At 34.7% G+C, this 127,071-nt stretch overlaps 3 protein-coding genes, 3 long non-coding RNA genes and 2 pseudogenes across 22 annotated transcripts; 4 read left to right on the plus strand and 4 right to left on the minus strand.

Annotated features, from left to right (window-relative positions):
• The first annotated feature begins 5,903 nt into the window (after positions 1-5,903).
• On the plus strand, positions 5,904-9,609 carry LOC132605649 (disease resistance protein RPP13-like). The gene is made up of 2 exons (XM_060318817.1): positions 5,904-8,832; positions 9,352-9,609. The coding sequence occupies exon 1, from the start codon at positions 6,188-6,190 to the stop codon at positions 8,282-8,284; it is 2,097 nt and encodes a 698-aa protein (XP_060174800.1). The 5' UTR covers positions 5,904-6,187; the 3' UTR covers positions 8,285-8,832; positions 9,352-9,609.
• Positions 9,610-62,179: 52,570 nt separating this feature from the next.
• Positions 62,180-65,299, minus strand: LOC132605650 (uncharacterized). 2 transcript variants are annotated; one of them, XR_009569283.1, is made up of 4 exons: positions 65,203-65,299; positions 62,850-63,213; positions 62,543-62,605; positions 62,180-62,452 (listed from the first exon to the last, which is right to left on the minus strand). It is a non-coding gene; the product is annotated as an uncharacterized LOC132605650 (long non-coding RNA). The 2 variants fall into 2 exon arrangements; XR_009569282.1 differs by lacking the exon at positions 65,203-65,299 and having other exon boundaries at positions 62,850-65,196.
• Positions 65,300-65,824: 525 nt separating this feature from the next.
• Positions 65,825-69,079, minus strand: LOC132606049 (11S globulin seed storage protein Jug r 4-like). The gene is made up of 5 exons (XM_060319360.1): positions 69,060-69,079; positions 67,766-67,983; positions 66,910-67,144; positions 66,512-66,667; positions 65,825-66,107 (listed from the first exon to the last, which is right to left on the minus strand). Exons 1-5 carry the CDS (start codon positions 69,077-69,079, stop codon positions 65,825-65,827), a joined length of 912 nt encoding a protein of 303 aa, XP_060175343.1.
• A 2,323-nt stretch (positions 69,080-71,402) lies between these two features.
• On the plus strand, positions 71,403-75,222 carry LOC132606050 (uncharacterized; annotated as a pseudogene).
• Positions 75,223-80,664: 5,442 nt separating this feature from the next.
• LOC132604927 (CDT1-like protein a, chloroplastic) lies at positions 80,665-84,034 on the minus strand (annotated as a pseudogene).
• Positions 84,035-93,677: 9,643 nt separating this feature from the next.
• On the plus strand, positions 93,678-103,623 carry LOC132605651 (uncharacterized). 4 transcript variants are annotated; one of them, XR_009569285.1, is made up of 6 exons: positions 93,678-94,323; positions 95,391-95,535; positions 99,247-99,473; positions 99,664-99,786; positions 102,916-103,197; positions 103,294-103,623. It is a non-coding gene; the product is annotated as an uncharacterized LOC132605651 (long non-coding RNA). The 4 variants fall into 4 exon arrangements; XR_009569284.1 differs by having other exon boundaries at positions 93,683-95,535; XR_009569287.1 differs by lacking the exons at positions 93,678-94,323; positions 95,391-95,535 and adding an exon at positions 98,430-98,483.
• A 2,496-nt stretch (positions 103,624-106,119) lies between these two features.
• LOC132605653 (uncharacterized) lies at positions 106,120-114,736 on the minus strand. Of its 13 annotated transcripts, XR_009569294.1 has the most exons (7): positions 113,054-113,192; positions 112,699-112,984; positions 112,453-112,521; positions 111,250-111,281; positions 110,616-110,779; positions 107,523-110,049; positions 106,120-106,515 (listed from the first exon to the last, which is right to left on the minus strand). It is a non-coding gene; the product is annotated as an uncharacterized LOC132605653 (long non-coding RNA). The 13 variants fall into 13 exon arrangements; XR_009569295.1 differs by lacking the exons at positions 111,250-111,281; positions 113,054-113,192 and adding an exon at positions 114,595-114,731; XR_009569290.1 differs by lacking the exon at positions 111,250-111,281.
• On the plus strand, positions 112,178-115,660 carry LOC132605652 (disease resistance protein RPP13-like). Its single transcript, XM_060318819.1, has 2 exons — positions 112,178-114,827; positions 115,358-115,660. Exon 1 carries the CDS (start codon positions 112,178-112,180, stop codon positions 114,782-114,784), a length of 2,607 nt encoding a protein of 868 aa, XP_060174802.1. The 3' UTR covers positions 114,785-114,827; positions 115,358-115,660.
• Positions 115,661-127,071: the final 11,411 nt, after the last annotated feature.

Genomic DNA, 127,071 nt, shown 5'->3' on the forward strand with positions numbered 1-127,071 from the left:
TTTATTTTCATGTTTGACTATGACCAAAAATTACAGTCGGTACAATTTGCTAATGCTGGACGATTCGATTTCCTAGTCCAAAAATACAGGATATTATAGCTTGGACTGTATTTCATTTAAATAAATTTCGAACCTCGACGAAACTTATTTTCTTAGCTTTGTTTAACTTCTAATATTTATAACACATTTGTCCCATCAATACCGCCTATAAGGTTGAGGGATATCCTCGCTTCCGTTACTAATGTCATTTAACTCGCACGCTTTCCAACGCACGAAAATACGGGATGTAACATTTTTCCCCCCCTTTAGAACATTCGTCCTCAAATGTTAAACTAAACCTGTATAAGTATACTGGATATGGTGATCTTATGAAGAATCAGTTACTCTTCTATCATGTTGTGTCTCTCCTTGCTTAACTTAATACCATTCTCCACTATATTTCTTATTTAGCCAATTACACAATTAATTTTTTTTTAAGGGGACTTTGCCTAACTTAATTTTAGAAAAAGGAAAATACATATTTTTCCATACTAGCTCATCGTTTGCTGGTCATAGGAAGATTTACACATACATTCTTAAGAGGTAAGTATATTCATCAATGGTATGGCAATAGTTATAGAATATTAGTGGACCGTGGGGTCTCCCCCTCTTTTTCCATTACTCTAAAGAAATAATGTCTGGTCCTACATGTGTCACCATTAGCTATACTTAATAGTAAATAGTCTCTTGGTCCTATTTTACCAGTGGCACGTGGATTACATATTCCTTAATAAAACTTATCTATTAATCGATATAGTTACTTCCACTAGACGCCCCCTTAATCAATTATGCATAAAATTTATTCTTTGATCAAATCCTATCACTACTGTTGACATGACTTTTAAAGATTTATTGCTATTATTATTATTCTTTTTTTAAGAAAATTTTGATAGAGTTTCCTCGGTATTTCTTACTATCCCAAAACCTGCACGCAGAAAATACCAACAATGCCTCACAGGGCCAACATATATATAGCATATCATAGCCACACAGGGCTCCCGATATCAACAACTGTATGGAAATGATGAACTTACCTTGTATGTCCAATTCAAACTGTACCTGTTATACTCTTCTGTTCACTTTCCCTTTTTAATCTCTAACGACATTTCAATCATACCTGCAACATTCGCACTATATCTAACATATACCCTGCTTACTTATCTTTTTACTAATTTCTTCAGCTTCTTCTGTTCACACTTTGTAACTGAACTTATCATCAATATATATACATTCAATCCATTTTCTTACTATATTCACAATTACTAACCGTGATGATGACCAGTCGCCATTCCGTATATACAATTTCTGATAACGTAACCTCAATGAAATATTAATCTATGTAATTTCCAGTAGAATTATTTGTCTTCTCTTGTCGACACCACTCTCTTGCTGAAATCAAAGATCAGTATATAAGGGATACCATTTCCTATCTTTTGGCTCTATCGCACGATCTCTTAAGATGAAAGATGGTCATTTTCCCTAAATGCCCGGTAGCCTCCTGTTTATTGGCGTGGCGCGCTACACACCATAAACAAGACTCTACTAGACACGGCTCGTAGACACTTCCTAGGACGAACTGCTCTGATACCACTTTTGTCACGACCAAGCGAGGGACCGTGAGAGGTACCCGGGGCTAGCCACCGAGCACCACTCGCTCTAATACTCATCTTACTCATTTAATGCTCTTTTACCAATTTTATACACGAATTGTAGGAATATCATATTTTATATAGAAACCTAAATACTTATATACATTTGCCTCTCGGCCATCAAAATAATATATACATAATAATAACATCTTGTGAGACCATCTGACCCACACTGCGTATCTATGAGCCTCTACTGACATACTAAACATATAGACGGAACAAGACTCCGTCGTGCCCAAAATATGCATATATACCAAAAGACGAATCATAAGCACCTCCGGACAATGGAGTGCTCTCAATCAGCTGACAACTACTAAGGGTCTGCACCAAGCTCACCTCCTTGTCTACCTGTGGGCATGAACACAGCGTCCAAAGAAAACGGACGTCAGTACGAACATTGTACTGAGTATGAGAGGCATAAACAATGAAGAAAGACAGTGATAATATAATGTGAACATCAATATGAAACATCTGGATCTGAATGACAATCATAAAAGAAGTAATGCATGATGTCTTACTCATACTCATCATAATCTCATATATGCATAATATGCAAGCTGCCCGTCCATATCGGAACGGTGTGATAATCAATAACATTAGCCCGCGTCCAGGCCTCCCGCGTCCGGAGTACCATCTCATGTCGCCCACTAGTGGTGTCTGCCCATGCCAAAAGGTCATGGTGTATCCGTATAGCTGCCCGCCTTGGCGGTGACTGCCCGGCCAACTAGGCGCGGTGTAATATGATCATGACATGCTCATCAAAAATAATTGTAATAATATGCTTATCATAATATGCTTATCATAGTACATGCATAAGACTCCAGATCAACTATACTCTATCGGGGTGGCGTAAGGTCGTGATCCCCCGATTTCATTATGGAGCAATTATTGACATTCTGCCTCACCTTGAAGGAATTAGTACATAAGGTGAGTGTAAGCAATAAATAGCATCATTATCAATATGGCATCATCATATCATATCTCTTATCTTATATAGACATTTATGGACTTAGGATTCTAGCTTTCCGGAAAATAGGAACTCATGAAGAGGAAAAGAACTCATGCTATAGGATTCATGCCATTAGAAAGAAGGACTAGCCTCACATACCTTTGTCGTTTAGCTATCTTATCGTTCACTTGCCCTCCCCCAATGTCACGTCGTTACCTTCACGGGAGAATTTGTATTAACATTAGTAAATCGATTATAAGAACGCGTCGTAAATTCTAGAGAAAATTGGGCAGCATTTCCCCTTTAAACTTAACAATCCTCGAAATTCCAACTTAGCCAAACATCAATAAAAATACCAACAACAACAATACCAACAACAACAATACCAACAATTTCATATCAAACTAGAATTAAATCCATTCTTAAATTACTCACAAAATAGCCCAATATACATTCGGATGTCAATGCTTGTATATACTTCTTTATTTCCGTATATCCATAATATAATAACGACAACAACTACAGCCAATCCCACGATATTCCCGTACACCAAACAATTCAACCACAAAATAGTCCACATGATAACAATAACAATTTATCCAATTTCCCGCAATCAATTTAGTAATTCCCGTCTCACAATTTAACTATGAATGGGTTGAATTTAAATATACTGAGGAGAGGAGGATTCTTACCTTGTATGCCAAGAAATACTATTCTTCCATTTTGGCTTTACTTCAAACAAATCTCTGATTTGCTATTGCCCGGAGGAAACAAACGTGGTATAACCTTTACGTTATTCTTGAGGAAAATTATACTTTTCTTTCTCCAAAAACAGAAACACACATCGCTGCCATAATATGAGATTTTCGTTGCTACTTATTGTGAAAAAAAAATCAAGCTGCATACCACTTCTCTACGTGACTATGTAATATAAAATGAAAGTTGCTATATTAGAAGTGAGAAAAAAGAAATCAGATCTCAAGTGTGTATATCCTTTCCTTTATTCTCTTGGAACATAAGGGCCCATCACTTAACATTTGCCTCCTTATGATACGACCCCCTACATAAAGATATTCATGACTTTATCTGAAAGCATTAGTCACTAATTTCCTCTGTAAATTATGGGAACCACCCCTTATCCCACACTTCCAAAAACGTGCCACTTCACATTTGCATGCACTTAAATAATATATGTAGGATGATAGTCATATATTGTTTTCTTACATGCAGCCACGTAGAAGATCATCAACCTAAGCACTTATCTACCTAACCACTTTAATTAATTACTTTGTTAAAATACCCTTTAGTCGTATAAAATTAGAACAAGTCATGTTAGCAACATTGCACAAATATTGTACACGTTTTTCTTTTGATCTGAATGAAATGAAAGCTCAACTCTTTTCATCATTTCTTCACCGTGGGGCCCAACTACCTTTTCCATGTGTTTTTACCTTGGAAACTCATCAGAATGCTTCCACTTATATGTCAATGAGTCATATTTTCTTTTTCTTGGCATGGCCCCACGTGGCCACACTAGGATAGTGTTTATACCTTTTTTTTTGGTCTGGTAGATTTATTTAATTGGTACCCACTCACAATCCAACACTTGGTAATTTACCTGCATAATTAATCTCTTGATCTCAATCCATTTAAATAGTGCTTATATATTTATTATACCTGTGTGCATAGCACTTGTTCATAACCTCACTTGCCACACATAAAATATTATTTCCAGTCATCGTCGTCACACTTTTCTTCTTAAATCATCTCGGGACTCCATTTCTCGTATACACCGAATTCTTTTATTTTCATGTTTGACTATGACCAAAACTTATAGTCGGTACAATTTGCTCATGCTGGACGATTCGATTTCCTAGTCCAAAAATACAGGATATTATAGCTTGGACTGTATTTCATTTAAATAAATTTCGAACCTCGACGAAACTTATTTTCTTAGCTTTGTTTAACTTCTAATATTTATAACACATTTGTCCCATCAATACCGCCTATAAGGTTGAGGGATATCCTCGCTTCCGTTACTAATGTCATTTAACTCGCACGCTTTCCAACGCACGAAAATACGGGATGTAACAGATAACTCACCATTTGTTGTTGTATCTGCCTCAAATTTGTCTGCCCTAAACCTACCACCATCACAAATAGGGAGGAAACTGTTAATCTGCAACAGTTACATTCTTGTGACTTCTCACCCTTTCTGAAGAACTATATAAAAGAAATGGAAACTTTGGATAGAATCTTGTATCAATATATGATTATGATAAAGCCGGTTAGCATATTAATTTGGTTAGATGCAGAATGTGATTTCAAAGTTTTGAAAAAACATATGAAAAGTGAAAAGTTCAGAAGAATCAACGTTCAAAAAAAAAAAAAGCAAAGAGTGGGGAATGTGTGAGAAGTGTATCAGTTTCAAACCTGAAAACTGCAACCGGTTAGGATTTGAATCCGAATTAGAACTTATATTAAAAAAGACTTATTGTTAGGATAAAGAGACAGAGTTAAATATGGACCATGGCAGAAGCTTTTGCAGAAATTCAAAGTAGAAATCACGAAAGAAAATGTTTGAACTTCAAAGACAGCCTTACACTTACTTCATTGGCAGTCCTTAATTTACATAAATAATCTGCAGTTGAAGCAAGAAATTAGAATTTTCATGAATGTCCTGATTGTGATAAAAGCAAAAAAGTCACAGTGCATCCCAAATCTGCTAATCAAATCTCCTAGCTTTCAATGGTAATGCTTGAGATTGCTTAATTGATCTCAACTACAGCTTTGGATTAACTCACGAATAAGTATATTACACGAAAACCAAATTGAAATCCCTGTAACTGAAGCACGAAATTCGAAAAAAGAAAAAAAAACCCCATAAAGACAAAACCCAAAGGCACAATTCCATCTTTCCAAAACAACAAATCAAATCACCAGCTTTAATTTTTTGTTGTCTTTTATATTTTATTTTATTTTATTTTATTTATTAAATATGAATTTTCCAGTCATCACATCATGTGTTTGCCTCTCCTATTAAATATTATCAACAGACTAGAGCAATGCTAACTGATCGATGATTCCTGATAGCTTTGCCATTACATCAACTCTTATCATCAATACCATCTTTATCGTATATTTCTTTTTTCTGAATGTATCAAATGGTACACATTTCACTTTCATTGCTCTAATTTTTCTTTATCATTTTTCCCATCATTGTCCAAACGGAATTATTAGGTGGTGGACCACTGTATAACACATATAATTGTTACTTTTAACTTTTCCCCACATATATTTTTCCACAAGCCCCATGTTTATCTGTCGGATTTTTTATGCTTTAATCACATTATAAATGGACCATCTTAAACACTCAATTCATTAACACAAAAAAAGTATTCATTTCTTATCAAACTCACAATCAATAGCTTCAGTTTCTTCAACTTGATCTTAATTTTATCTCTATTTCTTCTGTCACTGTTTCTCTTTCTCCAGCTTCCTTCTAATCTTTTTTTTCAGCAGAGCATACCAAATATCAAGACTCTTGAAAATGGTTGATGCCTTTGTGTCATATGCAGTTCAAAAACTGGGGGATTTCCTCATACAGGAAGTTTCCCTGCGCAGAAGTCTGAGACAGGATGTGACGTGGCTGAGAAAGGAGCTGCTCTTCATGCAGTCTTTCCTCAAAGATGCAGAGCAAAAGCAAGTTGAAGATCATACAGTTCGACAATGGGTGTTTGAAATTAACGAGATTGCTGATGACTCTGTCGCTATACTGGAGACTTACAGCTTAGAGGCAGGTGAAGGTGATGGCGATGGACTTACTAATCGTCTGAAGGCTACTGAAGGTGATGGCGATGGACTTGCTAGTCGTCTGAAGGCTTGTGCTTGCATCTGCAGGAAGGAGACCAAATTCTACAACGTTAGCAAGGAGATCCAATCCCTCAAGCAGCGAATCAAGGATATCTCTTGCAAACGAGAGACTTATGGTATTAGAGATATCAATAATGTAGGAGAAGGACCAAATAATTATAGGCCAAACAGTCAGAGATCTGGCTTGAGGAGAACTACCTCCTATATGGATAAGCAGGATCAGATTTTTGTTGGCTTTGAGGATGTCATAGACAGATTGCTTGCTGAACTTGTCAAAGAAGAGCCACGCCGAACTGTCATCTCCATTTATGGCATGGGCGGGTTAGGCAAGACTACTCTTGCAAAACATCTCTACCACTCCCCTAGCCTAACCGGTATCTTCGATGCACGTGCTTGGGTTTGTGTTTCTCAACAGTATAACACCATGGATCTCCTCAAGGATATCATCAAATCCATCCAAGAATGTAACAGGGAAACTCTAGATTTGCTCGAAAGGATGACGATCAGAGATCTAGAAAAGCACCTTCGGAATCTACTGAAAGAGAAAAAATACCTTGTGGTGGTCGATGATGTATGGCAGAGAGAAGCATGGCAAAGTCTGGAAAGAGCACTTCCAAATAGCAATAATAGAAGCAGAGTTATTATTACCACCCGCAATGAGGATGTGGCCAAAAGAGCAGATGACAACGGTCTTCCCCATAACCTTCGTTTCCTAACAAAAGAAGAAAGTTGGGACCTCTTTTGCAGGAAATTACTCAGCGCTGAGGCAATGATCCCAACAATGGAAACGCTAGCTTGGGAAATGGTGCTCAAGTGTAGAGGCTTACCTCTTGCAATTGCTACACTAAGCGGGCTTCTTTCACATAAAAGGAGGCTAGAAGAATGGGAAAGGGTGAAGGAACACCTTTGGAGACGTGTGAAAGAGGACTTCATTGAAATCTCGGACATACTATCACTGAGCTACAATGATTTGCCAACTGTGCTCAAACACTGTTTTCTTTACTTGGGTATTTTTCCTGAAGATCGTCAGATTAATGCTGAAAACCTAATGTGGTTGTGGATGGCCGATGGATTGATACCAAGAGGAGAAGAAAGAATGGAGGATGTAGCTCAAGACTTCCTTAATGAGCTGATACGGCGAAGCTTGGTTCAAGTAGTAGACACGGTTTGGGAAGAAGTTATTGAATGTAGGATTCATGATCTACTTCGAGATCTTGCCGTACAAAAGGCATTGGAGGTAAACTTCTTTGACACTTTTGGTCCGAGAAAGCAGTCCATATCGTCCTCATGTCGCAGACATACCATCCATGGTCAAGGAGAAAGGTACCTCACTCTTGATTTTTCCAAATTGAAGTTAAGGTCAGTTACATTCTTTGATCAAGAAGGTCTTAAGCTGGATAGGATAAAGTTCCACAATATGTTCCAACATTTATATGTGCTATACTTGGAGAATGGTTATGACAGATTTACACTACCAGATGCCATAGGAAGTTTGTACAGCCTCAGATACTTAGGCTTTACAGGTAGTTGTGATATCCCCTCCTCCATAGGCAACCTCAAGAATTTACTGACACTCCGGGGAGACTCTGTTCGTGGTAGAGGCTTCTGCCGACTACCTCCTGAGACAGCTAACCTAGTAAATCTAAGACATTTAGACGTTCGATATTCAGAACCTCTGCAACATATAAATAAACTCACAAGTCTTCAAGTTCTTAGAGGCATTTGGTGTGATCAGTGGCGAGATGTTAACCCTGTTGATTTAGTCAATCTTTGAGAATTAAGAATGGATGAAATTATGGAATCTTACTCCCTAAACAACATTAGCAGCTTGAAAAACCTTAGCACTCTCCAATTGTGGTGTGCTGAATCATTCCCAGCCCTAGAATTTCTTAGTTCTTGTCAAAAGCTCCAGAAATTGTGGTTATATGGGAGAATAGAAAAATTGCCCCCGTCAAACCCATTTCCAAATTCAATCACAATGATGATCCTTGATAGGTCATTCCTCAAGGAAGATCCGATGCCTATTCTAGGAATGTTGCCAAACCTAAGGGATCTCCAATTAATATACGGAGCTTATTCAGGAAAAGAAATTACCTGCAGTGATAACAGCTTCAGTCAACTGGAGTTCCTTCATCTTGTTGGTCTTCTCCACCTAGAAAGATGGGATTTAGCCACAAGTGCAATGCCTTTGATTAAAGGTCTTGGTATCTTTGAATGTCCAAATCTAGAGATTCCAGAGAGAATGAAACACGTGGAGAAGTTGGAGAGATTTTGATGAAGCTTTTCAAGCATAATATGATATCCTCTTTCATAATAGCAGAGGTAACAAGATCCCAATCCCTAATGACCTATTTCTTTAATTGATTTTACTCATTCTGCCGCACATCTCTTAGTATTAGGTTTAATTTTTTTTTTACATCACCAACACTAATAAAAGTCAATTACATATAATTGGCTATAAGTAAATTAATTATGACTGATATTTTATCTTGTATGACAAAAGCAATTATTTTGATTTTCATGGGTATACTTTCCTAAAAAATGTTTGTTGGTGTTTAGTAGGTGAATGAAAATAACTGCGAAAACATATATCTTACAATTACAAATTAATAATAATAGCAAATTGGAGAGTTTCTTGATGAAAATTTAATACTAAAAATTATTAAAACTGTTTCAGTATTGGTTGGAGCAACTAATATGAAGTTAAATATAATTCTATAGAAAATAACTCTCACCATCAAGTGAACATTATAATTATTCTTTAATTTAGGTAATTGATAAATATGTTGTCTTTTATTGAATACTAATTATTATTTATGTCTTACAATTTGGGTGAAATAGGAGAAGCAACTAGCTGTTAGTGGAAAATAAAATGGCAGATGCGAGTATTGTTGTGAACCACTTGAAGACATTTCACATTGTAGAAGCATTAATCAGATTTCAGGATTATCAATGAGAGCTTATCTCAAACTTGAATATTTTGCTTTGGTTTTTGAGTGTTTAATTTCCTTTTATTTTTGGTTTTATTGAGTGTGTGGAATTGGTTTGAATAGAATTGTTTCTGGGATTCTATGCAAGAATGATTTTATGATGTTTTAATTAATTGTTCTGCAAATTGTGATGTTTTAATTAATTATTCTGCAAAATGGTAGAGATTCTTAGATGTTTCCATTACGGGTTATGTATTTGTTGAGGATTATGCTCTCAGCATGGGAAGATGATTCAGATATTGTTATCTATGAATAATATGTTGAGATTTATTAAACTTCCCCTGTTATTTAGTTATCGATTGTCTAATGAAGTTAATTATGATGTATTCTATGGGTTCGCTCTATTTCGGGGTAGTTGGATGATGGTCACTGCCATTGTCTGCCTCCGTTTCAATTTATTATGGGAGTCCACGAGGTGGTTTTTGGACCACGTTTTTCTTATATTTTTTCTAAATTATTTGGATTATAAATTATCATGACATAGTACTTTTTATGTACTTTATAAATATATAAATTTTATTTTTACCAACTTGAAAAATATATGTTAAAATTTACAATCAAAGTTATAAAGTTTGATCCTCGTAATCCGAAAAGGTTCACATACATTGAAATGGAGGGAGTAATAGTTGTTATGGGTTCAAATGAACCCGTAACTTTTAGCGTAGACCTAAATTTTCTATGTAAAATAGATTTCATTTTTGTAAATATTGAACTATGAACCCATAACTCAAATAAGATGATGGGTTTAGTAATTAAAACTTGAGTACTGAACCCATAAAATTAAAATCTTGAATCTGCTTTTAATCACTGCCCCTTACAATTTTAAGTCATAACCACTATAGTTATCTATATAAATATATAAAGGGAAAACAACTTCAAATGCCCACAGAAATTAAAATAATTATCCGTATACAGTAGCTACCCATTCGGCAATCATTATTACCCGAGTACCCAACTGACAAAAGAAGCTAAAGCATGTGTTCCCTTCATTCTACTGACATCTGGTAGTGCACTTGCACTTATTTCATTATTAATTGTTCAAAAAATGTACGTAGTTAGTTTGACTAGCGTTATGCATTTATGTTAACTTACGAATTTGTCTTCATTTGAAATGGGAGAAATTTTCCAAATAGTATTTATATGTTTTTTTTCCATTTACTTTTTGTCTCTTTCTATTTTATCTTTTTCCTTTTTTTTGTCTTTTGTTTTATATTTTCAAGGTTTTTAAAAAAAATACAATAACAAAAGTATTAGCTAATTATTTATACAACAGCAAAAATAACAACATACAGTGCACATCTAATTATTTATAGATTAATAAGAATATAAAAAAATTAATAATTCGATCACAACAAGAAGTAATTAAAAAATAATTAGACTAAAGTAACAAGCTTATTTATTAAAACCAAAGCTAATTGGAACATGTTTTTATGATTTCTTTATTTTAAAAATGCAAATAAAATGTATATCTAAAATAAGACTCTACTTTTTTGCTTTTTCCACAAGTAAAAGTTACTAAAAATAATATAAAAGTTAAAATATCAAAATGAACTTATCCTCGATGAGGATGATACTCTGTTAGTATATGACATATACCAGGTTGGTATTTAAAGGACCAAGTTTTTTCTTGAAGAAATGAACCAACCCTCTATGATACCCTATGAGTATATAATATATCCCATATTAGTATCACAGAGGACTGGACTATTTTCTGGAATGAATGAACAATTCCTCTATAATACTCTGTCAGTATATAATTTATATCATGTGGGTATCATAGGGATTGAGTAGTATTATTTTTTAAGGAATGAATATGTCATATATGTTACCGGTCAGTATATGATATACACCAGGTGACTATCATAGAGGATTAAGTGTTTTTCTTGAAGGAATTACTGTCAGTCCTCTATGATACCCTGTCAGTATGTGGTATACCAGGTTGGTATCATAGAGGATTGAGTGTTTTTCTTAAAGGGATGAATCAATCTTTTATGATACCCTGAGAGTATCTGGTATATACCATGTGTGTATCATCGAGGACTCTTAAGTTTTGAATGAATGAACCAGTCTTTTATGATACTCTGTCAGTATATGAACCAGTCCACAAACACTTAAATACATTCGTTATAATCAGAGGAAATATGCCGATTATAACGAATCTTAAAGAATTAGTTGTGGAAGGTATTAAGAAATCTTACTCTCTAAGTATCATCAAACTGCTAGCCCGCAGGTATTCAGCACTCAAGATCCAACTCCTACTCTAAAAATGTTGCCAATTCTAAGGAGTCAATTTAATAAGTACTTGAGATGGAAAGAAAAATTTACCAATGAGAGTCTTGGTCCGCTGTATAATCTGATCGAGATTTTTTAAGTGAAAATAGTTACTCCTAAATAAGTTATTATATTTCTGTTTAGTATCAATACATTACAATGAGAGTTTAGAATTTATTAGATAATTCATACATTTGTTAAATTATGTATTAAAAATGGTATACGTACTCTATAAAAAAAATATAAAAAGGGTATATGATACTGCTGTCTACATTTTAATGTTTTTTGCTCATACTTGCATAGCAGAAGAGTTCATTTATGTGAATAGCTTTAGTATATTTCCTGCAATGCGATTCACAAATTTCCAAATCCCTTGTGGATTTATTGTAGACCCTTATTTTTTGAGTTTCTTGATTCTGTACACACAAGCTCAAATATCCGTTGCCTCGTTGTTTCTTGTTTTAGACAGACTCTACAAACTATAAAGGACACCATTTTTACTGCAAAAGCAGAGATGCAATGCATGCCAAAATAATCAATCATTAGAAGTCTAATTTACTGACTCAAATTTAATTACATGCCTTCTTTGCCTGACATGATCTAACCTTAAAAGGACCGAACTTTGAGTGACATCAAATAATGGAGTGTTTGATATGACAGAAGCCATTTTGCATGGCAAACATCGTGGACAACTCCCACTTCCGATGAACACACTAAAGAGCATAACTGTCTACATGTTTTTGATATAGGTCTTGCTTTAAGCTTATCAGATGACACCCTCTTTGATCCCTCTTCCGTCTACTTAAATGTTGATTCACATTCATTTCATGCTAGTAATTAAGCTCAAAATTGTGTCAATGACAGAAACAACACTAAATACCACTACAGAGAAAATAAAAACGAGAGACGATGGCACACATCAGTTTTTCACAAAAGGCAGTTGACAAATTACATGTTGCTGCTAATAGACATTCAGGATATATACATATATAGATATCCATGGACTCTTCATTTTGTATTCCGAATCTGTCTCCTCACGAGACTTGACGGGTGCGGGATATGTTTCGTGTTTGGTCAACCAACTTTGGATACTTTGACCGGTGTCCATCGACAAATTTGGAGGAAAATTGAGATTTTGATTTCTCAAAATAAAAAATAGATTTAAGATATGGTAAATGGCATACCTTCAATATTATAGTACTTTTGTCTCATATTCGTTGTTTCATGTTTCAGGTCAAACAGAGATAAACCAAGAATTCAAGGGGTTGTGCTCTATTTAGGTAATTTTCAATTTTCTTAGCTGAATCCCAACACCTGTATCCATACCTGGATCCGCACCCCGAATCCTAATATTTAGATTTTGCCGAATCCGACCCTCGAATCCGTACCTGTATCGAAAACCCGCACCTTAGTCCGAGCAACTTAGTAGATATCCTAAGAAAGTAGAGGGGAAGTTCCATGTGTTACCTAAAATTTGAAAAATTGGTGAAAATTTAAATACAGTAGATATTAGAACATAGATGCTTAGTTAAACAATAAAACTTCCAACACAAGTTTCTTATGAAGAAAAGAAAAAGGGAAATTTTCAAAAATATACATCCCAACACAAATTATAACGCGAGACAACCCAATATATAATATTATACAACAGTATACAAAAAAATAAATCACAGTTCAGGTCCAAATGCCAACTAACTCAATTCCCGTGCAAGTTACTCAAATTCGTCAAACGAATCCATAAAGCAACACATAGTTTAGAGTTACCCCTACAACTTCATAATTAATTTAATCAATTCAAGTAACAGAAAAGTAATCACAATGCAGATTACCTCAACTATGTTGTTCATAGTGACTAGATTAATGTCATCATGATCAATTAGACACCAAAACACAATTAAATATCGCTGAAAACAGACAATTTACAAGTTGTCAGATCAGAATTCAATCTCTTAACTCAATAGTACTTCATACATAATGATACACATAAGATTATAAGCTAAATTAATAGCTTAGGATTTAATTCTTACCTCAAATAGAGTAATGGAGGTTTCAAAGAAGAAGTCCCATAATCCAATTGTTCTTCAATTCAAAGTTATCAACCCCTTAGATCCCAAAGTATTTTGAATGAATGTGAATTGGTTGGGTTGAAGAAAAACTTAAAATATTACCCCTCCGTTCACAATTTACCACACTTGTCTTAATTTCTTTTTGTCTATTTTAAAAAAGTTATCTCTATATTTAGAGCTCATAAGGACATGATTTGAAATCAGGTTGATTTGAAGTTGAAATTTTATTTGGACATGCAATTTGGATGTCTTAAGTTAATTTTTTTTTCTCACAAGCATCAAAACCCAACAATTTGTGAAAACTATTAAAATTTTCTCAGCTTTTATACAATCTAACCAAATTAGCAAACCATAATTCATAAATAAGGTATTGAATATCGTAATCATTAATAAATCACATATCTTCATGTTACTTTTGTAAAATAAATAAATCCTGGCAATTACATACTATTACAAACATCAAAATATACATAATTTTACAAAGATTAACCGGTTCAAAAAATCACCATTAGCAGTAACCAGCTATTACATCGAGCATGAGTCTCTTTTTTGCAAATTTAAAATTATGGGTTTTTGTTAACAAATTATAAATTTATGGGTCAAGTTTAACATTTAAAAATTTTTGAAATCATAATTTGAAATCCTCCTTTTTGGAAAATTTTGAATTTCAATCATGATATGAAATTGAAGTTAAAATTTTGTGCAGATTTCATAAACAAATCCTCTTGTTAAAAAGAAATCATTGAAGTTTAGAAGAAACAAGGAATCTACTGGGGTTGTTTCACAAGAGCAACTCGGAACATTCTAGTATGGTTAAGATTTTAAGATCTTTAAGGACCCGTTTGGACATGAGAAATTTTCACTTTTTTCCGGAATTTTTTGACACTTTATTTGAAAATCAGCATTTGGCCATGAAAACTCCAAATACAACTTGAAGTTTTTACTTTTTTCACTTTCAATAAATTCAAGCGATCAAATATTCTTCGCAAAAATTATAACCAAACACAACTCCAACTTCAAAATTCCAAATAAAATGAAAATAATTGGTTTTCATGGCCAAACACCTACTTATTTAGTTTTTTTTCCCACTATATCAAAAGAAAAGTTCAAGAAAAGGGCATATCCATCCACTCTTTTTGAAGGCCTAGTCAAGGACCACTGGAGATTTGGATGTTTTAAAAAAATCTACCTTTCGCTTAGCTTGCATCTTTGTCCCCTTTGAAAATGTGACCTTTCATTTACTTTTTTTCCACAAACCACATGTTCATGTTTCAATTTTCTAAACTTTAATCACATAACAGGAAATTTCTTTGTCCATTTTGAAAATGTGACCTTTCATTTTATTTTTTTTCACAAACCACATGTTCATGTTTTGATTTTCTAAACTTCAATCGCATAACTGGACCCTTTCAACACGCTGTTTGTTCTCAATTTTATGTATACTGCTTCTGAGTTATACATCTTTCTCCCATTTTCAAGCATATATGGTGTTCTATTTCACAATCGCAAAGGTTACAAATCTCAATCTCCTAATGATTCTTTAATTTCTTTTACTTACTCTGCAGCAAGTTTGTAGTATTAGGTTTAATTTTTAGGTTATTGTTTTTCCTTTTTGTAAGTTTAAAGGCTGTCCAATTATTTACAGAACAATGACTTTCGAAATTCTATGACTTAAGCGTATGATGAGTTGTTTATATTAATTACTTCAATAGTGTAAGTGCATAGCTAAAAATCAACAATTGGCGATAGATTCTACTTTTGTTGACAATATCTTGTGTTCAGTTAAATTTTTTCATCAAAAAACTAGATAAAGATGGTGCCAATGAGTGAAGTAGACCACATGATAGTCAACTTTTATGTGCTCCTCTTTTTCTTTATTTAAACAAAAATTGTGTCCTCGTGAGCTTCACATGTGTACCATGGTAAATCCAAGGATATTTAGCTAGTATAAAAGTTAAATTATAATAATATTTCTAATAATATTGAATTCTCTAATCATTGAATGAATATATAAGAATCACAGTCTAAACCCAAAAATTTTGAAATTGAGAAAAAAATGATATTTTCCTTGAACATTTTTTTTAATCTTAGTTGATTTAATCAATCCTTAAATAGGGAATATTATCCATTAATATGATGTATGATAGTTGATTACACTACAATAAATGGAATAACATTGATATGATACACAAGTGCAACACACGTATGCTAAACTAATAAATGACAAAAAGACAGATGTGTCCATCTCTGCCTAAAACCTACGCTTCAATATACTTATTATTATAATATAAAGTAGCCTGCCTAGTACCACAATGGCCACATTTCTTCACCATTTCCCTAGCTAGACCTTCCATTGCTAGAGACGATCCCTCAATTCCATCAAATTTGTTTTCATCAGGCCAGACTTTTGGATAATTAAGTGAAAATCATTTTTTGAAAAAATACATATCAAAATTAATAATATTATCAAATCAAAGTGTGTTTCTTGACGAAAAAAATTTAAGTGCTAATGATTAATGAATTTTGTATTTTGAGAGTTTTGTTTCATTTTAAAAAAAACATACTCTCTCCGTCCCAGCATATGTGAGGGTGTTTGGTTTTTGAGAGTCAAACACAACCTTCTTTCGCCACCATTCATTTTCCTAATTATTGTGACTTATAGTACTTTCTACGTAGTTTCCAAATATGTAATTTTATTTTTAAAAAACTTAAAGATTCTATGTCCAAATTCAAGGTCATAATCAAGAACTTTCAATCTCGACAAGCAAAAAGTATCACATAAATTTATAATAGAGGGAGTAACATATTGAAACAAGAAAGCAGAATAACTAACTTAATTAGAAAAACATATGAAGTTATTCGCCACCTCTAGTTGTTTGTTATGTTATTTGTTATAAGTGTTAAGGCTGGTAAAAGTTCCGGCTTAAATCGTAACATATAAGCGCTGGAGGTAGGAGATTGATGAAGCGGGACTCAACATACAAGAACTAGGGCCACCAAGCCAATGTAGAATTGTGACCGTCTCATTCAAAAGTTTAATTTATTACAGATAACAGACTTTTATTTACTTAATTATATTATCGACACGCTCTCTCATGTGTGGGCCTGATTTTTTTTTCATGGGTGAAGCACGTGAATTTCATATGTGGTGATGAGACTCGAATTCACGACTTTTGCCTTCTCTAATACTCCCTTTGTTCCAATTTTTGTGGCATTTTTCCCTTCTCGAGATTCAAACTGCATGAACTTTGACCAATATTTTAAGATGTATAAAATTCATATGAGAAAAGTTGCAACTTACATTACTTTTCATGTAATTTTCAAATATATAAATTTTAATGTTAAAATATTGAGTTAATCTAATCCAATTTAGCTTTAAAGTTTAGTCAAATTGAATTTCGAAAAGCGAAAACTGCCACATAAATTGGGACCGAGGGAGTACCATGTAAAAGTACGTGACTTTCTAATCTAAAAGCTTAAACCATCAAATAAAATACATTTTTCTTTACTTAATTATATCCTCAACAAATCACTAGATCAATGCCAACAGATCGATGATTTCCTCATGGTCTTTACGTTTAGCCTCAACTCCATCATCAACGTCATCTTTATATAATCCCACCCCACCTCACAATCAATTGCTTCAGTTTCTTCAACTTGATCTTAATATTATCTATTTCTCTCTTTTCCCAGATTTTTTCCAGCTTTGATTGAAGTGAAAACCAACACTACGGAGGATTCCAGGCTGAATCGTGACATAAATGGTGTCATTCTTTTTAAATTTTTTTTTTTGTATAATCATCTGATATCAGGTGGATATCCACTTAAACATTAAGGTTGATTTATGCAAATAGCCCTTTTTGAGGTCTAAGTGGAGCCTTGACGTAACAGGTAAAATTGTTGTCATGGTGCAGGAGATCACAGGTTAAAGCCGTCGGAATAACATCTTAGAGAAATGCAAGGTAAGATTGCGTACAATATGACCCTTGAAAAAGTTACCATTCCGGACCCCGCAATAGCAGGAGCTTAGTGCACCAGGGTGCCTTTTTTTAAGCCCTTTTTGAGTCATCACTTAAATTGTCGCTATTATGAAAAGTTGTGTAAATATAGCCCTTGAAAAATTGTCATTCAAGACATTAGACTCGAGTCTAATATCTGGTCATAAGTTGTTGAACCTAAAACATTAGTTGTGATCTAACGCTTTCTCAAAAGTAATTTTTAGACTGTAGTTTAAATGGTTAATAAGATGCAAGAAAATAAAAAGAGGGCAAGTTACCAAACAGTTAACCAAAAAAAAGTGACATTCAGCAAATAGTTCTGTTCGATTAATCCAGATTTGCACTGCGTAGAACCCGTTTTAAAAAGAAATCATAGAAGTTTAGAAGAAACAAAGAATCTTCTAGGGTTGTTTCACAAGAGTAACTCGTAACATTCGAGTATGTTTAATATTTTAAGATCTTTAAGGACCCGTTTGGCCCTGATAAATTTTCACTTTTTTCCGGATTTTTTTTTCACTTTATTTGAAAATCAGCATTTGGCCATGAAAATTTCAAATATAACTTGAAGTTTTTACTTTTTTCACTTTTAGTAAATTCAAACGACCAAATATTCTTCGCAAAAACTATAACCAAACACAACTCCAACTTCAAAATTCCAAATAAAGTGAAAAATATTTCGTTTTCATGACGCCTACTTATTTAGTTTGTTTTTTCCACTATATCTAAAGAAAAGTTTAAACAAAGGGCATATTCAGCCTTTTTTTTTTGAAGGCTTAGCCAAGGATCATTGGAAATTTGGATATTTTCAAAAATGTACCTTTCCCTTAGCTTGCATCTTTGTCCCCTTTGAAATTGTAACCTTTCATTTTCTTTTTTTTCTTCACAAACCACATGTTCATGTTTCGATTTTCTAAACTTTAGTCACATAACAGAAAATTTGGCTATTTCTTTGTCGATTTTGAAAATGTGACCTTTCATTTTCTTTTCTTTTTTCACAAACCACATGTTCATGTTTTGATTTTCTAAACTTCAATCGCATAACTGGACCCTTTCAACACGCTATTTGTTCTTAATTTTATGCCTACTGCTTCTGAGTTATACATCTTTCTCCCATTTTCAAGCATATATGATGTCCTATTTCACAATCGCAGAGGTTACAAATCTCAATGCCCTAATGATTCTTTAATTGCTTTTACTTACTAGATCTGCAGCAAGTTTGTTAGTATTAGGTTTACTTTTTAGGTTGTTGTTTTTCCTTTTAGTAAGTTTAAAGGTTGTCCAGTTATTTACAGAACAATGACTTTCAAAATTCTATGACTTATGTGTATGATGAGTTGTCTATATTAATTACTTCAATAGTGTAAGTGCATAGCTAAAAATCAACAATTGGCGATAGATTCTACTTTTGTTGATAATATTTTGTGTTCAGTTAAATTTTTTCATCAAAAAAACTAGATAAAGATGGTGCCAATGAGTGAAGTAGACCACATGATAGTCAACTTTTATATGCTCCTCTTTTTCTTTATTTAAACAAAAATTGTGTCCTCGTGAGCTTCACATGTGTACCATGGTAAATCCAAGGATATTTAGCTAGTATAAAAGTTAAATTATAATAATATTTCTAATAATATTGAATTCTCTAAACATTGAATGAATATATAAGAATCACAGTCTAAACCCAAAAATTTTGAAATTGAGAAAAAAATGATATTTTCCTTGAACATTTTTTTTAATGTTAGTTGATTTAATCAATCCTTAAATAGGGAATATTATTCATTAATATGATGTATGATAGTTGATTACAATACAACAAACGGAATAACATTGATGTGACACACACGTGCAACGCACGTACGCTAAACTAGTAAATGACAAAAAGACAGACGTGTCCATCTCTGCCTAAAACCTACGCTTCAATGTACTTATTATTATAATATAAAGTAGCCTGCCTAGTACCACAATGGCCACATTTCTTCACCATTTCCCTAGCTAGACCTTCCATTGCTAGAGAGGATCCCTCAATTCCATCAAATTTGTTTTCATCAGGCCAGACTTTTGGATAATTAAGTGAAAATAATATTTTAAAAATATATATATCAAAATTAATAATATTATCAAATCAAAGTGTGTTTCTTGAAGAAAAAAATTTAAGTGCTAACGATTAATGAATTTTGTATTTTGAGAGTTTTGTTTCATTTTAAAATAACACTCTCTCCATCCCAACTTATGTGAGGGTGTTTGGTTTTTAGGAGCCAAACAAAAGCTTCTTTCACCACCATTTATATTTCTAATTATTGTGACTTATAGTACTTTCTACGTAGTTTCCAAATATGTAATCTTATTTTAAAAATACTTAAAGATTCTATGTCCAAATTGAAGGCCATAATCAAGAACTTTCAATCTCGATAAGCGAAAAGTATCACATAAATTTATAATAGAGGGAGTAACATATTGAAACAAGAAAGCAGAATAACTAACTTAATTAGAAAAACAGATGAAGCTATTCGCCCACCTCCAGTTGTTTGTTATAAGTATTAAGGCCGGTAAAAGTTCCGGCTTAAACCGTAACATATAAACGCTAGAGGTAGGAGATTGATGAAGCGGGACTCAAACATACAAGAACTAGGGCCACCAAGACAACGTAGAATTGTAATCGTCTCATTTAAAAGTTTAAGTTGCTACAGATAACAGACTTTTATTTACTTAATCATATTCTCAACGCGCTCTCTCATGTTTGGGCCTGATTTTTTTTTCATGGGTGAAGCACGTGAATTTCATATGTGGTGATGAGACTCGAATTCACGACTTTTGCCTACTCTAATACTCCCTCTGTTCCAATTTATGTGGCACTTTTCACTTCTCGAGATTCAAACTGCATGAACTTTGACCAATATTTTAAGATGTATAAAATTGATATTAGAAAAGCTGCAACTTCTATTACTTTTCATGTAGTTTTCAAATATATACATTTTAATGTTAAAATATTGAGTTAATCTATTCCAATTTAGCTTTAAAGTTTAATCAAATTGAATTTCGAAAAGCGAAAAGTGCCATATAAATTGGGACCGAGTGAGTACCACGTAAAAGTACGTAACTCTCTAATCTAAAAGCTTAAACCATCAAATAAAATACATTTTCTTTACTTAATAATATCCTCAACAAATGACTAGATCAATGCCAAAAGATCGATGATTTCCTGATGGTGTTTACGTTTAGCCTCAACTCCATCATCAACGTCATCTTTATATAATCCCTCCCCACCAGGCCACCTCCCCTTCTATTGAGCAGGTCTAATGTACCTTTCCCTTAGCTTTCATCTTTGTCATTGCCTATAATAATGAACCAAAAAAAAACATAGACATTTATTAATTTCAATTTTCCGCGGAGAGAGAAATGTCTATAACAAATTAACAGTATGTAGAAACTTATAAAACATTGATTGATTAGAACAAGAAAATACTTCAATTAAAAGGACAAAAAATAAAAAGAAGAACGAAAGAGCCAAGATAGTATTTCTTTTTCCTTTTTTTTTAAGAGCCAAGATAGTATGATTTACTTCTAGTCGCATAAATATTTAATTTCATTATCAATTCGTATAATTTTAAATTCAATATAAAAATGTGGACGAAAATATCAAGGACGTCCAAACAAATTTAGGTTGTGGACCATTGTGCAACATATCTCTTGGTTCCACATAGTGTATATCTTTCCACAAGCCCCATGTTCATGTGTCGGATTTTCTAGTTAAGTTTTAATCACATAATGAATGGGACCCTCTGCAATTATGCAACCAAACTCACAATCAATCACTTCAATTTCTTCAACTTGATCTTAATATTATCTATTTCTCTCTTTTCCCAGATTTTTTCCAGCTTTGATTGAAGTGAAAACCAAGACTACGGAGGATTCCAGGTTGAATCGTGACATAAATGGTGTCATTTTTTGTTTTGTATAATCATCTGATATCAGGTGGATATCCACTTAAACATTAAGGTTGATTTATGAAAATAGCCCTTTTTGAGGTCTAAGTGAAGCCTTGACGTAACAGGTAAAATTGTTGCCATGGTGCAGGAGACACAGGTTCAAGCCGTCGGAACAACGTCTTAGAGAAATGCAAGGTAAGATTGCGTGCAATATGACCCTTGAAAAAGTTACCATTCAGGACTCCGCACATAGCGGGAGCTTAGTGCACCAGGGTGCCTTTTTTTAAGCCCTTTTTGAGTCATCACTTAAATTGTCGCTATTATGAAAAGTTGTGTAAATATAGCCCTTGAAAAATTGTCATTCAAGACATTAGACTCGAGTCTAATATCTGCTCATAAGTTGTTGAACCTAAAACATTAGATTGTGATCTAACGTTTTCTCAAAAGGAATTTTTAGACTGTGGTTTAAATAGATAATAAGATGCAAGAAAATAAAAAGAGGGCAAGGTACCAAACAGTTAACCAAAAAAAAGTGACATTCAGCAAATAGTTTTGTTCAATTAATCCAGATTTGCACTGCATAGAACCCGTTTTAAAAAGAAATCATTGAAGTTTAGAAGAAACAAGGAATCTGCTAGGGTTGTTTCACAAGAGTAACTCGGAACATTCGATCATGTTTAAGATTTTAAGATCTTTAAGGACCCGTTTGGCCATGATAAATTTTCACTTTTTTCCGGATTTTTTTTTCACTTTATTTGAAAATCCGCATTTAGCCATGAAAATTTCAAACATAACTTGAAGTTTTACTTTTTTCACTTTCAGTAAATTTAAACGACCAAATATTCTTCGCAAAAACTATAACCAAACACAACTCCAACTTCAAAATTCCAAATAAAGTGAAAAATATTTCGCTTTCATGGCCAAACCCCTACTTATTTAGTTTGTTTTTTCCACTATATCAAAAGAAAATTTTAAACAAAGGGCATATTAAGGCCTCATTTGTTTTCATTAAGATTAAGACGTATGAATCTGAATGCACATCTGAATGATTAAGATGTTATCTCTGGGTATGAACACTAAATGATTAAGATTGTTTGTTTTTCAATATCTGAATGCGCATAATGTATTTATTTAAACATAATAAATATACAATTCAATTAAAAAGTAACTAATTAGTAGAAAATAAATACAAATTTAATAAAATAAAATATTTTTTGATTAAAAAAACTGAAACATTTATGTTCACTAGTAATGGTGGAGATGTTTTGTAGTTGTGGTGGGTGGTGAGTGGGGGTGGATGGGTAAGTGGGTGGTGGGTGGTTAGAGTGAGGGGTGGGAGATAGTGGGGGTAGGGTTGGTGGTGGTGGGTGGGTGGGTGGGGAATGAGGGTGGGGTTAGTGGTGGGAGGTGGAGGCAGAGGGGAGTGGGGGTGGGTGGTATGGGGTAGGGGTTGGTGGTGAGTGGAGGTGGGGTTTGTGGTGGGAAGTGGGGGTGAGTGGTATGGGGTGGGATTGGGGTTGGTAGTGGGGTGAGATTGGTAGGGAGTGGGGGATTAGAGTGAAGGATGGGTGGGTAGTGGGGTGGGGTTGAGGTGGATGGGTGGGGTTGGAGTAGAGAGTGGGTGGGGGTGGGGTGGGGTGGAGGTGGAGGGTTGGGGTTGGAGTTAGTGATAAAAAAGTTCCATACAAAAATACTTCTTAATGACATTAAGACTTGGCTCAAGATCTTAATGATTAAGACTTATTCAGACCCAATAAGTGCTTAGATCTTAATGCAAACAAATGCATTTAATGGCTTAAGGTCTGAACCATTCAGATTCAGACGTCCAATAAGTGCAAACAAATGAGGCCTAAGCCACTTTTTTTGAAGGCCTAGCCAAGGACCATTGGAAATTTGGATATTTTCAATAATGTACCTTTCCCTTAGCTTGCATCTTTGTCCCCTTTGAAATTGTGACCTTTCATTTTCTTTTTTTCCACAAACCACATGTTCATGTTTCGATTTTCTAAACTTTAATCACCCAACTGGAAATGTGGATATTTTTAAAAATGTATCTTTCGCTTAGCTTGCATCTTTGTCCGTTTTAAAAATGTGACCTTTCATTTTATTTTTTTCCACAAACCACCTGTTCATGTTTCGATTTTCTAAACTTTAATAGCATAACTGGACCCTTTCAACACGCTGTCTGTTTTCAATTCTATGTCTATTGCTTCTGAGTTATACATCTTTCTCCCATTTTCAAGCATATATGATGTCCTTGTCACAGTCCACTTTTACGCTAGCGCATAAAAGATTCTCATAACTTTGGCTCTTTGTCGTGGACAAACAGAGTTGCCACCTAATTTATGGAATGAGAACTAGGACACTAATTTAAAGATTAATTATTGAAAACCTTTAAATAAAATCCAGAGAACGGGGAAGGGTTCTGGCGATTCCCAGGGAAGGTTTTAAGCACATCGGTATTAAGGATCCACCCTACAATCTAACATTTTATGGCTAAAATTTGTATAACTCGTTTTGTAAAATGTGTTTAAGACTCATACATATACAGTTTGAAAGGGGCATATTCATGGCTAACTAATTAGAAGTAGAAAAAAAGTGTATTTTATTTAAAAAATGAGCTTTAGGAGGTGTTTTAGTTTTGAAAATCATTTTTTTAGTGTTTCAATTATGTCATTGACTCAACAAGTGAATTAACTCATAATTTAGCTAATTATGAAGGATTTAATTCCTTCAATTGTGCACAGCTTATCGAGATTTTGAATTATATATATAATCCAACTTCTTAATCCGTTAAAACCTGTTTGGAAAGCCACCTGGTAATTGGAATTGGTGTAATTACTACCCCAGTAATTACACAGCCTAGTAATTACACAGTATTGTAATTACAACGACCTGTTTGTTTGTCATAATGTAATTACAGTGTAATTACAAGTGTGATGTTTGTTTGCTCATGTGTAATTACACAATTAGTTTAATTTAAAATAAATATTATTATAAAAAATTAAAATTAATATTTAAAAAATATGTGCATATATAAATGATATTAAATTAGTTGTTTAATAATACATTGTTTCTTGAAAATATGTTAATTAATAATACATATAGTTGTAACTAATATTGTAAAAAATAATTGATATATAATTTCAAATTAATAATATTTTAATTGATTATAAAACTTAAAAGCATACCTTTTTTGTGGGAACATCGTGGGATTGAATGTTTGATAAAAAAATATTTATAAATATAATGTCATAGCATTATTCAAATGTTTGACAATAATTCTATCAACTGTAAGTGAAAAATAAACAGCATGCAATGTGAAATAACAAGTCAGTAGTACTAAAGAAAATATTTTTAAAATCGAAAATATAGCCTAAATTCAAAATCCAAAAGATTTATTTTTTAAATAATACTCTTATGTCAAATTCCAACGTTACATAAGTAAGTTTCAAAGTAACATAAGTAAATGTTCCTATAATTCAAAAGAAAGGGAAAATATAAGTAAGTTTCAAAGTAACATAAGTAAATACTCTTATAATTCAAAAGAAAGGGAAAATATAGGTTTATAACCTCATTCACAACGAAATTCTACTTTATTAACATCACTCATTATATGTCAAGTTTGTTAATGACTCATTCTTTCTAATATTAAGAGGTGTAGTTTAAAAAATTAGAATATTAACACGGTTATGCTAAATGAATAAAATTAAAAATTAAAAAAATACGAGCAATTACATGGAACACAAGAAGTAAAGATTAGGAATGAGAAGAAAGGAAATGAAATATAAATACTATAAAATAATATATTTAAAAAAAATTAAAAAGTAAAAATAAAAAATTAAATAATAGAAATAAAAAAAATTAGAAAACAAAAGGAATTAAAATAAAATAAAAAAACAAATTAAATAATAGAAATAAAAAATAAATTAAAAAAGAAAAGAAATTAAAATAAAATTAAAAAGAAATAAACTAAAAAGTAACCCTGTAATTACACCCTCTCAATTAGACCCAATTCCCACCTAGCTATGTAATTACCTGGTCAAACAAACAGGCCAAACTGTGTAATTACACCCAATTACACCCAATTCTAATTACCTTGGTGTCTTTCCAAACAGGCCCTTAATGAATTCACTTGTTCATAACTCAAAAATACGAGAAATCTTTAAGTTATTTCAACAAGTTCTCGAGTTTAAATAAGTTTGGGCTTTGACAAAGTCCAACTCGTGCAACATTTCAATTTCCAAAAAAAAAAAAATGATTACTCGGATTTAGACTGAAACATTTTGGTACTTTAGCCTACCTTCCAATTTATATTTTTTTGTTTTTGGGAAGATATGTGTTAACATTAAATTTAAGACCTCATTTCTCTTAAATTTGCGCGCAGCTCAAAAGGACAAAATCTGCCATTACTAACTTTAAAAACAGCTCTCAAACTCAATTCAACATTTTGAAATCATATTATGAGTAAGCAGTTCAAAAGAACGTACTCCATTTTAGTGCTTCACACTTAATCTCATTTGATCTTTAATCCATTTTCGAAAGAAAAAAAAAACATTTGACAAAGTTTATCATGAGAAAAGTACTCAATTTAGCAACTAAGAATCACGTTCTTCCTGGGATTCATCTGAGGTTTAGGAAAAGAAACAAGTAGAGAGTGAGTAAATTTTTTTTATAAATCAACAATCTAGCATATAAGTAGTATAATATAAATGAAGAAGAAAAATCAAACTTATGGGCTCGGGCCCACTTGCGCCTCTGGACAGCTGCTGCTACTGTTGATGTTGACGGGCCGTTGGCTACGGGGTTGACTCGATGAGAATATATTATGTTGGACTGGAGGCCCAACACACAATGACGGAGGAGGAGTCCATTGACTCGTCGAGGTTTATGCATAGAAAAAATAAAAGTAAAGGATTAATGATCTGGTAAGACAGCCTCAAAATAACTTATAAGCACATTCATTGATACACTCTTAAACAGGGAATCAACAAGATTAAATGAGATACTTTACTGGAGAATATAGGCAAGACAAATAGCAGCCTCTAACACATTTTGGGATTTCTCTTAATAAGGTTCAAACAAAACATGAAATATGAATAGTCTTTAAGAACTTCAGCAAATAAGAATATTAATTCTAAACGTGGGAATTCAAGTTCAGCAGAAGGGTGAATAAGTTGTTACAATCATTCATCAATTTGCTTAAGTGAAAAAGGTAAGGCCAGGCATGGTCCCAGGATCTTCTTTTGAATTCAAACAAGATTTAGAGAGCTAATTTTTAGCCATGCACCAACTGAAAAGAGCAACAACCACTTTGCCACAGTATACTAGATAAACACCAGTAAACTGACGTTTTATACATGAGCTTTAACGAGGGCTCAAGTTCTAATTTAAACTATCAGTCAATAAAACGTACATGAAAATACCTCAAACAAGGAATGGACTAACTCAACTTCTTCAAATGTATTAAAGGGAATAACTGCACTTGAATATCCTAATATCCAAAAAAAAAAAAAAAAAAAAAAAAAAAAAACAGGGAGAGAGCTTGTACTATTAAACCAAGATGATTATCCACAAATAAACAATACCAGAACACATTTTATATCCTCAACGAATTCGGAAAGCGATAAACAAACAATTTCATACTTCATACATAACTACAGGAATCAACTACAAAGTAGTAGGCTCAACATAAAAATTTACTAAACCAATCACATAACTGAAAATACACGGAAATAAAGTTAATGGGCTGGGTCTGGGTAAATTTTGGGCTGAGTTATGGTTTCGTTTGGTATTTTTGCTAGTGGAGAAATGAGGAAGTGATTGGGGTTGGGAGAAAAAATAAAGGTAATGGGCTGGGCCTGCGTAAATTTTGGGCTGGGGAATTGTTAATTGGGCTGAAGGAGAAGCTGCTTTGAGAATTAAAAAGTGGCTAAAAATTAATTGGGCTGGTAACCTTTTATGTTTCAATTGTAAGAGATAAGGCCAATTTGAGACAAAATGAGGCGAAATAATCACTCAATTAATTAATTAAGCTTCTTGATTTGAACAAAGTAAAGTACTTATTTTACACAAAGACGGACTAATTATCACAATTAAGTCATAAGTGACTTTGATTTTGACAATTTTAAATAAGTACTAAGTTAAACACTTATTTTGAACCTAATTAATCCTTAAAATTTACATAAAATATACATAATATATATTAGGATATTTTGCCAAGTGAAATGGATAAATAACACCAAAACTAGTTTAAAAAATATATATTTTTGACTTTTCCGAATACGTATTTCATTTTGTTTGAAATTCAGGAAGCTCGACTAATTAATTTAAAATGTGAAGGGTCAAAATTGAGTGTCAGCAGTCTTATTTCACAATCGTAGAGGTTATAAATCTCAATCCCCTAATGATCCTTTAATTGCTTTTACTTACTCTGGCATATATTTGTTAGTATTAGGTTTAATTTTTATACCATCACGATTAATATTTTTTATTATATACTATCAACTTACTAAAAAATGTCAACTATAAATACTCCCTCCGCCTCAAATTATTTGTCATTTTCTTAGACACCCTTTAAGAAATATTAATTAGGAGGCAGGAGGGGTATTATCTAACTTTACCCTTATTTATGTCAAAGTTATAATCTCTCTCCGTTAAAATGTTTATTCTATTTATGTGTCATCTTCATTAATGACAAAATTCTACTCCGGGTAAAATGGAGAAAAATAATTAATTGTGCATTGAACTTCTAAAACGATAAATAATTTGAGATAACTATTTTTAATAACCGAGATAAATATTGAGACGGAGAGAGTAATTATCTATAAGTAAATAAGTCATGTCTGAGATTTTGTCTTGTATGACAAAAGTAATTTATTTTCAATTTCACGGGGAAATATTTTCCTAAAAACTGCTAATCCGTGTTTTGTTGATGAATGAAAAATTATCTTGAAAAATACATCTTACAAATTAATAATAATATTAACACATCGGAGAGTTTCTTGATGAAATTTTTGAATACTAATGATTAGTAAAAATGTCTCTTTGTTAGTTGGAGCAACTATTATAAAGTTAAATACAGTTCTATGGACAATGACTCACCCTTAAGTGAGGAAGTTATTTTCCCTATTTTGATGGAAGATGACTTCCTACTGTCAAAGATTTTCCTCCAAAATGACGTTCTTCGTGCCAAACACACATTGAGTTTTATTGGAAGACTATTATTTGGTTGCCACTTGATATTGCCCCGATAATATTAATCATTAATTTAGATAATTGATAAATTTGTTATCTTTTATTGAATACTAATTTGTCACGATCCCTTTTCTAAACAAGCCATGACTGGCACTCGGTGCCTTGACCGAGCGAACCAACTTAACTATTCTAACCTGTACTTTTTCATAACACATAACCCACATGCATTTAAATAAATAACTTAACTCTCAAAACTCTAATGTAAACAATCCTTAAAATAATCCAAATGAATCTCCAAATCCATAAATACTCAAACGTACTGAAAATGCTACCAAGTATCGTTATCAACTAAAACACGTCTATGAAGCCTCTACTGGAGTACTAAAGGAAATGCACAGGACATAGGATCCGCCCCTGATCCCAAAACAAATGCTAAATAAAGGAATAAATGAATAAACAGATACAAGTCCCCACCGAAAGCAAGAAGTGGAGCTACCAAAAGCACGGAGAGCGATGATCTCTAGCCTTTTGTCTGCAAAACTGGCACCTACGTTGTACTGCAGGCCAACGTAGGTTCCCAAAAGAGAACGTCAGTACAATCACCGTACTTGATGAGTCTCAACATTCTCCTCGCTAAAGTCTGAATAAGATCTAGGATCAAAATATGTAGATAATGAAGGTATAAGAGAAGAAATAAGTCATAATTTATCATAAAGAATCATACAACACTGAAGCAGAAACATAATCACTTGAAACATGTAACTTAATTCATTAAGTCCTTCTTTCACTTTCTTTAAGCTGTTTTAGTCGACATATCAACATTTAATAACCCTTTATACGGTTACTCGTAGCCCTTTATACGGCTATCAAATCTTTTACATCATTATGAAAATATTAGCAACCCTTTATACGGCTGCTCGTAACCCTTTATGCAGTTACCATTCATATTGCACCTCATTATTAAAAAAAAATGTTAACCCTTTGTACGGTTACTCGGAGCCCTTTATACGGCCACCTAATCTGTTATGCCTCATTATGAAATTATTAGCAACACTTCGTACGGTTACCATTAAATTAACGTTAGAATTAACTTCAAGCACATCATGACATTCTTCACCTTAAACCATAAAAAGAAGTTAAATCCTTCCACATTTCACAACAAGTATAAAGAAAACTCCAAACTTACAAATTGAGCATGACTTTCATGAGAAAAGAACTTTAGTAAAGACAAGTCTTTAACTCACCTCAAACGTGAAATTCAACACCTAATTAAAGCCTCCATCTTTTCCACCAATTCAAACTCCATTATCAATTTTTCTACCCAAATCTCAACTATTTAATTAGAACTAGAAATAACTATTTTACGAGATAGTAGACTGTTACAGAGGGAAAAGACACAGGAACGGAAATTAGTAGAGAAATTCTTATCACGTAAGTGCGAGAAACAGGGAGTGGAATACCCTTCAAGTGAAATCAACTGTTGTACCTCTAAAGCCTCCTTATTCCTAAACCTCTGTTAGCAAATATTGTTTCTTAGCCCTTCCATATCTCACGTGACCCATCAGTCATGTGAGTGGGCTTCACCCATTCTTTATTTTATTTAGCCCTTAGCTGTAGAATCATTCTTCCTCTTATATTCCTCTTTCTATTTTTTTTTTTTTTGTTAACTGATATCTGTAGCATATGCTACTACACCACACGGACAAGCAGCAAATTAAATACTCATTTAACTAAAAAGAAAAAGTTTCCTGATGCACATATATAATTTATTCAAAGTTTACACCTTGCACTATATCTTTAAATACCTTCCTACAACCGTAATTAGCCCAAAATAAGTATTAGGAAAATACGAGACTTTACATAATAATTATTATCTCTTACAATTTGGGTGAAACAGGAGTAGCAACCAGCTGTTAGTGGAAAATGAAATGACGGATGCAGGTAGTGTTGCGAAGCACTTAAAGACATTGACATTGATGAAGTCGGATTGTAGAAGCGTGATCAGGTTTCAGGGCAGTCAATGAGAGCTTATCTCAAACTTAGAATGTTTTGTTTTGGTTTTTAAATGTGTTCAATTTCCTTTTGTTTTGGCCTTTTGAGTGTGTGCAATTGGTTTGAAGAGAATTGTTTTTGGGATTCTATGCAAGAATCACTTTTGATGTTTTAACTAATTGTTCTGCAAAAATGGTTTCCTTTACTCTGTTTTACCGCTTAAATGCAGATCCTTCATCTGCCTTATGCTTTTTAATTCTTTCACTTTACTTAACATGCGAGGTCTGTTTGGTAGAGACTCTAAGGTGTTTTCATTATGGGTTATGTATTTGTTAAGGATTATAACTCAGCATGGGAAGATGATTCAAATATTGTTATCTATGACTATTATGTTGATAATTATTAAACTTCCGTTGTTATTTAGTTATCTATTGGCTAATGAAGTTAATTATGATGTATCCTATGGGTTCGCTCTATCTCGGGGTAGCTGGATGATGGCCACTACCATGGTCGTATCTAGTATAATAGTTATTGCTTCAAATGAATCAGTAACTTTTAGCCCAGACCTAGATTTTCTATGTAAAATAGATTTCATTGTTAAAAATATTGAACTATGAACCCATAACTCAAATAAGATGATGAATTTAGTAATTAAAATCTAAGTACTGGACCCACAAAATTATAATCCTGGATCTGTCTCAGATCACTGCCCCTTGGAATTTTGAGTCTTGACCACTATAGTTATTTTTGGATAAGACCATGCATATCCAGAATAAGTCAATAGACCAAGAGAAGGTCAAAAGAAAAAGAAGTTAAAACTCATCAGTAAGAGCTGCAGAGCAAAGTTAAGGACGAAGAAAGAGAGACAAAGCTAAGAAGAAAAGATTAGAATTCGTCAATGTTTATATGCATTAACAGTCTAAAGAGGGAAAGAAACATAAAAAACAATCAGCGGCAGCATATGGGTGTTTGTAAAGGTAGAGGATGAATGAAAGTGACAGATAAAATAAAAGGCAAATGACATTGAGGAGAGCAAATGGAGAAAAAATTAGAAGAACAAATTGTGTTAGTTATGTGAGGCACAATGTAAAATGTCTGATTGTTCTGATGGAATACAACAGAATCAAATGAATGTATAGAAAGTCAGAAAGATGTTTTTTTAGGTCTCCCGCTCCAAACAAACCAATTATATTACTACAATTTAATACTCGTTATATAGGGACAGACAATAACATGGAGTTAAATTAATTTCAGGGTGATGTGTACGAACAATGAATACTAATGCAGTTAATATTAATACAAATTGAAAATTATCGTTTTATGTAGAATGATTGCGATCAAAAATAATATTCATATCCTGCCTTTTTTTATTTTTTATTATTTGGAACAAACATCAATTATTGAGTGTGGATGCAAGTGGCTTGTCAAACTTGAATTAATTTAAAATATAAGAGTAGTTAATTAACAGCTAGAAACAATATCAAACTTCTTTCTGGCAGCAATTAGCAGCCAACTTTGATTTAACTTTCTCTCATATGCTTTTTTTAAATAAGAGGAAACAGCAAAGGGGACACCGACCTTATATGCCTAGTGCATGTATTGCTATAACACCACACTCAAGAAGGGCATAACGAGAAAAGGTTCAAAATAGTGCTTTCGGCAAAGTTTATGTTTCGCTCGGCATATATATCATAACATCCTGCAAGTTATGCCCGACACTATAAAACTTTCAAACACTCAATATGATATAAAAAATACTACACAATTTACGTGGTATAACTTAATTCCTATAGGAGTTGTGTCGAGCAAAGCAAAAGTTCATTTTTCAAAGATAAAAATGTTACAAAACTTATATCGAGCGAAGCAAGTCTGAATATTTTCATTATATTGAATAGCAAGGGCAAAAAAATAAAGATCACAATTATGAGAGACAAAAATTAAAAATTAGTGCGTTTGAAGGGCAATCCGTGAAAAAACTTCTATAAAGAGAACATGGAGATATGCTATTTATTAACAAAGCAACGCCTTAGCAGAAAAAGAACTTGATTTATAACTTGGGACATTTCAATGTGTAGAAACTCTCCAAGGTGGCAAACATTTGAACATAGATATATGTAACAATAACAACATGCCCAGTGTATTCCCACAATGTGAAGTCTGGGAGGGTAGAGTGTATGCAGACCTTACCCCTGCCATAAAGATAGAGAGGTTATTTCCGATAGACTATTGACAACTTATTTATATATATGGGTTTTGCTAACCTACAACATGAAAATTGCAGGATAGCAAATGTACTGTAATACCCCGTGCCTTTAACCTAAGCTTTGACCATGATCCTAGACTTAGAAAATCAGATAAAGAATGTGGGAATTGGAATTTCCCTGTTCAGTTGTAAGATGGGGGTTTACGTCCATGAACAGTGACCGTATTTCAGTATACGGTACGTAATTCAAGTCGTAAACTGTTACCAAGAATTTCTGAGCATTCTGGAATTTGGCAGTTGGATGTCATATGGTTAAATACGGATTGTATTTCAAAATATGGTCCGTACTTCAAAAAGTATTTATAATTTGGGAAAACTTCCTTGATGAAAGTTGTAGAGATTTGAAATACCTTTCCAATGGTATATTATGAGGGTCAAACGGACATCCGTGCAAAGAGTTATGACCATTTTACTGAAGAGACGCAGTGCAGTCCGTATTTCAAAATACGGACCGTATTTCAAAATAAGGCCTGTATTTCAAAATTCGGCCAGTATTTAACTGGGCCGAAAATTTAATTTTTCCAGAACAGTATATATTCGTCCGTATCAGTTCACATCATTATTTTTCATTCCTTCAAGCTCTAGAACGACCTCCTACCCTCCTCCATCATCAAGAACACCAAGGTAAGCCCACTCTAATTATTCCAAGTCAATTCTAACATATATCCTAATAATCTAAGCAAGAAATTATTATTCCTAATCTAGGGTTTTCAAGAAAACCCATCTCTAGGTTCAAGAATCAAGATTTAGGAAATCTTCTTCAACCCTCAGGTCTCTAATTCAAGTTTTGGAGCAATTAAGGTATGTAGAACTTCCATCCACATGTGGGAATCTCTACGTTCTTCCCCATGCTCCGTATTCTTGATATCCATGAAGTTCAAACCCTAGGGCATTAAACTCAACATATTGGTAGCCCGTATTTGTTATATCCCGTATTTTTGTACGTTGGATTATTCATAAGCTGAGGTGGGGTCCACATGTCGAGATTTTTTTTAGGACGGATGACAAGTTACTTGAATAATATATGTGAAGTTAAACACAACCCAAGAAGGACCCTTGAGCCAAATCAAAGTGAAAGCCCTCCAAAATAATATTTTTAAGATACGTTTTCGGGTGATTTGACTTCGGGAGGTCATAACCCTATCATCCTTTGTGAATTTGGGAAAACTCCCAGAATGAAAGTTGTAGATAATTGAAATATCTTTCCAACCATAGGTCGTGGGCCTTCATGTGACATCGGGATAAGGAGATATAGACATTTTAAGGTAGAAAGGTCAAGCTGGGCAATGAATTCGGCCCAACCCGATTCCAAGTCGGGTCAGGCCCATTTTCTTTGCCATTTAATGAAAAATTTCGGCCTTTCTCCTTCATTTTCAGACCTCAACATCCAGAATATTTCATAGAGAGAGAGAGAGAGAGAGAGAGAGAGAGAGAGGAGAGTTAGAGAAAGAAACCAAGTTTTGATCAAAATCTAAGCCCCGAATCGCGAAGCTCATGAAGAGAAAAGTGTTGTACGTCGTGTTGCCTTCAATTTGAGCTAAAAATCAGACAAGAAAGAGAGGGTGGAAGTGGTTGCTGCATACTTAAGGTAAGATTAAGGTCCATTTTTCATTGTTAACAAGTTTATTTAGAGTTTTAACGGATTAGAACGGAGAAAATAACATTATAAACTCATTTGTTGTTTTGTTGGGATTTATGGATTAAGGGGCTGTTTTAGGTGGATTAAATGGATGGAATTAGCTGAGTTATGATGTATAATAATTGTTGATATTGTTGTTGATGTTGTTGATAAGTTGTTGTTCTTGAATTTTGGAGAATAAAGTGTATAAAGATATTGTATACAAAGCGTATACCGGGCTGTTTTATGACAATATTTTGGGGTTGTTTTATGTAATTTTCGTGGCTGTGTTATGACAATATTTTGGGGTTGTTTTATGTAATTTTCGTGCTGTTTTATGACAATATTTTGGGGCTGTTTTATGTAATTTTCGTGGCTGTTTTGTGACAATATTTTGGAGCTGTTTTATGTAATTTTCGTGGTTATTTTGTGACTATATTTTGGAGCCGTTTGGTATAATATTTGTGGCTGTTTTGCGATGATATTTTGGGGACTGTTTTATGGTCGTTATGGACTGTTTTGTGGGCTGGAATATCGGGGGATAGGCTGTAGTTGTTGTTGTTATATTATGAATATATGTAAATAAAGAAGTGTATACAAGCATTGGCATCCGAATGTATATTGGGTTGTTTTGGGAGTAATTTAAGAATGGATTTAATTCTAGTTTGATATGAAATTGTTGGTATTGTTGTTGTTGGTATTTTGATTGACGTTTGGCTAAGTTGGAATTTCGAGGATTGTTAAGTTTACAGGGGAAATGCTGCCCAATTTTCTCTAGAATTTACGACGCGTTCTTATAATCGATTAACTAATGTTAATATGAATTCTCCCATGAAGGTAACGACGTGACATTGGGGGAGAGCAAGTGAACGATAACATAGCTAAACGACAAAGGTATGTGAAGCTAGTCCTTTCTTTCTAATGGCATGAATCCTATAGCATAAGTTCCTTTCCTCTTCATGAGTTCCTATATTCCGGAAAGCTAGAAGCCTATATCCATAAATGTCTATATAAGATAAGAGATATGATATGATGGTGCCATATTGATAGTGATGTTATTTATTGCTTACACTCACCTTATGTTCTAATTCCTTCAAGGTGAGGCAGAATGTCAATAAATGCTCCATAATGAAATCGGGGAATCACGACATTACGTCACCCCGATAGAGTATAGTTGATCTTGAGTCTTATGCATATACTATGATAAGCATATTATGATAAGCATATTATTACAAGTATTTTATAATGAGCATGTCATGATCATAGTACACCGCGCCTCGTTGGCCGGGCAGTCACCGCTAAGGCGGGCAGCTATACGGATACACCATGACCGATTGGCATGGGCAAACACCACTAGTGGGCGGCATGAGATAATACCCCGGACGCGGGAGGCCTGGACGCGGGCTAATGTTATTGATTATCACACCGTACCTATATAGTCAGGCAGTTTATATACATATGTGTTATGCATACACGAGATGATGAGTATGGAAGTAAGTCAGCATGCAGTATGCCTCTATGATTCACAGTTAGTTACAGATTATACCTTATTTTATTGATGCCTCCCTATTTCATTGATGTATTATTATTGATTATACCTCTCATACTCAGTACAATATTCGTACTGACGTCCGTTTTCTTGGACGTTGTGTTCATGCCCACAGGTAGACAGGGAGACGATCTTGATCCAGGTGCATAGGAGTTAGCGGCTGATTTGAGAGCACTCCATTGTTCGGAGGTGCTTATGGTTATTCTGTTGTGTATATCTATATATATTTTGGGCATGACGGAGTCTTGTTCCGCCTATATGTATAGTACTTCAGTAGAGGCTCGTAGGTTCGCAGTGTGGGTAGTATGGTCTCACAGTTTTTACGTATATGCATACTACTATTTTGATAGCCTAAGGGCTTATGTTTATAAAAGTACGATTTCTAGCATGAATTGTATATAAATTTGATAAAGAAAAGTATAATAAGTATAGTGAGCAGTATAATGAGCGGTGCTCGGTGGTTAGCCCCGGGTGCCCGTTGCGGCTCCTAGTCAGGTCGTGACAAAAGTGGTATCAGAGCAGTTCAGTCCTAGGAAGTGTCTACGAGCCGTGTCTAGTAGAGTCTTGTTTATGGTGTGTAGCGCGCCACGCTAATAAACAAAAGGCTACAGGGCATTTAGGAAAAATGACCGTCTTTCATCTTAAGAGATCGTGCGATAGAGCCAAGTTAAGGATGCAACTATCTAATCTTTTCTATTTAATTTTCAGCAATGCCTTTGAGAAAGAAGAAGAAAGTCAGCACAATACTAGGCGTTGTGGGAGAAGGCACCAGCCGAGAGCCCCCGGTTGATCTAGGACATAGCGAGACTCAGAGTGCCACTCCCTCGCATGCTACGTCTATTCCTCCAGTAGCAGAAGAGTATGAAGAAGTCTCCACTCCAGCTCCAGTGCATCCAGCCCCTCCACCGGTTGCTTCGGGTCAACAAGTGACCGAGGCCATCCATTTACTGACACAGTTGGTTGCCGCCCAGGCACAGCGGCAGAATGTGAGTTCAAGTGATCGGTCAGCTAGTACCAGAGCTCGTGATTTTATGAGTCTAAATCCTCCGGAGTTTTTCGGGCCAAAGTCGGATGAAGACCCGCAAGGTTTTATTGATGAAATGTTGAGGACCTTAAAGATTATTCATGCGTCCGAGACCGAATCAGTGGAGTTGGCCTCTTATAGACTCCGGGATGTGGCGGTGTTATGGTACAATAATTGGGTGATATCAAGAGGAGAGAATGCACCTCCTCCTGTTTGGCAAGAGTTTGTTGACGCTTTTATTTGTCATTATTTGCCACCCGAGATCCGCCGAGCTAGAGCGGATATGTTCTTGAATTTAAAGCAAGGAAGCATGAGTGCTCGGGAATATAGCTTACAATTTAATTCTTTGGCCAGGTATGCTCCAACTATGGTGGCCGACATGGGGGATCGAGTGCACAGGTTTGTGAGTGGTCTGGGACCACATTTATTCAAAGATTGCTTGACAGCCTCATTGCAGGACGGGATGGACATTTCCCGTATACAGACTCATGCTCAGAATCTTGAGGGACGACAACCGCCGCAAAGAAGTGATCGTGATATTGACAGGAGACAAGGCAAGAGGGCTAGATCTATGGGAACAAGCAGTGAGTATAGAGGGGGACCGAGACAGATGCATTCTAGGCATTCAGGCCAGTCAGCGACCAGTGCGCCTCCCAGATTTTCAGATAGGAGGTTTGATAGTTCTTTTCGGTCAGGACAGGGCCAGAGTTCGAGGGGCTCAGATTTTCAGGCTAGAAGAGATTTCAGTCAGAGGGGACCCCCAGTACCGCGGTGCAGCCAGTGCGGTAGACTACATTTTGGACAGTGTCGCCAAGGTTCGGACGGTTGCTATGCCTGCGGCCAAGCTGGCCATATGATGAGAGATTGTCCTTCAGCGAGAGGTAGAGTTGGGACACATCCTACAGGGTCAACAGTTGGGTCTTCTTCAGTACGCCCGACAGCACAGACTTCTCAGACTACAGCAGGTAGAGGCAGAGGCAGAGGGGGAGCATTGACTTCAGGTGTTGTTCAGCCCCGCGTATATGCTTTAGCTGGGCGACAGGATCTTGAGTCCTCTCCAGATGTTGTCACAGGTACCTTGACTATATTTTCCCGTGATATATATGCCTTGATTGATCCGGGCTCTACTTTCTCTTATGTTACTCCGTATGTTGCTGATTGTATTGGGGTGAAACCCGAGCGAATTAAACCTTTTGAGGTGTTCACTCCGGTTGGCGATCCGGTAATAGCGAGGAAAGTGTACAAAAATTGTGTCATTGTAATATGTGACCGTCAGACCAGAGCTAATTTGATCGAGCTGGAAATGATAGATTTCGATGTAATTATGGGTATGGATTGGTTAGCCTCGTGCTATGCTAATGTCGATTGCCGGACGAAAATGGTTCGATTTCAATTTCCGGAAGAGCCCGTACTTGAATGGAAGGGTAATACTGCATCGCCAAAGGGTAGGTTTATTTCCTATCTCAAGGCGAGGAAGATGATAGCTAAAGGTTACATTTATCATTTAGTTCAGGTTCATGATACCGAGGCAAAGCCGCCAACTTTCCAATCTGTTCCGGTGGTAAATGTGATGCAAGCCGAGTTGCCTTAAGGACACTTCGAGGACCGTCCCGTGGAGTCAAAGTTTGGATGATAGAATGGAGAGGACGGATGGGAGATGGAAGAGCATTAAAGTGGCCAACGAGCAAGGAAAGCTATGTTTGCAAGAGGCCACATTAGGAAATTCAAGATTTCCATCTCCACAAGACAAGTCAAACAAGGCCCTTGCCTCATTAATGGCATTTATGTAATTAATAGGGTCTTCTATCATTTAGTTAGTATAAATAGCTAGTCTTTCATTTCATTAGGGGACTTTTGACATTTGGAAGAAAAGATGAGTGATATTTGAGAGTTGTCTCTAGAGAGAGAAACTTGTAGAGAGGCCATGGATGGCTCTTGTTGAACCTTTGATTGTGAGAGGATTGGTTGCTTGGGAATTCAATTCCCTTGAGATCATCCTAAGAGGTTGGTGTTTGTTAATGTTGATTAATTGAGGTATTTAGGTTTGATACACCTTTAGGTTGCTTTTAATTCCATTTTCTTGTGTCAATCTATCTATCCTTTACTTTCCTTGTTAATTTGTTGCTTCCGCGTATCCGTTATTGTATCAATTGGCATCAGAGCTTAGTTTAGATTTGTTCCACCAAATCTAATCTTGGGTTTTTGATTCAACAAAAAAAAATCCGAAATTCAAAAAAAAATCGAATTTTCTTGTTGATTTTGTTGAATCTAGTGTTAGATTAGAGTTTCTTAGTGTTTCTAGTGTCTAAATCTTGAATTTCGAATCCATTTGGAGTTAGGGTTTGTGTTCCACCATTGTTGAGCTTCAAAGCTTCAAGAACTTGAAAGTGGGTCTTGTTGAAGAAGGTGAAGTTGAAGGTTGAAACCTATTGGGTTTTGTTCTCTACATTAAAGAGAACTTAAATCCGAAATTTGAGCCAATTTGGAGTTGATTTGAGGGTAGTTGAATTTTTGAAGTGTTCTTGTGTTCTTGAAGACCTTCAAATCTTCATAAGGAAGAAGGCTCTCCAAAGGGCCATTTGATCCAAAAGTTGTCAAATATTTCTGATTTTTGCGGAAAAAAAAAGCATCGAATTGGCCCATATGCGACACTACATGCGACACATGCGAGTCGCATGTTGAACCTGCGAGTAGCAGGTTGTGTCGCATCTTGTGACAGAAAGTTGACAAAGTTGGTTGCCTCATATGCGAGACGCATATCACCGTCGCATGTTGCACATGCGAGTCGCATGTGATGCACCGGCGTAGCATGTTGCGCATTTCAGGTTTTTTCAACTTTAATTCTCTTTGATTCCATTTCTCAAAACAAAAAAATTCTTGATCCTTAGTTGATGGTTTTGTGTCCCTAATCCTTTGGTAGGGAACAAAAAAAAAAAAAAAAGAGTATAGAAATTTTAAAATTTTCATTATTTCAAATTGATACCTTGGATCAATTGGGGCTTCCCGGTCGTGTTTTCGAGTTATCACCTACCCGGGCCCGAAATTTTAGTAATTTATTTCCGATTTTTAGCATTCCAATTTCTTGTGTCTCAACTAGTAGCCATTTAGTAGTTGTTCCTACTTGTGTTTGCTAGTTCTTGTGTCCGCATTTCTTTCGTGCCAATTCTTTCGTGCTTTTCTTCATTTTATCTCGTTGTTAATTTCTTGGTTCAAGTGCGTTTGTTTTTAATTGAGTCGTCCTTGTTCTTCTTGAGTCTACAAGAATCCATTCCGATCTCGAGTAGTAATTGTGCACCTTGCAACCAACCGAATCCAATCGAGAATCAACATCGACTAATCCAATTGAGTGGTAAAAGGCAAGACTGTGTGAGTTCATTCGAGTGGTGCTAGCCAAGCACAAAAGAGTGTAAACACGAGTGTGGTGAGGTTTCTTTACTACTAACGTGTTTGCTAAGTATTCTTTGCAGGTACTACTCCATGGATAGAAGATGTCACTCAATGCTAGTGAGAGTGTTGAAAGAGGAGAGGATTCGTCTTGAAATTGATGACTACTTTAGTGAATGTTATGTTACTCCTCGTCTTGCGGTTGGGTTGGGGTTATCTATAGTGAAAAAGGCAAAGCAAAAGGGAAGGTTAACTAATGTGGCATATGTACCTTTCTCTTATGGGGAATACCATGAGAAAGTGTGTTGTGAAATACTCCCTATGGACAATTGTGACGTGTGCTTTGGGTTTGCTTGGTTTGAAGACCATGGGATTGCGGATGAACAAAATTGGCATAAGTATGTTGTGAATGAACGGGGGACACCTCTATTTCCAAACATACTTCATAGAACGAATCCAAGGATAAAAGTGAAAGAGCCCAATGTGAGTTGGCCTACCTTATGTATGAGCGCTAGTGGTGAAGAGTTTTATGAATGGGAACTCATGATGGACGAAATCTTTGCTAGCTACAACTACTCACGACTAAGGAAGATGGACTTAGCCGTTCAAACTTTTGACTCAAAGCTTGTCAAATATTGGGAGTACGTGAAATATTGTGGAAGACAAGTGAGGAGTCCCATCAAAACTTGGGAGGACATGAAAAGGATATTGAGAAGCCAATATCCCAAGCCACATGTGAGAAGAAATGAATCTTTAAGGGGTACCTCTTTTGAGAGAACCCCATGCTTGAAGGCAAAGACGGCGGCCACAACCATTCCTTCCATTGGTCAAAGGAGCTTGCATGAACACCAAGGTAAGATCACTTATCCTTACACTCCTACATCTTTGTGTGATTTTAATGTCAAGTCAAGCATGAAAGTTAGTTTACCTTGCGTTAAGCCTAATCCTCCCTTGCCGTGTATTGGTAATGCCATTGTTGAAAGTGTCCCCACACTAGTTGATCCTATTGATGACCGAATTGTTCCTTCTTGTAAGGTCGATTTGTGTCCACCTAGTGTTGACACTTGTGCTTTGAATGATAGTGTATTATCGAATGAAGGTGCTCAAACACTAGTTGATCCTTTAGATGACAAAATTGATTCTTCTTGCAAGATCGATTTGTGTCCACCTAGTGTTGGCACTTGTGAATTGATTGGTAGTACAATGTCATGTGGTCATCATGTTAGTAATTCCTGCGAGTTTGACATACTACCAACTCGTGTTGAAATTTGTATTGATCAACTTGCTTGTAATGATAATTCACTGCTTGAGGATCCTTGTGATGTGTTTAATGTACCTCTAGTTAGTGATAATGTTGATATAGTTGGTCAATTGAAAGAATGTGACATCTCACCCTTATTTGTTTCATGTCGAAATGGGTCTCTTGATCGTACTCTAGTGTCACGTGATAAGACTCCAATTTGTAGTGGTGTTGTGTGTCATGTAGATAGTCATGTGAGCGAAAATGCATTGAAAGATGACATTGGTTCTTTTGAGAGTGAAATGACATGCTTTGACTCCTCATTGTTCATGAATTACTCTCTTGTAAAGGATAATGTTTTATTTGAGAATGACATGACTGTTGAGAGTGAAATACCTAGTGGGATGTTTGGTAATGTTGAACGTTTAGTTTCCTTTGGAGGCTATAATGTGATATGTAACCCACTATGGGATGAAGACACTCTTTCCCATGATGGAGATCTTCCTTTGAGGAATTGTGATCCATTTGTGGGGAAGGAAAGTGTTACAAAGGAGGGTAGTTCTTGTCTAGAAATTGCAAATTCTTCCTTTCATGTTCAACTTCATAGTAACCCCTTGGATAATCTTGTCCTTGAACCGCATGGTGAGGTTACAATGGGGAGTGATATTGATGAGGAAGTTATTTTACGTAATACCTTTCTTTATTACTTGTTTGCATATGATGACATTCTTGAGCATATAGGGAGTGTATCTTATGTGGGAGAAGGCTCTTATGATCTAGCCAATGGTGTTCTTGACCACACTAGATGGATGTTCGTCCCCTTTGATCCGGGTGACACCTTGTGTGATTTGAGAGAACTATATTGGGGGAGTCTTTGTTTGAAAAATGAGAGTTTTCTTGTTTGGACATTATGCTACATGTCAAATAGAACCAATGTCGAGTTGCATACTTCATATTTTGAATCCATTGGTTTTATTACTCTATCCTTATGTCATGAACTTTGGAGGAATCAACTTCTTGATACCTCATGTGTGCAAATATTAGTCATGATTGTTATAGATGTGTGGTTGTACCACAAGTTTGTTTCATTTCTTGATCTTTGGGATAACCAAGTTCTTAGTACTCTACTTAAGAGCTTATTTTGCTTGAAAATGGTTGATACTTGGCTATATCAAAAATTTGTGCTTACTTGGAATGGTGGTAGGTTGGTCCACCTTAACACTAACCTTCATCCTTTGAGGACTTGGTTTTTGTTTGTCTCCTTTATGGCTTTGCAAGGTATAGATTCGAGGACGAATCCTTTTCAAGAAGGGGAGAATGATGCAAGCCGAGTTGCCTTAAGGCCACTTCGAGGATCGTCCCGTGGAGTCAAAGTTTGGATGATAGAATGGAGAGGACGGATGGGAGATGGAAGAGCATTAAAGTGGCCAACGAGCAAGGAAAGCTATGTTTGCAAGAGGCCACATTAGGAAATTCAAGATTTCCATCTCCACAAGACAAGTCAAACAAGGCCCTTGCCTCATTAATGACATTTATGTAATTAATAGGGTCTTCTATCATTTAGTTAGTATAAATAGCTAGTCTTTCATTTCATTAGGGGACTTTTGACATTTGGAAGAAAAGATGAGTGATATTTGAGAGATGTCTCTAGAGAGAGAAACTTGTAGAGAGGCCATGGATGGCTCTTGTTGAACCTTTGATTGCGAGAGGATTGGTTGCTTGGGAATTCAATTCCCTTGAGGTCATCCTAAGAGGTTGGTGTTTGTTAATGTTGATTAATTGAGGTATTTAGGTTTGATACACCTTTAGGTTGCTTTTAATTCCATTTTCTTGTGTCAATCTATCTATCCTTTACTTTCCTTGTTAATTTGTTGCTTCCGCGTATCCGTTATTGTATCAAAATGAATTTCCAGATGTATTTCTAGATGAACTCCCAGGTCTTCCTCCAGAAAGGGAGATTGATTTCGCTATCGATGTATTACCAGACACCGAGCCCATTTCTATTCCTCCGTATCGAATGACTCCAGCAGAATTGAAAGAGCTAAAGGCACAGTTGAAGGACTTACTCGAGAAGGGTTTCATTAGGCCCAGTTCATCACCGTGGGGAGCACCAGTCTTGTTCGTGAAAAAGAAAGACGGATCTCTACGAATGTGTATCGACTACAGGTAATTGAATAAGGTGACAATAAAGAATAAATACCCTCTTCCCAGAATCGCTGATTTATTTGATCAACTGCAAGGTGCTAATGGTTCTCTAAAATAGACTTGCGATCGGGTTACCATCAAGTGAGGGTTAGAGAAGCGGATATTCCTAAGACTGCCTTCAGGACGAGATATAGTCACTATGAGTTCCGAGTAATGTCGTTTGGGTTGACTAATGCCCCGGCGGTGTTCATGAATTTAATGAATAATGTGTTCAGGCCATTCTTGGATCTCTTCGTGATAGTATTTATCGATGATATTCTGGTATATTCTCGCACAGAGTCAGAACATGCAGATCATCTAAGAATTGTTCTTGGCATTCTTCTAGCCCGAGAATTATATGCAAAGTTCTCGAAGTGCGAGTTTTGGCTGAATTCTGTAACATTCCTAGGCCATGTTATATCAGATGATGGCATCCGAGTCGACACTCAGAAAATTGAAGCCGTGAAGACTTGGCCAAGGCCTACGACGCCCACAGAAGTTCGTAGTTTTCTGGGTTTGGCAGGATATTATAGAAGGTTCGTAGAGGGATTTTCTTTGATTTCAGCCCCATTGACGAAGCTAACTCAGAAGTCCGCTAAATTTCAGTGGAACGATGCTTGTGAGTGTAGTTTCCAAGAATTAAAAGACAGATTGACTTCAGCCCCAGTGTTAACACTCCCAGAAGGGCCAGATGGCTATGTGTTATATTGTGACGCTTCCGGTGTGGGACTAGGATGTGTATTGATGCAACATGGCAAGGTTATTGCATATGCCTCGAGACAACTGCGGAAACATGAGTAGAATTATCCAACTCATGATCTCGAATTGGCTGCGGTTATTCATGCTTTGAAGATATAGAGACATTACTTATATGGGGTGCACGTCGATATCTATACAGATCACAAGAGTCTCCAACACATTTTTAAGCAGAAGGAGTTGAATCTACGGCAGAGGCGGTAGTTAGAATTGTTGAAAGATTATGACGTGAATATTTTGTATTATCCCGGAAAAGCGAATGTGGTAGCCGACGCGCTTAGCCGTCGATCAATGGGTAGTTTATGTGGAGTTCCTTCAGAAAAGAAAGAAATTGTTCGTGAGCTCTATCGACTAGCAGAACTTTGGGGTGCGTGCAATTGATTCGGGTAGTGCAAGTATCAGCCTTAATGACCCCGCAGTTTCATCCCTGAGTGTAGAAGTGAAGGAGCGACAATATGACGACTCTCAGTTAAGTCGTTACCGAGACCTATCTCGTGAAAAGGAAAAGTCTCCATTTGAAATTTCCATAGACGGAGTCCTACGATATCAGGGCAGGCTATGCGTACCGGATGTGGCAAATTTGCGCCAACGAATTTTAGAGGAAGCACACTATTCTCGGTATTCTATTCATCCCGGTGCAACCAAAATGTATCATGACCTCAAATTGATATATGTCACACCCCATTTTAACCGGGAAGTTGATTTAGGAGTAGGACGTATTGGTGATTCCTATTTATTTCGTTTTAAGGAGTCGCCACCTAATTAATTTAACGGTGAATTAGGACACCTAGATTTATTAACTAAGGTAAAGTTAAAACTAAACCTCCGTTAATAGTCTGCTTAACCGGGATGATTCTAGGTAAGGGCTCTATATTATCCTAAAGGGAAGGGGTTAAGCATCCTTTAGAATCCATTAACTTACGGTTATCCGACCAAACTTAGGTTAATTAATTGAAGTAAATATAATGTTTAAATTTGTAAATGTTGCTAAAATTTTAAAAGGAAAATAATATTAGTGAAAATAAGATTTACAGAAAATATAATATAAAAGAAAACTTAAAATGCCATTTTTTTAAAATAGGACTTATAAAGGTTGTTAAGGCTTCCAATGAAAGTATGATAGTGCTGTTTAAAATATAATAACTTTTTAAGAGAAGATTTAGTAGATGTGAACTTTAGATAGAATTACATTATATGAGTATAGTAGTGTAGAAAATCTAAACTTATTTTTTATAAATAGAATGCAAAAGATAATGAGTTTTCTTTCTCTTCTATTTAATTATGCTTGACTATAAATATGTATAGTTGGATGAATCTTGAAAACAGTGTTTATAAAATATACTTGAGTTTATATTTGCGTATTAGTGATGTTTTAAAATGTATATGATAGTAAGAATAAAATATGATTCCCTTTACTTAAAATATATAGTCATGTTATTTTGCAAATCAATTGTTCCAAATAAAACAAATATTAGACATTATAAATAGTTTTAACATGAAAAGAAGAGAATAAAACTTATGGAATTAATTATTGGTTTACTACCCATTACTAAGACTAAACCCCACTAATTTCACTACGGTTCATCTAAATTAACAAGTGTTAGTCATGTGATACAAATTAAATGCATAAAAAATAAAATAGAGGAGTAAATAAGTTAAATGGGCTCAGCCCATTTCATGGCTGCTATGATCAGACTGTTGTTGGACTTCAGCCCAGTAATTTCATTGTATTGCTGTGTCCTGCTGCTGTATGGGCTTGGCCCAGAATATTATGGATCATTTTTTGGTGCGGACAGAGAACTGACCACGAGAGGAGTCTTGTTGGGCTTTTAGCCCAACGCCAAATGCGGGAGATGACGAGTCACTTGGACTCGTACGCGATAGTCATGCATAAAATAAAAGTAAAAGGATTAGGAAATGAGCAGATTAGATAAGGAAAATAAATAGACAAAGGTGAATTCTTAGACAAAAGCATAACCAGCAGAGTCTAACGAGATACAAGTTCCAAAGAAAAATCAACATGAAACTTAATTGCAAGCCAAACTAAAATCCATAGAGTTTAAAAAAAATCGTTGTACTAGTCATTTTTAGGGACTTGATTTTTCTAACTTAGCTACTGGTTCATACAAGTATAAGTTAGATATCAAATCTATGTGATGGGTTTAGTTATAGACTCAAATACCAAAGGTTAAAGACAGTAGCAGCTAGCTAATTAATTGATATTGCTTCGAAAATATGTGTGTAAACATATACAGGGAAATCCAATGCACTGCAGCAAACAAAAAATAGAATTCCTCATCATCAAAGCATGACAATAAACTAATACCGAGTGCAAAAATAGAACCATATCCGAATAAAACATTACAGATAATCCAAATTGACCAGAAACCTAACAAACTTCAAAAGATAAGAGCAACAGAGAACTCAAATCACCAACCATCCCTGATGCGTTCTATATTGCAGTGATTTAAACCTTAGTCAAAACATCAACAAACTAAATTAATGCATGAATGTGTTCGACTGGTTGGACATGAACATACTTACGGAACCGACACATAAATAGTTCAAACTAGAAAGGAATCAGATAGACTGACTTGGACACTTCAAAATATGGCATGCTAATACCTAAAGGGCATAGCTTCTACAATGAACCGAACAGTTTTGGCACGAGAGGTAAACTAAACCAACTAAAAAAAACAACAATAGCCAGCCAAACAAACTTAACATGCATAAAGATTCTTGCTGCTAGATACTTTGAGCTTATTTGCATACATAGTATGCAGGGATATACATAGATTAAGCATATTAGAATCAGCCAAGGTAGGTGTTCGCAAACACTAGACTATTCTGATGAACTAAAACCAAACAACTCATGAGCGCAACAGCATAGCGAGCATTTCTAGTAAACTGAGTTTTGAGCCAATTAGGTATACATTTGATTACAAATCCACATGCTTGAGATAAGCTTAATCAGCAAAACATATAATAGAGGCACTTTCTTCAGTTTACTTTAAGCTTTGCATTCATAGATCAACACATTTTAAGAACAATTCTTGACTCAAGTAACCCACCACAAAGAAATCATTGTTGTATGTCAAACACCTAGGTCACCAATGACTCTAACTTAATCTAAACAGGTTCAGAACCCAGATTTTAGAGAACAAGCAAGGATTAATATCATTCTTCCTAATAGTTCATGGAGTTAACCAACATACATGATTAATAAGCAAATCATCCTAGGCCTGACCACATAGTTAGCCTACTGATTCATATTTTCTTTGATTAAATCATATTCGACCATATTCAAACAAGCTAAACCCAAAACTTGAAAGCAGTCATGGACAAGTTTAAATTGAAACAAACCATGCCAAGAGTGTGAGATTATTTAAACAACAAGATAGCAAATCTTAAAGCAACGCTGAAATTATATTGGAAAATGACACAATACTAATCTGATGATCGAGTCAAGCAATGAGCTAAACATGATGGAAGGCAGGTTGATATCACATTTGTTAACAAACTGGGCATGATACATGTCTAGGTGCAACTAATCTGATTTAAAGTATACCAAACCTTATGAGCTAGCATGCCAAAACTGATAATATGATTTAAATAGCTGCACATACTATGCTGGGCTTAGTATTTATTAACAACATGATTTATATGGCACACCTCTGTCAGACTGGCAACATGCCCCAGCTAAAACAACAATTAAACCCATAGCATTATATCAAACCAACAAAACCATTAACTACACCAACTAAGGCCTACTAACAGTGTGCAAGGATTAGTTGCTAGATTATACTCTCAAATTTGCACTAAACATATACGTATCACTCGAACATTTTAGAAGGAAAATCTTGATGACTGTCGGTGCTTAAAACAACATCTTAGTTATATTGAAACAGATTCGTCAATGCCAACATATACTCTATCTCAGATTAAGGATCACATGAAGGAGATTATAAAGTCTGAAATTCAGATTACAACTTCCTATACCAACTTAAATCATCCAGATTGAAACTAAACAATGTAAACGACCACAAACAAACCTTATTAGCTTGAACCTGAACTAATCATCATACATGAACATAATTAACAACTCAAACAGATTAACACAGAAACGTGTGAACAGACTTATCTATTAACCAAACTAATTTAACTAAACTACATATGGTAATCACAGAATGACAAACTAAGACAACATAGAGCAAACAGGGAATGCAAGCAAAATAAAGACTAGAGAATTACCTTCTTCGGGTGCAGCGAAGTGGGTGCGAATCTTCGATCTACACCCGAACACTTTGAAATTCGAACTTGCGTATACTCGGATTAAAAGCGACCCAAAGGCAAGTAAAAAAAAATAGAAAATTGATTTAATGTTCTTGGTTCGACGTTTAGAATTTTCTTATGACTACTGAAAACTTGATATATATATATATATATATATATATTTGGAGAATTTTGGGGTTTCAAGATCTTTAATTTTCAGGGGGTTTCTACGGCTAAAAGAAAACGGATTCTTGGAGGAATTTTATGAAACGAACAAAGATCCTCTGTTCTTGAGGGATTTCACCCATCAAAAATCCTCCTATTTCTTGGGGTCATTTCATGAACCTGAAAATCCTCCCATTAAAATGGATTTGAGTCAGTACTTATAGGGAAATTTTAGGGCTTTCGTTTGACAAGAAGAGAGAGAGAGCGGGGAACAGGGGAAAGTGGGGAACAGAGGGAAGTGGGAGCGGGGTGTAGGCGGCGGTGGTGGGGTTGGGAGATGATGAAGAGGAGCGGCGGTGGTGGGGATGACGATGAGAGAGGAGGGACCGAAGAGAGAGAGAAAGAGGAGAAAAAGAAAAGGGGGGGAGGGGTGTCGGCTGAAGGAAAAATATGAAACCCTAAGGTTTCATATTTTGTTAAAAGGGTATTTGGGCCGGGTCGGGTACAAATCAAACGGGTATGGGCTAGTCTGTTTGAATGAATAGTGGGCTGAAAAATGTCGGGCTGGGTATTAAAAATGTGGATTGGTCCGAAAATTGGGTTGGTTTTACAAATTAGGCTTTAGCCCAAAATAGTTTTAGGATTTAATTATGGACTGAATTAATACGGATTAAAATGTTACTTAATATAAAATATGTAATTATTAGTGCTCGGATAATAAAATTATATGACATTGTAATAGTCGTGCAAAAAAAATATTTTTTAAAGTTCAACAGCAAATGAAAGATATTATTTAACGGTGCGAAAACAAATGCGATGCATGCGCATATGATGGTAAAAAATGTTGAAATGATAAAAAATAAAATAAAAATAAATGTGAATTATAATAATCATAATAATAATAATAATAATAATAATAATAATAATCATAATCATAATAATAATAATAATGGTAGTAGAAACGGTAATAAAAGATAATGACAGGATAATGCAAATGCCGGTATTAATAAAGAGCTAATAATTATAGTAAAATATAAATATATATTTTTTAATTTTCCAAAAAATATTAGAAGCGTAAATAGGTATTTCGGAAGAGAGGCAGGACAAAATTGGGCGTCAACAATATACTGGTGGGATGGCATGAAGAGGAATATAGCAGATTTTGTAGCACAATGTCCAAATTGCCAACAGGTAAAAGCAGAACATCAGAAGCCAGGAGGCTTATTACAAACAATGGAAATTCCTACGTGGAAATGGGAAATCATTAATATGGATTTTATTGTGGGATTACCCCGTTCACGGGGGAAGCATAATTCTATATGGGTGATCGTGGACAGGCTCACAAAAGCAGCTCATTTCCTCCCAGTCAGAACCACGTATTCGGCAGAAGACTATGCCAAGTTGTATCTAAAAGAAATTGTGCGACTTCATGGAATTCCTTTGGCCATTATTACAGACAGATGGCACAGTTTACAACTAAGTTTTGGAAGTCCTTTCAAGAAGGTCTAGGTACTCAGGTCAAGTTCAGTACGACATTTCATCCACAGATCGACGGACAAGCCGAGCGTACTATTCAGACCCTGGAAGATATGCTACGAGCATGTGTGTTGGATTTTAGTGGTAGTTGGGATGAGCATTTACCCCTTATTGAATTTGCCTACAATAACAGCTGTCATTCCGGTATTCAAAGGGCCCCATATGAAGCTTTGTACGGGAGAAAATGTAGATCTCCAATTGGATGGTTTGAAACAGGAGAGACACAATTAATAGGCCCCGACTTGATTCAATGAGCAGTCAAAAAAGTCAGGATCATCCGAGATCGATTGTTGACAGCCCAGAGTCGCCAAAAGTCCTATGCAGACAATCGCCGACCAGACCTGGAATTTCAAGTTGGTGATTGGGTGTTTCTGAAAGTACACCGATGAAGGGACTGATGAGATTTGGCAAGAAATGGAAACTAAGCCCTAGATATATCGAACCCTATGAAATCATTAGTAAGGTGGGTCAGGTAGCCTATGAATTGAATTTGCCTTCGGAACTTGAATCAGTCCATCCGGTATTCCATGTTTCGATGATCCGCAAGTGTATTGGAGATCCCGCAAGGATTGTCCCGATAGAGGATGTGCAAGTGACAGAGAAGCTAACATACGAAGAAGTGCCGGTTGCTATTCTAGATAGGCAAGTGCGAAGGCTTCGGAATAAAGAGGTAGCATCAGTCAAAGTTCTATGGCGGAACAACAATCGGGAAGAAATGACTTGGGAAGCGGAAGAGAAGATGAGATCTATGTACCCCCATTTACTCCAACCCTTGGAAGAAATTCAAGATGAAACGTCAATGATATAAGGTATGTACGCATTATTTTTATATTTTTGGTCGTGTGTGGCCATAGATGTGTTGATATTGTAATATAGCCCTGAGAGGCAATGATATTATGGGTTGCTGCGACAGGTTGATAGTGCCAGATTACAAGGGAAACTCTGGCAAAAATTTTATAAAATTCCCGGATAGTTTAACATTCGAGGACGAATGTTCCAAAGGGGGGAAGGATGTTATATCCCGTATTTTTGTACGTTGGATTATTCATAAGCTGAGGTGGGGTCCACATGTCGAGATTTTTTTTAGGACGTATGACAAGTTACATGAATAATATATGTGAAGTTAAACACAACCCAAGAAGGACCCTTGAGCCAAAGCAAAGTGAAAGCCCTCCAAAATAATATTTTTAAGATACGTTTTCGGGTGATTTGACTTCGGAAGGTCATAACCCTATCAGCCTTTGGGAATTTGGGAAAACTCCCAGAATGAAAGTTGTAGATAATTGAACTAGATTTCCAACCATAGGTCGTGGGTCTGCATGTGACATCGGGATAAGGAGATATAGACATTTTAAGGCAGAAAGGTCAAGCTAGGCAATGAATTCGGCCCAACCCGATTCCAAGTCGGGTCAGGCCCATTTTCTTTGCCATTTAATGAAATATTTCGGCCTTTCTCCTTCATTTTCAGACCTCAACATCCAGAATATTTCATAGAGAGAGAGGGAGAGGAGAGTTAGAGAGATAAACCAAGTTTTGATCAAAATCTAAGCCCCGAATCGCGAAGCTCATGAAGAGAAAAGTGTTGTACGTCGCGTTACCTTCAATTTGAGCTAAAAATCAGCCAAGAAAGAGAGGGTGGAAGTGGTTGCTGCATACTTAAGGTAAGATTAAGTTCCATTTTTCATTGTTAACAAGTTTATTTAGAGTTTTAACAGATTAGAACGGAGAAAATAGCATTATAAACTCGTTTGTTGTTTTGTTGGGATTTATGGATTAAGGGGTTGTTTTAGGTGGATTAAATGGATGGAATTAGCTGAGTTATAATGTATAATAATTGTTGATATTGTTGTTGATGTTGTTGATTAGTTGTTGTTCTTGAATTTGGGAGAATAAAGTGTATAAAGATATTGTATACAAAGCGTATACCGGGCTGTTTTATGACAATATTTTGGGGCTGTTTTATGTAATTTTCGTGGCTGTGTTATGACAATATTTTGGGGTTGTTTTATGTAATTTTCGTGGCTGTTTTATGATAATATTTTGGGGCTGTTTTATGTAATTTTCGTGACTGTTTTGTGACAATATTTTGGAGCTTTTTATGTAATTTTCGTGGTTATTTTGTGACTATATTTTGGAGCTGTTTGGTATAATATTTGTGGCTGTTTTGCGATGATATTTTGGGGACTGTTTTATGGTCGTTATGGACTATTTTGTGGGCTGGAATATCAGGGGATTGGTTGGAGTTGTTGTTGTTATATTATGGATATATGGAAATAAAGAAGTGTATACAAGCATTGACATCCGAATGTATATTGGGCTGTTTTGGGAGTAATTTAAGAATGGATTTAATTCTAGTTTGATATGAAATTGTTGGTATTGTTGTTGTTGGTATTTTGATTGACGTTTGACTAAGTTGGAATTTCGAGGATTGTTAAGTTTACAGGGGAAATGCTGCCCAATTTTCTCTAGAATTTACGACGCATTCTTATAATCGATTAACTAATGTTAATATGAATTCTCCCATGAAGGTAACGACGTGACATTGGGGGAGAGCAAGTGAACGATAACATAGCTAAACGACAAAGGTATGTGAGGCTAGTCCTTTCTTTCTAATGGCATGAATCCTATAGCATAAGTTCCTTTCCTCTTCATGAGTTCCTATATTCCGGAAAGCTAGAAGCCTATATCCATAAATGTCTATATAAGATAAGAGATATGATATGATGGTGCCATATTGATAGTGATGTTATTTATTGCTTACACTCACCTTATGTTCTAATTCCTTCAAGGTGAGACAGAATGTCAATAAATGCTCCATAATGAAATCGGGGAATCACGACCTTACGTCACCCCGACAGAGTATAGTTGATCTTGAGTCTTATGCATATACTATGATAAGCATATTATTACAAGTATTTTATGATGAGAATGTCATGATCATAGTACACCGCGCCTAGTTGGCCGGGCAGTCACCGCTAAGGCGGGCAGCTATACGGATACACCATGACCGATTGGCATGGGCAGACACCACTAATGGGCGGCATGAGATAATACCCCGGACGCGGGAGGCCTGGAAGCGGGCTAATGTTATTGATTATCACACCGTACCTATATAGTCGGGCAGTTTATATACATATGTGTTATGCATACACGAGATGATGAGTATGGAAGTAAGTCAGCATGCAGTATGCCTCTATGATTCACAATTAGTTACAGATTATACCTTATTTTATTGATGCCTCCCTATTTCATTGATGTATTATTATTGATTATGCCTCTCATACTCAGTACAGTATTCGTACTGACGTCCGTTTTCTTGGACGTTGTGTTCATGCCCACAGGTAGACAGAGAGACGATCTTGATCCAGGTGCATAGGAGTTAGCGGTTGATTTGAGAGCACTCCATTGTTCGGAGGTGCTTATGGTTATTCTGTTGTGTATATCTATGTATATTTTGGGCATGACGGAGTCTTGTTCCGCCTATATGTATAGTACTTCAGTAGAGGCTCGTAGGTACGCAGTGTGGGTAGTATGGTCTCACAGTTTTTACGTATATGCATACTACTATTTTGATAGCCTAAGGGCTTATGTTTATAAAAGTACGATTTCTAGCATGAATTGTATATGAATTTGATAAAGAAGAGTATAATAAGTATAGTGAGCATTATAATGAGCGGTGCTCGGTGGTTAGCCCCGGGTGCCCGTTGCGGCTCCTAGTCGGGTCGTGACAGTATTTATGTACATGAATTTTGTATCTATATTCGTTATTGTATTCCTAATCTTCCATTACGGTTATTAGGAACCCTAGCTTAATCCTTGAATCATGAATTCTTCTTCATGTGTTCTCATTATGTTTGTATGAAACTTTATGATTTTATGTAGCAAGTTACAAGCATGTTTTCAAGTCAATTATATATATATATATATATATATATATATATATATATATATAATTATGAACTATTGTTATTACTCATGAATCAAGAACATGTTTGCAAGACTATGACAAGTTATTTCACGAAAATCATGGGCTTCTTAGCCAACTATATCATGTTCATGTTTTTGGGAATTGCTTAGTTAACCGAGAAGGCTCAGATAGCCTGAAACTACGTTGCCACCGTAGGATAAGGGTTGTCAGCAAGGAGCCAACACCTTCATTATGCAGTTTGGATCCTTACATGCTTATTATCATGTAAATCTCATATCCCTGGCAAGGTGTGAGTGTTCTCCTGGTGGGACGCAAGTACCAGATCATGTTGTTGGTTATACTATAGCGTTCCCCACGTTACAAGCAGTTTTATATATATGTATTTTCATTGATTTACTGTTTTCAGACTTTACTCACGTTTTATGCTCATGTTCAAGTTACATTCAATTTCAGTTCATGTCCTATACCTATGTTGTGCCATGTTCTTCATTTCAGCAGGTTTTACATACTAGTACTATTCACTATGTACTAACATCCCTTTTGCCTGGGGCCTGCACTTCACGATGCAGATACGGGTTTTCAGGAGCATACACTTGCGCAGTAGGATCACCTCAATTATCAGCTTATTGGTGAGCCCCACTCCTCTCGGGGTTCAACATGGAGTTTGCATTAGTATTCAGTTATGGTAGTCCAGGCCATGTCCTGGTAGTTAGTATTCAGACATGTTTTAGAGGTTTCATAGACAGATGTTAGTTCACAGAGTCAGTTATGCTTCCATGTTTGCAGACTATTAAGTTTTCATGTTATTTCATGCTACGAGATAATTTCAAGACTTTATTCCGCAAATTACATTTTCATGATTCATTTAAATTGCATCATATAGATTATATTGTTTTGATGCCAATATTGACAAGCAAGCCATGAGGTTCGCTCAGACACATGCAAGCAAGGCCCGAGTGCCGCGTTACGCCCAGGCCATGGTTCGGGACGTGACATGTACCCACTTTTTGCTTGAGTAAAATACCTCTGCCAGCTCACTAAAGTAAATACTTTTAGGTGCTTATTGGTCTTTTACCCAAATTCCCAAATTTCCACCCTCTATCTTTTGCATCAGCCAACTCCCCTCTCTCTGTCTCTCATATGTATAATCTATGGACAAACATGACCCAACAGCCATGATTCTTATCTGATCTTCCAAGTTTTTTCTACTTCTTTTTCTTCTCTATCTCTCCCCTTCTTCCAATATCGAGCAGTGCCAAAAAAAAAATGAAGATGAGAGGATTTAAGAAGTTATGGAGAGAATAGGTCAACTTTATGAAAATCTTTATTTTTTGAGTGTTAGAAATCCTAATAATTAGTGGACTTGAAGCATATATGTAGACAGCACAGAGAAAAAAGAAAATTTTCTTTGTAATTTTTTTTTTTTACTGGTTACATATTGAGTTCGTTGAACAATAATTTGTCGGGATAATTTTGATTTTTTTCATCATTATAAAATTGAAAATTAGAAAGCATGAATTTAGAAGATCTACATCTATTCATAACAAAGTCTTTGCCTAAGGGTTTTCGTAATTTGTCAACTTCAACAGATTGTTCCAACTTAAAGCAAACCCATATTTTTTCATTCACTCATTTTCTTTATTTTTTTTCTCCACAAAGACCACTCAGCGTGCGCTAAAATGGTTAAGCGGTATTGGACGAAATACCATTCATTATTGTTTTTTTGAAGTTTAATCTGAGAACAAGCTGTAGGAGAAAGGGAAAGAAATTTGGGAATTTGGGAAAAAGACTAATAAGCCCCCAAAAGTATTTAGTTTAAAGAGCTGGCAGGGGTATTTTAGTCAAACAAAAAGTGTGTACATTGCTATCTTACAACTTTCATATTGTAGGTTAGCAAATATATATATATATATAAAAAAAATTGTGTGTTTGTGTGTGTATGATGACCCACATAAATAAGTAGGGACTAAATATGTAATGATATAGCAGCTATTACCTTTTTATACAGGAGAATGTGGAATTTGCTTCAAGAGAGAAAAAGTAAAAGAAAAATTTTAAATTTTTTTTTATACTGGAGAATGTGAAATTTTCTTTTAGAAGGAAAAAAGTAATAGAAGAATTAAAAAAATTATATTGAAGAATGTGGAATTTGCTTTTAGAGGAAAAAGGTAAAAGCAAAAATTAAAATAGTCAAAGGCTAAAATTGTCATGAATAATAATTCGTGACATTCTCATACTGTTACAATTTTTCTGACAAAAATTCATTTCCAAAGTTATAACACAAATTTGTTTACTTTTATGCAACATCAATTATTTGTTCTTGATCTTTCAATTGGTTTCGAAGATTGCTCGTTATCGTTGAAAAGGTATACATATTCATAGATTTGTATTCTCAGTATTTCAAATAACTTACCATGGTTTTTCAAAACTTAAGTAGAATAATTAATTGAATTTTCAATATTTTTTTCCATTTAATGTATGGAAACAAAAATCATTACCTATACAAAATCTCTAGTGTATTTTCTTCTGAAAAGATGTACTCTTATCTAAACTTATGATGAGAAAGCAGAAAACAATAACACAACAAGAGTAAGGGTAATTGTAGCTACTATATCCTCTTTCTTCAGGTTTATGTGAGACTATTTAATTTTTAGTCTTTTTCAAAAAGATTAATCTCTTTATATTTGAAAGTAATTTAACTTTAAGCTTCTCGTGTTGTCTTTCATTTTTTTTGTACGGAGTGCCCTTCAAATGCACTGCTCTTTAATTTTTTCCCCTCAAATTGTTGGTCTTTATTTTTTTTTCTTCGCCTAAAACTCTTAGGTTCCGGGTTCAAACCCTCGCTCAGTCAAAAATTTAAAAAAATTACCTAGGTAGAACTTGGATTCCCAAGGCAGTGTTTTGCCTGCGAAACTCTGCTTTAAGGCAAAATTCTGTCTGAAGGTAAAATTTTACCTGAAGCAGGCAAAATTCTGCCTGCAGGCCTAAGTTTGCTATAAAACTCTGCCTTGTAATTTTTTTTTTTTTGACTAAGCCGGGTTTCAAACCCCAAACCTCGTGGTATTAGGTGAAGGATAAAAATAAAAGACCAATAATTTGAGGGGCAAAAATTAAAGGCCAACCCAAAATAAGGGCATTCCTGCGAATTGTCCATTGTCCTTAATGCCATGACTTCTATATAGTCATATAAATGTCATGACATTTTTAAAACCACAAGTTCCAAACATTTTCATTCCTTCTTAAATTGTGTTCCAAGTCAAACATATTCAGATAAAATAAAACAAATGGAGTATTAATTAGCTGGAGAATACACTTTTCTTTACAACGGCCTACTTTAATACCATGTAAAAGTATGTAACCATGAAACCATCCAATCTAAGAACTTAAATGGTTAGAAAGAATACATTTTTCTTTACGAGTAAATATCTCAAAAGTTCACTCAACTATAAAGAATTATTTAGCAAAAAGATATTACTTGCTTCTGTATCAATAAAATCACTCAACTTGTATTTCTTCACTTACAAAATCACTTAATCACATTTGTCATAAAAAAAAACTTTACATCATGGCAAAATAAATATTACTCCCTCCGTCCCATAATAAGTGTCATCTTAGCAAAAAACACGCATATTAAGAAATTAATAATGCAATGTGAAGTTTACTAAATTACCCTATATAGTAAAATAAATTACTTTTTCCTCTTGATTAAAACATGCACAAGTAGTAATCATTTTTTACACTGGGAATCCAACAATGCCTGATTACTATGTGACTTTTTCAATCATCATTTAGATGTTACTTTAACTTGTCAGTTTTTTCCAAGAGTAGAGTTGGAAAAATGTAACAACCCGCTTGGTCATTGTTGAAAACCTTCTGCGATCCATGTTCAAAACCAAGTTTCATGGGGATTAAAAGCTAAGTTTGCTTAGAAGTGTCGCGCAAAATTGAAATCGTGATCAAATCCTGAGAAATCAAAACTCGTGGGCCCGGATAAAAATCCTTTGCTACAGCGGTACAGGGACCGCTGTAGCGAGTTCGTTGCAGTGAAAATCCCATCGCTGCAATGAAGATGGTGAAAATCAAAACTATATATTCAGCTCTATTTCGGGGTTTTGTCCCACTTTTCCTTAAAACCTTATTTTGGGCTGCCTCCGGGAGATATTTAATAAAACATTCGGAGATTTCATCAAGGTAAGCCCTCAACCATCCTTTTTGCTAAAAATTCATAAAGATAATCCCTCTTGTAGTGAGTTTCCCCTCAGGATTAATAAAAGAAGAATTGTCTGTAAACGACGTAGAAACATTAATCACCATGGAGTCCAGATTAATTATGCATGCTTGATTTTGACTCTTGTTCTCAGGTTCGTGAAATTCTTAGAATTCGCTGTCAAGGTTTCGGTTCGGGAATGCAATAGGAGGAGACTCCACGACGCTCATAATAGTTGCTCGGCATCGAGGTAGGTTATGATTTACTTGAGTTAGACTTTGATTAGTAAAACGTATATATGACGTAGAATTGACGGGAGAAAGCATGATTAGGTCTACAAACAAGAAGTTAGGTTGGACATACGATAGGTTGACATTGTTAGCATTAAAAATGGCTCGTAGTAGTGAGAAACTTAGCTAATCATTCTAAGAGGGATATTAGTGTTTCATGTACAATCATGGAAGGTCTAGAAGGGTTAGGCTTGATGCGGTGGTAAATCAAGCTTAGTATAGGTTGGATTACGATATGTTAGGTGGCGCGTACTTTACTATAGTAACTCCCATTGTGAGTATGCATGACTAATATCGAGTTCTAGCATGACATGTGGTAAATTGAGTGGTACGCCATATTACTGCGTATTTATGATTTGATTATGTTCGACTGAAACGTTATGGAATATATTTTTGTGATGGATAATACTTATAACACATTGTGATAGATAATACTGATAATAATTGAAGAGGGAACATATACATCTGCGTGAGGCACATTTGACAGGGGGTGACGATGTGGCCTTGTTGTGAACTCGTGATCCGAGGTTCGTTCCGGAACGAGTGGTACATGAACACCATGGGTCCCCTGCAATTCATGGCTATTTAGGGAAAAACATCCCATTTAGCATGTGTGTACATGGTTGCTGACAGACTACAGTTATTTCATTGTACTTCCGTAATTTTATATATATATAATAATTATTCTATTTGATGGTTTTCGTGAGTCTTATGGCATCGTATTAAGGTATGACTCACTTTCGATATTTTAAGAGTTGGATCCTTTTGTAGTAAAGTAATTGTGGGTTTTCAGGCATTTAATGTTTACGTCAGGAAAGGCTAAGAATGGAATACGTAAATTGGGTGTTCCGTTGTTCATGGGTTGTTGATATTTGTTATAAGGAATAATCTATAAGTAGAGAGCAGCTGAGGGTTGTCTAGAAAGAATCGCATTATCATTGTATCTGTTGTTTAATTAATCAATTCGCTATATTGTGGGAATAAAGGGGGAATGTTAATCAGTTCCGATAGGACGAAGCGATATGAAGAGTTGTCCTGATTTCTTATTTCGAGATATGAATGTCTGTGAGTCTGCGAAATAGACAAGGCTGTTAGGTTATGTTATTCCTTTACATGCAATTATGTAAGTGATAGTAATAGAGGGGTTCCGAGTAATTTCATGATACATTGTTAATTAGCGGGAATAGTTAATAAGTGTAATCATTAATTGACATATATGTTTATTCTATTAATTTTATATTATATTGCGTGAACTAATCTTAGTCGACCTATGATGCTTAGTAGTACGTGTGGTGTACTGATACTGCTCTTGTTACATTCCTTTCGGGGTGTAGATGTGTTTCAGGTAATTGCTTAGAGGTTTCATTATGTTGCAGCGGTAGTTATCCTCCGACAGCTTTTGTGTATCTCCTTCCAGATAGAAGCTGTGTTATTATTTTATTTTTACTTGTCCCTTGTTGTATGCCATAGAAGCTCTTGTACACATCTAGACTAGGTCCAGGAAATTTGTGTTATTAAAATTGTAAGGTGTGAATTTTACCAGAAAGACATTTTATTTACTTATTTATTTCAATATTGTTGGCATGAATTGGTAAAGCGATTTTATGAAGGAAGTGTAGGGTAAGGGTTTGCCTGCCAAGTGGGATAAGGTAGTTGCCCCCACGACCCATGAAATTGAAGTCGTGACAAAAAAGGAAAAATTTCAGTAATGTACAATCCAGCATACAAAATTACATTTGCGTAGCCATATTTTAAAATTACACCTACATAGCCACTTTTTGACGATATACAACACTATACAACAATATAGAACTTTATACACCTATTGTAGACAATGTATGAACCTTATATAAAAGTGTATAATAATGCATACGACTAGTATACAATATTAGACAAATTCATATAAGAGGTGTTTATACATGGATTTATACATAATGTATAAGGGGTGTTTATAGGCTGTGCAGTGGTGGCTCGTGGTGGAGGAGCTGGTCGGCCTCAATGGAACTCGTCGGAGATGGCGGAGGAAGGAAAGAACAGAATAGTGAAAAAGTGGCTATAGCGGGTAATAAAATAAAGATGGGCTAAACCGGGTAAATATTTTGCCATAATTTCCCTTGGAAAAAACTAGCTAATTTATGTCTTGATTTCCTAAGTTGATTCTTATTATGGGACAATTTTTTTTTGTTAAGGTGACAATTATTATGGGACGGAAGGAGTAATTTTTTTTAAATCAAGTAGACATGGACCCCACAAATAATATTAAGGAAGACTGATATCAAAGACTCAACCATCCACCGACAAATCAAAATAGGTCTTCATTAAAAGCCCTATTTCCACAATTATGGAGAAAAGACTTATGATGGCAATGAGGCAGGTCGGGTACAGGGCGGGATTTGCCTTATGCGAGGTGGTGTGGGTACGATTTTATACGGATGTGATGCGAGGTGGGTTGAAACTTTATTTTTTAAAGAACTCAGTGCGGGTTGTTGTTTCCCTCCCTTCACATTAACTTGTCGCTAAAAGTAATAGCGATGAGTTTTCTCATCTAGTCCTAAAAGGTATTTTGCAACCAGTAATATTCTGGTCCCTAGAACAGTTTTAAGGACCATATTTTCGGTCTCTAAATATGGTGTTTGGTCGCATTTTGTTGCATACAATTTATTGGCGACCACGTTTTCTGGTCTCAAAAGTCTTTAAGACAAGGTTTTATCTAGTCACTAAAAGTACTAAATGGATCGGAAGCCACTACTAAATATATTAAAAACATATTTCAATCCCATTTCATCACAATATTATACAACTTACAGCACAAGAAATCAATTGGATTTCAACAATATATTCAATAATAACCCTTTTTTCATACATATAATTAATTTCAAAGCATGGATTAACATCTCAGTAGGGTCATGGTATGACTATCATTCAAGAGACCATACTATTTACACAACCTCTTAGTGAAAAAGCTAGCATCCATAGCCAAAAAAACAAAATATTGCCTAGCAGTCCTTGCAAAATGATAACTAACTCTTCAACTTGCATGAAGTTTTCAAAATCTACATCTTGACTTGTAAACTCAAAGTATCCAAAACCTGCAAAATATATACTATAAAAAAGCTATAAAGATGAAAAAAAATTGGTTAAATAATGAATTTAAGTCTAATAGCAACTTAACCACTCACGTGTCAAATATATCAAGTGCAATTATATGCACCTTCAAAGTAGAAACATCAATCCAAAAGGGGCTGCAAAAAGTATAAACAATAATAAATTAGAATGTCAACCAAACAATGTGTGAGAAAAAGCTGACACTCTATTTAAACTTGACACTTATTATAAAAATAGAGAAGTGTAATATGATTGATTTAAATTATTGTGAATTACGTCTAAATTTATAATACGGAACACTCTTTCTTTGTGGCTTTGCATTCACAAAGCAAAATGACACAGAACCCAGCATTGTGCACAGAGCTGACAGAGTAGGTTTACCTTCGATGATGCTCCCCAAAATTGAGGAGTATTTCATAGTTCTTGTATTAATGTAATCTCGTTTGCCTGTACTACTCCCTGGTTATACTAAGCCTTTCCCAGGGAATCCCTTGAAAGTCTTTGCCTCAGCAGCAGAAATATCTTGCATTTTATTATTCGAATCCACAAGTAGACAAGTAACATATTGAAGTTAAAATGTTTAACACTAAATGAACAAATATATTTTCAGGGAGGAGCACAGACCATGTCGCTGCCGTTAACTAATCATCCACATCATCATCTATAGCTTCCATGTCATGTCATCTGCCATGTAGTCAGCATCATCCCCTGGTTGGTGGGACATATTTTATTCCTATTAAATGACCTACAATATCATTGGTGAAAGTTAAACATACCAGAATTGAGATAATGTGCAAGATATGTATATCCAAATCTTACATTATCTGACACACATTGTGCCTAAAAAAAATTACAGAAAAAATGGAAGATACAAAGAACCAAGGAGGCATGTAACAATACACCATCTTCTTCCCTCTATCCAGGCAACTAACAAAAAGGAGCTACTTATCAAATTCAATTTCATCCATAGGAAGATTATAAGAAAGGCGAGCATCAGGAATATAAATACTTAATCCAATTTGCATAAAGGATCATAACAAGTAAACTACAGTTGCTGAAATAAAATATTCAACTCTATTTTAACATGGTTCAAAAGATAGAGAAGCCCTTTAGCCTAAATCAAAATAGTGACTAAATTCCCTAGCCAAACTCCAGTGCCAAACTCAGTACATCTTCAGCAACAAACAAGTTGATTTTTACTCACTAGTTTGCAGGAATCACGAAGCTTGATCTAAAACTGAAAATTTTGGACAGAAATAGTTTGCTGAAGTTGCAAATTTTTGTGGTATTTCTGGTAGCTAGTGGATCAAGCTAGACAGTAATACGGTTAAGAAACTGGGCAGGATAGTCACATGTATTAGAAATTGTGTAAGAAAGTTGAAATTGTGCAATGCCAAAGTTACTCTGCTCAGTTCAGTTCCTTCTAGCTTGATGATTCTAGTTTAACCCAAAAGCAGCCCCAACTGATTTTCAGAAAGATATGAACAAGTTCTTACACCCAATGCAGATGCAGCTCTTAAGTTTACACTTCAGATAATACTCATCTTTCTTGTTAAATAATAAAAAGCTATTTGATCGGAAAAGGTCTTGTTCGTGGTGGCAAGAGACCGGGGATTTAGTAAAGGGATAATGGCCCTATCTTGTTCCACAAATTTTCAAACAAGTTGCAGGTTTCACATATCGAAAATCGAAATAGTGAACAATTCTCAACAGTAAATGACAATCCAAACAGAAGCTAGTAATCAATTCTTAGCTCTTAATTTCAGCTCAATTGACAAATCGCTAAATCATTCTTCGACAGCAAAATCTGCAAATTTTACAAGTAATCCAACAGCCAATTATCAACTCTTCGAAAATTATCAGCAATTTTTTTTCGTATATTTTTCCAGATTTTCAATTCAAATTCCTCAATCCACTATATATAAGAGAGCTATGTTCAGTCAACTCCTAGTTCAGTAGCAATTAGAGAGCTATGTTCAGTCAACTCCTAGTTCAGTTTTTCCTAACTCAAGATTAAGCTCCAAGTATCGTCAACAATGGGAAATTAACTTCACCTCACATTCCAACTAAATTCGATTCACAACGGAAGGGCAAAGATGAATTTCAATTCATATCCCAAAAAAAACAAACTCAAAGCAGGAAACAGCGCATAACTAGATAAATCGACCCAGCCCTCTCCCAAAATGGGGGGAAAGTAAACAAGTTGGGAACAAATTGGAATCAGCAAAGAAATTACTAGAAATGGATAAAGAGAAACACAACAAATACAAATACAACAGTAATGCACTTACTCAAGAAACATACTTGAGGAGAAACCAACAACATTTAGTATCTATTTCAACGTGTTCAACTATAAAATACCACACTCCCAAAGCGCGTACAAGAAAGAGATTCCACAAATAAATCTTCTACTTTTTTTTATAACTTCAATCTGTCTACTACTGCGCTAGCAACAAACAATTTTCTCCACTACATGAAATCGTCACAGTTTAATAAAGACACATGTTTGATTTATATTAGCAAATATCAATTGGTTATAGGTACAAGCCTGCTGATTAAATCTTCCTTTTAGAAATTTGGGAAATTAAATAAAGTCTAAATAGTGAGTCGAAGAAAGAAACACTAGCAAGTAAAATGACACACACATAAAAGCATAGCTGAAGCGGATGAGGAAAATAAAATTAAGGAAAGTAAACTTTAGACGTTGAAGCAAATGAGAACAGAAATTATCAACTTGAATGAAGAAATCGAGGATGAATTTCACTAAAATATCAGAAAAGGTTGTCAAATTGATGAGAGCTTAGAGATATTATTGAGAGAAATGGGGAAGTAAATCCTAGACCCTAAAAATGCTGAAACGTAGGAATGTTAAGTATTTCTAATTTTTATAACCATAAAATATAAAATATAACTATAAAAAAAAATAGGAGTAGTTTGTTTAGAGGGAAAATTGGGTGGGCCTTCAGTTCCGCTCAACTTAGTGTATTAGCGACAAGAAATTGACGACTTCACAGACGAGAGAGCCTTTTTGGATTGACTTATAAGTGGTCAAACTAGCTTATAAGTTGTTTTTTTATTTTTAAGGTATTTGATAAAGTAGCTTATAAACTAAAAAAGTGCTTAGAATTAGCCAAAAAAATAAGTTGGAGTGGCCTAACTTATTTTTTTGGCTTATGAGCTGTTTTTTTTGTCAAACCAGCTTATAAGCCACTTTTTTTAAGCTAAGCCAAATGGGTTCTTAGTCCCTTTGTCATTTTAGAAAAATAAAATCGAGAATTATGGACGAGGAAAAAGGCGGGTCCCTATAGATACACCTTTAGTGACTAGATTTTTACCCGGTCTCTAAATGTTGGTCTCTAATAAGCCTTTTTCTTGAGAATTGGCAGAGTGAAACTATTTACGGTGCTAAAACGCCTTGCGTAAATATCAACACGAGAGGAAATGTCGATGTTCTCTCTAACCTTAGCACTACAAATTGTCTCTTCAATTCCATTCATAGGACCATATTGTCCTTGCTCTTGTTGTTCTTCCTCTTGTTCTTGTGAAAATGGTGGCCTAATTACGCTAATAAGTCCTTCTTGAACACTAACAATGTGACCTCTCATGTCATCTTGTCCTTGTAGCTTCCTCGCCCTTTCCCTGTTATAATAGAGACGGATTCAAAATTTAAACTTGAAGATAGTGGCGGAGTCAAGAATTTATACAAGAAAATTATGTATTAAGAATGTCGCACTTAAGATTTATTAAACCTATGACCTAATGCAATTTTTGAAACCTCTTAGCAAATTACTAGAATCTTTACTCAAGTCAAGAAGATTTAACCATTTAAATATAAAGTTAAAATTTGTGTTTTTCCGAATGTAATTTCTTGACAAAGGGATTTAATGAACCCCTTTTTTCAACTTAGCATCGTCCATGTACTTTTGGATTCTATATTTAAGGTTCTTAGCACTAACTCGTTGTATTCTTAAAATTATGGAAGAAATTTTAGTGGTTTAATTATCATATATAATACACTTATGTTTTGTGTCGAAAACACTGACCCGTCAACACCAAATGGTGTTGATAGAATTTCTACGTCACAGCCACTGAAAACATTGCCAGATTGACATTGCTCCCTTCTCACGGGGCCACGGTATCGCCTCCCTTGTTGTTGTTGTCGTCCTTGTTGCGGGTTTCCAACAATAAAGAACCTCCGTACATAGTGTACACAACTTAAATTCATATCAAATTTATTACGTAAAGATAATGTGAAGTAGTAAAAGGTCTTTTTAATTTTCTCTTTAGCGGGCCAGGAGAACATTTCTTATTCATAGGATCAAAAGGAACAAATTTAATGTGACAAATGAGCAGAGGTAAAAAGACGATAAATAGATACATAATTTCAAGTTTGATCAGACAATCAAAAAATCATCAATGCCATAATTTCTTATGTACCCTTGCGTTTTGGTCTAATTGGTTGGCACTGTTAGAGGCATCTTCAAGAACAACTTCTTGATTTCCTTGATTATATACCCAATGTGCAGCGCCTGCTGGAAATGCCATTATATCACCTCGTCTGAATTGTTCAATCCTTTGATGGCGACCTTGAAATCTTCTGCTTCTAATTCCCCGTCGAGTTTGTTGAGATGATTGGAATGTCTCGGGGTAACCCGAGTTCATTATGCCATAAAATCCTCAACCCGTTATTTACATCGAATCACATAGACACACCATCACTTAAATGAAAAAATAAATGTTACTGTTATGTTTTATCTAGTTCACTTATACTAGACCTTAGCTTATAACATGATTCATCCATATTAAAAAAGGATCGTGTTCTTTGAATCACGTTGATTTCAAAAACTGGCATGAACGTATAATCAATTATAGAATTATGAATGATTAGGCATTGGTTACGAGAATTTATAAGCATATCTTAAGCTATACTTTTACTATATCTACAAAAATAATACTGCCTTCATTTAAAAAAAAAAAAATTGGAATACGGGGATTAAAACTTTTTTCAATTTTAATTTATACATAACCGATTTGTTAATATTCTTAAAATAAAATTTACAAACTAGAAACTAAATAAAAAGCATTATAAAATATATATTTTATTTAATAAAAATGATTTTAAAAGAATAAAAAAATCGTGTTAAAAAGATTGTTTGACTCTTTAAATAGTAGTATTATATCAAAATAGCTCCATGAGAGTACGATGTATAGGTTTGTATTGACATAGGTGGAAAAAAGATTCTTTTAAAAATCCCACTGCTAGCTATTGTATGTATATTAGTAACATTTTTGTTCACCTTGAACAACATAGGCGAGGAGTGGAGAATTGGTGTAAGAAGGCAAGAGAAGGCCTCTAGAAGGAATAATATGTCGAAATAGTGAAAATCCAACACACTGAAATTGTTGATTGTTTGGGTCAAAAACCTCAGTAACTCCAACTTTAGCTTGCAATCTAAAAGATGGCTCTTGTGGATTGAGTCTGTTAATTTGACACTGGCCTTGTTGTTGTTGGTACCTGTTGAAAATTTAAATAGAACAATTAATAGGAACAATTGAACAAAGACCATTAAAATTACTTCCTCCGTCCTAATTTGCTTGAAGGTTGATCAGTTTGAAAAGTCAAACAGCTCTTTTTTTTTACTACGATTTTCTCCAACTCGTTTCATATATTGTGAATTATTAATTATGCCGACTTATAGTATTTTTTATATAGTTTTCAAATATGTAAATTTTATTATAAAATACTCTAAGAATTTACGTTTAAAATTAAGTAAAAAAAAAAAGTTGGTTGACTCTCCAAACTGGTGAACCTTCAAACAAATTGGGAAGGAGGGAGAATTATATTGTCATGAAAAAGAATAATGTGAGCATGATAACTATATTTTATAGGCTTATGTTCAAACAAAAAACTGAGAAAACCTCAACTACCACCACAATTTGAATTTTGAGCATGTACTCTGCTGATTTGCACAAATAACCACTTTTATGGCCAGTTGGGAATTTTTCAAAATCAAATCAAGAATTTGAAGTTCGAAAGTATTAACCTAGTCTGAACTGAAGTTTAAACTTCAAAACTAATATTCATATCGCAGTTTGAGCATGTGTTTATTCTGTTGATGTGCACAAATAACCACTTTAAGGGCTTTGTATTTGGAAGTTGGCCAAATTTTACAAAACTAGACTACTGGTCCGGAGTTCGCAAATGGCCATCTAGTCTCAAGTTTTAAAATTCAAAACTAATATTCAACTCTGTTGATTTGCACAATTAGCCTCTTTGATGACCTTATGTTACGAAATTGACAGCTTTTATAAGATTAGACCAGTGGTCTGAAATTAGAAAATGGCCACCTAGTCCGAAGTTCAAAAATTCAAAACAAATATTCAGATCGATCGCTTGTCCAATCTTTTAAGAAATAGACAACTATTAGATATAGGCTACAAAAGTGGCCACCTAATGAAAAATAAAATATATTGAAAATTACTGAAATATAAACCACTTTGTCCAGTACTCCAGAAATCCGTCTCATACACAACTCTATTTTATTTTAGTTTTTGATTTTGTATCATCAGTTAAGTTAATCCCACCATTACCGCCGTTTATCATATACCATATTATCATAATTAATATGGTAACTTATACACAATGAATGAATATGATTGTCACAACATTTAATGGAACTCAATAAATAAGGTAGAATATTGTTAATCCTTTAACTACAAAATAAGAGGAAAATAGATAAAAATGTCAAAAAAAAAATATATGAATGGCGACCATAGAGAGGTGTCACTTCAGCTTGTCTATGTGTAGCTTCATATTAGATATAAATTAAATATTGTGCAAATTTTGTATGGTACCGTTATTATTATTTTCAATAAGTATTTCTCTTTTTATATTGTTTGAAGCTAGATTTATACTAAACAATTCAATATTGTGCAAATTTGGTTTGTGACCGTTACAAGTATTTTCAATAAGTATTACTCTATTTATACTTATTTATTTGAAGATAGATTTACTGGTGGAATTGGTAATAAATGAAAGAATGATCTATGATTTATAGTATTTTGTTATATATGAACTACTTATATAGACTTCTTTAATACAAAATAGATTAATCTTGAAATAGACTATTGACCTGGTACAACACTTGTTCCGCACTCAGGCGACTTGGTTCGGATAATAATGAATTGGTTTAGCTGCTTGAAATGTTTTTGAACGTTTAGCTTTGGACAGAAGAAGTTAAACGTTTAAAGGTTGACCAATTTGGGAGTCAAGCAACTCTTTTTTTTATTACAATTTTCTCCAACTTTTTTCTTATATTGTGAATTATTAATTGTGTAGACTTATAGTACTTTTTATGTAATTTTCAAATATGCAAATTTTATTACAAAAAACTCGAAAAACTATATTTAAAGTTAAGTCAAAGAAAAAGTTGTTCGACTCACAAATTGGCCAATCTTCAAACAAATTGGGACGGAGGGAGTATGATTTAGAATTTCAAATCATGATTTCAAATTTTTTAAAATGTAAAACTTGACCCAAAAGTTTATATATTGTAAAAAAAAATAAAAAATTATAAGTTTATAGATATATTTACCAACCATTTATATCAAATATTAAACGGTTTGCCTGTTGGTAGTATATTTATAACATATTAAAGAGTAGTTACACTACAACCCATGTTCAATTTTCTTTTTATCGAATTAAAAAATGATCAATTGATGTTATATTTTTTTAAAAAGCCTTATAGTAGAGTATTAATTTTTTTATGAATTATGATTTTCTCATTCGGTAAGATTGAATAAGTTTGATGGTTTCACAACTTGTGGGGGTTTTTATGTCTATGAAATACAATTTAAAAATTTCAAATTACATGTCCAAACAAAAATTCAATTTCAGCACGTGTTATGTATCTACTTATTTGGTGTGAGCACTCAATATATTGTGAGGATTTTTTTACTACTAGCGCGTGGTAAGGTATTCTTTAGTTTAGTGGCCAAAAAAAAAAAAATTGAACGCGCTAGTGGTAAAAATTTACACACATTATATTAAGTGCTCACAACAAATAAGTAGATACATAACATGTGTTTGCACATAGAATACTAGCATTTTATTATGGTTAATTAATTTATATTTTCACTTTATTAAATTAATAAACTATGATAAGTTTAATTGATTTGATGTAAACATCTGTATGAGTAAGTATTTGCTCAAACTAGCTGTGTCACTCGCTATACACCTTTTTAGTTTAAAACATTGTGATTAAATCTTTTTTATATTTTTAAAAATTGTCAACCAAATAAGACAAAAAAAAATGGAGGGAGTAATCTCCAAAAGAAATGAGAATCGCGACTGGAGGAGGTAGTAACATAGAAAGTCATCCAACTATGAGTACTGATCCTCCAAAGTCATGTTTCTTGTTTTGTAACAATAAGGTCACTCAACTTTTCCTATATCACATCAAAAGTCACCCAATAATATTTGGCCAAAAAAATATGACATATCATTTAATTTAATCCACATGGAATTTTTCTTTTTTTTCTCAGTCCACATGGTAAAAAGACCCGATCCAAACCCAACCAAATCTAGGCCTATTCAGGTAAAAGTTAGCCCTTAAGACAGAGTTTGCAAAATTCTAACTGAGAAAAAAAAAAGAGTTTTGCATTATGCCTAAAGGCAAAACTCTGCCTTAAGGTAGAGTTTGCCTTATGCAACCTAACCTAAACTGTAAAACTCTGCCTTGTGAATCCAAATTCTATATTGTAATTTTTTTTAATTTTTGACTGAATTAAAATTCGGACTCGGAACCAAAAAATTTTAGCGAAGGATTAAAAGTTAAAGACCACCCCACGAATAAGGACTGTCGTGCAGATTGCCCGTTTGATTCCCATTTCAGCCCAAATTGGTCCAAAATCCAGCCCAACTTACATATAACCCGACCCGCCCCGCATTCGTTCCCATTTTCCACGAAACACAAAAGGAACACAGCATCCCTAAATCATCTCTCCCACGCGAGCGAAATCACAGCTACAAAAATGGGTTTCGGAGCCCTAAGATCAATAATCCGACCCGTTTCACTCTTGTCGACCCGACCCGTATCCGCATTCAACTGTCCGGCGACAACAATATCTCCGGGTATTAATAATCTTCATTTTTCAGTGATAATCAGTTTTTATTATTGACTTACAACATTTAAGTATTTTTTGGGTGTGTTTGGTATGAGGGAAAATGGTTTACAAGAAAATATTTTCCTACTCATTTTCTTTTGTGTAGGGGTGGAGGTGCTGGTGTACTAAAAATTTTTAAGGAAAACATTTTAATCTTCATTGCCCTATTTTATAGTTGTTGAATTGCAACCTAGGGTTTAGGGTTTTATGCCATTTTGAGATTATGGGCATTTCGATATGCAAATATCTTTGACTGTTTCAATTTTTTGTCTATTTTAACTTGGCACGAAGTTTAAGAATGACTTTTGAATCTTGTGGTCTTAAAGAAATGTACCAAAATGTTATTTAATGTTGTGGTTTAAGCATGCCATTTGGAAATTTGGAATTAAGGAGTTGCCAAAAAAGGAAAGAGACATTCTTTTGAAACGGGAAGACAAACAAATTGAAACGGAGGGAGTACATAGAAAGTGTCGTCCATAGGAAATATTTTAGCTTGTGAAATCATTTACTGATACCCGTTTTCCAAAGTGAAGACCCACTAGCAAACCTAAACGTAAAAGAGCTAGCTTGAGACCTCCAGGTTAATCTTCATTTTCCTATTTTATACTAGATTTGCAGCCTAGGGTTTTGGACTAGGGTTTAAGGTTTTATGCTTATTTTCAGATTTGGGCATTTCGTTCTGCAAATTACTATGATGTTTTTGGTTGCTTTTGTTATTGGGTTTGTTTGGTATGAGGGAAAAAAATTTCCACGGAAAATAAGTGAGTTTTCTACCCATTTTCTTGTATTTGGTAGGCAAAGTTGAAAAATGTCATTTTAAGAGCATTTACATATATTTAAAGCAAAACACTTTGAAGTTTTTAGAATCGGAGTGTAACTTCTAGTGGTGGTGGTAGGCGTGTGGGAGGTGGGGTAAGTGTGGGTGGAGGGTGGGTGTGGAGCCAGTTGGTGGGTGGTGGGTGGTGGGTTGGGGTGGAGGACTGGAGGTTAGTTCTCTACTCTGCCACTTCTCGTGTAAGAATGTGCGCTGTTTAACTGGGAACCTCTGTTGGCCCTGCATTTTTTATCTAGTTTATAATTTAGTACCAATATATTTATAATTTAATAACATATTCTGGCACACTAGTTTCAATCTGGCCCTCCAGCCCCCACCCTCCCAAGAAGGAAGTGAAAATGAGGGACAAAAAGGAATGAGTAGAATTATCATTTTAAGAAACTGTTTTATTTTCGATCCATTGTAGACTACTTAGCATTCTCTTCGTTACTAATTGTACAAACAGATGTCCCTAGGTTAATGTGTTCAGATAGGTCGAGAGGTGTAATTATCTTATTCGTTATGATATTCAATTCACATGTCATGATTTTCTGCATTTTGATGAAACCCTCATGAATTGGTTTTATCATTTGTATCCATTGAAATACGGGCTACTGCTGGATAACTAATCTCTTTCTTTTACAAGTCTGATGGATAACTCGTCATATATCGTGAAGATCCATCCACACACCCCTACCTGGTTGATTTGCAACCTAGGGTTTAAGGTTTTATTCCATTTTCAGATTTGGGCATTTCGCTATGCAAATTACGATTTTTTTGGGGTGCTTTTGGTATAGACAAATATCTTTTACATAGAAAGTGTCTTCCATAGGAAATATTTTAGCTGGAGAAATCCTTTACTCCTTCCGTCCCAACTATAAGTTGCAATTTTTTTTTTTTTACAATGATAACATATAAGTTGCAACTTTTCTCATGTCAATTTGATGGAAAATATATCTTAAAATGTAAGTCAAAGTTTGCATAGTTTGACTTTCGAGAAGCGAAATATGACAACTAATTTGGGACAGGAATACTTGATCATTTTCTCGGGTTTAGTTGGGATCGTAATGGTACGAGGTGGGGGATTGGAACATGAGGATGTCGTTTTGATGATATTCTCGAGTGTTCACATTTACAACCTAAGTTACTCGGACTCTTCGAAAGTGTTGCCGCACCCGTGTCGGATCCTCCAAAAATATACTACTTTTGAAGGATCAGACACGCACCCGATGACATTTTAGGAGAGTCCGAGTAACTTAGTAATCACAACAATGTCTAAGTGTTGGGATGGTAAAGAAACAGACTTTGTCATGAAGTGATGTAAGTCACTTCCCTTCTTTTGGTGGAAAACATTTTCCTTGGAGATTTTTTTTTTCAACAATTCAAACTCACCACACGATAGAAAAGGAAAACATTCCCTAAAAATATTTTCGGCTATGATTTTTATTGACTTTTGGATTTTGACAGAGTGAAAAGAAGTTAGAAGCTTTTTTTTCTTTTGGAATTTAGGTCCGTATGCATGGGTAAAATATACCCCCGGTGAACCTATAAGTCCAAACAATCCCAATGAAGGAAGCGTCAAGCGGAGGAATGAGAAGAAGAGAATCGGGCAGAGAAAGGCATTTATATTGGTATGTCGTTACAGCTTTTGATTCCCTTTATTTTAAAGATATACCTCTGCAGCTGCTATGATTATTGTCACCATTGTATTGCCTTTTGCGAAAAGACTTCCTTTCAAATATGAATCCAGCATATTTTTTCGCAACATGTACTTTAATTGGTTTGCCATCTCCGGAGGGCATTTTAATTATGCTAGGTAGTCCCCTGATTTCTGTGGCTCTTATGAAAATGTCCTGACCAAGTTTATTCTGTAGGATAAAGAAATAATTTCTTCTGTGATGAACATCAATGATGGACCTGCTTCCTCCAGGTGGTGAGACTGCATCCTCATGGCCATTTCTCAAGTTAGTTACAACAATTTCTCAATAGTATGTCCTCATGCATTTTGGATTGGCCAAAATCTTCTTGCTTTTGTAAAGTTTATCAATTATTTGACAGGTTATATTCAATATGCGTGTATTAATGACTGAAGACTCTAACAATGCAGTCAGCAATTCTTTTTTGCTTGACGATGATTCTAGGTTGGATATGAAATTCTATTATCTTAAACTTGCCACTCCCTTTCTGTGCACACTCCCTTAGAATGTACTTCCGCTTATCACTGATAGCCCTTGTTGGTCATGGTGCAGCATACCGTTCTCAATTGATGATCTCTCTAAATCAATGGATCAGATTGATGTTGCAGACATTGAACCACCCCCCCCCCCCCGGCGCTTATTCGATAAAATTCAGGCTTCAGTTTCTTGTTGCCACATGCAGACTAATCAATCGCAATCAGAATTCAGTCCTAGGAATTTGAAGCCACATCTTTGATTCGTGTGAGCATGGAAGTGTGTATGAATGCATTGATCAGGTCAGACTCACAAAAGGAGCAGACACACCAGTAATTGCGTGCAGCCATTGGGGCGTACCGTGAGGGGCGGTGAACTATATATATATAGTTGAACAGTTTTTGAAAAAATGTATATCTATACTAAATTTGTATCCCCTGCTGCAAAGTAAGAGTGGATGCAGATACTTCTATACTAGTAAGAGGAATCTACCCGTAACGCATGAACCAGTGCCCGTTGCTTTTGTACTCTTCAACTCTATGAAATATAGAATAGAAGGTCTTCAATCTTCATGCTTATGTGTATTTGGAACATTTTGAGGGTAGTTTTGAGTTGTTGATTTTCGTCCAACTTTCATATCAATTGTGGAGAGAGATTGAAAGGTCTTATCATGCATAGTGGCGCGAATTATTGCTTAAAATAAAGGCTATCTATCAATCTTTTTTTTTTTTTCAGCAGGTCTTCATCTTCACACAGAGTATTTTTGGGATGGTGTTTTTTTGCGATGAAAGGCTGGTGTAAAACCATTCTTCATATACCTCAACGCCAATAATACAAGTGATTCGTTTTGTTTCTATATTTATGATATGATAAACGAAAGACCTTGTTTGTGTTCATGTTGGCGATTTGTTATGTGAATTCAGATTATTATTTTTCTCGAGTGGATTAAGTTGTTGAGAGGATCCAAAGATAAGAGGAACATGAAAGCAAGTTATTTCGACTCCCACCGCAATAGATATCAATGCACCAGATAGTTGATGTTTCCATTGTATGATATTAATTCCTTGAGTTTTCACGTTGTCAATTGAAAAAATTCGTAACATCATAAATTTGAAGGATTTCTTTAAATCCAAATGAAGTGCATTTTGAAATTTTATCTTGTTTTTGACTAGATACATGGAAGACGGGGGCAGATGTAACTCTTTATGTCTGGTAATAAATTAACTACACCTCAATACTAGAAGATTATATGAATACTCTGTGTTCACTATGCCTTTGTTCAGGTCCTAAACGGTTTGTCATATAAGGCAAATTGAGGGTTCTCCAAAAGTAATTTTGTTAAGCTTTATCACTAACAATTAAAGAAAGAATAACTAATTTGCAGAAAAGAAGAAGAAGAAGAAGGGAATCTCATTCATGATGAAAAATGCTCCTCAAACTGTATTACACTTCATATAGTGGAAGCATTGGCTAACAAACTCTGGGGCTCAAGGATATTAATTTGAAGAAATCATAGGTACCAAGGAAATATTCAAGTATTGGGACAAAACTAATATTCATATCGCAGTTTGAGCATGTGTTTATTCTGTTGATGTGCACAAATAACCACTTTAATGGCTTTGCATTTGGAAGTTGGCCAACTTTTACAAAACTAGACTACTGGTCCGGAGTTCGCAAATGGCCATCTAGTGCCAAGTTTTAAAATTCAAAACTAATATTCAACTCTGTTGATTTGCACAATTAGCCTCTTTGATGACCTTATGTTACGAAATTGACAACTTTTATAAGATTTACCAGTGGTCTGAAATTAGAAAACGGCCACCTAGTCCGAAGTTCAAAAATTCAAACAAATATTCAGATCGATCACTTGTCTAATCTTCTAATAAATAGACAACTATTAGATATAGGCTACAAAAATGGCCACCTAATGCAAAATAAAAAATATTGAAAATTACCGAAATATAAACTACTTTGTCCAGTACTCCAGAAATCCATCTCATACACAACTCTATTTTATTTTAGTTTTTGATTTTGTGTCATTAGTTAAGTTAACCCCCACCGTTACCACCGTTTAGCATATACCATAATATCATAATTAATATAGTAACTTATACACAATGAATGAACCACTTTAGGAACTTAACTGCAAATAGACAAAAAAGAAATAACAATACTTAAGAGGCTATTCTCTAATTAGGCAAAGTTGCATAATTACCAACTTAACACCTATTATTCCTTAAACCAAATTGTAACCAGGGGCGGAGCCAGCCCTTCGGATGTGAGTTCGGCCGAACCCAATAGCTTTTGTCCGAGCCATATATTTGTATTAAAATTTTTGTTAAATATGTACAAATTATTAATTAAGAATCCAATAACTTTAAAGAATTAGAACCCCGAACCCACAAGCTTCGGATCCTGGCTCCGCCTCTGATTGTCACAAATTTCTTTTGATGATCAGAAATGAAACTAGAATTTTTCTGAATCTCACACTTAATCAAGTCTCTAATTAGATTAAGAGAACTCAGAATAACACCACGAAAGTACCGCTAGAAGATTAAAAAAAAAATCACCAAATCCATCTCGAAAACTTAAGAACCATATCAAATATAAGAAAGGCTTATGGCATTGCTAAGTCACTACCAACGTATGAAAGCCTGATGGCATTTCCCAATTAAACACTTGAACAGATGATAAAGTGTATTTATTAGATACTTTCGACTCAAATTTCAAATAGTTCTTTCTTTTTGTTCTCAATTGCCCATAATGTCGAAATTTAACCACTTAAAATATGACACCTAACTTAATTATACGAATTAGTCTCAACAAGCCGTAAAATCTTGGGCATGTTTCAGTTGAGGATATAACAACAACAACAACATACCTAGTGTATCTCATAAATGGGGTCTGGGGAGGGTAAAGTGTACCTAGACCTTACCCCTACCTTGAGAGGTAGATAGACTATTTTGAATGGTTAACTTATCTACATGATTGACAATTGAGAACACACACAAAATATGAACTAGAAGTGTCTAATAGGAACAATTTATCATGGTTTCAGGTGCTCAATTAGAACAAGCCATAGTTGGAGTGTCTAAATGAAATTTGAAGTGTTGCCTATGTGTTAAGCCTTTTTTCTTTTATTGATAACTAAGAAATAGTAATTCTATGTCTGTACCAAGGATATTAATTTGAAGAAATCATAGGTACCAAGGAAATATTCAAGTGTTGGGACAAATAATAGCTGAAGCACAAAAAATCACTAATAAGAAGATAAACAAACGTATGTAAGTCTGATGGCATTTCCTTTTGTTTCTTTGGCTTAATACATGGACTGTCCCTCAAACTTGTCAACAAATTTCATTTAAACACTCGAACTACAGCTTGTTTCAATTAAACACTAGAATACGTGATAAAGTGTTCCTATTAAACAATTTCAGTTCATATTTTGCGCGTGTTCTCAATTGTACATTACGTAGATAAGCTAATCACTTAAAATATGACACCTTATTTAATTATACGAATTAGTCTCAATAAGCAGTAAAACCTCGGGCAAGCTTCAAATGAGGATGATGTATATAATTAAAGCAGACGACATATTTTAAGTGGTTAACTTATCTATGTAACGTGCAATTGAGAACACTCGCAAAATATGAACTGGAAGTGTTTAATAGGAACACTTTATCATGTATTCAAGTGATCAATTAGAACAAACCATAGTTTTAAATGTCTAAATAAAATTTGCAGGCAAGTTTGAGAGGTTGTCTATGTGTTAAGCCTTTTTCCCTTTTTTTGATAACTAAGAAATTCATAGTTACCAGCTCAAAGTCAGTGTTTAAATAGCAGATTTGTTTACAGGAATTCGTGACACACATCCGTTTTACTACCTTTACGTCTTTTGGCTTATTTTTGTTATTTTGGCTTAAAAATAAGTACTTAAAAACACTTTTTATCTTACTTAAACACTATAAAAATGCTTAAAAGCTATTCTGGCTTAAAAGTGCCTCAAATAAGCCAATCCAAACAGGCTTTATGTCTCTGCCAAGGATATTAATATGACGAAATCATAGCTACAAATGCTAACACAAGGAGGGAATTATTCAAGTATTGAGGCCAGATTATAGCTAAAGCACAAAAAATCACTAATAAGAAGATAAACAAATTCAAACTAGTTTGTACAAACCTTCGCGAATAAGAAAATGCACCGTTAGTTTTTTTTTTTTTTTTTGGCTTTCTCTTGTTTTCATACGTTCGTCTATATATTGCCTTCGTGCTTAAAGTTTACACAAATTACAAGATAAAAACTATAAAATGTACTGTAGCAATCTTTCAAAAACAAAACAAGGTCAGTTCATAATTCATAAACAAGGCCAATCCCATTTGTTCATTAAGAAGTAAAGGAGATAGGCAGAAATAGAGAGGCATCACAAGCCCTAGTTTCGTATGAGAATTGAAACTTTGAGAGAATAAGCGTGCCTGCGATATGTAATTTAGAAATAGGTTTGTATTTAAAAATTAAAATTTAAAGCCACTAATAAATAATTAGGGATAAAAAAGTAATTTAATATAAATTTATTAGGTTATCAATTTAACCATTAACTAAATCCTTAAAACTGGAAACCAAACCAATGACCAAATAAAAAATTTACAAAACCATTTACAAACCGTTAACCCAATAACCGATATCGATAAACTAATAGTGATTTTTATTGGTTTGATTTATCGATTAAACCAATTTTTGCAAACTCCTAAATGGGAGGTAACATTTACGATGAAATAGTCGAGGTGAGCCAACATAGCCAAGACACCACCGCTATTAAAAGTATTTTTATTTCATAACCACCTGTTCATATTCGCGTCAAAATCCACTTAGAGCCAGATAAAGCATGCCTTATTAAGATGTTTACGGTTTGAACTTTGAAACTCTATTAATTCTGAAAATATATCAATCATTTTACCACACTACTCATAAAATATTTTCGTTATGTAGTATATATTTTCACTTCAAATGTTTATGATTGAATTATTTCATGAAATAATACTAGTGTTGCCTTCATGCCAATTAACAACAAAAAATCTAAAGGAACGAAAATAGTGGTCTTGAAAATAAAAGAGAAGAGAAAAAGGGCTTTTAAATGTCGATTTGACATTTCAAAAAGGGTTTCATTATTTGGAAACGAACCTAATAAATTCATATTTAAATTATGTCTGTCAAATTGTCAAGTCACCTACTCATGTTATTTTGAAATCATTTCGCTTAAATTTAAAACAAAATATATAGAAAATCCTTTTGAATTTTACTACAATTCATACGAGTTAGTAAAAAATAGTAAAAAATTTCAAATTAAGAGATTATTTTGGCTACATTAATGGTGTTATCTCGACTTCTTTATTATAACGATTAGCAATCCTGGTTCAAATTATTTTAACAAACCATTAGCTAATGCAGATTAAAAGAAATTGTTGATTATTACTTTCTCAAAAGAGTCATTGCATTTTACCCATTCTCTTAAAAAATAAAGATTTATATAACCGATCCTAACTTGTTTGGATCCGGAACGTAGTTATTGTTCTTCTTGTTATTACTTAAAGTGTAATTTGAACTTAAATGACGTTCTTATATAGATAACATTAGCATTTAGTTTCAGTGGAAATTATGTAACTATTCATTATAGATTCCAATCTTTCAATTACAGATTTCAACTTTACAATACAGATATCTTTACAAATTAACCGTTAAGAACAAATGACTGTAAAATGCATTTCCTCAACTTTATTCTTGACCCAATATTTAGGTCATGACCAATGTGCACAAATGCAAAAATTCGAGATACCGAGTTCTTGAGAATTGAGGGGTCAAGACAGAAGAATAACTGGAAAAATCGAGGGGTTGGGTTCCCTTACCATGCCGTGTTGATAAGAGGAACGCGCATAATGGCATGCTTGAATTCAAAGCTTCATCTGGTTTATAAAAGTGCTATAGAACTCACTGCACAACAAGAATTTCTCTTCAAAATCAGTCAAATCAACAATTAGTATTCAAAAACAAGTATCATTACCAAAATTCTCATTCCAAAAACAGCATCATGGCCATATATACAGGATAAGTCTTCCAATATAGGAAACTTAGACAAAAGTTTTTACCAACTAAAAGTCATATTAGCTCTATATTGCTGGCTAACTTGGTTAAAATGTCATTAAACTGTACTAAAAAAGAGACTCTCCAGTCGATGTACTGCAATAATCCAGTTAAAACTATATCATTTACAACTAAACTTGGAAAACTCAGGCCGAATTTAAATTTCCTGCCCTTGCTTTCTCTCACTTTGCTTGGGCTATTCTTGCGCGTATTGATTCAGCATTTGATACCTTGCTAACACTGCAACAAAAAACAAAAATATCACATCAAGCCCTTTAGAAGACCGCACATAATACTTAAAGTTCGTCAAGCACTGAGGTGAATTCAAGATTAAACCAAAAGCAAACGAATGATTTGTTGTGGGGGGGGGGGGGGGGGGTGCAAGCAAGAATTAAAGCTTACTGCAACAGAAGATCACCACTAGAAGACAGCTTTTCGGAAATCCATTCAGGAGCTATTTCTTGCAATAACCAGAGTTACTCTTCAACTTCTCCTGCAAAGAAAGAAAAAAAAATAAAGTTAGAAGGAGCTTCATATTGTCAAAGTGTGCAAATGATTATGAACTGACTTATGTGCAAATGATTATGAACCGAGACTTACTTTTATCAGCAATATCTAGATGGCTCGAAATCACTTTGTGCATAAGCTCCTCTTTAGTAATCACAGAACGTTTCATCGATTGAAATAGGAAGTAAATCATGTCGAAAAACTTAGGCAAGCTCGAAATCATTTTCTTCCGCCATTTCGCTTGGGATATGGCTGGATCATTCTCCTCTAATGCCTTCTGCTCTTTGTCTCTAATCTGCAAATCCGTGAAAAATTAGCACACTAACCTCAAATAGTAGACCAAGAAATATAGATATCCTAATTTCTCAGTTCAAAGAATCAACTTCTTATATTATTAGCAAAGAAATGGTGTCATGTCAGAAGTGTCTTACCGACTGTAGAAGATTCCCGTTAAGAATGTCAAGGATTTCATCATCTGCTGTAACTTTTGAACTCTTCACAGGAGTATCAAAGGTCAACAACCTACTAGGAGGAGGCCGCCTAGCTAGCTTTATTGGTGATTCGGTTGACTCGCCATCTGGACTCATATAGCATCTCTTGGGAGGTTGGATCGCAGGTGTAGAAGCCATCAATTTTGCTGGAGTAGATGTAAATTTTGCTGGAGTACTTTCAGTACTTAACAAAGACGAACAATCTTCACCCTTCGTATTTTTTAATGGAGTTGATGGTAGTGGAGATGGTGGCAAAGTAACAGAACGAACCCCTCCTGTTGAAAGCAGCTTAGAAGGAGTTTTATTGACAGCTTTAGAGGTGTTGGTGGAACAATTAGCAATCTAAGGTTCCGTGCCAATAGATGCTCGATAAGAAAAGGATTTCCTAAAAGATTGAGCCAGGTGAGATACAGCTATTAGCGGCTTCTGCATTGGGCTGATTGGCGTCTCGTCTATCGACTGTGGGCCCGCAGGACTTGACGAGTTTGTCAAGAGCTCTTGTTTTGACGTGCCGAATGCTCCTGGTAATGCTTCCTCAGGGATGTCATCTCCCTGGAATTCAGAAATAGCATTTGTTAATAACACTAGTTTTGCAGAAAAAGCAAAATCTCTTAAGTATAGCCTGCTCTTTTCAACTTCTTTTGGAGGAATTCAGGGAGCAAAGGATATCAGGCAGTAAAAGGGACATCCCAACACTAATTTCATTAAGGGATAATTACATTTTTGGACCGCTCTAAAACATAATAGCCCATAAATGTATATGTTTTGTATATTGAGTATAAATATACATAAAATATATATTTTGTGTATACATTTTGTATATTTTGGCTAGAGCCCTTTTATTAACTACACTAGGTTTTGCTAATCAAGAATGTATTGCATGAAAAGAGATATCAGAATGTCTGGAGGGTTATTGGTAAGATTCAAATTAAAATTATGTCTCGCAGAGCTAACTTAATATCTCAAACTATGCTGATGATTTCAAGACGACATAGGTTTAACTCTATAGACACTAAATACACCAATCGGGGCCAATTTGGCCTTGAGAATAACAAATAATGTACTCCGACATATCATTGCAATTGCAAAGCAATTTTTCTAATTGTCAAAGCTAGCACAAGTTAAAAAATATGTCTTACCTCAGGGTGGGATTTAAAGAAATCCAAAATCCGATGGTGGAAGACGTCCCACAGTTGCACATTGCCACTAGAGGATTTCAGCTTCTCATCAACTTCAACTCCGTTAGCATTTAATGTAATATGAAGATCGGGCTTCATACAGCTTGTTCGTTCATCGAACACAAGCATCTTTTTTACCTCAATTGCCTCGGGTAAAAGAAACTTTATCTGCGCCAAGTGATTGTAAGTAAACTTCCTGCACAATCAACACAGAGCCACAAAATGAGCAATAATTCATAGCAAATCATCAGTAAATGCATTCACAGTTCAGTTTTCATGTGTTCTTTGATTTGCATAAATAATCACTTTTTAATGGCAAACTGGCAGCTATTTCAAAATTAGACCAGAGTTGTTTAAAAAGTATTTAGATGACAATTTGAGCACGTACATACTTTGCGGATTTGCACAAATAGTTACTTTTATGGCCTTGTATTTACAAGTTGGCAACTTTTACAAAATTAGACAAATCATCAATAAAAATGTACTTTCAAAAATGTCAGTCGCATACCTATCCGTTAGACACTCCACTTTTGTACTAATGTTTGTAAATGTTGTCGAAGAACCCTTCAACTTCAGCAACCGAATCGAATTGGCCATTCTACTGAAGAATTCAACCAACAATTCGTACCTATACAAACACATCAATGTTAAAACCAAAAAAAAAAAAAAAAAACATTCCGAAAATCCCAGCACTGAAAATCTGAAAACAAGAACATGTGTAGCTTTGTGCCAACGATTTAAGCGCACGTTAAACTTGATGGATTCAACCTTTGATTATGAATTGAAACATATTATACTCTCAACACATAGTACTATTAAAATTAGAGATTCAGAATTTAATATTTGCCGAAATTTAAGTGGTTTTATATATTTAATAAATGAATTTTTTGCATCCTTTGTTTATTTTTCTTATAAAATTCTAGATCCGTCTCCATCCAATAACATATACTGTTGAAACTTGAAACTATGAATTTAAACAAATTATATCTCAACATAATATATTACACCTATATAGCCATATTACTTTTGAGATTAGGGATTCAGAATATATACAACCCAATATAATATATTACACCTATATAGCCAAATTACTTTTGAGATGAGGGATTCAGAATATATACAACCCAATATAATATAGTACACCTATATAGCCAAATTACTTTTGAGACGAGGGATTCAGAATATATACAACCCAATATAATATATTACACCTATATAGCCAAATTACTTTGGAGATTAGGGATTCAAAATATATACAACCAAACATAATACATTACACCTGTATAGCCCTATTTTCAGTTTACATTCGCATAATCAACTTTTTTTGTTCGCAACAGTGCATATACACACGGTATACAACATTATACGACACTATACAATATTATACACTCATTGTAAATAATGTGTCCACCTTGTATAGAAGGTGTATAAGAGGTGTTTTAAGGAAAAAAGGGGCTAAACTGGGTAAATATTCTTTCCCGGTAGACAGCATAATTTTCCCTATTTGCTGAAACTTAAGTGTTTTTATACATTTCCGTTGTTTATTTCGCTTATAACACATAGATCCAGATTATGTTGTTGAAGCATGTTTCATGTATCCTAGTTAGTTACGTTTCCAGTTTCCTAGTTAGTCACTTATTTCCTTGTTATTTGAATTTCCTAGTCAGGTTCCTATTATATAGGAACAAGTGAATGTAGTGCCTTAGTGGGTTAGTAGGTTATTTCTCTAAAGAGAGGTTGTAACTGTGATGTTAGTGGGGTTATGGAATACCCATGTGATTCCTCTGTAAAGCTTATATAAGGCTAGACTTGCTGTAAATATTATCTATGTTGTTCTCACTACAACTTCTTTCAGTTTTCATTGTTTATCAGTGGCATCAGAGCCCGGTTAAAAGTTGTGGTGAGGTTATACTTTCAAGAGTAAAAGTGCATCTGAGAGGAAGAGTGTGTTGGTTCAAATTGCTCCAGAGAGATGGCTTCCGAAAACTTTGTCCAGGCAGCAGTTCCATTTTTTGATGGTCATTACGACCATTGGAGCTTGCTAATGGAAAATCTTCTAAGGTCTAAAGAGTACTGGCAGGTCGTCAGTGAAGGCATAGAGGAGCCAGAAGTTGGTGCAAGACTATCAGACGCCAAGAAGGCAGAATTGGAAGGCTTACAGCTTAAGGATTTGAAGGCCAAAAATTACCTGTTTCAAGCAATTGACAGGACAATTTTGGAAACAATTCTCAACAAGGAGACTTCCAAAGAGATTTGGGACTCTATGAAGGAAAAATATCAAGGCACAGCAAGGGCAAAGAGGCAGCAGCTTCAGGCACTTCGTTCAGAATTTGAAACATTTCGAATGAAACCAGAGGACTCAGTCACTAACTTTTTCTCAAGGCTTATGGCAATCATCAATAAGATGTGTGTCCATGGAGAAAAGATGAAGGATGTGGCAGTGATTGAGAAGGTACTTCGCTCAATGACACCAAAGTTTAATTATGTGGTGTGTGCAATTGAAGAGTCTCGGGATCTTGATAAGATGTCAATTGATGAACTACAAGGTTCTTTGTTGGTTCACGAACAAAATATGACACACCAAGATAAAGAGGAGCAAGCACTCAAGGCCTTTGTCCACAGTTCTTCTTCAACGGCAACTGCAGACCGAGGAAGGGGAAGAGGGAGAGGAAACAAGGGTTACAGGAAGCCTTCTCAGAAGCCAGAAGATGTGCATTCTGCTGACGCTCCAAGAAGTTTCAAAGGAAGAGGGAGAGGTCGTATTTATCAGCCCAAAGACAAGTCTCACATAGAGTGCTACAGATGTCACAAGTATGGTCATTATAAGTCAGAATGTCATACACAATTACGCAAAGAAGGTGGTAAGCAAGCAAATCTTGTTGAAACTGAGAAGGAGGTAGAAGAACCTTCTTTATTGATGGCAGTATGTCATCTCGAGGTAGAAACAAAGCAGAATCTGTGGTACTTAGACACTGGATGCAGCAACCATATGTGTGGAGATAGGTCTGTGTTCTCTTATTTGGATGAAACTTATCGTGACAATGTGAGATTTGGTGACAACTCCAGAATCTCGGCTATGGGAAAGGGAAAAGTAACAGTCCAAACTAAAGAGAATTCTGTTCGGACTATCTCTAATGTTCTTTTTGTTCCTGAGTTAAGGACAAACTTACTTAGTATTGGTCAGCTTCAAGAAAAGGGATATGAGATCTCTATAAAGAATGGAGTTTGCAGGATTTTCGATGAGCATTTGGGTCTGATAGCGAAAGCCGAGATGACTTCCAACAGGCTGTTTCTGCTTTACTTGAACAATAGCTCTCAATCTTGTTTTGTGGTGAGCTTGAAGGATAATGCATGGCTATGGCATTTCCGCTTTGGTCATCTAAATTTCAATGGACTGAGGACTCTTCAACAGAAAAATATGGTTGAAGGTCTTCCTCAAATCAAAATTCCTTCTCAAGCTTGCGCAGACTGTGTTGTTAGTAAACAACAACGAGATTCGTTTCCGCAAGGGAAGGCATGGAGAGCAAAGGAAGTCTTGGAGCTGGTCCATTCTGATATATGTGGACCAATAAAGCCAGCAACAATTGGAGGTAAAAGTTACTTTATTACATTTATCGACGATTATTGTCGAAAAATGTGGGTTTATTTTCTGGAAAAGAAATCTGAAGCGTTAATGGCTATTAAGAAGTTTAAAGTGTTTGTTGAAAAGGAAGTTGGTAGTCCAGTTAAGATCCTTCGGACTGATCAAGGTGGAGAATATAATTCACAAGAATTTGTAAATTATTGTGAGGCGCATGGCATCAAAGGGCAGCTTATAGCAGCGTACACACCACAACAAAACGGTGTTGCTGAACGGAGAAATCGCACTATTCTAAATATGGTGTGAAGCCTTTTATCTAGGAGCGGTGTTCCAAAGGAGTTCTGGGGTGAAGCCGTTAGCTGGAGTACTCATATTTTGAACAGAAGCTCCACACTTGCTGTTCAAGATACAACACCTGAAGAAGCATGGAGTGGAAGGAGACCAACAGTGGATTATTCCAAAATATTTGGTTGCATAGCATATGCTAAAGTTCCAGACCAGAAAGCAAGCTTGATGATAAAGGTGAAAAATGTATTTTTCTTGGTGTTAGTTCTCAATCAAAGGCTTATAGACTTTATAATCCTTGCACAATGAAAATTATCATTAGTCGTGATGGAATATTTAATGAAGAAGAATTTTGCTCTTGGAACGAAGAAGAGAACGGAGAGGTGCAAATTATTCCTGCAGATTTTGATAGTAATGAGCAATCTCAACAGTCTGTAGAGGATGAGCATCAACCAGCAGAGGTGGCTGAACCTGAATCTTTACCAACAGCAGAAACAAATGATTCTCAGCAGCAGGACAAACGCAGTAGAAGAAGACCTACATGGATGAGTGACTATGAGGTATATGACGCTAACTTATCTGAAGATCCACTAGTTCATCTAGCTTTATTTTCAGACTGTGATCCTCCAACTTTTGAAGAAGCTGTTAAAGAGTCAAAATGGCGAAAAGCTATGGATGATGAAATATTTTCCATAGAGAAGAATAATACTTGGGAGATAAATAAGCTTCCAAAAGGGCACAAGACTATTGGCGTCAAGTGGGTTTTCAAGACGAAGCTAAAAGAAAATGGTGAAGTTGATAAATACAAGGCGCGTTTAGTCGCGAAAGGCTACAAGCAAGAGTTTGTAGTGTTGATTATAAAGAGGTTTTTGCTCCTGTTGCAAGGATGGACACAATCAGGTTGGTTATTGCTTTGGCTGCACAACACTAGTGGCCCATCTTCCAATTGGATGTCAAATCAGCATTCTTACATGGAGACTTGAAAGAACAGGTATTTATCGATCAACCTCCTGGTTATGTGAAGAAAGAAAATGAGCATAAAGTGTATAAGCTGAATAAGGCTTTATATGGACTAAAACAAGCCCCTAGGGCTTGGTATGGTCGTATAGAAGCTTATTTTTTGCGGGAGGGCTTTAAAAAGTGTCCATATGAACACACTCTTTTCGTCAAGACGGGAGAAGGAGGAAAATTGCTTATTGTGTGCCTTTATGTGGATGGTCTCATTTTCACCGGAAATGATAGCTGTGTTTGAAAAGTTTAAGAGGTCTATGATGCAATAATTTGATGTCGGATTTGGGAAAGATGCATTATTTTCTTGGACTTGAAGTCACTCAATCTGCTGTTGGAATATTCATTTGTCAAAAGAAATACGTTGGAGAAAATTTAGAGAGGTTTCAAATGGAAAATTGCAATTTTGTGTCTACACCAGTAGAGTATGGTCTGAAGTTGACAAATGATCCTCAAGGAAGAAGAGTGGACAGCAGGTACATTAAACAAATTGTGGGGAGTTTAATGTATTTGTCTGCTACAAGACCGGACATCATGTATGCTGTAAACTTGATTAGCAGGTACATGGAAGACCCAAAGGAGATACATCTTCTTGTTGCTAAGAGGATTTTGAGGTACTTAAAAGGTACCATGGAATTTGGGTTGTTCTACAAGATAGGAGATAAGTCATCTTTAATTGGTTTTACTGATAGTGATTTCGCAGGAGATCCTGATGATAGAAAGAGTACTTCTGGTTTTGTTTTTATGGTCGGTTCAGCAGCTATTTTGTGGTCATCTAAAGAGCAACCAATAGTCACATTGTCTACCACGGAGGCTGAATATGTTGCTGCAACTTCATGTGCTTGTCAAGCAATATGGTTAAGAAGAATTCTTGAGGAGCTGTGTTCCAAGAAAGAAGGACCAGTAACTATTTTCTGTGACAACAGCTCTGCTATCAAACTTTCAAAAAATCCTATGCTATATGGAAGGAGCAAGCATATAGATGTGAGATTTCACTTCCTCAGAGATCTTACAAAGAATAATGCAATAGAACTCATATATTGCAGAAGTGAAGACCAGATTGCTGACATACTCACTAAGCCCCTTAAAGCATCAACATTTCAGAAGTTAAGGGAGCTGCTTGGTGTTGGAAGACTCGAAAACCAAGTATGAAGAGCTAAACTGTATGTTGGAAACATCAGTTTACGGGAGGGATTGTTGAAGCATGTTTCATGTCTCCTAGTTAGTTACGTTTCCAGTTTCCTAGTTAGTCACTTATTTCCTTGTTATTTGAATTTCCTAGTCAGGTTCCTATTATATAGGAACAAGTGAATGTAGTGCCTTAGTGGGTTAGTAGGTTATTTCTCTAAAGATAGGTTGTAACTGTGATGTTAGTGGGGTTATCGAATACCCATGTAATTCCTCTGTAAAGCCTATATAAGGCTAGACTTGCTCTAAATATTATCTATGTTGTTCTCACTACAACATAGATAACCTTGGATTGTTGCAATTTGGGTCATTAGCACTTTTGTTCCTATTTTGTGTTGCTCTTTAATTTTTGTCCTCGTAAAAAATAATTTTTTTTGGGAAAGATATTGTTCATCTATACTCCTCTTACTTTTATGCCCCTAAAATTATTTATTCGAAATATTCCAAAAATTATGATATCAACATGGTATAAAAGATACTGTACTGTGACAGTATCATGTTCATTTATTCAAAAGATATCTTTTTCTAAAAAAAAAAAAAAAAAAAAAAAACTTCTATATTATCATCATTTTATAGACATATACTGTGATAGTATCATGAAAAACTGTTTCACTCCTTCAATGAAACACTTCAAAGACATTCATGATACCATCATGTTATATAAATATACTGAAATGGTATCATAGAGGACTAAAAGAAGGACTCAAGCAGTCCTCCGTGATATCATCATGATATTATACTGCGATGGTATCATGGAGGAAGGATATTGGGCAAGGGGTTTTTTGGATAAATATTTTTTGTTGGTTGGGTAAGAAGCAAAATTAGTTTAGAAGGGGGCGTAAGCGAGTAAATATATTGTATTTTAGCATATTTTGTGTTGTTTTCCTTAAATTTATTGCAGAACATAAATTTATATTTTCGCATAATAATAAGTTATGTCGGAATGAATTTTGCCCTTAAACAACTTATGCGCTCACTAGAAATAAAGACTTGGTATAGGCTGTTACAATTCTTTTCTTCATTTATTTCTCTTTTTAAGTAACATTTATTTTATTTTATTTTTATTCTTAATTTATTGAAGCTAGATTTACTAAATAATTAAATTTAGTGTAATTGGTAATAAATGAAAGAATTGCATCTGATTTGTAGATGTTTGATAGTATATGGACTACAATTATAGTCTATTTTAAAAATAAAAATAAAAGAACTTACTAAATCATTTTATATTTTCTGAAAGTTAATACTAATAACACGTAATTGATGAGAAGTTGCAGAGCTATGTAGTAGCATTTTCTGGTGGGAAATATGAGGTGGATGCTGATGTGGCAACTATGCCAGTCAGAATTGGCGCCATATAACGGGAAAGCTGAGGTGGAGGCTGATGTGATTAACTTCCCATGTCAGATTTGGCGCCAAACTTTCTTAGCGGGAAAGGCCCTGGGCCATAACTAGTGGAATGTAATTTGCCAAATTGGTTTGTTAATATTAAAATTATTTTATTCATTTCTCTTTTTATATTGTTTGATGAAGCTAGATTTATGCTAAACAAATTAAATATTGTGCAAATTTTGTGTGGTACCGTTATCATCATTTTCAATAAGTATTTTCTTTTTATATTGTTTGAATCTAGATTTATACAAAACAAGTAAATATTGTGCAAATTTGGTTTGTGACCGTTACAAGTATTTTCAATACGTATTTCTCTTTTTATACTTATTTATTTGAAGCTAGATTTACTTATGGAATTGGTAATAAATGAAAGAATGGTCTACAATTTATAATATTTTATTATATATGAACTATATAGACTTCTTTAATACAAAGTAGATTAATCTTGATATAGACTCTTGACCCTGCTCCAGCACTTGTTTCGCACTCGAACAACTTGGTTCCTAGAATAATCAATTGGTTTAGCTGCTTCGAGTATTTTTGAATGTTTAGCTTTGGACAGAAGAATTCACTCCTTCCATTCTAATTTGTTTGAACGTTGACCAATTTGGGAGTCAAACAACTATTTCTTTGACTACGATTTTCTCCAACTCTTTCTTATATTGTGAATTATTAATTGTGCAGACTTATAGTACTTTTTATGTAGTTTTCAAATATATAAATTTTATTATAAAATACTTGAAAATTTTATATTTAAAATTAAGTCAAAGGAAAACTTGTATGACTCACAAATTGGTCAACCTTCAAACAAATTGGGACGGAGGGAGTGTGATTTGGGATTCCAAATCATGATTTCAATTTAAAAAAAAATGTAAAACTTGACCTAAAAATTTATACTTTGTAAAAAAAATTATAATTTTGTAGATATATTTACCAACAATTTATATCAAATATTAACGATCTGCAAGTTGGTAGTATATTTATAGCATATTAAAGAGTAGTTACACTACATTACATGTTCAATTTTTCTTTTTATTGAACTAAACTTTAATCAATTGATGTTATATTTTTTAGAAATGCCTTATAGTAGTGTATTAAGTTTGTTATGAATTATATTTTCTCATTTGGTAAGATTGTATAAGTTTTGATGGTTTCACAACTTGTGGAAATTTTATGTCTATGAGACAAAATACAATTTAAAAAATCCAAATTACACGTCCAAAAAAAAAAAATCAACTTCAAATTGTCATGATTTTAAATTATTAATTTCAAATCATGTCCAAGTGACTCCTTACTTTCTTTTTGTCTATTTTTAAAAAGGTATTTATATATTTAGTAAATTTTTAATTGCAACATTCATATTCTGCCATCATAAATTTTTAAGACTCAAGAAAATATTAAATTTGTATAAAGGGTTCAAAGGAATATTAAAATGGCAGGCCTTAAAATTTGAACCTGGTCTAAACTAATTTTTCATTTTTTTCCACTAAACTAAAGAATACCTTATCACACGCTAGTAGTAAAATTATCTCACATTATATTGAGTGCTCACACCAAATAAGTAGATACATAACATGTGTTTGCACATAGAATACTATCATTTTATTATGGTTAATTAATTTATATTTCCACTTTATTAAATTAATAAACCACAATAAGTTTAATTGGTTTGATGTAAACATCGGTATGAGTAACCATCTGCTCAAACTAGCTATGTCACTCCCTATACACCTTTTTAGTTTAAAACATTATGATCAAATATTTTTTATATTTTTAAAATTCGTCAATTAAATAAAACAAAAAAATGGAGGAAGTAATCTCCAAAAGAAATGAAAATCGCGACTGAAGGAGGTAGTAACACAAAAGGCCACCCAACTATGAGTAATGATCTTCCAAATTCATTTTTCTTTGTTTTGTAACAATAAAGTCACTCAACTTTCCTTATATCACATCAAAAGTCACTCAATAAATATTTGACCAATAAAATATAACATGTCATAATTTAATCCACATGAAATTTTTCTTTTTTTTTTCTCAGTCTACATGATAAAAAGACCCGACCCAAATCCAACAAAATCTAGGCTTATTCAGACAAAATTTAGGCCTTAAGGCAGAGTTTGCAAAATTCTAACTGAGTAATTTTTTTTTTCCTTAACGCAAACCTCTAACTTAAGATAAAGTTTGCATTATGCCTAAAGGCAAAACTCAGCCTTAAGGGAGAGTTTGCCTTATGCAACTTTACCTGAACTGCAAAACTCTGCTTTACAAATCCAAACTTTACATTATAATTTTTTTTTTAATTTTTGACTAAGCTGGAGTTTGAACTCAAAACTAAGGGTTTTACCGAAGGACTAAAAATTAAAGACTACCAATTTGAGAGTAAAAAATTGAAGACCACCCCCCGAATAAGGACAGTCGTGCAAATTGCCCGTTTAATTCCCATTTCAGCCCAAATTGGTCCAAAGATCCATCCCAGCTTACATATAACCCGACCCGACCCGAGTTCCTTTCCATATTCCACACAACACAAAAACGAACACAGCAGCTCCAAATCATCTCTCCCACGCGAAATCACAGCTACAAAAATGGGTTTGAGAGTCCTAAGATCAATAATCTGACCAGTTATAATCAGTGTCCGCATTCAAGTCTCCGGCGACAAGAATATAATTTTTCAGTTATAATCAGTTTTTATTATTGACTTACAGCATTTAAGTATTTTTGGGTGCTGTTGATATAGACGAATTTAGGGAAAATTGTCTACTGGCAGAAAATATTTACGCCACATAACACATATTTTGAGTATGTTAGTCCCATAGTTGTATATAAACACCTTTTATATACACTCTTTAGCCCCATAGTTGTATATAAACACCTTTTATACAAGGTTGATACATTATGTATAATGCTTCCCCCCGTAACAAACCTAAAAGTAGAAGAGCAAGATTAATTTACAGTTATTGGCGACCTAGGTTTTTGGCATTTATCTCATTTTCAGATTTTGGCATTTCATTCTGCTAATTTTATGGTATAGACGAATATCTTTTACATAGAGGGTGTGTTGGGTATGGGGGAAATGGTTTCCAAGAAAATATTTTCTCGGGAAATAAGTGATTTTTCCTACTCATTTTCTTTTGTTTGGTACTCAAGTTGGAAAATGTCATTTTAAGAGTAGTTGCATATATTCAAAGCAAAACACTATCAAGTTATTTAGTTCGGAGTGTAACTTCTTATGGTGGGGGTAGGCGTATGGGAGGTGGGGTAGGGGTGGAGGTGGGTGGTGGTTGGGGTAGGCTGGTAGGGGGTGTGGATGGATGGTGCTGGTGTGTTTTTATGTCATAGGAAAACATTTTTGATAGGAGCTCAGTCATTAAATTTAAGACTTTCCGATTTAGGGTTCCATGGATTCCACCATTCAGTCGTGCTTAATTGATAGTCGATTACAAAAGTGAAGAGCAAGTAACAAGCCTAAACGTAAAAGAGCTAGCTTGAGACCTCTAGCTTAATCTTCATTTTCCTATTTTATAGTAGTTGATTTGCAACCTAGGGTTTAGGGTTATATGCCATTTTTAGATTTGGGCATTTCATTATGCAAATATCTTTGACTGTTTCAATTTGTTTTTTTTTTTGATAAGGTAACACTTGTATATTTATCCAAAAATCAGACCTGCCACAAACAGTTACAGGTCTCATAGTTACAAAGGAGTATTCAGAAGATCTTCAATCCTATAACAAGAACTTATATAGAACCTAAGACATCCATAAATGATTCTAGATCTTCCATATACTCCTATTTACACCAAAAGTAGAATAAAGCAAGACAGTTCATTTTCATCTTCTGTAATGAATTACACTTATTTTCAAAACATTTAAGGTTCCTTTCACTCCACACAGGCCACCAGATGCAGGCTGGTATAATTCTCCATCTCTCTTTGTGGCCAGAAAGGTTGGCATAACTATTCCACACTTCCAGGACTTGAACAATTTTTTCAGGCATTATCCATGTTAACCCTTTTAAATTGATGAATAAACTCCATATCTGAAAGGTAGTCTTGCAGTGAATAAAGAGGTGACTAACAGTCTTTGCTTCTTCACCACAAAAGAAACACCTTGGACTAAAATTAAAACCCCTTTTCATGAGATTTTCCTGAGTTAGTACTGCCTGCTTAGCTAGTAGCCAGGCAAAACAAGAAACTTTGTAAGGGATCTTAACTTTCCATTTCAATTTCCATGGCCAGTGGTCAATCTAGCTTCTGTAAATGTTAAAAGTCTTGTATGCCTCCTTGACAAAAAACTTGCCTAGTTTGTGTCTCTGAATCTCCCAGTCATTTAGTAGTCTTCTAAAACTCAAATTCCACCCCTGGTTAGACCATACCTTTGCCACAGAGGCATTTTGTTGCTGATTGAGGATATACATATATATATATATATGCTCCCTGTCAGCATCACAAAAGATCAGAGAATCATCAGCATATTGGAGATGAGTAATCTCCATAGCTTCCCCCACTCTGTTTGTCTATTTTGACTTAGCATGGAGTTTAAGAGTGTCTTTTGAATCTTGTGGCCTTAAAGTAATGTACCAAAATGTTGTTTAATCTTGTGGTTTAAGCATGTCATTTGGAAATTTGGAATTAAGGAGTTGTCAAAAAAGGAAAGAGACATTCTTTTGAAACGAATTAAAAAGGAAAGTAAGTAAGACAAACAAATTAAAACGGAGGGAGCACATAGAAAGTGTCGTCCATAGGAAATATTTTAGCTTGTGAAATCATTTACTGATACTCGTTTTCCAAAGTGAAGACCCAGTAGCAAACCTAAATGTAAAAGAGCTAGCTTGAGACCTCCAGGTTAATCTTCATTTTCCTATTTTATAGTAGATGCCTGCGGTTTTGGACTAGGGTTTAAGGTTTTATGCTTATTTTCAGATTTGGGCATTTCGTTCTGCAAATTACTATGATGTTTTTGGTTGCTTTTGTTATTGGGTGTGTTTGGTATGAGGGAAAAAAATTTCCATAGAAATCATCTCTCCCACGCGAAATCACAGCTACAAAAATGGGTTTCGGAGCCCTAAGATCAATAATCCGACCAGTTTTTTCAAGAGCACTCTTATCGACCCGACCCGTATCCGCATTCAACTCTCCGGCGACAACAATATCTCCGAGTATTAATAATCTTCATTTTTCATTTATAATCAGTTTTTATTATTGACTTACAACATTTAAATATTTTTGGGTGCTGTTGATGTAGACGAATAAAAATTACGCTCTATGTCTACTGGGAGAATATATTTACGCCACATAACACATATTTTGAGTTTGTTACCCGGTTTAGCCCCATAGTTGTATATAAACTCTTTACACTCTTTACAGTTATTTGCAACCTAGGGTTTTGGACAAGGATTTAAGGTTCTATCTCATTTTTAGATTTGGGCGTTTCAATCTGCTAATTATGGTATAGATGACACAGAGGGTGTGTTTGGTATGAGGGAAAATGGTTTCCAAGAAAATATTTTCTTGGGAAATAAGTGATTTTCTTTTGTTTGGTACTCAAGTTGGAAAATGTCATTTTAAGAGAAGTCGCATATATTCAAAGCAAAACACTATGAAGTTTTTTAATTCGGAGTGTAACTTCTTGTGGTGGGGGTAGGCGTATGGGAGGTGGGGTAAGCAGTGGGGGGAGGGGGTTGGGGTGGATATGGGTGGTGGTTGGGGGTTGGGGTGGATATGGGTGGTGGTTGGGGGTTGGGGTGGATATGGGTGGTGGTTGGGGGTTGGGGGTTGGGGTTGGCTGGTATGGGGGTATGGATGGATGGTGCTGGTGTGGTTTTATGTCAAATTTTTAAGGAATTTTTTTTTCACATGAGCTTAGTCATTAAAACTTAAGACTTTCCGATTTAGGGTTCCATGGATTCCACCATTCAGTTGTGCTTTTCACCGCTTAACTGATAGTCGATTACCAAAGTTGAAGAGCAAGTAACAAGCCTAAATGTAAAAGAGCTAACTTGAGACCTCCAGGTTAATCTTCATCGCCCTATTTTATAGTAGCTGATTTGCAACATGGGGTTTAGTGTTTCATGCCATTTTGAGATTTGGGCATTTCGTTATGCAAAAATATCTTTGACTGTTTCAATTTGTTTGTCTATTTTGACTTGGCACAGAGTTTAAGAATGTCTTTTGAATCTTGTGGTCTTAAAGTAATGTACCAAAATGTTGTTTAATCTTGTGGTTTAAGCATGTCATTTGGAAATTTGGAATTAAGGAGTTGCCAAAAAAGGAAAGAGACATTCTTTTGAAACGGACTAAAAAGGAAAGTAAGATAAATAAAATTGAAACGGAGGGAGTACATAGAAAGTGTCGTCCATGGGAAATATTTTAGCTTGTGAAACAATTTACAGATACTCGTTTTCGAAAGTGAAGACCCAGTAGCAAACCTAAACGTAAAAGAGCTTGCTTGCTTGAGACCTATGTTGCACGGACTCTTCAAAAATATCGTCAGGTGCGTGCCTGATACTCCAAAAGTAGTGCATTTTTAGAGAATCCGACACGGGTGCGACAACGAAAGTGAAGAGTCCGCGCAACTTAGCTTGAGACCTTTAGGTTAATCTTCTTTTTCCTATTTTATACTAGATTTGCAGCCTACGGTTTTGGACTAGGGTTTATAAGGTTTTATGCTTATTTTCAGATTTGGGCATTTCGTTTTGCAAATTACTATGATGTTTTTGGTTGCTTTTGTTATTGGGTGTGTTTGGCATGAGGAAAAAAAAATTCCGCGAAAAAGAAGTGAGTTTTCTACCCATTTTCTTGTGTTTTGGTAGGCAAAGTTGGAAAATGTCATTGTAAGAGCATTTAGATATATTTAAAGCAAAACACTTTGAAGTTTTTAGAATTGGAATGCAACTTCTGGTGGTGGTAGTAGGCGTGAGGGAGGTGGGGTAAGTGGGGGTAGGGGTGGGTGTGGAGCGGGTTGGCGGGTGGTGGGTGGGGGGTTGGGGTGGAGGTAGGCAGGTAGGGGTGTGTGGATGGATGGTGCCGGTGTGTCTTCATTCCATGGATGACACTGAACTCTTAACTGAGGTAAGGGCCTTTTTTTAGTCTTGACCTATCTAGTACCTTGTTCCTTCTCTACTCTGCCACTTCTCGTGTAAGAATGTGTGCTGTTTAGCTGGGAACCTCTGTTGGGCCTGCATTTTTTATCTGGTTTATAATTCAATACCAATATGTTTATAGTTTAATAACATATTCTGCCACACTAGTCTCAATCTGGCCCTCCTGCCCCCACCCTCCCAAGAAGGAAGTGAAAATGAGGGACAAAAAGGAATGAGTAGAATTATTGAATGTCTGTTCATTTTAAGAAACTGTTTTTTTTTTCTCCATCGGAGACTACTTAGCATTCTCTTTGTTACTAATTGTACAAACAGATGTCCCTGGGTTAATGTGTTCAGATAGGTCGAGAGGTGTAATTATCTTATTCGTTATTATATTCAACTCACGTGTCATGATTTTCTGCATTGGGATGAAACCCCCATGAATTGGTTTTATCATTTGTATCCATTGAAATACGGGCTACTACTGGATAACTAATCTCTTTCTTTTACAAGTCTGATGGATAACTCGCCATATTGAAGATCCTACCTGGTTGATTTGCAACCTAGGGTTTAAGGTTTTATTCCATTTTCAGATTTGGGCATTTCGCTATGCAAATTATGATTTTTTTGGGGTGCTTTTGGTATAGACAAATATCTTTTACATAGAAAGTGTCTTCCATAGGATGTGCAAATTACTATGATGTTTTTGGTTGCTTTTGTTATTGGGTGTGTTTGGTATGAGGGAAAAACAATTCCACGGAAAAGAAGTGAGTTTTCTACCCATTTTCTTGTATTTTGGTAGGCAAAGTTGGAAAATGTCATTTTAAGAGCATTTAGATATATTTAAAGCAAAACACTTTGAAGTTTTTAGAATCGGAGTGTAACTTTTGGTGGTGGTGGTAGGCATGAGGGAGGTGGGGTAAGTGGGGGTGGGGGGTGGGTGTGGAGGTAGGCAGGTAGGGGTGTGTGGATGGATGGTGCCGGTGTGGCTTCATTCCACGGATGACATTGAATTCTTAACTGAGGTAAGGGTCTTTTTTAAGTCTTGACCTATCTAGTACCTAGTTCCTTCTCTACTCTGCCACTTCTCGTGTAAGAATGTGCACCGTTTAGCTCGGAACCTCTGTTGGGCCTGCATTTTTTATCTGGTTTATATTCAATACCAATATATTTATAATTTAATAACATATTCTGCCACACTAGTCTCATATGTCTGTTCATTTTAAGAAACTGTTTTTTTTCCCCCATTGGAGACTACTTAGCATTCTCTTTTTTATTAATTATACAAACAGGTGTCCCTGGGTTAATGTGTTCAGATAGGTCGAGAGGTGTAATTATCTTATTCGTTATTATATTCAACTCACATGTCATGATTTTCTGCATTTTGATGAAACCCTGATGAATGGTTTTATCATTTGTATCCATTGAAATACGGGCTACTGCTGGATAACTAATCTCTTTCTTTTACAAGTCTGATGGATAACTCATCATATCTTGTGAAGATCCTACCTGGTTGATTTGCAACCTAGGGTTTAAGGTTTTATTCCATTTTCAGATTTGGGCATTTCGCTATGCAAATTACGATTTTTTTGGGGTGCTTTTGGTATAGACAAATATCTTTTACATAGAAAGTGTCTTCCATAGGAAATATTTTAGCTGGAGAAATCATTTACCCGTCTCAACCGTAAGTTGCAACTTTTTTGCTTTTTTGCTTTTTATGACAATGATAACATATGAGTTGCAACTTTTCTCATGTCAATTTGATGGAAAATATATCTTAAAATGTAGGTCAAAGTTTGCATAGTTTGACTTTCGAGAAGCGAAATATGACAACTAATTTGGGACAAGAGCATTTGATCATTTTCTCGAGTTTAGTTGGGATTGTAATGGTACGAGGTGGGGGATCGGAACATGAGGATGTCGTTTTGATGATTTTCTTGAGTGTTCACATTCACAAGTCACAAAAATGTCAAAGTGTTGGGATTGTAAAGAAGCTGGCTTTGTCATGAAGTGATGTAAGTCACTTCCTTTCTTTTGGTGGAAAACATTTTCCTTGGAGATTTTTTTTTCTCCAACTATTTAAACAAACCACACTAGAAAAGGAAAACATTCCCTAAAAATATTTTCGGCTATGATTTTTATTGACTTTTGAATTTTGACAGAATGAAAAGAAGTTAGAAGCTTTTTTTTTCTTTTGGAATTTAGGTCCGTATGCATGGATAAAATATACCACCCGGTGAACCTATAAGTCCAAACAATCCCAATTAAGGAAGTGTCAAGCGGAGGAATGAGAAGAAGAGAATCAGGCAGAGAAAGGCATTTATATTGGTATGTCGTTACAGCTTTTTATTCCCTTTATCTTAAAGATATACCTCTGCGGCTGCTATGATTATTGTCACCATTGTATTGCCTTATTCGAAAAGACTTCCTTTCAAATGTGAATCCAGCATATTTTTCGCAACACGTACTTTAATTTGTTTGCCATCTCAGGAGGGCATTTTATTATGCTAGGCAGTCCCCTTATTTCTGTGGCTCTTATGAAAACGTCCTGACCAATTTCATTCTGTGGGATAAAGAAATAATTTCTTCTGTGATGAACATCAATGATGGACCTGCTTCCTCCAGTTGGTGAGACTGCATCCTATCAAATAAAATTTTAAAAAATAGGGATACTTTACTAACAGTAGGAGGAGGATTATACTAGGTATGTGATACAATATCTCATGAAGCACAGTAATTGGATTTTTAGTTTGAATAGTTTCTTGAATTATTCAAACAATGTGTTAAGATATTCAGTGGCTTGGAATCAAAACATGGTAATATCTCATGTATACGCACAAGTAACAGCAGGTAGATGGAGAGAACTTTTTATTGTAAGTGATGATCCTTTTTTTTTGGTCGAAGTAACAATTTTCATTTCAACCATTGAACAAGTGTATGTACAGACAGACTCATGGGACTCTAGAATCAGTATTCTCAAGTATAAACCAAATTCAACAAATTCCTATAAGGCAACCGATTGCTTAAAAAAAATTATCAGCAGTCTAGCCATGGCCCTTTGCAGGAAGATCCATGGCTACGCCTCATCATGTAGCAGCATAGGAGCCTTTTAACATGGAAAACTATTGAGCGCTTCTAGTATGGTATTCCAGTTAACCATTCTTTGCCCCTTGATAAACACTTGCAGAATAATGTCTCTAACAATCAACGTAGCATCTCGACACTGTTGTTGAAGCCTTCTGCCATTTCTCTCCATCCATATCTGGTAGACTGCTGCAGCAAATATAAAGGCTAGTATATCTCCTTTTGCTCTATTATGTCGCACCTGTGAGTTCACCCAATGCACCTCTTGCACCCAGCCTTCCACCTGCCTGCGTGTACCTGTCCATCTTACCAATTGTTGCCAAATGCCTTTGGAATAAGTGCACCCAAAATATAGATGGTCGTGTGTTTCCATGGCAGTGGTGCCACAGAGAACACAATCAACTGGCACTTGAATTCCCCAGCTGCTCAATCTGTCGACAGTAGACAGCCTTTTGTGCAATGCTAGCCATAGCACAAATTGGTGTCTAGGCAGCATGCCCTTCGCCAAATACAATTTCTTCCATTCAGTTCTAGGATACCTTGGCAACAGATCTTTGTACGCTTCCTTTATGCTGAATTCGCCCTGCATAGTGTAGCTGTCAATAGCAAGGTTAGGATTTACATCAGTATCAAGCCAATTCCTAACATCAAACACTTTCCTTATGAGCCAACTAGCCTGTTTTGGTGTGTCCACTAATGACCATTCAGGATTCTTTATATAATGCGTATGAACCCACAAAACCCATAGCTTCTCTTTCTTTTTTGCTACTGCCAACAGGAGTTTATATATTGCTGTTTTGTTCCATAGAAAAAAGTTTGATAATGTTCAGTCCCCCTGTTGCTCTGGGTTGGCACATAGTATCCCAACTGATAGGAGGTCTTCATGTATATTCATTTTAGCCAGTCCAGAGGAAATTCCTGCATATACTTGTGACCAGAGTGAGTATCTTTTTTGGTAGTAGGAACACCTGGGCCCAATATGTTTGCATCTCAAACAAGACACTTTTGATTAATTGGACTCTTCCTCCATATGACAAAAATTTCGTGCTCCAACATTTGATTCTTGCAACAATCCTCTCAAATAGAGGCATACACTGACTGATTGTTAGCTTCTTAGAAGAGAGTGGCACTCCCAGGTATTTGAAAGGTAACTCTCCAGGCGCGAAGTGCATCTCAGCCAAAATTTGTTCTCGAAGTTCCAATGATATCCCAGCAACATAAAGTGAACTTTTTTTCTAGATTTGCCTTTAGCCCTGAAACACTAGAGAAGTGCTCAAACCTCTCTAGGATAAGTCTGATGGATACCAAGTCAGCCTTGCAGCATAGGATAAGATCATCTGCAAAACATATGTAGCAAGTTCATCTTAGCACACCTGGGATGATGTTTGAAGTCAGGGTTGAATCTAAGTTGATTAAGAGATCTGTTTAAGTACTCTATGGCCAGTACAAACGTGAGGGTTTCATAATGAAGAAATTGATACCAGGCTAGAATATGAATTAAAGTAAGAAGATTTGCCTGGTAGGATTCCTTAACATGCTGAGATTATTCCAGCTGGCATAAGCTTGAAATATTGTATTGGCATGAGATACCCTTATCAAAAAAAAATTGTATTGGCATTAGTCACAGATCTATTTAAGTTCAAATACCAGGAGCATTGACATCGTACTGGTACCTGAATATTAAAAAAATCACTCTATATAATAAATCCTGAAACTGAAGCGCCCTTATACGTGCTAAACATTTTGCAAAAAGGAGGATGATAGGCTAAGTCGAAACCAAATCCCCCCAGCAACCACATCTCTACAATAAGAACTATACTGAATGTTGAAACCGAAATATGAGTAAACATCTCACAAAAGCAAAGTTTGACCAGCTTTCAAAAAAATCAGAATAGGAATGACTTGACAAATGGTTCTATGCTTCCAATGTAGACACAATTCTATTATAATGGCAAGATTGAAACAAGTTGCATTTCCAGTCCACAGTTATGATCCAAGCTTAGGACTAGCTGAATCAGCAATACAAGCCTTGAATCTCTCTGCTAAAACTGAGGACTTATAGAGACTCTTAAGCATCCTATTAGTGATTGTGTTTTTGTAGCTCCAAGCATATAAACTAGTTTGAAAGAAATAACCAACTACAATTAGTGATTGCGTTTTTGTAGCTCCAAGCATATAAGAATGTTTGCTTTTTTTTTTTTCCTCCCATTTTAGGAGGATTTATAGTGTTTCCACACTTCCCCTCCAGTGTGACTCGAACCCAGGACCTACCGGTCGTGGGTGGAGGTGCTTAACCACTGAGCCATCCCTCACTTGTCATAAGAATGTTTGCTTATTTCCTGCAACTAATACATAATCCATTGATACTTTTAGGTATGAGCGTAGAATTGTGACCTTGTGGGGTGAGCTAGCTGAAAAAGATGGGGAAATACTACAAAAACTGATAGATACAAAACCTGTCGTAGCATTTTGTGACGTGAAAGGGTTGACGTATCAAGGTAATATATCGAAAACTTTTTTTTACCTTCACAATTAGTTCTTTATGAATTACATCTATGCTAAACTTTATTTGTTTGTTGTGAGGATATCTACCACTCGTATTAGTGGTGTATTGATCAACCCGACATTTCAAAAAGCAAACGAGCTGCAAAATTGGTAATATATGATATTATTTGTTCACCCAAAATGTTACTACTTACAGTTGAGTTATAAAGTACTTGATAATCCAATAAATTTCGTACTTCATTACAGGCATGATTATTTGAAAGCGCAATTGCTGAAGAGATGCATGAAGTTGGAACTATTGCTGCAATTGAAATTGAGGAAGACGCAATAGAGGTGCAGAAAAAACACATGAAGAAAACAAGGGATTGCGGAGACAAAAAAGACCCTCATTCAATAATTTATAAGAAAATCAAAATAGAAAAGGATTAGGGATTTGTTGTTGTTTTGTCATTCCAGTAGACATTCATTATCTTTTTTTGAGTAGATTTCCCATAGTCTTTATTTAATTCTCTTATGATATTGTAGTACTATACTTTCGTTAGTCTATAATATGTTACTCCTTCTGTCCCATAATAAGTGTCACTTTAGTCAAAATTATGCATATTAAGAAACCAATAATGCAATGTAAAATTTACTAAACTACCATTATATATCAAGTTACTATATGGCCTTTTGTCTTGAATACATAAACTTGTCACTTTTTGTCTAAGGGTAGAGTTGGAAAAAACTAGTCAATTTATGTTTTGGTTTTCTAAAGTGACACTTACTATGGGATAAATTCTTTTGGCTAAAGTGACACTTATTATGAGACAGAGGGAGTAGTATTTAAGCTTCTTTTAGAATTATATATTTAGTAATTTGGTCCATTTAGGATATCTATTTTACACATATAGTGGCAGCAATGCATGCTTTTTCTTCAAGTGTCATTGAAGTTGATCTATGTTTTCTACAATGCTCATGTAATTAAGGCGAAAATGGACCACTATGTTGGCTTTGCGGAACATTAGAGAAAGCGAGGTTAGTGTTTTTTTTTTTTGTTTCTTTACCATTGGCTATTGCATCTTGAAAAAAGTGGTCCATCTCTCAATGTATATATTTGTGTTTCGAATCGAAGAACGACATGTGTGGCTTAGTATTTTTTTATTTGTGTCTTCTATAGGAGTGGTTGGACACTTTGGACGGGTATTTCAGGGAACTAATGCTTTAAATAATGGTGTAGATGCCACTGAAAAAAAGTAAGGATGAAGGGAATGGAGTAGTTAATGTGGAGGGTCAGGTCGAGAATCAAGATTTCAATGATCCCGACTATAACGTGGAGGCAGATGATGATGATTATCATGGCATTGTTACTGAAAATTCATGTAAGAAGGCAAAAGGAAGACCAAAAAATAATACTAATGGTGGGAACAATAGAGCTGGGCCATCCACTGTTGACCTTTACATTCCAGAAGTGACTTGAGTGAAGATTGCAAAAAAGACAACATTTACATAATGTAGTTAAGAAAATCCTTATGAACTTCGCCTCAGAGGAGGAAAAAGAAGGCACGAATGATGGGCCAATTTTTCTCAGAGAGAGTGAACTTCTAATTAAATTAAAAGAGAATAGGTGTTAGTAAGGGCTAATTTAGGTGTGGGTTTGAGCCGGGCTTTTTTTCCATGTGGACTGAGAAAAAAATTCATGTGGACTAAATTAAAATTACGGAAAAGGGCCAAAATTACCCCTGAACTTTGAAAAATAGTTCATCCATACCCTTTGTTATACTTTAGGGCCAATTATACCCTTACAGTTATACTATGGGGTCAATTATACCCTTCTGTCTAACTGTTGCCATGTGGCATCATCCTAGCCCTTCAAAATTATTTTACCCTCAAATAATTTTTTACTCACTAAAATAACTCAATCCGACCCGATTTTTTTTTTTCCAGCAAAAATAATACGGATAATTTTTCCAGAAAAAAATATAAAAATTATCCGTATTATTTTTGCTGAAAAAAAAATATTCGGGTCGGATTGAGTTATTTTAGTGAGTAAAAAATTATTTGAGGGTAAAATAATTTTGAAGGGCTGGGATGATGCCACGTGGCAACAATTAGACAGAAGGGTATAATTGACCCCATAGTATAACTGTAAGGGTATAATTGGCCCTAAAGTATAACGAAGGGTATGGATGAACTATTTTTCAAAGTTCAGGGGTAATTTTGGCCCTTTTCCGTTAAAATTATGGGTTTTTGTTTGCAAATTATAAACTTATGGGTCAAGTTTAGCATTTAAAAAATTTGAAATCATAATTTGAAATCCTACTTTTTGGATAATTTCGAATTTCAAGATAAAATTTTGTGCAGATTTCATAAACTAATACTCTTGTTAAATTAAAACTTGAAATTTAGGTCCCAAAACCTACGGCTAAATGCCTACATGATAAATTTTCAATTTCAACATTGTGGTCATAAAAGTTTTCAGTATTAATGCTAAGGTGGAATACATCGATATCCGATTAAACTTGTCAATAAATTTTATTTAGATATTCGAATTACAATATGTTCTGATTGAGCACTTGAAAATGTTCCTTTTGGATATGTTCAACTTAAATATTAGAAAAGTTTATGCATGTGTCCTCAAGCGCCCATTACGTAGATAAGTTGATCACTTAATATGCTAACTCCTTTGATTATACGCATTAATCTCAATAAATCGTAAAACCCCATGCATGTTTCAATTGATATTGATGTCATGATGTGTATAATTAAAGATTTTAGCATTCTAGTATCGGCATCTATTTCTCGATCAAAAGAACAATAGTGCCCTTGAATTTTGAAAGATCAAGTGAAAGGTACTTTGTGACTCGAAGGGTGACTTGTGTAGTCTGGTACCATAAATACTGGACGAGTTTACTTCTTTGGCATTTTGCATATGATAATTTGGGAGAGAGATTTCAAAGTTGCTATTTTGCAAATGCTTCCAAATTTGTGTCTTCATCTTTTCTCATTCTTCTAGCCCCTTTATATATTAGGAACTAGATGAGTGTTGCCTGTGCACAAGTGTGTCATTAAATATATCGATTCTACATGATAAAACAGCACGAACCATATAATTTCATATATAATAAAATGATACAACAACATGTCTAAATAACAAAGGAATATCTGTGTACCCCTCCATTATGTAAAAAGTTAAAAGTGAACAACCAAGTCATTGGATTGTCTAAGTATTTAGTCATAAAAGGTGAATGAGCAATATAATTCTGGTGTTTAGCTTTAACAAAGTGGAAATTTCCCTTCAAGGAAATGTGTACTTATAAAAGAAACAAAGCACCCAAAGCCTTACATTATGTTATGTCCGCTTTAACCTGCATAATAGAAAATACTTGATGCATCCAATCTCCACGCCAACACTCAAGACAAACTCGCAAGAGTTGGGATTCGTTGCTAGCCTTACTCGCTGCCCATGTTGATATCTCTACTCCAGCTCTGTAAAGAAAAATGCTATTTATCAACCGAAAAACTCCGCGGAACAGAGAAATATATAGAAATGGTCTCAAATGGCAATACAATCCCCTTTTGTTCAAACTGTGCATGACGATACACCACGTGACTCTAAAACGTCTACCAATTTCAAATAGCTGGTTTGGCCCTCTATTTTTTTTTCCTCATTCTCAAAGTAACTAATTTAAATACACCTCACCAGAACAAATCGACAACGGAACGAAGGACTTCTATCCTTCACAACAACATGCCTCTAATGCTTTAAAGCGAGTTTCATAACAGAGTAAGTGCAAAACAGAATAGCATGTTGAAAATTGCAATAAGTTTCAGTATATGAGTGGTAAATGCAAATGTGCCTAATGCATTTGCACCTAAATTCATAAGAAAGGAAATAGATCACTAACGAACCAATAAGACAAAAAAATAATGGCAAAAGATGACTTCAAGAAGTAAGAGCTTTACAAAGGTCAAGCTTAATAACCAAAAGAAGATGGATAGAGAATGTCATACATAACACGTCAAAATTGAAAATAGTTGGCTCAAACCACAAAGAATTGTCCCTAGAACGCACAGTTGTGCCACAACAGGAGCAAATAAAATACGGTTAGGAGAGAAATCAAAGCATGAAGTACAAAAAACACTTACCCTTGAAGGAGATAAAGTGTTCTGGGGCTAAATGATGCAGAATCCATTTCATATGCACATAAACAGTACTTGAAAATGTATGCTATAACGGAAAAGAATATCCTAGTAATAGAACAGCTGTTAAGAAGACCGTCTCATCCTTGACAATGTTGCCAACCTTCTGATAGTAGGTAATGAAGGGCAGGGGGTTGATTGCTTGGTACTCCCCAACATTGCATAGGTGCTCATTCTACGATATGGGACAGAAATCATAACTTAAATACATCTATTTTTGACTTCTCTTAGAAGAAGTTATTAGAAAAGGAGAAGAACATGCATAATATTGAGCTCAAGGGCAATAAAATTACCTAATAGTTACAAATGCCGCAGTGAAGAATCTCCGATCAAGAACTCTTTAAGTCTTCGGTAATACTCTAGTATATATGCTTCATAATCTTCCGCCTCTTACGGTTTCTTTGCCAAGTTTTTAACTGGCTGCTCAGTTAATCCTGAAATTGAAAGGAAAAAAAATCTAAATTAGAGGTAAAAGAAAGAAAGAAAAGAGCTAAGGGGGATAGAGCAACTGGGAGTGAGGCAGCTTTCAAGAGGGTTAAATTAGAATATCATAGGCTAAAACATTGTAGAGGATGGATAAAACCCGAAGTGAAAAAACAAACATACATGAAAACAATTGGAGATGTTACTGGGAATCATCGATACATCACAGTAGGTAGGTATCTTTTTTTTTTTCCTTTTTATTATTTGTGCTCTTTAAGAACACATTCGAAACTTCACTCCTTTTGGAGACATTCTAGGAAGTACTACTGTTCTAAGTTTTTTTAACCTCTTGGAAACTAAAACCTTGGAGAAAGAATGCCAGCAGAGCAAGATATGTGGCTCCATGAGTTATCAAATGGATCTACTTCTCTCATTTCATTTTAGTGTCTTCATGCACAGAAAAAGTCTTGCAAGTCAAACATCTTAACATAACTCAATGCCCTTCATTACTGTCCAACTCGGCTAATTAAAAAACTCCCAACCATATTTTATTGATCAAATCCTTTATATGAAATTAAGAAATTAAGGAATAAAGATCTCAACGATTCTCAAATATAGCGAGTAAATTCTCACTTCTTCAGAGGATAAAGTTCTGTAATACATTACTGATAACCATTTTGGTGTCATTTAAAATTTTAAACCTACTACGCCACAACAGCATAAAAAAATTAAGATTAAGAATTGAATCTGGTCACTTGAATATGATGCGAGCAAAACAGAATATGCAGCCAACCATAAACAATTTAGCAACCTAAAATTGATTACTTCAACACAATATGAACCGACTTAGATTTTGCAGGTAAATGACTTCTATTGGAAGTGGAAATAACGCTAGCTTTTTCCATTTTATTAAGAACGCAATCACATTGGAATCTGGTTGGAGTCAAACAGATACACTTTACTGAAACCGAATGTGCCACAGAACCTTTGTCATTGTACTTATCTTCAATCTCCTTCTATTGGACATTAAAACTTCAAGTATTAATACTTTACCTATCATTTTCTAGAAACCCTGCCAAGTTCCAAAAATTCTCGTTGCACTTAAACTACCGTATAACTACATGGAGACACACGCAGCTGAGCAAGCTCCGCCGTCCAAGCCCATTTTATCTCCATGGTCTGCTACCCAAGCACGGTTACATCCAAGTATATATTAGAAAGCTTGCCTATGCTTATCTTGATACTTTTAACCATTCAGCAAGAGTTGAATGTGCAAAATTCAATATTCGTTCTCAGAAGACAGAATAAGGCAACAAACAGTGAATGCATCAAAAGTATTTATAAAAACACAAATCAGAAATTGAAGCGGTGATGAACTAACTGACACAGAAGGCGAAGAAGATGGGGTGGATTATGATGATGACTGTTAGTTACAAAATTAATGAGGTGGATATTCAATTGATGCAGTAAAGACACGTGGATTTGTATAGATACATTGAATTAGAATTTCAGGAAGCAACCACGTCGATCCCAGACCCACAAATAACAGATCCTGCAAAAATGAAAAAGCGCCATCTACTTTTCAAAAGAGTATTATTAACTCACTTCTAAAGCATCACTGTCTATATTTGTTGTTATAACTCCATATGAATCTGCCCTGCAATCTGTTGCCATCAAGATATAGCCTTTGGAGATCATCACCCATTGCTTCCCTGTACTAGTACTACTTCACCAAATATATGTTTTGTTGTGTTATCCCCACTATCTGGGCAATCTAAGCCTGGACAACCTGCTAGAATGCTTTTTAATGTAGATTCTATTCTGCCTTATGTAAGTAAAGAATCAAATGATTCCCGACAACCGTGTCTTATACTGTATATGCAAAGATGCATCTCTCAGCAATCTATCAAGACTATCTCTGTTGACACTGAGTAGGTGTCTTATTCAAAAATGTTTCCCAGAAAATTACTAAGATAAAAAGCCAAAGAATCTAATACCTCAAGCGTAGATGAACCAACGATAGTGTCTACAACACACATCTCAATTAATCTTATTATATATAAATGCAAAGTTAGATGAAAAACTCAATAAGAAAAAAATGCCTCTAAAAGAGTGTGTGGCAATTTTTCCTTTGTACAAAAAGAAGACTGATTTTAATCAATGTATCAATTCTAATATGCATAAACTGCCCAAAGAAACAGAGGGAGGTATTAAAAGTTCCTTACCAAAATTCTTGTGCCAAACTTTGAGCCTAAAAAAATGCATCTTAAGTTTTGCCACACGCCTGAGCGCTTATGCACGCGGTCAGAGACTCTTACCTCTAGTTTGAAAATGTATCCTCATAATTTATCTGTCAATCCATACTTTTCACTCTAAACTGCATCCTGCAGGTCTGCACTGGAAGAAGCAACAGCTGATCAGAGATGTAGATGCTTCAAAATCTTATTGTAGAATGTATACAATTGGTTAATCTAAATAAGCATTAGACCATGGAAAGATATAGTCTATATGTAAAAACGAAAATTTACCCTGCTTTGTGTTTTGTCTTCTACCATTACCATTAATTAAATCGAAAAGCTAAAAGAATAAAGGATAATGTCAGGTTAAGAATATGAAGTTCCCGCTTAACTCTTATTTGATTTAGCCCAATTTGTTGTACTATTTCTCTAGAAAAACCCATCCACCTCCACTGCACTATGTAAAAGTGACAATGTGCATAGAAACAAACCTAGAGATAAGAAACTTATTTTTTCCACCAGAGATAAGAAACTCAATTCAGAAAAAGAGATTATTAATCATCAACAACAAACCTCTATACAACTTCTCTAATATATCGGTATCTTCTCATACTTACCAGTTTTTTTTTTTTTAAATATCAGTATCTTCTCATCCAGAACATAACTCAAGGTAAAGAAAAGCACAAAAAGGGTAATCAAACAGAGTCCACCTCTAAGAATTCTTACCTCCATTTTGTAATATTTCAAGAACAGATTGAAATGGATCAAAAGCAGAACCTTCAAGGATTTGAGAGTATTTTGTGGTGACTCCTCCTCCGTTTGTGTCGTTATGCAATTGCGATAAATCACCATTTGTTGTTGTATCTGCCTCAAATTTGTCTGCCCTAAACCTACCACCATCACAAATAGGGAGGAAACTGTTAATCTGCAGCAGTTACATTCTTGTGACTTCTCACCCTTTCTGAAGAACTATATAAAAGAAATGGGAACTTTGGATAGAATCTTGTATCAATATATGATTATGATAAAGCCGGTTAGCATATTAATTTGGTTAGATGCAGAATGTGATTTCAAAGTTTTGAAAAAACCTATGAAAAGTGAAAAGTTCAGAAGAATCAACGTTCAAAAAAAAAAAAAAAAAAGCAAAGAGGGGGAATGTGTGAGAAGTTGTATCAGTTTCAAACCTGAAAACGGCAACCGGTTAGGATTTGAATCGGAATTAGAACTTATAATAAAAAAGACTTACTGTTAGGATAAAGAGACAGAGTTAAATATGGACCATGGCAGAAGCTTTTGCAGAAATTCAAAGTAGAAATCACGACAGAAAACGTTTGAACTTCAAAGACAGCCTTACACTTACTTCATTGGTAGTCCTTAATTTACATAAATAATCTGCAGTTGAAGCAAGAAATTAGAATTTACATGAACGTCCTGATTGTGATAAAAGCCAAAAAGTCACAGTGCATCCCAAATCTGCTAATCAAATCTCCTAGCTTTCAATGATAATGCTTGAGATTGCTTAATTGATCTCAACTACAGCTTTGGATTAACTCACGAATAAGTATATTACACGAAAACCAAATTGAAATCCCTGTAACTGAAGCACGAAATTCGAAAAAAGGGAAAAAAAAACACCCAGATAAAGACAAAACCCAAAAGCACAATACCATCTTTCCAAAACAGCAAATCAAATCACCAGCTTTAATTTTTTGTTGACTTTTATATTTTATTTTATTTTATTTATTAAATACGAATTTTCTGGTGATGACACCTGTCATCACAGAATGTGTTTGCCTCTCCTATTAAATATTATCAACAGACTAGAGCAATGCCAACTGATCGATGATTCCTGATAGCTTTGCCATTACATCAACTCTTATCATCAATACTATCTTTATCGTATATTTCTTTTTTCTGAATGTATCAAATGGTACACATTTCACTTTCATTGCTCTAATTTTTCTTTCTCATTTTTCCCATCATTGTCCAAACAGAATTATTAGGTGGTGGACCATTATTGTACAAACAGAACATCTATTTTTCCACAAGCCCCATGTTTATCTGTCAGATTTTTTATGCTTTAATCACATTATAAATGGACCATCTTAAACACTCAATTCATTAACACAAAACAGTATTCATTTCTTATCAAACTCACAATCAACAGCTTCAGTTTCTTCAACTTGATCTTAATTTTATCTCTATTTCTTCTGTCACTGTTTCTCTTTCTCCAGCTTCCTTCCAATCTTTTTTTCAGCAGAGCATACTAAATATCAAGACTCTTGAAAATGGTTGATGCCTTTGTGTCATATGCAGTTCAAAAACTGGGGGATTTCCTCATACAGGAAGTTTCCCTGCGCAGAAGTCTGAGACAGGATGTGACGTGGCTGAGAAAGGAGCTGCTCTTCATGCAGTCTTTCCTCAAAGATGCAGAGCAAAAGCAAGTTGAAGATCATACAGTTCGACAATGGGTGTTTGAAATTAACGAGATTGCTGATGACTCTGTCGCTATACTAGAGACTTACAGCTTAGAGGCAGGTGAAGGTGATGGCGATGGACTTACTAATCGTCTGAAGGCTGCTGAAGGTGATGGAGATGGACTTGCTAGTCGTCTGAAGGCTTGCGCTTGCATCTGCAGGAAGGAGACCAAATTCTACAACGTTAGCAAGGAGATCCAATCCCTCAAGCAGCGAATCAAGGATATCTCTCGCAAACGAAAGACTTATGGTATTAGAGATATCAATATTGCAGGAGAAGGGCCAAATAATTATAGGCCAAACAATCAGAGATCTGGCTTGAGGAGAACTACCTCCTACATGGATAAGCAGGATCAGATTTTTGTTGGCTTTAAGGATGTTGTAGAAATATTGCTTGCTAAACTCGTCGAAGCAGAGCCACGCCGAACCGTCATCTCCATTTATGGCATGGGCGGGTTAGGCAAGACTACTCTTGCAAAACATCTCTACCACTTCCCTAGACTAACCGATATCTTCGATGCACGTGCTTGGGTTTGTGTTTCTCAACAGTATGACACCATGGATCTCCTCAAGGATATCATCAAATCCATCCAAGAATGTAACAGGGAAACTCTAGATCTGCTAGAAAGGATGACGATCAGAGATCTAGAAAAGCAGCTTCAGAATCTACTGAAAGAGAAAAAATACCTTGTGGTGGTGGATGATGTATGGCACAGAGAAGCATGGCAAAGTCTGGAAAGAGCACTTCCAGATAGCAATAATAGAAGCAGAGTTATTATTACCACGCGCAATGAGGATGTGGCCAAAAGAGCAGATGACAACGGTCTTCCCCACAACCTTCGTTTCCTCAGAGAAGAAGAAAGTTGGGAACTCTTTCGCAGGAAACTACTCGACGTTGAGGCAATGATCCCAGCAATGAAAACGCTAGCTTGGGAAATGGTGCTCAAGTGTAGAGGCTTACCTCTTGCAATTGCTACACTAAGCGGGCTTCTTTCATATAAAAGGAGGCTAGAAGATTGGGAAAGGGTGAAGGAACACCTTTGGGCACGTGTGAAAGAGGACGTCATTGAAATCTCGGACATACTATCACTGAGCTACAATGATTTGCCAACTGTGCTCAAACACTGTTTTCTTTACTTTGGTATTTTTCCAGAAGATCGTCGAATTGATGCTGAAAACCTAATGTGGTTGTGGATGGCCGATGGATTGATACCAAGAGGAGAAGAAAGAATGGAGGATGTAGCTCAAGACTTCCTTAATGAGCTGATAAGGCGAAGCTTGGTTCAAGTGGCAGCTACAGATTGGGAAGAAGTTACTGAATGTAGGATTCATGATCTACTTCGGGATCTTGCCGTACAAAAGGCATCGGAGGTAAACTTCTTTGACACTTATGGTCCGAGAAAGCAGTCCATATCCTCCTCATGTCGCAGACATACCATCCATGGTCAAGGAGAAAGGTACCTCACTCTTGATTATTCCAAATTGAAGTTAAGGTCAGTTACATTCTTTGATCAAGAAGGTCTTAAGCTGGATAGGATAAAGTTCCGCAATATGTTCCAACATTTATATGTGCTATACTTGGAGAATGGTTATGACAGATTTACACTACCAGATGCCATAGGAAGTTTGTACAGCCTCAGATACTTAGGCTTTACAGGTAGTTGTGATATCCCCTCCTCCATAGGCAACCTCAAGAATTTACTGACACTCCGGGGAGACTCTGTTCGTGGTAGAGGCTTCTGCCGACTACCTCCTGAGATAGCTAACCTAGTAAATCTAAGACATTTAGACGTTCGATATTCAGAACCTCTGCAACATATAAACAAACTCACAAGTCTTCAAGTTCTTAGAGGCATTTGGTGTGATCAGTGGGGAGATGTTAACCCAGTTGATTTAGTCAATCTTCGAGAATTAAGAATGGATGAAATTAAGAAATCTTACTCCCTAAACAACATTAGCAGCTTGAAAAGCCTTAGCACTCTCGAATTGTCTTGTAGTGAATCATTCCCAGCCCTAGAATTTCTTAGTTCTTGTCAAAAGCTCCAGAAATTGTGGTTATATGGGAGAATAGAAAAACTGCCCCCGTCAAACCCATTTCCAAATTCAATCACAATGATCTTCCTTGATAGGTCATTCCTCGTGGAAGATCCGATGCCCATTCTGGGAATGTTGCCAAACCTAAGGGATCTCCAATTAAGAGAAGGAGCTTATTCAGGAAAAGAAATTACCTGCAGTGATAACAGCTTCAGTCAACTGGAGTTCCTTCATCTTGTTGGTCTTCTCCACCTAGAAAGATGGGATTTAGGCACAAGTGCAATGCCTCTGATTAAAGGTCTTGGTATCTTTGAATGTCCAAATCTAAAGGAGATTCCAGAGAGAATGAAACACGTGGAGAAGTTGGAGAGATCTCGTGTTTGATGAAGCTTTTCAAGCATAATAGCAGTCTTTGATAATAGCAGAGGTAAGAAGATCCCAATCCCTAATGACCCATTTCTTTAATTGATTTTACTCATTCTGCCCCACATCTCTTAGTATTTAATTTTTTATTTTTTTTTTATTTTTTTACATCACCAACACTAATAAAAGTCAATTACAAATAATTGGCTATAAGTAAATTAATTATGACTGATATTTTATCTTGTATGACAAAAGTAATTATTTTGATTTTCATGGGGTATACTTTCCTAAAAAATGTTTGTTGGTGTTTAGTAGGTGAATGAAAATAACTGCGAAAACATATATCTTACAATTACAAATTAATAATAATAGCAAATTGAAGAGTTTCTTGATGAAAATTTAATACTAAAAATTATTAAAACTGTTTTAGTATTGGTTGGAGCAACTAATATGAAGTTAAATATAATTCTATAGAAAATAACTCTCACCATCAAGTGAACATTATAATTATTCTTTAATTTAGGTAATTGATAAATATGTTGTCTTTTATTGAATACTAATTATTATTTATGTCTTACAATTTGGGTGAAACAGGAGAAGCAACTAGCTGTTAGTGGAAAATAAAATGGCAGATGCGAGTATTGTTGTGAACCACTTGAAGACATTTCACACTGTAGAAGCATTAATCAGATTTCAGGATTATCAATGAGAGATTATCTCAAACTTGAATATTTTGCTTTGGGTTTTGAGTGTTTAATTTCCTTTTATTTTTGGTTTTATGCGTGTGTGGAATTGGTTTGAATAGAATTGTTTCTGGATTCTATGCAAGAATGATTTTGTGATGTTTTAATTAATTGTTCTGCAAATTGTGATGTTTTAATTAATTATTTTGCAAAATGGTAGAGATTCTTAGATGTTTCCATTGCGAGTTATGTATTTGTTGCGGATTATGCTCTCAGCATGGGAAGATGATTCAGATATTGTTATCTATGACTAATATATTGAGATTTATTAAACTTCCCCTGTTATTTAGTTATCAATTGTCTAATGAAGTTAATTTTAATTATGATATATCCTATGGGTTCGCTCTATCTCGGGTAGTTGGATGATGGTCACTGTCACTGTCTGCCTCCATTTCAATTTATTAGGGGAGTCCATGAGGTGGTTTTTGGACCACGTTTTTCTTATATTTTTTCTAAATTATTTGGATTATAAATTATCATGACTTATAGTACTTTTTATATACTTTATAAATATATAAATTTTATTTTTACCAACTTGAAAAATCTATGTTAAAATTTACAATCAAATTTATAAAGTTTGACCCTCGTAATCCGAAAAGGTTCACATGCATTGAAATTGAGGGAGTAATAGTTATGGGTTCAAATGAATCCGTAACTTTTAGCCTAGACCTAAATTTTCTATGTAAAATAGATTTCATTTTTGTAAATATTGAACTATGAACCCATAACTCAAATAAGATGATGGGTTTAGTAATTAAAACTTGAGTACTGAACGTATAAAATTATAATCCTAAATCCGCTTTTAATCACTGCCCCCTAGAATTTTAAGTCATAACCACTATAGTTATCTATATAAATATATAAAGGGAAAACAACTTTAAATGCCCACAGAAATTAAAATAATTATCTGTATACAGTAGCTACCCATTCGACAATCATTATTACCCGAGTACCCAACTGACAAAAGAAGCTAAAACATGCCTTTCCCTTCATTCTACTGACACCTGGTAGTGCACTTGCACTTATTTCATTATTAATTGTTCAAAAAATGTACGTAGTTAGTTTGACTAACGTTATGCATTTATGTTAACTTACGAATTTGTCTTCATTTGAAATGGGAGAAATTTTCCAAATAGTATTTATATGTTTTTTTTCCATTTGCTTTTTGTCTCTTTCTATTTTATCTTTTTCCTTTTTTTTGTCTTTTGTTTTATATTTTCAAGGTTTAAAAAAAATAGAATAACAAAAGTATTAGCTAATTATTTATACAACAGTAAAAATAACAACATACAGTGCACATCTAATTATTTATAGATTAATAAGAATATAAGAAAATTAATAATTCGATCACAACAAGAAGTAATTAAAAAATAATTAGACTAAAGTAACTAGCAAGCTTATTTATTAAAACCAAAGCTAATTGAAACATATTTTTATGATTTATTTATTTTAAAAATGCAAATAAAACTTATATCTAAAATAAGACTCTACTTTTCTGCTTTTTCCACAAGTAAAAGTTACTAAAAATAATATAAAAGTTAAAATATCAAAACGAACTTATCCTCGATGAGGATGATACTCTGTTAGTATATGACATATACCAGGTTGGTATTTAAAGGACCAAGTTTTTTCTTGAAGAAATGAACCAACCCTCTATGATACCCTATGAATATATAATATATCCCATATTGGTATCACAGAGGACTAGACTATTTTCTGGAATGAATGAACAATTCCTCTATAATACTCTGTCAGTATATAATTTATATCGTGTGGGTATCATAGAGATTGAGTAGTATTATTTTTTAAGGAATGACTATGCCATATATGATACCCGGTCAGTATATGATATACACCAGGTGACTATCATAGAGGATTAAGTGTTTTTCTTGAAGGAATTACTGTCAGCCCTCTATGATACCCTGCCAGTATATGGTATACCAAGTTGGAATCATAGAGGATTGAGTGTTTTTCTTGAAGGGATGAATCAATCTTTTATGATACCCTGAGAGTATCTGGTATATACCATGTGTGTATCATAGAGGACTCTAAGTTTTGAATGAATGAACCAGTCTTTTATGATACCCTGTCAGTATATGAACCAGTCTTTTATGATACCCTGTCAGTATATGAACCAGTCCACCAACACTTAAATACATTCATTATAATCAGAGGAAATATGCCGATTATAACGAATCTTAAAGAATTAGTTGTGGAAGGTATTAAGAAATCTTACTCTCTAAGTATCTCAAACTACTAACCCGCAGGTATTCAACACTCAAGATCCAACTTCTACTCTAAAAATGTTGCCAATTCTAAGGAGTCACTTGAGATGGAAAGAAAAATTTACCTACAATAATGAGAGTCTTGGTCCACTGTATAATCTGATCGAGATTTTTTAAGTGAAAATAGTTACTCCTAAATAAGTTATTATATTTCTGTTTGGTATCAATACATTACAATGAGAGTTTAGAATTTATTAGATATGTCATAAATTTGTTAAATTATGTAATAAAAATGGTATACGTACTCTTTATAAAAAAATATAAAAAAAGGGTATATGATACAATTGTCTACATTTTAATGTTTTTCGCTCATACTTGCATAGCAAAAGAGTTCATTTATGTGACTAGCTTTAGTATATTTCCTGCAATGCGATTCACAAATTTCCAAATCCCTTGTGGATTTATTGTAGACCCTTATTTTTTGAGTTTCTTGATTCTGTACACACAAGCTCAAATATCTATTGCCTCATTGTTTCTTGTTTTAGACAAACTCTACAAACTATAAAGGACACCATTTTTACTGCAAAAGCAGAGATGCAATGCATGCCAAAATAATCAATCGTTAGAAGTCTAATTTACTGACTCAAATTTAATTACATGCCTTCTTTGCCTGACGTGATCTAACCTTAAAAGGACCAAACTTTGAGTGACATCAAATAATGGAGTGTTTGATATGACAGAAGCCATTTTGCGTGGCAAACATCGTGGACAACTCCCACTTCCGATGAACACACTAAAGAGCATAATTGTCTACATGTTTTTGATATAGGTCTTGCTTTAAGCTTATCAGATGACTCCCTCTTTGATCCCTCTTCCGTCTACTTAAATGTTGATTCACATTCATTTCATGCTAGTAATTAAGCTCAAAATTGTGTCAATGACAGAAACAACACTAAATACCACTACAGAGGAAATAAAAACGAGAGATGATGGCACACATCATTGTTTCATGTTTCAGGTCAAACAGAGATAAACCAAGAATTCAAGGGGTTGTGCTCTATTTAGGTAATTTTGAATTTTCTTAGCTGAATCCCAACACCCGTATCCATACCTGGATCCGCACCCCGAATCCTAATATTTAGATTTTGCCGAATCCTACCCTCGAATCCGTACCTGTATCGAAAACCTGCACCCTAGTCCGAGCAACTTAGTAGATATCCTAAGAAAGTAGAGGGGAAGTACCATGTGTTACCTGAAATTTGAAACATTGGTGAAAATTTAAATCCAGCAGATATTAGAACGTAGATGCTTAGTTAAACAATAAAACTTCCAAGTGAAGTTTCTTATGAAGAAAAGAAAAAGGGAAATTTTCAAAAATATACAGCCCAACACAAATTATTACGCGACACAGCCCAATATATAATATTATACAACAGTATACAAAAACATAAATCACAGTTCAGGTCCAAATGCCAACTAACTCAATACCCGGGCAAGTTACTCAAATTCGTCAAACGAATCCATAAAGCAACACATAGTTTAGAGTTACCCCTACAACTTCATAATTAATTTAATCAATTCAAGTAACAGAAAAGTAATCACAATGCAGATTACCTCAACGACGTTTTTCATAGTGACTAGATTAATGTCACCATGATCAATTAGACACCAAAACACAATTAAATATCGCTGAAACAGACAATTTACAAGTTGTCAGATCAGAATTCAATCTCTTAACTCAATAGTACTTCATACATAATGATACACATAGGATTATTAGCTAAATTAATAGCTTAGGATTTAATTCTTACCTCAAATAGATTAATGGAGGTTTCAAAGAAGAAGTCCCATAATCCAATTGTTCTTCAATTCAAAGTTATCAACACCTTAGATCCCAAAGTATTTTGAATGAATATGAATTGGTTGGGTTGAAGAAGAACTTAAAATATTACCCCTCCGCTCACAATTTACCACACTTGTCTTAATTTCTTTTTGTCTATTTTAAAAAGTTATCTCTACATTTAGAGCTCATATGGACATGATTTGAAATCAGGTTGATTTGAAGTTGAAATTTTATTTGGACATGCAATTTAGATGTCTTAAGTTAGTTTTTTTTTCTCACAAGCATAAAAACCCAACAATTTGTGAAAACTATTAAAATTTTCTCAGCTTTTATACAATCTAACCAAATTAGCAAACCATAATTCATAAATAAGGTATTGAATATCGTAAGGCGCATCATTAATAAATCACATATCTTCATGTTACTTTTGTAAAATAAATAAATCCTGGCAATTACATACTATTACAAACATTAAAATATACATAATTTTACAAAGATTAACTGGTTCAAAAAAATCACCATTAGCAGTAACTAGCTATTACATCGAGCATGAGTCTCTTTTTTTGCAAAATTTAAAATTATGGGTTTTTGTTAACAAATTATAGATTTATGGGTCAAGTTTAACATTTAAAATTTTTTGAAATCATAATTTGAAATCCTCCTTTTTGGAAAATTTTGAATTTCAATCATGGTATGAAATTAAAGTTAAAATTTTGTGCCGATTTTATAAATAAATACTCTTGTTAAAAAGAAATCATTGAAGTTTTAAGAAACAAGGAATCTACTGGGGTTGTTTCACAAGAGCAACTTGGAACATTCGAGTATGGTTAAGATTTTAAGATCTTTAAGGACCCGTTTGGCCATGAGAAATTTTCACTTTTTTCCGGAATTTTTTGACACTTTATTCGAAAATCAGCATTTGACCATGAAAACTCCAAATACGACTTGAACTTTTTGCTTTTTTCACTTTCAATAAATTCAAGCGATCAAATATTCTTCGCAAAAATTATAACCAAAGACAACTCCAACTTCAAAATTCCAAATAAAATGAAAATAATTGGTTTTCATGGACAAATGCCTACTTATTTAGTTTTTTCCCCACTATATCAAAAGAAAAGTTTAAGAAAAGGGCATATGCAGCCACTCTTTTTGAAGGCCCAGTCAAGGACCACTGGAGATTTGGATGTTTTCAAAAATGTACCTTTCGCTTAGCTTGCATCTTTGTCCCCTTTGAAAATGTGACCTTTCAGTTTCTTTTTTTCCACAAACCACATGTTCATGTTTCGATTTTCTAAACTTTAATCACATAACAAGAAATTTGGATATTTCTTTGTCCATTTTGAAAATGTGACCTTTCATTTTTTTTTTCACAAACAACATGTTCATGTTTTGATTTGCTAAACTTCAATCGCATAACTGGACCCTTTCAACACGCTTTTTGTTCTCAATTTTATGTCTACTGCTTCTGAGTTATACATCTTTCTCCCATTTTCAAGCATATATTATGTCCTATTTCACAATCGCAGAGGTTACAAATCTCAATCTCCTAATGATTCTTTAATTGCTTTTACTTACTCTGCAACAAGTTTGTTAGTATTAGGTTTAATTTTTAGGTTATTGTTTTTCCTTTTTGTAAGTTTAAAGGTTGTCCAATTATTTACAGAACAATGACTTTCGAAATTCTATGACTTAAGTGTATGATGAGTTGTCTATATTAATTACTTCAATAGTGTAAGTGCATAGCTAAAAATCAACAATTGGCGATAGATTCTACTTTTGTTGATAATATCTTGTATTCAGTTAAATTTTTTCATCAAAAAACTAGATAAAGATGGTACCAATGAGTGAAGTAGACCACATGATAGTCAACTTTTATGTGCTCCTCTTTTCTTTATTTAAACAAAAATTGTGTCCTCGTGAGCTTCACATGTGTACTATGGTAAATCCAAGGATATTTAGCTAGTATAAAAGTTAAATTATAATAATATTTCTAATATTTAATTCTCTAATCATTGAATGAATATATAAGAATCACAGTCTAAACCCAAAAATTTTGAAATTGAGAAAAAAAATGATATTTTCCTTGAATATTTTTTTTAATCTTAGTTGATTTAATCAATCCTTAAATAGGGAATATTATCCATTAATATGATGTATGATAGTTGATCACAATACAATAAACGGAATAACATTGATGCAATACACACGTGCAACGCACTTACGCTAAACTAGTAAATGACGAGAAGACAGACGTGTCCATCTCTGCCTAAAACCTACGCTTCTATATACTTATTATTATAATATAAAGTAGCCTGCCGAGACCCACAATGGCCACATTTCTTCACCATTTCCGTAGCTAGACCTTCCATTGCTAGAGACGATCCCTCAATTCCATCAAATTTGTTTTCATCAGGCCAGACTTTTGAATAATTAAGTGAAAATAATTTTTTTTTAAAAATACATATAAAAATTAATAATATTATCTAATCAAAGTGTGTTTCTTGAAGAAAAAAATTTAAGTGCTAATCATTAATGAATTTTGTATTTTGAGAGTTTTGTTTCATTTTAAAAAAACATACTCTCTCCGTCCCAGCATATGTAAGGGTGTTTGGTTTTTGAGAGTCAAACACAACCTTCTTTCACCGCCATTAATTTTCTTAATTATTGTGACTTATAGTATTTTCTACGTAGTTTCCAAATATGTAATTTTATTTTTAAAAAACTTAAAGATTCTATGTCCAAATTCAAGGTCATAATCAAGAACTTTCAATCTCGACAAGCAAAAAATATCACATAAATTTATAATAGAGGGAGTAACATATTGAAACAAGAAAGCAGAATAATTAACTTAATTAGAAAAACAGATTAACTAACTTAATTAGAAAAACAGATGAAGCTATTCGCCCACCTCTAGTTGTTCGTTATGTTATTTGTTATAAGTGTTAAGGCCGATAGAATTTCCGGCTTAAACCGTAACATATAAGCGTTGGAGGTAGGAGATTGATGAAGAGGGACTCAACATACAAGAACTAGGGCCACCAAGCCAATGTAGAATTGTAACCGTCTCTTTTAAAAGTTTAAGTTATTACAGATAACAGACTTTTATTTACATAATTATATTCTCAACACGTTCTCTCATGTGTGGGCCTGATTTTTTTTTTCATGGGTGAAGCATGTGAATTTCATATGTGGTGATGAGACTCGAATCCGCGACTTTTGCCTACTCTAATACTCCCTCTGTTCCAATTTATGTGGCACTTTTCACTTCTCGAGATTCTAACTGCATGAACTTTGACCAATATTTTAAGATGTATAAAATTCATATGAGAAAAGTTGCAACTTCTATTACTTTTCATGTAATTTTCAAATATATAGATTTTAATGTTAAAATATTGAGTTAATCTAATCCAATTTAGCTTTAGAGTTTAATCAAATTGAATTTTGAAAAGCGAAAAGTGCCACATAAATTGGGACCGAGGGAGTACCACGTAAAAGTACGTGACTCTCTAATCTAAAAGCTTAAACCATCAAATAAAATACATTTTTCTTTACTTAATTATATCCTCAACAAATCACTAGATCAATGCCAAAAGATCAATGATTTCCTGATGGTCTTTAAGTTTAGCCCTAACTCCATCATCAATGTCATCTTTATATAATCCCTCCCCACCAGGCCACCTCCCCTTCTATTGAGCAGGTCTAATGTACCTTTCCCTTAGCTTTCATCTTTGTCATTACCTATAATAATGAACCAAAAAAAAAAGGGAAATCTACATGGTGTAGATAACATTAGGCCTTATTTATATCTAGTAGCTATACTTTAAATTAATTACATTTCATAACTAAAAGGTGTATATCAATTACTGTACATAACTAAAACATTTAAACACAGTTAAAATTAAAAATCAACCGCAACATAAGGCTTGTATTCATATTTTTTCCCTGATCAACTCATTTTCTCTCTCATTGTCTCTCAATCTCTTCCGATTTACTCTCTCCTCCTCTCTTTAACTTTTGGTTACTCTTCTTCTTAGCTTGGGGCATGAACCGGGTACGTGCAAATATTTTTCCGATGATTCACTGGAAATCTTTTTCTAATGAAGTAGTAAGTAATGTGTTAAATAGATAATAAAGATAACGAAAGTATATGTTGTAAGATAATTATGATTGAGCATGTTTCAAGGTCAGTATGTTAAGGTATTTGCACCATTTCTGTTGGAAGTGAATGAAGGATGTTGACGAGGTGGCTTTTGAGTTTTCACGGTCAGATCCGGTTAGATCTTGGCCGGATCTGACCGGATCTACTTAGTTCTGGTCAGATTTTGCTTTGTCGGAATCTGGCCGGCGGTGAGTTTTCCGGTCAGATTCCGGTGCCGAATTTGGAAAATCATTTTTTTAGTGTATTCATTAAATCTTTGGCATACAATTCAGTGTATTCATTAATTTTTTGGCGTACAATTCAGTGTTTTGTGTATTTTATTTTCTTGTATTCTGTTTTTGAGTGTATTGTTAATTTTATTTTTTGTATAAAAATGAATACATTAATTTTTGAAGTGTATACAAATGAAAAGAGTGAATTTTATTTCTTTGTATTCAATTTTTTGAGTGTATTTGTTAACTTTTTTATTGCAAAATTCTGTGTTTTTTATAAAATCGATTAAATATAATAAAGTGAATACACTGTAAAAGTAACCATAATGAATACGGTTGATTTGAATACATTTAAATTGAATACAAAATTTAGCAAATTTTAATGACTGTATTCATGAATACAGTGACACTTAATAGCGAATACAACATGAAACAAGCGCTTAGCTATATGTTTGCCACGAAAAGTAAATAGCTAAACTGTAGCTATGCGGAAAAGAAAACCCCCAAATAGTAGTCATTTATGAAATTTTCCCAAAAAAAAAAACATAGACATTTACTAATTTCAATTGTCCGCGGAGAGAGAAATGTCTATAACAAATTAACAGTATGTAGAAACTTATAAAACATTGATTGATTAGAACAAGAAAATACTTCTATTAAAAGGACAAAAAATAAAAAGAAGAACGAAAGAGCCAAGATAGTATTTCTTTTTCCTTTTTTTTTAAGAGCCAAGATAGTATGATTTACTTCTAGTCGCATAAATATTTAATTTCATTATCGGTTCGTATAATTATAAATTCAATATAAAAATGTGGACGAAAATATCAAAGACGTCCAAACAAATTTAGGTTGTGGACCATTGTGCAACATATCTCTTGGTTCCACATAGTGTGTATTTTTCCACAAGCCCCATGTTCATGTGTCGGATTTTCTAGTTAAGTTTTAATCACATAATGAATGGGACCCTCTGAAATTATGCAACCAAACTCACAATCAATTGCTTCGATTTCTTCAACTTGATCTTAATATTATCTATTTCTCTCTTTTCCCAGATTTTTTCTAGCTTTGGTTGAAGTGAAAACATAGACTACGGAGGATTCCAGGCTGTTTCGTGACATAAATGTTGTCATTCTTTTTTTTTTTTTTTTTTTTTTTGTATAATCATCTGATATCAGGTGGATATCCACTTAAACACTAAGGTTGATTTATGCAAATAGCGCTTTTTGAGGTCTAAGTGGAGCCTTGACGTAACAGGTAAAATTGTTGCCATGGTGTAGGAGATCACAGGTTCAAGCCGTCGGAACAACGTTTTAGAGAATTGCAAGGTAAGATTGCGTACAATATGACCCTTGAAAAAGTTACCATTCAGGACCCCGCACATAGCGGGAGCTTAGTGCACCAGGGTACCTTTTTTTAAGCCCTTTTTGAGTCATCACTTAAATTGTCGCTATTATGAAAAGTTGTATAAATATAGCCCTTGAAAAATTGTCATTCAAGACATTAGACTCGAGTCTAATATCTGCTCATAAGTTGTTGAACTTAAAACATTAGATTGTGATCTAACGTTTTCTCAAAAAGAATGTTTAGACTGTGGTTTAAATGGTTAATAAGACGCAAGAAAATAAAAAGAGAGCAAGGTACCAAACAGTTAACCAAAAAAAAAAGTGACAATCAGCAAATAGTTCTGTTCGATTAATCCAGATTTGCACTGCGTAGAACCCGTTTTAAAAAGAAATCATTGAAGTTTAGAAGAAACAAGAAATCTGCTAGGGTTGTTTCACAAGAGTAACTCGGAACATTCGAGTATGTTTAGGATTTTAAGATCTTTAAGGACCCGTTTGGCCATGATAAATTTTCACTTTTTTCCCTTTTTTTTCACTTTATTTGAAAATCAGCATTTGGCCATGAAAATTTCAAATATAACTTGAAGTTTTTACTTTTTTCACTTTCAGTAAATTCAAACGACAAAATATTCTTCGCAAAAACTATAACCAAACACAACTCCAACTTCAAAATTCCAAATAAAGTGAAAAATATTTCGTTTTCGTGGCCAAAAGCCTACTTATTTAGTTTTTTTTTTTCCATTATATCAAAAGAAAAGTTTAAACAAAGGGCATAATCAGCCACTTTTTTTGAAGGCCTAGCCAAGGACCATTGGAAATTTGGATATTTTCAAAAATGTACCTTTCCCTTAGCTTGCATCTTTGTCCCCTTTGAAATTGTGACCTTTCATTTTTTTTTCCCACAAACCACATGTTCATGTTTCGATTTTCTAAACTTTAATCACATAACAACAAATTTGGATATTTCTTTGCCGATTTTGAAAATGTGACCTTTCGTTTTCTTTTCTTTTTTCACAAACCACATGTTCATGTTTTGATTTTCTAAACTTCAATCGCATAACTGGACCCTTTCAACACGCTATTTGTTCTCAGTTTTATGCCTACTGCTTCTGAGTTATACATCTTTCTCCCATTTTCAAGCATATATGATCTCCTATTTCACAATCGCAGAGGGTACAAATCTCAATGGCCTAATGATTGTTTAATTGCTTTTACTTACTAGATATGCAGCAAGTTTGTTAGTATTAGGTTTAATTTTTAGGTTATTGTTTTTCCTTTTTATAAGTTTAAAGGTTGTCCAAAATGACTTTCGAAATTCTATGACTTAAGTGTATGATGAGTTGTCTATATTAATTACTTCAATAGTGTAAGTGCATAGCTAAAAATCAAAAATTGGCTATAGATTCTACTTTTGTTGATAATATCTTGTGTTCAGTTAAATTTTTTCATCAAAAAACTAGATAAAGATGGTGCCAATGAGTGAAGTAGACCACATGATAGTCAATTTTTATGTGCTCCTCTTTTTCTTTATTTAAACAAAAATTGTGTCCTCGTGAGCTTCACATGTGTACCATGGTAAATCCAAGGATATTTAGCTAGTATAAAAGTTAAATTATAATAATATTTCTAATAATATTGAATTCTCTAATCATTGAATGAATATATAAGAATCACAGTCTAAACCCAAAAATTTTGAAATTGAGAAAAAAAATGATATTTTCCTTGAACATTGTTTTTAATCTTAGTTGATTTAATCAATTCTTAAATAGGGAATATTATCCAT

The sequence above is a fragment of the Lycium barbarum genome, chromosome 8 (assembly GCF_019175385.1).
Source record: "Lycium barbarum isolate Lr01 chromosome 8, ASM1917538v2, whole genome shotgun sequence".
Classification (NCBI taxonomy): Eukaryota; Viridiplantae; Streptophyta; class Magnoliopsida; order Solanales; family Solanaceae; genus Lycium; species Lycium barbarum.

Bases quoted from the DNA above. Each gene is read 5' to 3' on its own strand.
- LOC132605649 (XM_060318817.1), top strand. From the start codon at position 6,188: ATGGTTGATGCCTTTGTGTCATATGCAGTTCAAAAACTGGGGGATTTC.
- LOC132606049 (XM_060319360.1), bottom strand. From the start codon at position 69,079: ATGGTATATGATAAACGGCG. The intron at 67,145-67,765 runs GTGAACAAAAAT...TAACGGGTTGAG, and splicing joins CCTCGCCTATGTTGTTCAAG to GATTTTATGGCATAATGAAC. The intron at 66,668-66,909 runs AAGGGTACATAA...TGTACACTATGT, and splicing joins AACCAATTAGACCAAAACGC to ACGGAGGTTCTTTATTGTTG.
- LOC132605652 (XM_060318819.1), top strand. From the start codon at position 112,178: ATGGTTGATGCCTTTGTGTCATATGCAGTTCAAAAACTGGGGGATTTC.